Below are 114,751 nucleotides of genomic sequence, written 5' to 3'. Positions count from 1 at the left end.
ATTGGGGCAGGCCCTCCCCCTGCACACCTGGCCTCTGGTCCGGTCTGCTGGTCCCCCCAGGATGGCCCGGGGTCAGCTCTGGGGCTGCTAGTGGCAGGGGTTGGCTGGCTGTATCCCCCCCAGGTTTCTCTCTCGTCACCTTCACCCCAGAGGGGGCTGGTGGAGCACAGACCCCCTCCAGAACATGGTCCCACCACGTAGAAGCCCAGAAGTACTGGCCCAGGTAAACATCCACCCGTCCCCCCGCCCCATGGAGACCTGGGAGAGCAGGCAGGGCTGGCCAAGGTCATGGCCCAGAGGGAGGGGCAGGGAGGGTTGGAAGCCAGGCTGTCTACACTGTGAGGAGGCTCCAATGCCACCCTCACCTCTTCAGTTCTAGCTGCTAGAGAGTCAGGCAGAGAAGGCGCGGCTGGCTCCCTGTGAGGACACCCCCAGGCACCCAGAAGGGGATGGTGACGACATGGAGCCTGCACCTCCCAGGCTACTCGCTGCTGTTTTGTGTAGAGACTGGGAACACCTTGAGCCGAAGAGTGCAGAGTGCCATACAGGCTACAGGTGGGTTGCCGTGTGGCCCCCAGCCTCAGGCACACCGAGCCCTCCTGGCCTCCCGAGAGTGGCCTTTGTCACCCCCCTCCCCCACTGCAGGACACAGGTTTCCAGCCTCCATACAGTCCAGGAGGGCCCGGAAGTCAAGCCAGGTCCACTTCTGTGCAGAAGGCCTGGCAGGAGTACAAGATTGCCTTTACTTTTACCACGTTAGCGACACGGGGGACATTCTAAAGTTACAGTGACAAGTACATAACCCACAGTCCACCAGCAGCGTGTGCTGGAGAAAAGAAACCCAACCCTCACCTGGGATCGCTCCAGGTGTTCAAAACTATCGTGTAATTACCGAAAATGGGTGTTGTGGAACTGAGTAGTGCACCCTGGTTCTAGCTGGCCTTCTCGGCCTGCCTAGCCCTTCCTGCCCCAGCTGGGTGCTGGAGGGTCCCCTGTACCCCGCTACCTGGGTCTGCCTTCCTTCTGGGAAGCCCTCTTCCCCAGTATGCTCCCTGATCCCCTCCACTAGCCTGTGCTCCCTGAAATGGAAGGGCGTAGGGAGGGCGGGCCTCTGACCCGCGTCCAAGGGCCTGCTCAGAGCTCCCTGGTCAGAGGCTGGGTGGGTCCCTCTGACACCCCCACTGAGTCCCAAATTCCTCAGCCACAGTCCCCAGGGCTACAGAGAGTTGTAGGGATTTTGCTTCTATCCCAGACACTGGATCCCACCTGCCTCCGGGGCCCTGTGTGGGTGGGTGGGCTGTCTGAGGCGTTCAGCAGTCCCCTGGGTAGGGTAGATTGCCGGCCAGGGCTGGAGGTAGGTGGATGACATCCTTCCCCTTGATTCCAGGGGCTGCCTAGGACACGGCCCCCACCATGCTCCCTGCATTCCAGACCAGCCCCCACCTCAGCTCCTTCCTCAGGGGGTTTTCCTTGGCCTCACACCCTCAGAGGGTGGGCTGGGTGGTTCAAGTGAGGACAGGCAGGTGCCCAGCCCCAGCACCTGCGCCTGTCCTAGCCCAGCCTACTGGGCACACTTCTGTCCCTGGTTAACGTAGCCTCCGACCAGCTGACCAGCCTGGGACCGCCTGTGGTTAAGAAGCACTGCCTGTCTGAGGTTCCATTCTTCCTGGCCCGTAAAACCAGTGCCCAAAGGGCTGTTGAGAACCAAGCTCAACTTCTCCAAGTCCCCCAGCCTTGGCTGGCTGGAATCTAACACACAGAGGCCCACACACTGCCTATGGGGACATTTTTAGAAAATGCCATTTTATTTCCATTACAAAAAAAAAAAAAGTCTTTTTCTAAGTATGCAACTTTGTGTTGAATGAGTAAAAATCACGTTTCCTAAGCTGATTTAATTATTTGTTAAAATATAAATCACTCCAAATGTTTTCACTGAGCACCCAAAATAGCCAGGAAGTCATGTCTGTCGGATTTTGGGGGCCTTCATTTTAACACTGAAACGCCACCTGCACACGTTTCCAGCCCTTCTCCGTGTAGGGGTGTTAGCCCCAGAGACGTGTGTCATGCTGGGGCAGCAGCTGGTCCTGCAGGGCACCATAAGGATGTGTGGCTGTGGGAGCCTCGGAGGACATGCTGGGCTCCCATGGTGATGACCCCAGCTTCCCCCTGGCCCCATCCCTTGGCTCTCTGGTTCTTCTACTGGTAGGGGGAGCCTCCAGAGCAAACCACAGAGGGGAGGAGAGGAGGGGAGGGGGCACATCGGAGCACTTTCGAGTGCCTACTAAATGCCAGGCCCTGAGTGCCACGAGTTTTCTCTCAACAGCACTGCCCTGCCCCCTGTTGCAGAACGCTCTCCAACAGCGAAGGTGAGACTGCCTGCCGTCCTCCTCTGGCCTGCTGTCTGCCCTAACTGGCCACTGTCGGTGGGCAAGTATAGGGCCACATACACCGCCACTAACTCCTTGGCACAGAGCAGCCAGTGCCAATGGGTCACGGCCAGGACTGGACTGCAGAATCCTTCTCTACACAGCCACTAACAGCCAGGCAAAACTGGCAGGCACAACGACTGACTTGCCCATCTCTTTCTAGCTGCTGCTTCTGCAGCGTTTTACGACGCCTGGTAACTATTCCTGAGGCCTGACAGGTTGGCCTCTGGAAGTCCAGGAGCAATCTTGAAACAGGTGGATGTATGGCTGCTGCAGGTTTGGGCCCGGAATGTTGTTCAGACTCAGCTTACGGGGATGGTGATGGGGTAGGATCCATGAGCTCTCAGCCTCCCACCCCACCCCACCCCGGTACTGGAGGGTGTAGCGGGTCAGGTGCCGTGTGTGCTTCTGGGCCCTGGAGTGAGGACACAGCTTGAGGGGCAGCCAGGGCTGTGCATGCCCCAGAATTCACGGGGTGGCCAACGCCCCACAAATGTCCCAAACACACCACCTTCAAAACGGCAGCAGCCATTTGGAGAGAAAAACAACTCAGCGGCCCCTGTGAACGGGGGAGATGCCAAAGTGCTCACAGGCAAGGTGCGTGCAGGCAAGATGGCGCCTGGGTCACACAGCAGCAGGGCCTGAGGGAGGAATGTTCCCAGGGTCTGCGGGCTGGGAGGGCGGGGCGGGGCCTGCAGCAACCTCCCACTCCACAACCTCACACTCCATGCCTCCCGTGGCATGAGTCACTTCCAGCCACCTGCCAGCGTGACGGCCTCGGTTCCTGGAGCGGGTGGCAGGCCCTGCAGGACATTCTGTTTTTGGCTCCGGGTGGTGGAAATGTTTTCCACGTGTTTCCCCGTGTTTACAGAGCGAGGGCGTGGAATGCAGCCGGGGCCCAGGCAGCCGCCGGCTGGGCCTGGCCCGATCAGCACGTCCACGGCGGAAACTGAGCGCCAGGCCAGGCCCAGCGGGCGGAGGCACTGGAACCAGCGTGCTTGGTCCTGTGCCGGCCGGAAGCAAAGGTCCCGAGGGCCGGGCAGGGAGGGGGATTCCTCAAGACCAGGTCTACAGTCAGGCGTCACAAGGGACCCCTGCTGCTGCACCCCAGGAGTAGGTGCTGGGTGCTGGGGCTACCTCCGTCCCGGGTTCCCCACTGACAACGTGCCTCCCCTACTGGAGCAGGGCCGGCCCCTCCAACCAGGGTTCACCATGCCAGCTTTCCCAAGGGTGGTTCCCGGCTGGGTTTCCTCCTGGGGGGCTCAAGTCCCCAGCGGCTCTGGGCCCCTAGTTCCTCATCCAGAGCCTGCTGCCCACCCCCCCACCCCCATGCCTGTAGGGCTGCAGGTGGTCAGGTGCCCGGGATGGGAGCACGCTCACTTCCCGGCCTGGGGGGACTGTCGCCGCCGCTGCTCTTCCTGGTCTAGCTGCTCCCTCAGGCTGGCCACCTGCAGACAGGGTGGGCACTCAGATGGGTGGGGATGCCCTGGGGCCAGGACCCCCCCCCGGCACATGGAGTGCTCAATGACGGGACTCCAAGGAGAAAGAAACATCGGGCTGACAGATAGACTTACTACCAGCGGACGGGGCACGCAGGTCCCCCGGGCTCTATTCCACAAGGGGACTGCAGTACAGCCAGAGTCGCCCACTGAGGTGGTCTGGACCCCGCTGGGCAGGGTGATGAACTCCCCATTGCGGGATGAGTTCAAGTGGAGGCAGGGCAGTTAACCCCCGCAGGGCCCCTCCCTCCGCACCCATCCAGGCTTCCAGCCCTACCTGCTGCTCCAGCACCTTCACCCGCTGCTGGTGGGTCCGCTCTCGGAACTCCAGGGCCTGTGCTGCCTGCAGCTGGGCCCCATGAAGCTGCTCGGCCTCTGCGGCCAGGTCCTGCTGGTGCTGGGCTGCCAGCTCCTGGAGCCGCTGGGTGTGGGCCTGCTCCAGCTCTGCCATCTGGGCCTGGAAGAGAATCTAGTCACCTCATCGCCTCCACCCCCCAGTGGAGCACTGCACAGAACCCAGGGGGTGCCCACGGTGCCTGCCTTTTGGGGTTGGCCCGATGCCACTCTAGAGGGCAGGGCCATGGCGGGGGACATGCCCCAGCCCCAGAGCCAGCACTCAGACAAGGGCTGAACGTGTGCTCGGCACTCTGCCTTGGGCTCAAGCGTTGTGCTCTGGGTTTTGGCTGCCTGAAGCCCAGCCTCTGGGCTGGCTACCCCTGCCTTCACGGCCCTCATGTCCGGTTGGCGAGAGTGGGGACCTGAGGCTACCTTCTGCTGAATCTTGTCCACTCTCCCTTGCTGGCTTCTCAATTGGGGAAAGGGACAAAATCAGTGGCCAGAGTCTGACAACCATCAGAAAGCAGACTGGTGCCTCTAAGGACCCCCTGCTCCACACAGAGGGGAGTCCCCACCCTGGCTTCCAGTATTGCTCCCCTTGAGTGCCCCACCATTCCTCACGGGGATCCCAGAATCCTACTAACAAGTAGGCCCTGGAGAGAACCCCAGGGGGCCCCGGGGCACCGGGGTTCTGGTCCAATTCTGCCCAGGATGGAGACATGGCCTGGCAGAACCTGCCCAGGCCTGGGCCGTGTCTCTGCAAAAGCCAGGGTCCAGCCCACCCTCTCCGTGTGTGTGCACACGTGTGTGCATGCACACGACACAGATACTTGCACCACCTCGGGGACTCACACCCACCTGGAGCCCCTCCCTGCCCGCTGCCCCCAAGGCAGGGTGTGCAGAGCCCTGCTGCTGCTGACCTGCAGCTGCTGGTTCTGCCGCAGGGCCCCGTTCACCTCCTGGTGCAGGGCACTCAGCGACTGGTCCAGCTGCTCCTTCTTGGCCTCCAGCCTTGCTGTGGCCCCCTCCCTCCTCATCGTCTCACGCTCCGTCTGCAGAGAGTGGGGGTGGGCCTTGGGGTAGGATGTGCCGGCCTCCTGGCAGGGGTAGGGATCAGGCCGCCTTCCCTCCAGGAGCATGTGGGGTGCCAGGCCTTGGATGAAGCCATGGTACCTAGACAGGGCTCCAGATCCCCTGAGAGCTGGCAGCGCAAGGAGGCCATCACCTGCCTGTCGGGGCCTCACAGACAGTGTGTCTGATCTCCTCAGTGGCTGCAAGTCACCTGATCAGAGCTGCCTCTTTACCACCCCCTCACCAGGCCGGGCCCAGGGCAGGAGGGCAGGCTGGGCTCAAACATCAGGGAAGTGACCCAGGAGATGTGATGGCCGTGTTGTCCCCTTTTGGACAGTCCTTTTTCAGAGGGAGGAGTGGGACCAGAACCCAGTCCCTCTGAGAGCAGAGCCTTTCGGAGCCCAGATTTGGGGACAGGAGCGCCACCTGTTGGCCCAGAAGGCCCAGTTCCAGGGACCTGGATCCCAGGCCAGGCCTCTAGGGGTTCTTTGTAGTCTGGGGCCCCACGCCACCTGCTCCCCCATCTGCTTTGCACCCCCAGGTGGCTGGGGCAAGATCAGAACTCAGGCCCTGCTCTCCACACTGGTCTCCTCCATTACTCCGGGCCAGACTAGGTCTCGGGCAGCATGCTGGATACGGTGCAGCCTGGGGTGGGGCGTGGTGGCCTGGGTGGCTGAGCTGGAGTCCCAGGTCAGCCCCTCCATCTTTGCCTTCTGGGCCCAAGCTGTGGAGTGGGCCCGGCCTCACAGGTGCCCCTGAGACACATCGCTGTGGATCACATGGTGGGGTCAGGGCTGGGGTGTTACAAAAACCAGAATTCCTTCTTCTTCTTTAGGACGGAGAAACAAAGCACCCCCTGCCCTGGGAAAGGAAGTCCTGTTCCTTTAAAACTCCAGTTACCCGCCTGGACGTGCAGGCTAAAAAGCCGTGAAGAAAGCGGGATCCAAAATAAACACAGGCCACATGGGTCCCCTCCTGAGACACCAATAAAGGGTTTATGGGCTCTCGGGCCGTCACAGCTGACCTCCTGGAACTCATTAGCTGACCCTCCCCTCCCCCTCCAGGGACCCACAGCAGGCACTGTGCCCACAGCCACTCTGCTGTCGATGGCACTGCCGTCGCACCCCCAAAGGCACGCCCACGGGGAGGCCGCCGCCCCCAGCTCAGCCACTCAGTGCCGGGCCATGCTTCAGGGAAAAGCCTGGTCCCTGGGACTGCACCTCTGTGGGGAGGGCAGGTGGCCTGTTGTTGTTGCCACTGTTAGGTGCCCTGGGGTTGGTGCTGACTCACAGCGACCCGATGTAGAACAGGTCTCATTGGCCTTCCTCACAATCCTTGCTATGCCTCAGTCGGTTGTTGCAGCCGCTGTGTCAATCTCACAAGCTGGCTAGTGGTTTCCAGCTACTGCCCTGATCAGGGGGCCTCCCTGCCTCTACCCTGCCCCCAATCCTGTCCCCAGAGAGATGTGGCCCCACTGGCCGCTACTCCTCTCCTGAAAAGCCACTGGACAGTGAATGCCTGGTGGCCAGGGCCCTCCCTATGGCGGCGTTTGTGCTTGCCTGGCGACACACAGCCTGGGCAGATGCTTTCTAGAGGCTCCATTCCCTTCCCCTGGGCCTCAGTTTCCCTGCCAGTGAACCTGGGTTCCAGGAAGATGCTCTGGACGCCACACCCATTTCATCCCAGACAGTTCCCCTTTGGTCTGTTTCATACATGGGGGCGCAGGACATCGGTCTGCTGTAGTCATTGGCCCGGGGACCCGCCGGACAGCCTGGCCTCAGCCTCTTTGCCCATCTCTCGTTCTCTGCACTTTGGGCGTCAGCTGTATCCTGCCCCTGGCCCTGTGATGTGTTCTCAGCATCTGTTTGACCCCCTGGGGTGGTGACACTGCCTTGCACCCCAACCTGTGTTGGGAGGTCTGCTGGGGTGGCCCCTCCATGCCATGCGCTTTCCAGTCTCTGTGTTGTAGGGGGCTGGCCTTGTCCACCCAACCCACCCCAAGGTCTGGGTCACTTGTCCCTGCGAGCGTCCTAGGAGGAAGTCCAGGAAGGGCAAGTGGTTGAACATCTATCCTGGCTGGGACCCACACTACCTGTTGCCAGGTTCCGCTCTTGGAGGTAGGGGCCGTTTCAACCTGGGCATCTGGGCTCGGGAGGTGGGTGGTTCACAGGGCTGACTGGGGCTCTGAGCTGCTGGAGATGAGCCAGGGCCCTGCCTGCCTCCCACAATGGGGGGTCAGGTAACACTACCCAAAGGGCTCTGTGGTCTGTAGGGTCCTCTGCTCCCAGAGACCAAGAGCTTGGTGCTTGGAACAGGCCCTGCCCCCAATGGCAGATGTGGACACAGAGAAGCCTCCCCCCACCTCCAGGAACCGCCCCCCCCAGCCCCCAGCCCCGTCCTCTCGCCGGCGCCCACCCCTCCCTGGGACGCCCCTTCCCCCCACTGGGATCCTCTTCCAGGGCCCTCTTACCGGATCCCGCCCCCGCTGGGATCTCCTCTGGGACCTCTCCTCACCGGGACCCCCCTCCGCCTACCCTGGACTTTCCCACGCCCACCCTCGCTGGTATCCGCTCGAGTGGCCGCCCCCTTCGTTGACTCCCCCGTCCGGGATTCCTCGTTCGCCCCACCCCCGGGCCCGCGGACGGTACCTGTGCCAAGCGCGCGCGCAGCGCCGCCAGCTGTCCCTGTAGACGCGCCCGCTCGGTGCGCAGGGCGGCCGTCTGCTCCCGCAGGACGCGCTTCTCCGCAGCCGCCGCCGCCTGCTCGCCACGCTGACGCCGCCGCAGCACCTGGGCCGCGAGAGGCCGCGCGTGGGCAGGGGCACGGCGTGTGGGGGTGGGGAGGGGCGCCCCGGGCCTCTGGTGCGCACAGTTGACCGCTCTGTCGTGGGATGCATACTGGGGGGTGGGCGCGGAGGACAGGAAATCCTGGCGAGAGCCCTGGGGCCTCTGACTTCCTACCCTCTCCGCCCCACTCCTGCGAGCCTCAGTTTCCTGATCTGTCAACCTGGGGAACACCGGCATCTTTCTCCCAGGCCTTCCTTCCCGCTGAGGACCTGTTCCCACACTGTTCACCGCCCCCTGGTGACGGCACACCAGTCCTCTTGGGGCACCTCACCTGCCGCAGGGGCTCCAGGGTGCCCTCCGCCTCCTGGCACCTGCGCTCCAGGCCTGCCAGCTGCCCCTCCAGCAGCCTCCCGGTGGCGGCCAGGCCCTGGCTATGCCTCCTGCTCTCATCCAGCGCCTGGTGCAGTGCGTCCAGCTGCTCCTGGGGGAGAGAGACACGGGACACCTCCTGGAAACACGAGGGAAGGGGCGTACAGGGCATCTATCCGTCCTGCCCTGCCCTGCAGGTCTGTGTCACTGGGGTGGACACAGGCGAGAAGCAGGGTCAAGCGTGTGTGCTGATTAGGCCATTTGTAATGCAGCCACGGGCAGCTCCTGGTGCTGCAAACGGTTAAGTGCTGGGCAGCTAGCTAACCAAAAGGCTGGAAGTTCAACTCCGCCCAGAGGCACCTTGGAAGAAAGGCCTGGCAATCCACTTCCAGATCGACTTGAGGACAATGAGTGTTCGTGGGAGAAATGGCAGTTCCTTCTGGCTGCCTGCGGCCCGAAAAAATCACTGATCACACCCACTGGGGCTTCAAGTGGCTGGAGTGGAGGACTGGGAGGGGGGTGGGGGAGAGATGTCCACACAAGAGTGGATAGTGGTTTGGGCTCATCCGGGCAAGAAGAGGAGGATTTGGCATGAAAGTTGGAGGCAGACTGGAGGGCCAGGGTGTGGGGGAGGAGGGGCTGTCCTCAGGATCCCAGGGTACCTAGCCTGGACAGCTGGGTTCCTCCCAGGCCCCATTTCCTGTGGTGGGAAGACACTGGAGCACATGTGGGGTGGAGGCTCATAGTTCAGTCTTGAGGGGCCACCCATGAGTTGCTGCCACAGGGGCCTCAGCCACAGCTGTGCCAGGGCACCACCGGGCAGGGAGGGTGGGCTGCAGGAGAGGGGAGCAGAAGAGAAGGAACCCAGGGTCCAGCAGAGAGGTGGAAGAGGTGGAGAAGGGGGTTCTCAGGAGGGAGGGAGAGGTCTAGTGTGGGGCCAGGGGAGGTGCTTGTTGAGGGAGGGAGGGACCAGGGACAGAGCCACAGAGGAGCAAGGTTGCAGGTGTCCTAGTCTGGGGCCGAGGCATGCCAGGGGTCCTCCAACTCTCACTCCACTCCATCAGCAAACATGTGGTGCTAACAATGACTGGGGCCTTCCTGGGCACCGCTCGTACTCTGTTTTCACCAAGTGCTGGAACCCTTACTGCTGGGGCTTGGAGGCTGGGAGGGGAACCAGGCCTCATGTCTGTCCTCTGCTGTCAGGTGGGGGCAGGGTGGGGGGACCCTGCAAGCACTGCTTTTGTCTCCTGCTTTATTACTTTAAAAAAGGGCAATGCTGGTGCCGAAAATTGCTGTGTTTCACCCATCCTTGCAAATTTGAAAATGACCACTTTCCGCTTGTACACATTTTCTCATAAAAAAGGAGAGGTTTCCTTCAAACATGGCTTAAATATTTCATGGTATTTTTAAGAGGCCCCAAACCAATTATCTGAAGCATCCTGCTCCTCTTGTAATGACTCAGCTTTTATGGAATTCAAACGAACCGTGGTAATTGAATGGCGTGCCCCTTATTCACGCCCCACCCTGCCCCTTGGAGGTTCCCCTTTCTGGGGCAAGGCAGCTGTCCTTCCTGGTGCTGTGTGACGGGGCGGACAGAGACAGCCTCCCTGATGAGGATGAGTTGGAGAGCTGAAGCAGCTAAAGGAAAGCACAAACCCCGTCCTTCTCTCCTGGGGCTGCAGGGGCTCCAGTTGCTCTCCTCCTGGGAGAATCGGTGCAGGGAGGCGCCCCAGGCTCGGGACAAGATGTCAGGCTGCAGCCTGTGTCCCTGGACCAGGCCTGGGCTCAGTTTGCTCAACTGTGGCATGGGTATGATGCAACCTCATGGGCTCTCGTCAGGATCAAACCAAGGATGGGTGGGGCTATGGGAGTGCCATGGAGACCACGAGGTACCCCCAAATGTGGCTGTTAAGAACGGGGCTCTCACGTGGAGCTCCCCTTTGTGGAGGTGGGGAGATATCTCAGGCGCCCCCTAGGGTTGGGGGCAGTAGTAGTTCGTGGAAGAACCCTCTCCTTCCACGTGGGAGGCCAGGGCTGGTTCTCGGCCAACGCACCTCGCGTGCAGCACCATAGCGAGTTACTGTGAGGCTGAACAGGTCTCAGTGGAGCTTCCAGACTAAGACGGACTAGGAAGAAAGGCCTGGAGATCTACTTCTGAAAATCATCCAGTGAAAACCCTGTGGATCACAATGGTCTGACCTGCAACTGATGGCGGGGATGGCGCAAGACTGGACAGCGTCTCATTCCATTGTGCATGGGGTTGTCCTGAGTCAGAAGCCAACTCAACAGCAGCTACCAACAACCGTCTAGGGCACAGGGATCTCATTAAACAGTCCGCACTTTGTACTATGAAGAAAAGCGTGCCGGGCACGCACCTCAACCCCAGGCCCTTATGGCTCTGGCCTCACCCGCTCTCCTCTCATCCACAGCCCTCACCCGCTCTCCTCTCATCCACAGCTGACTGGCCTCACCCGCTCTCCTCTCATCCACAGCCCTCACCCGCTCTCCTCTCATCCACAGCCCTCACCCGCTCTCCTCTCATCCACGGCTGACTGGCCCTCACCCGCTCTCCTCTCATCCACGGCTGACTGGCCTCACCCGCTCTCCTCTCATCCACAGCCCTCACCCGCTCTCCTCTCATCCACGGCTGACTGGCCTCACCCGCTCTCCTCTCATCCACAGCTGACTGGCCCTCACCTGCTCTCCTCTCATCCACAGCTGACTGGCTGATAACGGACTAGCAAGAGCCTCCTGGGGTCCCAGCATAGCTGGCTGTGCCCACAGGTGCCTTCAGGCCAGGCACCAGAAGGGCCTCCGTATGAAGGGGGTCAAAACCCCTCACTTTACAGAGTGGGGGCCTCTGGCCCAGACAGGAGGAGTCTGGGCCACGTCTGGACCCTGGCTGTCCCTCTTGTCTCTTTGTCCACTCTTGTGCCAGCCCCTCCTGCTTGGGTTGAACTAGCTTTATAGTAAGTTTTACTGTCCTTTTCAAAATTTGGTTGGAAAATCACAAACATTTATTCTTCCTCATGAACTCTGCAACCGGTTTGTCCAGTTTCCTCCCCCCCACCCAAACACAGCACAAACAAACAGACAAACCCAAACCAAGAAAGCAAACAGCCAACAAACCGGGAACATAAAGATCCATCCAGAAGGCAACCAGAAGAGAATCATTCTAACTGCCCCACCTGCACCCTCTCTCCAGTAAGGCTAGGTGAGAGCAGCAAAGCAAGGTGCAAACACATGGTTGTTCTTTTTAATAACCTCTGGATTAAAAAAGAAATAGAAACTGAAGCTAGGACAAAATTACTAAAAAGAAAAAGAATTCCTATCAAAAGCCTATGAGACACGCACGCATCAAAGCGTAGTTGGGGAACTGTGATAACATTGAACACTTTACTGTTGCGTGACGATTCCCAGACCCAGTGAGCCAATGATTCCGTGTAAGAAATTAGAAAAACCACAGTAAGAAAAGAAGGCAGTAGTAGAGGTAAAAGCTAAAATGAATAAACCAGACAAAAATTAAAGAAAGGTTAAATGTTGATTCTTTGGAAAAATCAATAAAATAAATGGACCGTTGGCAAGTCAGGTTAAGAAAAATAAAACAAATATCTACAACATTAAAGACAGAGACCAGCCATAACTACACATACATAAGACGAAGGTGACGTTATGCAAATCCATGAACAAATCCTTGGCATACCTTTGAAAAACGTGAGATAGATGACTTACTACTCAAAGACAAAAACTGACTCCAGAAGAGATGGAAAGCTAAAACAGATCAGGGATATAAAAGTGCTTGGTGATGGAATTAAAATCTGTTACTTAACACAGAAAGGTCCTGGGTGGCGCAAACAGTTCGTGCTCAACTGCTAAGCTAAACACCTGTGTGAACCCACCCGCTGTCACCGCAGAAGAAAGGCCTGGCCGAATGCTTCCATAAAGATCACAATCAAGTAAACCTTACGGCCAAGTTTTACCTTGCCACAGGGGTCTCCGTGAGTCAGAACTGACTTGACAGTAATGCGTTTGGTTTCTGGTTTCTTTAACACATCAGGAGGAGGAGAGTGTTCAGACGAGTTCAAATTAACCTTGAGAGAAAATGTAATTCCCATGCTATTGCGACTGGCCGGCTTATTGGTGACGATGGGACGCTCACCCATTCATTTCTGAAAGTAAAGTAGTCTTAACACCAAAGCCCGATAAATACAAAGCCATAAAGTAATACAGCTGCAAAACTTTTTGACAAACCCTGGTAATTCAATTACAGCTGCGGTTGGGAGTCCTTGGCATGGGACTTTGTGGACCGCACACCCTGCCAGCCCCGAAGACCCGTGCCCAGGAGGGTGAGAGGTTCCCGGGACTTTGCTTCTAGAACTGGGTGTGGGGACTGACGCTCAGCGTGGGCCCTGGAGGAGAGTTCTCTGGCAGAGAAGAGGGAAAGTGTGTGAGAGGCTGGCACTGGGGGGCTGGACAGGGCATGTTTGGGGGTCGGGGAGGGAGGGGCCACTGGCAGAGTCTGAGGACACATCAGCCCCTCCCAGCCATCGAGGCTGTGAGCCTAGCTCCCATCCCAGGACAACAACCCGGTGGCCTCTCCACGTGAGCATGGGTAGGGTGGGGGTGAGGCTGGGTGGGAGCCAGGCCCCCTGCCCGAGTCACAGTGGCTCCGAGGCCGGCCAGCTGCGGGTGGGCCCCCCCGGGGGCTGGTTTGGTGTGTGTGCTGACGCCCAGGCAGGGTTCTGCATTGTTGTTCTACTGAGTCCCTGGGGTCGCCCTGGAAACCGAGGGATTTGCTTTCAAACAAGAATCTTACTGTTTGCATAGCACAGCCTACCATTTAATTAGAAAAATATGTTTTTAATTAACTTTCTCTTGACAAACACATTGGCTTATGTGAAAGAAGGAAAAAGCAGTTCATGGAAGTGAAAGAAGTCATGTAAAATCCGGATCTCGCTTTGGAACACGTTGGTGGATTGGCAGAGCTGGGAGAGGCACTGGGCCTGCCCTGCTGGGTACGGCAACCTGACCTGGGCATGCCGGGGTCATGGGCAGCAGGGAGCCGCAGGCCCAGAGGAAACACCCTGGCCCCCCATTTACCTGCTTGGTTTGTTCTTAGTCAAAGGTGCCTGGGACATCTGGTGAGATGGAGACTTCAATGTATGTGTGTCTAAACCCCCCTCCCGGACGCCCATCCAATGGCCGACAGCTTACAAAAGTTGAGAAAAACTTTCCTCAAAGTTGGAGACAATGTCAGTGAGGATTCCTGTGAGCCCGGGGGGAGAGGGCATGCAGACCTAGCTCCAAGGAGCCCATTACCACGGCTCCTTGTGGAGATACTGCCTCCCCAGACTGGAAGTGGGACCCCCCCCGGGACCCCAACGCAGAAGGGCAGGGGTGCAGAGGGGGAGGGCCAGCTATATCCCACAAGGGCCTCTGGGATGAGGGTCATAGCAGGTGAGGGACCAGTGGCCCCACTTGGAGAACAAGGCCCTGCCCTCTCTGTTCCTGGGACAGAAATGTGCTGGGAGGGGGCATGCTGCCCCCACTGCTGACCTCCCCACTCTCCCCCACGGCTTCAGGATCTTGGAGCCTGTCCGTCAGCCTCTCACTGGGGACTGACATCTGGACAGGAATACAGGAAGTCCCTGATGGGTCCTCTCCATGCCCACTTTCCAACAAGACCATACTCCCTTCTTTAAAGACATGCAAGGGAAAAACCACAGAATAAGCGGCCATCAGCTATGGCTCGAAAGAAGAAAGTGGCCCAGGAATTTGCTCTGAGGGCTCTCTGATTAAAGAAAGAGTTACTGCAATAGTAGTTCAGCTCAGAAGATGCTAATTGATGTTCTTAACGAGATTCAAAATGGCTTTGCGATTATGGAGTGGGAGCAGGGGTGTCCTCATGAGAGAAAACCACAAGTACCCAAGAGAGAGGGCCGTGGAGGCAGGGAAGCAGGTCAGATCCAGCAGGTAACCAAATTCATCAGATCGTGAGTCCTCCCAGAACTTGGGAGAGCAATGAAGGGAAGCGGATTGGGAGGCCAGGGCCAGGGGAGCCAGTGCTGGGACACGGGCAATCCCAGGAGAAAGGAAGGGAGGAGATGGAGGAGGAGAGAAGTGTTTCTAAAGCGGAAGACGCTCTGTGAACTGCAGATAGATTTGTTTCTGCGAATGGAGACGGTTCACCATGGACAGGCAAAAATAATGGAAGGAAATGTCACCAAATCAGTGCCTTGGAGACGTTTTTGAATTTCACAGGTAACGGAGCTCCTGGCTTCTGTCTAGGATGTAAAAAGCTGCCTAGGACTGTCTACAAGAAAAATCCAAATAATCCACAGAATCTTTATGTTTCTCAAACCTATCTGAGGCCATAGGACACCAGCAAGACTGAACTGGGGAGACACACGGGCTGCTCCCAGAAGAGGTGGGAGGCAGGCTCTACATCATCTGTGTCTGAGTGAAGGGGAGTGACGGGGCACCCAAGGGTGGGCATGAAGCATTCGGCCCAAATGTCTAACACGTTGCTAGAAACAAGGGTGGTGGGCTGAGTTCTAAGACTGCCCGTGAGCTTCGGCCCAAGAATCAGGTGAGGTTACACGGCAGAGGAATCTTGCAGATGTAGTTAAGACCCTCCATGAGAGGGACTGACTCGGTAGCCACAACGATGGACTCAGACACCAACGGCCATGAAGATGGCGGAGGACCAGGCAATGTGTCCTTCTGTTACACATGAGATCACCATGAGTCGGAGCCGACCAGACAGCAACAAGCAGCAAGGTGATGAAAGAGGACCCTAGTGAGGAAGCTTAAGAAGCAGGAGGCATCTCATCAGTGATCAAAGCAAAGGCAGAATATGTAAATTATCACAAAGCCTTTATTGTTGTCAGGCGCAGTTGAGTCAGTCCTGACTCACAGCAACCCTACGTAGAGCAGAGCGAAACCTTTAAAACCAAAACAAAACCTGTTGCCGTCCAGTCAATTCTGACTCATGGCGACCCTACAGGACAGAGTAGAGCTGCTCCATAGGGTTTCCGAGGAGCAGCTGGTGGATTCGAACTGCCAGTCTTTTGGTTGGCAGCCAAATGCTTAACCACTGTACCACCAGGGCCCTGAGCAAAACCTTTAAGTGGGATGATTTCCCCTAGAACAGGATTGAAATCAGGGACAGGCCAGTGAAATGATGGCTCAGTCCATAAAGAGGAAAAGTGCAGAGGCAAGGACAGGGAAGACAGCAGAGAAGACACTGACATACTGGACGAAGGCGGATTCCAGGCAGAAACAGTATTCAACAGCACCGCGGGGCTGTTCTACACCGCCGAGAAGTCAAGACGCCCTACATTCCGCAGAGCGAGTCAGAAGAATCTATACATCAAAGACCCTTAGAAATAAAGGAGATGTTGACAAAAGGAACTGAAGCGGGAAAACCCAACACACCACGCTCAGCTTTGATAAACTCAGAAGACAGATCAAACGTGGAGCATTCGAATAAGGGTTTTTTTTTTTTTTTTTTTTAAGGTTGATTTAATAGGTGTATTTCAAAATGTGTCACCTGCAAACAAAAATATTATTTTCAAATGTACATGAAAAGGTTTTCAAAAGAGATTCATGTATCGGACCTTGAGGAAAAGAACAGGTTCTGAAAGCAGCAAGTACATGGAGCACACACTCGTGGCAATGAGATAGAAAGCCTGACTTAAACAAGAGAGGCGTCTCTAGTGTTATCCTCTGTGCTCCAGCAAAGGCCACGTACTTGCTTTAAAGGCACACATTTATCACAGTGTTCTGGAGGGCAGACGTTGGAAATGGCCTCACAGGGCTCAAACCAAGGGGCTGCAGGGCTGGTTCCTTCTGGAGGCTATGGGGAAGAATCCATCTCCTTGCCTTCTTACCTTCTAGAGGCCACCCGCATGCCTTGCCTGGTGGCCCCTCCTCAGTCCTCCAAGCCAGCACTGGCCGTTGTGGCATCTTTGACTCTGCATCACTCTGACCCTGCCCTCCTGTGTCTCCCTAATAAAGACCACTTGATGATGCTGGGCCCACCCGTGTGCTCCAGGATGACGGCCTCATCTCCAGGTCAGCTGACCAGCAGCCCCAATTCCATCTGCAAACTTAATTCCCTAAAGAATTCACAGCTTCCGGGGACTAGAACACGGACATCCTGGGGGGCCATTATTCTGCCGACCACAATGACTTTTTAAAGTAACTCTTGGGTTAAAGTGTCAAATATAAACAATCTGTTGTTTTTGTGTGCCAACGAGTCGATTCGGACTCGTAGTGACCCTTTAGGACAGAGCAGGCTGCCCCATGGGGTTTCCAAGGCTGTACTCTTTATGGGAGCAGAGTACTGGGCCTCTCCTCCTGCAGAGCTGCTGGGTGGATTTCAACAACCGACTTTTCATCTAGCATCCCGGCGCTTAACCACTGCATCACCAGGGTGCCTTAAAACAATTTAGTGACTCGAAAACAGCAGTGACAGACTTTTCCTTCCCTCCTGTCCGCCCCCCCACCCCGCCCCTTTGCGAATGGGGACGGGGTAAACCTCCTTTCCTTCCCTTGTGGCAGGTAAGTAGGCAGCTATTGCTGCAGGCCTGAAGGGTAGGCAGTGGCCCTTTGTTTGAACTCCTCTTCCTCCACAGGGAGGGGGTGAGTCTACCCCCACCTGCGCTCCTCGGACCTCTACCCTCCATCCCTGGCCAGGCCTCTCAGACCTGCCTCCAGCATCATTGGCTCAGCTCCAGCCCCAAGATCCCTTGGCTCCTCAAACTTGCTGGTTCAAAATGGAACTCAGCTCAGGCCTCCCTTTTCTGACCTCCACATCTCCGCACATCTTCCAGGTCCTGCCGCCATCCCCAGCCAGCCACCTGACCCTTCGGCAAGTCTGCACAGACAGCGGCGGCACCAGGGACCTTCCCGAAGCAGAACTGCCCTTTCTCCCAGCAGGACTCCTTCCTCAGACTGGCCCTCACTGACCGGGGATGTACTTTCCCCAAAGCTGCCCCTCATCGCTCTGGTGGCTCAGCTCCTGGCCACCCCGCACCCCGCAGGCCCTTGCAGCCCACCGGAGCCCACAGGCCCCTGCGCTGACCGGGAGCATGAGTGTGAATCCTCTGAGGTTGGGGCTCTGCACGGTGCCTGGCCCCTCACTTCCGCAGACCTGAAGGCCATCTCCCCTCCTTAGCAGACCGGCCGCTCCGGCACCCCTGGAACTAGAGGCCGTGTCCCACCCTGCCCAGTGCCCTGATCTTATGCCGCCTTCTCCTCCTGTTCTCTGCTCGCTTCATCTTTGCGGGGGGTGGGGGGGAGGGTTGGGTGGCTCTGATGCCCTGATGCCTGGGGGTAGTTGCCTCGCAGGGCTTGCCATTCTCCACCCTCTGAGCTCTGTGGGGTGCTCCCTGGACATGGTACGGGCGGCTTCAGCTGCCTGAGGGCCCATCCCACTGAGGGGCTCAGCACATCCCAGGGGTCACTGAGACTTGTGCTGGGGCTGCAGCAAGAGCTGCCTTGTGAACAGTGCAGGGGGAGGCCTGGCTCTGAAGCCTGGACCGTACCCTCTCCACCCCACTGAAAGCCGCAGCCTCGCGGCTCCTCTGCAGCCCGGAGCCAGCTCCTAACACCATCTACCCCAGTTCTTCCTGTGCGTTGCCCTTCACAGAAGTGGCTCTAAGTTCAGCAGAGGTCCTAGGGCAGCAGAAACGAGACCTCAGACAGCTGTCAGGGAAGGGCCTGGAGGATGCTGGCCCAGGGTCTGGCCCCGGCACTGTCCCCTCCCCCTACTGTGCCACCAGGGATAAGTTGCTCCCCTGCCCAGGGCCTCGGCTTCCCTATCTGTAGAAGACAGCTCTGCCACAGGCAGCTCTAGGTACTGGCGCCGTGTTCCCGCAAGCTCTGAGGCCCACTCCAGCCGTGCCTCTACCCACAGGGACCCACCTGGAGGCGGCATCTCTCCTTGTCCGCTGCCTGGGTGCTTGCCAGGTGCTCCATCTCCAGTCTGCTGAGAGCTTCCTCCTGCAGAGCCCGAGCCGCCTGCACACTGCTCACCTCGGCCTCCGCCCGTCGCTGGCCTGCAGGGAACCGGGCAGCTCACGAGGCTGCCGAGGCCCTGGGGTCGGCAGGGCTTCCATGCAGAACCCTTCCTCCCATTTCACAGGTTAGCAAACTGAGGCTTGGTGAGCTTCAGTGACGGCACCTCAAAGCTCGAGGGTTCCTGGGGGCTGGCCTGGGGGTCCCAGCTCCCTCTGCCTGGACTCCAGGCCCTCCTCCTCGCTCCTGCTGCCTGTTGTCCCTCTGTCCTGCCTTCTTTCCTTCCACAACCATCCTTCATCACCAACCCATGCCAGATGTGGGCTGGGCCCTCCAGGCTGACCCTCTAATGGGAGGGGAGCGGTAAGCAGATAAAAACAGGTGTGTGATATGGTGGTAGAAGGGGGGTCCTTGAGGGCAGAGGCCTGGACAAGTGGAGGAGCAAGCCAAGGGGCCACCTGGGGAGGGAGAGGACTCCCAGAGCAGCCAGTGCAAAGGCCCTGCGGTGGGGGCTGCCTGGTCAGTGTGGCTGGAGGGGCAGGAAAGGCTGGTGGAGGGTCTGGGGCTGGACTGGGTAGGACCTTTGAAGTCTCTGGATTTAGCACCCCTTCCCCTGGTGTGATGGGGGCAGCAGCTTGTCTGGGTGGGGCCCTGTGGTCCACCCCAGCAGCTCCTGGGACCTCCCACTCTTGGGGCATGAATGCCCATTCCTGCCCTCGCCCTGGGGTGGAGACCCCCTCAGAGCCACTCCCTGGGGTGGGGTGGGGGGCAGGGAGGTCACCTTCCTCAGCCTCGGCCAGCGCTTCCTGCAGCTGCGCAGTGCGGCTCTGGGCTCGGGCCCGGGCGCTCTCTGCCTCACTTAGCTGGCTGCTCAGGCTTACTGCCTGGCAGCGTGCGTCGTCCTGGTGGAAAGAGAGGCCAAGGTCAGTGGGGCAGCCTGGAGGGTGGCCGAGGTGTCTGCCAGCAGGGGGACAGGGGCAGGTGTGGTGGAAGATCAGGTGGCTTTCGCCCCGGGCAGCTCAGTCTAGCTTGGGGAAGATGCGGGGAGGCAAGGTGGGCAGTGCCGTGGCTGCATGGAAGGCTGGGTGGTGGCAGGCGGCTGAGCTGACCCCCAGGCCTGGAGAGATGGGAAGTGCTGGGATGTGGAGGTGAGCCTGGAGTAGGGCGCATCCCGAGGAGGGGAGCTGGCTCAGGGGTTTTGGTGCCCCGTCTGAGCAGCATTTATCTCGTCTCACAAAGGGCAGCCTCCATACTGTGAACCGAGGGGCCTGCCAGGTCTCAGGTCTCAGCAGGCCCGGACTGACGGACAGATGGACAGCAATCTGAATGAGTCCGTGTGCCCACTCCTGTTTCCGATGTGCGTGGGGGGGCCAGCGGGGGGGGGCTCACGCGCTCTCTCTGGGCATCCCACAGCTTCTGCACGAAGTCCCTCAGCGCATTCCGAACACAGACCACATCCAGGACCTCCACGTCCCTGGGGCCAGGTGAGGGCCATCGTAACTGTGAACAGGATTCTGCAGGGGGGCTGGTGCTCTGCCGCCAGGTTTGAGCCTGGGAGCCATCGGAGCCTGCAGGAGTTGGTGACTGAAGGGAGGTGGATGGGGACGGGGACGCAGGCACCTCCTTCCCCCTCCCTCTGCTGTGCCCGCCACAGGGGGTTGGGGGCCCAGGCTCCTGAAACTGGCCCAAGGAGGTGTCAGGGTGCCCAGGTGGGTGGCAGAGCTGGGACAGAGGCACAGAGGCCACTGACCTTTGGTGGGGGAGCTAGACCGCTCAGGGGAGGCCACGGGGCTCTGCCCCTGGAGCCCCAGGCCACGGCGCAGGGTGGAACACAGACGGTCCAGCTGGGTCTCCACGTCCCGCCGGGCACCCTCTGCCTGGGCCAGTTCCTGCTCCAGGCCGCGGATCCGACTGCAGGCACTGTCTAGGCGTGCCCGGAGCCCTTCGGCCGTGCCGTCTGCCAGCCGCAGCTTCCGGGCCACACTGCGTACTTCGGCCTGCAGCGTCTGCTCAGCTGCCCGGCTGTCCCGGAGCTGTGCCGTGAGCTGCTTCTCCTGGGCCTCGCCACTGGCTTCCGCTGCCGCCAGCTTCCGCTGCAGCCCCAGGACCTGTGGAGGGACGCGGAGGTTCAAAGGGAGCTGGCACCTGGGTGAGGGGGGTCCAGCCAGACTGAGAGGAAACCCTGGGGTCACTGTCCCAACCTATCCACTTGCCCCGGGCCCTCGGCCTCACTCGCACTACCGCAGTCCTTGCGGGCCGTGCTTGCAGGCCACAGCCAGGGGCCCTGGACCTGTCCCCCCACCCACGATTGATGGGGGACACCCGAGCCCAGATGGGGAAAGGCACCTCTAGGGCCCCAAGCACCTGCCTGCACCACGGCCCTTCAGCAAACAGGACAGGAAGGCCCAGCTGGCACTGACCAGTGAGTCTCTGGAGCTGGTGGGGGGCTGTGAGTGCAGCTGTATGTGTGTAAGCAGGTGTGGGCACGGGGACACACATGTGCCTGTGGGAGTGTGTGGGCACAGAGGGGAGTCTGGGTGTGTGCAGGGGAGGGCGTAGGGCTCTGGATCCCCCTGCCTTCCACCGGGCTCAGAGCTCTGATCTTCACCTGGGCAAAGCCCTGCACCTCCTTTTCTAGCTCTGAGCGCTGGGGCCCAGGGGGAACGGGGCTGCAGCTTTACCTCAGGCTCTTCCATCAGAGTCCCTGATGCGTGTGGATCCCCCGGAGCAGCGGGGGTGTAGACAGGCCCATGGGGTGCTCATGAGACAGAGCGAGAGGACGGCTGACCTGGACCCAGGTGCCCCCACCCTCCCAAGGCCTCACCCTCAGGGCCCCTCTCTGGGGCAGGTCCGGCCTGGCTGCCCCTCTGAGGGGCCAGCAGTCTCACCCACCTCCTTCCTGGCCCCCTCGTAGGCCACCTCCAGTTCAGCCGCCCTCCTCTGCAGCTCCAGCGCCTCCTGCTGGCCCTGCTCCTGCAGCTGCGTGTCCCAGGCAGCTCTGGCCTGCAGCTCTCCCACCTCCTGGCCCTTCCTCTGGGACTCAGCCTCCAGCGCCTTCACCTGAGTGTGGGCCGTGTGGTGAGTGGACCCGCGCCCCTTGCAGGGACCCGGCAGCCTCCCTGAGCCCTGCCTCCCCTCACATGTCCTCTCTGCACCCGTGGGGTCTCATGCTGAGTCCCCTCCCTGTGACCAGTTCTGGGGTCCAGGGCTGCCACCTTTGGTCACCCCACAAACACGTGCCTGGCGCCCTCTCTCTGGGGCCAGGACACTGTGAGGAGCTGGGAGCCTCAGTGACATCAAGTGCTCCTGGGACAAAGAGGAGAGTTCAATGCCCTGCCTGGGCAGTGCCCGAAGCCGAGGGGGGTGCAGAGTGGGGACTGCCCAGGGAGTGTGGAGCAGTGCTCAGGAGTGCAGACTCTGAGTTCCCGCTCTCACTAGCGGTGTGACCCTGGCCCGACCATGTAACCTGTGCCGCAGATTCTTTTTCTGGAAAGTGGGGAGGGAACAGAACCTTCCTCACAGGATTGCTGGACAGATTAAATGCCATCTAGTCAATTCTGACTCACAGTGACCCTACAGGGCAGAGCAGATCTGCCCCACAGGGTTCCCAAGGCTGTAATCTTTACGGAAGCAGACTGCCACATCTTCCTCCCTTGGAGTGGCTGGTGGGTTTAAACCACCAACCTTTCAGCTAGCAGCTGAGCGCTTTAACCACTGTGCCACTTGGGCTCCTTTAATGAGAACGACAGATGTAAAAGGCCTGGTGCAGAGGGAGCTCTCGATCAATGGCACCTGTTCTTACAGTGGACATTTTCTTACGCACCTCATCGAAGAGTTTAAAAAACATGGCTGCAAATTCTTTTGACACACCTCCCATTGAGCAGAGGGGTCTATGTCCCTCCACTTGAATCGTGTGATCAGTTGAATGAGATGTAAAGTGACCTGTGACTTCTGAAGCAAACTCAGAAAAGATGAAACAGTGTCTGCCTTATTCAAAGGGACACTTGATTTGGGGGCCCGAGCCACCATACTGTGAGGAAGCCCAACGATCCTGAGGCTGCCATGCTGGGAGGAAGCCCACACCATTTAGAGAAACATGTAGATGCTCCAGTTGGCTCAGCCCCACTGAGCTTCCAGCCCATACCAGGCATCAACCACCAGAGAGACATGAGAGAAAAGATGCTTCCAGTCACCAATAATCTAAACATCCCTACTTGTCTTCTCAGCTGAGACCCCAGACATTGTGACGCAGAGTCAAGCCCCATCCCCTTATCTGGATTCCTGACACAGGCAATTCATGAGCATAACAAAATGGCTGCTTTTTATTAAGCTGCTAAGTTCTCGGGCTCATAACGACCCTATAGAACAGAGGAGAACTGCCCCACAGAGTTTCCAAGGAGCGCCTGGTGGATTCCAACTGCTGACCCTTTGGTTAGCAGCTGTAGCACTTAACCACTACGCCACCAGAGTTATGAGTTGGAATCGACTCGACAGCACTGGGTTTGGTTTGGTTTTGGAAGTTCTGAGATAATTTATTCCACAGCAGTAGTAACTGGAACAAAAATTTAGTACTGGGAGTGGGGTATTGCCATAACAAAAACCTAAAATGTCATAATAGCTTTGGCACTGGGCAAAACATGGAAACTGGAAGTAACCTAGGAGATTTTTAGTGAATGCTGGCAGCCCTCAAAGAAACTGTTGACAAAGGCTGGGAGGCAAGGAGGAAATTGAAAGCTGGAGGAAAGGAGACCCTTGTTACAGAGTGGTGGAAAGGTTAGCAAAACTGACATTTGTGATAATATGGAAAATGTGTGTATGATCTAGGCAAGGAGACTTTTGGGCAGCGTTTTGGAGATGCTTTCTGAATTATTCTAGCTGTCTGTAACAAAATGAGAGAGGTGAACTGAAAAATAAACTATTCAGTTTTTGAGTGGAATTTGGAGGAAATATAAAATACTTAAAATAGTCATTTTAGCCAGCAGAGTCTCCAGGTAGGATAAAAATCAGATCCAGGGTGACATTGTAAGTCCCTGTGTTAAAATCTCAGAAGGATTTAAGGTGGTGCCTCACAAACCTTTCACACAAACAAAAAGCTGTCTGAGAATCTTAAGGCCACACTTCGTAGACCCTCTCTGTTAAATGGTATGGCTGCTAAGAATATTAAGGATTTTGCTTTACAGCAGCCTCATGAGGAGCCCAAGGTAGAGAAAGGCTTATCTTGAAGAGATTTGTGAGCGTGGCTTTCATCTAATGAAATGGATTCTAAGTTGATATGCATGAAACTCACAGAGATTTTAACGGAGCTGTACGGGCTTGAACAGAAGGGAACAGAGACAGTACCAAATGAAGGGAATTCTTTGGATCTGTGAACTACCATAATCAGGAAGCAAGCTGAGAAGTTTACTCAGTTGCAATCACAGGCCACTTATGGAAAAAGAAGGCCTTAGAGGGTGCAATTGTCAAGGTTGTGTGTCAACTTGGCTGGGCCGTGATTCTCAGTGGTCTGGCAGTTACGATGTAGTTCGGCAGTCGTATAATGATGTAATCACTCCCATGATGAAGACCTGATACGATGTGACCACCTCCATGACAGGATCTGCTGTGAGTAGCCAATCTGTTGAAAGGACGTTTCCTTGGGGGTGTGGCCTGCATCCCATATAGGTGGACTTTCTGGCAAAGCTCTCCGGCTCCTGCTTGCTCTGGATCCTGCAGCTGGCACCTGTTCACCTGCCATCCAGTTCTTGAGACTTGAGCTAGCAGCTTACCTGCCAGTCTTGGGACCTGTCAGCCTCCACAGCCTGTGAGCCAGAGGTCTGCTGTCTGACCTGCTGATCTTGGATTCACCAGCTGTGCAGCTACGTGAGTCTGGCGAAGCCTCCGGCCCAACCCATGGACTTGGGACTTCTCAGCCTCTACAACCGAGTGAGTCACTTCCTTAACATAAATCTCTCTCTTTATACATATATATATATATATATATTTGTTGTTGTTGTTGTTAGGTGCCGTCGAGTCAGTTACAACTCATAACGATCCCATGTACAACAGAACAAAACCCTGCCTGGTCCTGGGCCATCCTCAAAATTATTGCTATGCTTGAGTCCGCTGTTGCAGCCGCTGTCTCCATCCATCTTGTTGAGGGTCTTCCTCTTTTCCGTTGACCCTCTACTCTCCCAAGCACTATGTCCTTCTTCAGGGACTGAACCCTCCTGACAACATGTCCAAAGTATGTGAGACATATGCTTCCAAGGAGAATTCTGGTTGTATTTCTAGATGCTTCTCTGGTTTTGATTCTCTAGAGAACCTAGCCTCAGACGGAGGGTGAAGCCCAAAGCCAGAGAATGACTCCTAGGGAGCAGGGCTGAGTCCTAACCAGGAAACCGGCAGCTGGTACCAGGCTGGGTTTCAGAACTGTTTGGGTCAGTGATCGCTGTATGCTCCCATTTCCACTCTGTGAACAGGAGCATCTCCTGTGCAGGTCCTCTGCTTGTCGCATTGTCATATGCTGGCTGTGTGAGGGGCAATACAGTGCTTCCTTAGTTCACAGGTCTTCAGATCGAGAGGACTGTGCATGAGGAGTCACGGCAAAGGACCAAACGCAGGACCCTTACCTGCACCTGGACCTGATTTAATAAAAAGGTCCTGGACATCTAGCTTGAGCTTGATGCCATTATGGGATGAGACTTCTGGAGGTTCATAATGGGATGAGATTTCAGGGGGTGAGAGAGAAGTAATGTATTTGCAAGTGGGATGAATATAAACAGCTTGTGGCTATAGGGTGGACTGTAGTGGTTTAAGGAAAATGGCCACCTTTTCTTTCACACTCCTCCCATCAAGAGGTGAGGGCTACATCCTGCCCCGTGAGTCTGGGTGGGCTTGAGGTTTGCTTCTAACACATAGAATGTGGTGGAAGTTACTCCACCTGACTTTTGGGGCTCAGTCAGGAAAGGCAATGCAGTGTTTGCCTTGACTGTGGGGACACTCCTTTGGGAGCTCTGAGCTGCCATACTGTGAGGAAGCCCAGAGCACAGAGAGGCCACACGGTGCTGTACCAGTGACAGGCCCTGCTGAGTTCCCGACTGACAGCCGGCATCAACCACCAGACATGTGAGAGTAGATGCCCCTGGACCATCCCAGCCCCCAGTCATCCAGTCACCTCAGCTGTCAGGTCTTTGTAGCTGAGGTCCCAATTGTGGAATACAGTCTAGTCGGTCCCACTGAGCCCTGTCTGAACTCCTGACCCCCATAACTCATGAGTGTAATAAAATGGTGGATATAAGCCATTGATTTTGGGGATAATTCATCAAGCAGCCCCATTAACCAGGTCGTCATGTATCTCTCCACTCAGTTCTGTAAAACATTCTTGTTGCTCTCCCTGGTCTTGTCACCTGTGCCCCCTGGGCAGGCCCAGCCAGGAGCCCCGTGGCTCTGAGCAGGGCCCTTCTGCTGCTGGCTCCGTCTGGGGAGAGAACGCTCCAAAGGGAGGGCTGCCTGGGGTCTCCTGTTCTGCAGCCCCCTGGCACCCATCGGAGGGCCTGGTGGTCTTTGGCCCAGAGAGAGACCGGCCTCTGTGGAGGCCCGGGGTTTCGGGCTTGGTGGGAAGGTGGCCCGCTCCCTCCTCCCAGACTGCTCCTACCTGTCTGCGGAGCCCCTGGAGCTCACGGCGGGCATCCGCCCGTGCCCTCTCCACCTCCCGCAGGCCGGCCCGCAGCTCGCCCGCCTCCTTCCGGGCCGCGGCGTGGGCCTCCTCCAGGATCAGCACCTTCTGCTCATGCTCCTCCTTGGACCGCTTAAAACTGTGGAGGTGCCAGGGCTGGGGCCAGGGAAACCCTCCAGGCCGGCACCTCCCTGGGGTGACCATCACACCTGCCCAGCAGGCCCCACCATCCCAGTGAGACACCTGGTCTTGGCTCTCCCCACGTCCACAACCCCAGCCGCTGTAGGGCCCCTCTCGCCTTCGGGGCACACCTCCACTCAGGGCCCAGGGCCCCACTGATCTGGTCCCCACCTCCTTTGGCTTCACTGTCCCTCCCACAGGGCAGCCTTCTTGGGCCCCAGCACACTGCTGGCCTCCTTCTGCTCCCCCAGCCTCTGTGGGGACAGGCCTGTCTGTGTCCCCAGCCAACCCCCGCATGGGCCAGCACCCTGGGGCCCTGTGGAGGTGTGGCTGGAGGGGAGCCTGGGTCTGTCTGCCTGCCCGTCTGTGTCCCTAGCCAACCCCTGCATGGGCCAGCACCCTGGGGCCCTGTGGAGGTGCAGCTGGAGGGGAGCCTGGGTCTGTCCGCCTGGTTGGTTCAACAGGACTGTCCTGCACCCATCTATTGTGCAGTCATCGCCAGATGCTCTGAGGGGCACCCCCTACCTGGCCTTCTCCTGTTCGGCTGTGCGGATGGAGGCCCGAAGCTCAGTGTTAGACAGCTGCAGCACGTCCTTCTCGCGGGCCTCGTCAGCCAGCGCCCGGCGAGCCTCCAGGGCCTCCCTGCGCAGCCCCTCACAGCTCTCCTCGACGCCCTGCAGCTCCCGGCGCAGTACAGCCAGCCCTTCCTGAGCCACGTCCAGCTGCGCCCGTAGCCGTTCAGCCTGGGGCGGGGAGCATGTGGCTCTGAGGTGCCAGCTGGGGGAGGCAGGAGCCAGGGACCGGGTACTAGGGCTTCTGCCCTAGGTACAGCCTCAGGTAGCCCAAAGCCTCTGGGCTCCGGTCCGGGAGATGCCTGGTGTTCGACAGCCCCCCAACCCAGGTGCTCAAAGGAGTAGGCAGGCTTCTTGCTTTGCTTGCCACCCGGCCAAAGCACCGTACCTCCCCAGCCCCGCTGAGGGCCCCAGACAGACTCCACACAGCCTATCCCGGCCTTGGTCCTGCCCTGGTCCCTCCCTGGACACTGGGACTGCTGGCCATCAGGGCCTGTTCCATAGCCCTGTCCACATGTCTGCACTGTCCCCACCCCTGCTCCAGCTGGCCACTGCCCAACGGCCCACCCCACCTGCTGGCTCCTGATGCCCACCTCTCTCTTCTAATAGTGGCGGGGCATCGTGGCTATAGCTCGTCCTAGTGTGTGGGCAGGCAGCAACTGCCTGGGGTCCTGGACTGGACGGCTCTGGCCCTGAGCCCCTAACAGCCCTCCCATCAGTGTCGGAGCTGGTGGCAGGCTGGTGTCGAGCAGCCAGGGCAGGGGGCTCTGGCTGTTACAGGAGCCGGCTGGAGTGCACGCTTCACAGAAGAGAGGCTACACAGCAGCGGGGGTCCCCAAAGCCACAAGGGGTGGGGAGCAGAGGCTAGGGGCCCAAGGTGGGACAGCTCAAGGCCCCTGCCCCGCCCCAGTCTCAGTGCCCCCAGATCATCTCCCAGCCCCAAGCTGACCCAAGGGGGCCTTTGTGAACGGACGTTGTCCCACCAAGCTTCCATGGGGCCTGAAGACAGTGACCTGCACTGTGCCCTCCCCATCCTGAGGGGCTTCTGGGTGGGGCCTGTTGACACAGACCACAAGAACTGAGCTTCCTGGGCTGAGAGTGGGGGTCTGGAGCCCTACCCACAGGTCTGTCAGGCACAGGAGCCTCCAGGCTCCACAAAGCCCACAGCCCCCTGATGGGAAAGTCTAGGGAAGAGTGGAGGCTGGCAGGCCTTACACAGGGGACTGGACAGCCGCTCCCCAGTACCGGGACCCCTGGTCTCTGGCTTCCCAGGCCTGAGCTCTGGCCTGAAGCAGAGCAGTCCGAGAAGGCTCCGCTCTGACTCTCGGGGTCCCTGTGGAGGAGGCAGAGGAGCCAGCAGAGTCCGCTGGTGTGAGGGAGCCCCAGGACCCCGCCGGGATGGCGAGTTGCAAGTTTGCCAAGAGCAGCCCTCTCTCCTGGCCGCTTGTACGGGCTGCTGTCCAGGCCCCCGGCTGGCTCCGGCCCCCCCACTGTTACTGTTGTTCTGTTTTGGGGCCGAGCCGGCCCCTCCACTGCCCCCTCCCCGCCCCATGTGGGAGCACAGCCGTGCAGAGCGTTTTCCGCGAGCTCAGCAGAAACGAGCCCAGAGGGTCAAGGACCAGAGAAAGGGCCGATCCATCATAAAGTAAACTGTTTTCATTTCCCAGGGCAGGGGAGATGAAAACAATCAAAACAAACTCGGGGGAAGCGCCCAGCCCGGCTCCCCCAGGCCCCACCGCCCCCTCCCTCGGCCTCTGAGAACAGCCGTTCCTTTGACAGGAATTTTACAGCCAAATCGCTTAATGTGATTATAAGAGTTACTTCTTCACTAGAAATCGTATAAACAGCCTCTTTTGAAATCTCCTGCAGGGGAGCAGCTCACGTGCTCTGTACTGAGGGCAGAGGGGAGAGCAGGGGGCCAGCGTGGGCACCCCGACTCGGGCATGTGTGTGCATGTGCACGCATGTACACAGTGTGTGTGTGCTTGGTGTGTACACATATGTAGCACGTGCATAGGTGTGGTGTGCATGTATCTGTGTGTCCATGTGTATGTGTGCACATGTATCTGTTGACATGCATGAAAAATGCACGAGAGTTGCATGTACTATGTGCTTCGTGTGCCTGCATACATATGCACGTAAGCACATGTGTGTGGTGCCCATATGTGTTTATGCATGTTGTGTGTGCTCATGAGTGCAGGGGTGTGTGCATACATTTGTGCGTTGTATATGTACACATGTGTCCGTGTGTCTGTTTACATGAATGCATGATTGTGTGCACAGTGCCCATGTGCTTAAACACGTGTTGTGTGTGTACACGAGTGCCTGGGGTATGGATGCATGTGTGGAGTAACGGATGCGTTTGGTGTAAGCGTGAATCTGTGTGCATGCAGATGTACTTACATGTGTCCGTGTGTCCCTTTACATGAATACATGATGTCTGTGCATGTGAGCGTGTGTGGGGTCGCATTGTGCATGTGTGTTTGGTATGCATATGTGCATGTGCATGTGTGTACTTGTGTGTGGTGCCCATGTGTTTACACATGTGCACACCCATGTACATGTCTGCAAGTGTGTCCCTGTGCATGTGGTGTGTGTATGTGAATGCGCAAGTGTGTGCATATGTGTGTGTGGTGTTCATGGGTGGATTTACATGTGTGTTCATGTGCATGTATGTGTGTGCACACACACGTGAACCTCTAGCAGGGCTGCAGGAGGTCTGAAGTTCCCCCAGTTTAAAGGCTTTGAAAATGTTATGGTTTCCATGGTGACCCTGGGCCAGCCTGGCGCCTGGAATGGCTCTTCTGAGCTGCCTCTCTGTGATGCACACACACACACACACACACACCCGCCTCCCCACACCCTTTCTGGGGGCTCCCCTCTCTTCTTTCGGGGGCTGCTTCTCCCAGAACCTGGAACTTCTCAGGAGGCCCCTGCTGCCTTCCTCACCCCCCGCCCCAGCTGCTCCCCACTCCCAGTTTTAAAATCTCCCCTTTGCTTCCCCGTGTGGTCGCTGACCGGCTGACTTTGAAATCTGTTGAAAGGGGACCTTTCTTTTTCGGGGCCAAAGTAAACAGCCTGTCATGTTAAATCACACTCTCTCCCTGCCGGTCCTGCTCTCCCGGCCTGCCCTCCAGAGGGTGCTTTGGAGGGGGCAAGCCCCTCTCCTCACCCGCTGCTGCCAGCGGAGCTGCTCCCCCCAGGCCTGGAGCCTGGCGGCCACTCGCTCTGGCGCCAGGTCAGGGCCCGCCTGCTAGCCTTGGCACGCAGCCCAGAGCCCAAGTGCTAGAGGCGGCCACGTCCCCCAGCCTCACCTGGCCTCTGGGCTGCCTCCTCCCCAAACCCTAGCCTCGAAGCCTCAGACTCTGGCCCAAACCCCCAGGCCCGCTGCCCCCCTAAGTCCTGTCAAACTGGCCTCAGAAACACTCCTCAGATCTGCCTGCCTGCTGAGTGCCCCGGCCCTGCATGGGCCTCTGCTGCTCCGCCCAAGGCTGCCCCCAGGACTTTGTCTTGTGGCTCCTGGGGACTCCCGTGTCATCCAAGCGCCTCTGAAAACCCCAGCAACACCCTCCACCTCCTCGCTGCCCCTCTACCCCAGGCATCCCGAAATCCAGGCTCACCCCACCCCAGTGTGGAATACCACGGAGTCCTGGACTTGTGCTGCCATGGGGCCAGAGTCTGGGGCACCAGCCTCATCCAAGCAGTTCTTGAGGCTTGGGGGATGGAGGACCAGGAAAAGGGGCTCCCCTTGGGCTGAGGGCTGGGTTCCCAGGGAGGCCTTGTTGAACTTGGATGCCCCCATGCCCTGAGGTGCTTCCCCTGCTGGAGGCCTCAGCCCTCCTGAGCCAGCCTCTCTGTCGACTTTCTCCCCTGGACTAGACGGCCCCAGTGCCTTCACTGTGTGGTCGAGGCTGGGCTACCACTTCCCTGACATCTGGCCACCCGGCCTCTCTCCAATTGGGGCCCTCAGAGAGAGCCTGCAACCCAAGAGTTGCTGGACAAGAACACATGCGCAGAACCAAGCAGGCGAGGAGCTGCATCCCAGGACCCAGGCCCCTGTCAAAGCCCCGCCATTGTCCACAGGCAACTTTCCTCTGGAATTCAGCCAGGTCCCTGACTCAAGTCGCGTTTCTCCCCTGAAGCCAAATCTATCACTTTAGAAGATTTGAGGAACGTACCAGTCTTTTCACTCAAAAATGAAAGCCTCTGTCTCCCCAGCTGACGGCGCGGGGGCGGGCAGCATTTTGTCAGCTGAGAGAGACCGCCACGGTCTGGGGTCGGGGCATCAGTGAGGGGCATGCAGGCCTGGACCCCACCTGGGGACCATGGACTCCGGGCCCCCTGGTCTGCCCCCCTGCCCCCCATCTACACTCACCTCTCTTCCCATGCTGCTCCGCTCTGCCGCCACCTCACGGAGGCTGGTGCTCAGGGCTGCAGACTCCTTCTGGTGGGTGGAGATGGCATCTGTAAACTGGGCCTGCAGAACCCTCAGCTCCTCGGTCACCGTGGATATGGTGGCCTGGGGAGAGACTGGGCGTCAGGGGCTGGCCCCTGAGACTCCCACTGGGTCTGCTGGGTCTTGCTGGCAGCCACATGCTGTCCTGGGATCAGGCAGGCAGCTTATTCAGGTGGCACCAAGTGGGGCAGTAGTCGAGCCTGGCCTGGTGGCTGGAGGTCAGGACTCTTGTGCCGACCACTGCCTATGATGCCACGCCAGTCCAGAGGAATCAAGGATATAGGATGAGGAGCACAGCCCCCTGAGGGGATGCACTGTGAGAGGAGGGTCAACTGGGTGGGGGGTGGGCCCGTGGCATCTCACACACCTGCACAACGGGGCCCAGGAGATCTGAAGTCCTTGATTGCTAACGCTTTGCCTGACTCTGCCTTCCTGCCGGCCAGCAGCCACGACACTCTCCAGAGTGACCCCCAGCCCTGGCGGTGCTCAAAGTCACCGGCCCAAAGAACAAAGACCTGACACCGTCTGGCTCACCCTGTGCCCTCCCAGGCATGGACTCTTCACTACTCCGGTGTCGGCCTCACTATCAGGGAGAGGACCCTCCCTCCCAGAGTGCCATGTGTGCCCTAGAGGCCAAGTAGTACAGGCCTTGCCTGGGGCGGAGGTGGAGGCGGGGCTCTGGAGCCGCCCTTGTGTGTCCAGAGATGCACAGCTCCCTGTGGGTGGCTGCCTCCAGCTTGGGGTCTGTGGAATGCCCCACATTGCACTCCTTGGATTCTGCAATCTGCTGCTCCAGGGCACCAGTGGGGTGGGGGTTCCCATCAGGCTGTACCCTCTGCTCTTGGCCTTCTCCGGCCCCTGGCCCCTGCTATCCCCTCAACTGAAAGGCCAGTTTGTGGACTCCACGCCCCCTCAGTGGGCACTCAGTGAGGTCTGGCCTCGAATGTCCTGAGGGGATCATGGGGCCAGGGTGTGAGGGTACCATGACTCAGGGCAGGCCCCCCTCCCGGGGTGCGCTTGCTTCAGGTCACCTCGATCAGCCACCCTGGCTGGCACTTCTGTCCTCCCCTCCAGGTGGGGTTAATTTCCATTTCCGAGCTGAGGTGGCAAAAGAGCCCTTGAGGAGCTCCCGAAGAGCCGGCTGGTGGGCAGGCGCGCTCCAGTCCAGGGGAGACTCAGACCTAGCTCAACGGAAGGCTCCGGAAGCCAGCACTGCCCCCAGGAGGCCTGTCCTGGTTCCACTGCCCACCGGGCGGGCGAAGGAGGGGGCGGGGTGGGAGGAGGGAAGAGACCCCTACAGCCCTGCACCAGCTCACCCTTCCGCCTTGCGCTCAGACCACCGGCTGGCCAGGCCGCGGGGGGCGGGGCCGGGGGGGCAAGTGGTGGGGGCGAGAGGGGGGAGCGGGGACAGCGCCGAGCGGCGGGGGGGGGGGTTGGTGTGGGCCAGGGCGGCGCCAAGCAGGGGCTCCAGGAAGCGGGAAGCTCTTGGGCAAGGCTTTCCTGGATCCTGGGGCGGCCCTGCTGGGGTGACCTGGGACCGGTCGTGGCGTCAGGCAGGGGAGGTGAGGACACACCCTGGCTGCGCAGATCATCCATTGCAACACCCTCTCCCGCCGCAGATGCCTTGGGGACTGGCAGTGAGCAAGGCCGCCTCCCTGGGGCTGCTGTCCTGCCGACATGCCCCTGGCCTGCTGGCCTGCGGTGCAAAGCTGTTCCCACTCACTGCCCAGTGCAGACATCCTCGTCCATTCACTCGCTCTGACTCACTCACACCACTGGGCCCTCCAGTCTGGGGCCTCCTGAAGCTGGGGCACCTGGGATCTCCTGGACTAAAAATGAGCACAAGACTTCCGGAATACGCCTCGGCATGGCTAACGGCCGTGGGGCTGGCAGGAAAACGCCAAGGCAGAGGAAGCAGAGCTGGCCCGGCTAGGTGAGGCGTGTTCCACCAAGACGTGGGGAGAGAGGCCGAGGCTGGAGTTGGGCGGCCAGGGCAGGGCCAGCGCCCTGGACCTCGGCTGCTCCCTGCGGGGGAGCCCCCTGGCCGCTGATCCTGCTCCCTACAACCAGGGGTTCACACCCACCTTCCTCTGTCCTCCCCGGCTCTGGCCCCCTCCTCTCCGATTCCTGCCACATCACTCTTGCCCCAGGCCGCCCCCACCCCATCTCTGTACCATCTGAAGAGGACTTGGAGGAGCCCTTGGGCCCCAGAGCATGGTGGCCACCTTGCCCTAGACAGCAGCAGTGCCCAGCCCACCCATGGGGTGGGGGCATGGGGCCCCAGAGTCGTCCTGACTCCTGCCTGCCTGGCCACCCCAGCACACGCTCCAGATGAGAGGCCCAGGAACACTAGCTAGCTGCCCACAACAGCCTTAGTTCACTGTTGGGGTGCGTGGTTGCTCCCTGGGGGCTTTCGTGGCCCCCTGGTGGCCCCCCAGGCTGAAGCCTCTCCTGGTCAGCTTGGGATCCCTGAAACAGTCCTTATGATTGAGGGCTGCCTGAGATATCTGCTGGCCTCTCCAGTTTAATTTCTCCTTCTGAAGGGCGCTCTCGGTGAGTTTGTCCCTAGCCTCCATGGCCTCATCCGTATCCTGTTCCCCCTGCCTCCCTCCCCATGCCTATGTTCTTTGCTAGGAGCAGCTCAAGTGTGCAGTGGGGAGGCCGTGTGTGCAGGGCCCGCTGCTCACCAGGTGGGGCCTAGGCAGGGCCCTGGCCTCTGGCCCTGCCAGTGCTAGACACGGTGTCTGGGGTGGTGGTCCTGGTTCTTGGTTCTTCCCGAGCAGAGCTGAGCTCCTGCAGACCCTTCCCGCCCGTTAAGACTGTCTCCTCCCAAGGGGCCCAGGAGACACTGGGGAAACTGAGGCTCAGGCGGGCAGGGAGGGGGCGGCCCAGACACACTGGTTGACATGAAGAGGGTGTGTCTGTGGGGTGCAGGTCCCTGGCTGTGCAGGGGCTCACCTTGGCTCGCTCCTGCTGGCCCTGGGCCTCCTGCCGTGCCCGCTCTAGTTCCTGTGTGGCCGTGGAGAGCTCCTCCCTCAGCAGGTTCCGCTCTGCTTCTTTCAGAGACAGGGCCTGGAGGTGACAGGATAGGGTGCAGGTGAAGGATACGGGGGCTCGGGATGAAGCAGCCCCTCTCTAAGCAGAACTGCCACAGAATGCTGGGCGCTAACACCCCTGCAAGTCACTTCATGTTCCCACTTGTACGTTGCTGCTGTGGGGAGGGGGCAGGAACCTACAGAGGCAGCCCTTGAGTTCCCTACCTAGGATCTAAGACCTGGGGGGAGATCTGGTGGGGTGAGTCCCTACCAGTCCCAGAGCCTCCTTCCTCTGCTGGGTACTTTCCTAACTTCACCCCTTTGTCCAGACTGCCCCCCACTGGGGATGCCCTGTACCTGTCCAGATCCTACTCTCTCCAAAGGCCCAGTGCAGACTGGGGGCTTCAAAACCACCCCTACCTGAAGCCCCCAACCCCTCCAGTGCACAGAGGAGGAGCCACTGATGGTCTGTCCATACCCCAAATGCTAAGTCTCACTAACAGTAGAGACATACTCTCAGTGACGCTGGAAGATCGAAAGGAACCTGGCAGCACTCAACACAATCACAGAGGTATATGTTTGTGTTGAGGTGGGGACACGTCAGCTGTGGAATGACCAGTGGCCAGGGCCATCGGCTGCAGTGTTGTAAAAGGGCAGGAAAACTGGGAACACCTGAATGTCCACTGAGGGGCCTCAAGACAAAGGATGACCCCTGCACCAATGGAACATTACTCATCCATGACGAAGAACAACAACACTCTGTGTGTGCATGTGTGGAGAAATAAGTAAGTGGCTGGCTCAGTGGCTGGGTGGATAAACGGTCAAGTGTGTTGATGGATGGTCGGGTGTGTGGATAGAAAGACGTTATTTTCAAGTGAATGGGTAGATGACGGACAGGTGAATGGAGATACAGTTGAGTGTGTGGTGGAATGAATGGGTGGAAGGATGGTTGGGCAGATAGATTGCTGGGCAGATAGATTGGGTGGATGGATGGACGGACAGATGGACGGATGGATGGGTAGATGGATAGATGAATGAGCAGATGGGTGGACATGTGGGTGGATGTATGGATGAATACATGGATAGATGGATGGGTGGATGGATGGGCAGATGGACAGATGCATGGATTGATGGGTAGGTGGTTGGATGTCTGTCTGTAGGACTGCTGTAGAAGAAAACAGCTGCAATAGCAGTGACTTGGAAAGGCTGCACCTGGCTGTGGGTTGCCTGCCACATAGCCCTTGTGCTGGGCCAGAGAAGGCATGGCGAGGTAGGGGTCAGGACCCTCCACTGTCTCACAATTCTCCGTCACCTGCTGCATTTCGTGCTCCATTTGGAGAAGGCTCTCATCGCGCTCCTGCTTCAGGTTCTGAATTTCCTCCTTCAAAGCCTCTCTCTCGGCTGCACCTTTTGCCACCAGCTCCTTCTCCTGTTGCAGCTGGCACACGGCCATGTCCTTTTCCTCTGACAGTGCCAGACACATGGTCTCCTGGGCCAAGGCAAGGCAACAGGCTGTGAGGACTGCACAGGTCAGGATGCGTGAGGCCAGCAGGCCCATGGTCCTGAGTGAGATGTGACTCATCAGGTGGATGGTTGGGCAGGTGGATGGATGGATGGATGAAATGATGAAAGAGTGAATGGGTGGATGTGCACATGGATGTATGTATGAGTGGGTGGATAGATGGATGGACGGACGGACGGACGGACGGGTGGGTGGGTGGGTGGGTGGGTGGATGGATGGATGGATGGGTGGGTGGAGGGATGGGTGGATGGGTGGGTGGGTGGGTAGGTGGATGGATGGATGGATGGATGGATGGATGGATGGATGGATGGATGGATGGATGGATGGATGGATGGATGGATGGATGGATGGATGGATGGATGGATGGATGGATGGATGGATGGTTGGATAGGTGGATGGATGGATGTTTGGATGGATAGGTGGATGGATAATAGCTGGGTGGGTGGGTGGGTGGGTGGGTGGGTGGATGGATAGGTGGATGGATGGATAGATGGATGGATGAGTCTCCAGGGCTGTCCAGCCCAGTCAGCTGCACTTCCCTTGTCTTACACAAGGAAAAACTGAGGCAAGAGCTGCAAAGAGCCTCTCTGGGCCTCAGTACCTGCCATCCTACATTTGCTTAACATTTTATAAACCTTTCCTGGCCTCTACAATGCCAAGCACCATGTCACATCAAACAGGGCCTCAGCTTCCCAGAAGCCTGTGACCAGTGGGCAGCTCAGGTGAGTGGTGTGGCCCCCTCCAGCTCTGGGGCCTCAGGCTGCACCCAGGTCTCCACAGTAGCCCTGCACACATTTTGGGGGTCCCAGGTGAGAGGGGCTTGCCCACTTGGACCCCAATTTGGACTATGGAGAGTGAGCAGGCATCTCTGTGGTCCCCTCTGGCCTGCCTGCCTGCACAGTTGCCTGGCACACACCTCCATGGCTGGTCTCCAGCCTCCCCCCGACCCTCAGGCCGGAGGTCTGTGACCCTGCAGAAGGTGGGAGAGCCCTGGGAAGTGGCCACAGCCTGGTGGGGCTTGGGAAGCAGACCTTCTCCCTTTGGAGCCGTGCCAGGTCCTCACGGTGGGCCACTGCCTGGCTCTCCAGGGCTAGCTGTGAGTCCCGCTCTTGCTGTGCCACCTGCCGCCGCAGCTGCTCCAAGTCCCACTGCAACTTTGTCTCCCGGACCTCCCCTGTACTCTTCAGCTGCTCCATGTCCACTGTGAGAGGACACGACGTCAGGTCGGCCAGTGGGGGCCACAGGCCGTGGAGCTGTCTTTCCAGCCAGGCCCTGGTGAGCTCCCATGGAGCATTCCACGCTCATGGCCAGAGTGAGTCCTGAGCCCTCACGCCATGATGGCTGCGACCAGGCTTGGGTACACGGCAGTGACAGCCTGCCGGGGTGGGGGCAGGGTAGTGGGGGAGCCCTTGAGTGGACCTCAAAGAGGGGGGCAGAGAGCCAGCTTGTTGACCCTGTGGCCATGGCCTAGTCCTGAGCCTCAGGCCAGTGCTGGAAGCAAGCCAGGCAGGGAGGAACCTGCCCACCCCCACAGACAACGGCTGGCACAGCTTGTCTAGTTGCACAGGTACCAGGCCCCATGTCCATGCCCCTTGGGGACCTTGATAGAGGCAGGACCTCGGGGACCTGGAGGAGCACCTTGCAGGGCCTGCCGCATGAGGCGTGCGCTCTGAGCCTCTCCTTCCAGCTGCTCCTGCTGTGTCTGCAACTTCGACACCAGCTGTCGGGCCTCAAAGAGGCTGCTCTCCAGGGAGTCCCTCTCCACCCTGCAGACAAGCATCAGACCACAGGGGGTCACCCTCACCCACCACCTACAAGGAGTGGCGTCCAGCTGGAGCCCAGTCTTTGGGTGACGCGGCTGTGCAGCAGGCTGGCATATCAGACAGCGCACAGGAGACACGGCATTTGTCTCAGGTCTCTGAAAGTGAACTTGGACCCTATGCAGAAATCCATGTCAGGTGAAATAAAAAGCTAAATGCAAAACCAGAACAAATCACACAGCAATGCTACACATGGAACTGTGTCCCCCAAATAGAGGTGCTGAGTCCTAACCACTGTACTTGGGAATGTGATCTTGTCTGGAAATAGGGCTTTTCTTCTATTATCAGTTAAGTTAATGAAGTCATACAGGAGTAAAAAAAAGAAAAAAAAAAAAAACCTGTTGCCATGGAGTTGACTCCAACTCATAGCGGCTCTACAGAACAGAGAAGAACTGCCCCATAGGGTTTCCAAGGAGCGGCTGCTGGATTCAAACCGCTGACCTTTTGGTTAGCAGCCAAGCTCTTAACCACTGCACCACCAGGGGTCCCATACAAGAGTATGAGGTCCTATTTCCTTTTGAGTGATGTCTCATAAAAGGGGAGATTAGGCATGGACCAGTGTCACACGGGGGAAGACAGACGCCACGTGGAGATGCACCTGCAAGCCAAGGAGGGCAGAGAGATGCCAGGGCTACAGAAGCTGAAAGAGACAAGGAAAGATTTCCCCAGGGCAGACAGAGGGAGTACGGCCTGGTCAACACCCTGAATTTGGGCTTCCAGCCTGCAGAACTGTGAGAAAATAAATTCCTGCTCTTTAAGGCCACCCACTTTGTGGTATCTCGTTATGGCAGCCCTGGGAAACCAAAACCAGAACTCGAGGAGCAACATGGAAGGGAATTTGGTAATCTTCTCAAGCAAGACACAGAACCCAGCAGACAACAACAAAAAGGCCAACAGACCTGAATACACTTAAAAAGGGAGGTGGGGGTGCATTTTGTACAGATCCCTGGTGGTGCAGTGGTTAAGAGTTTCAGCTGCTAACCAAAAGGTTGGCAGTTTGAATCTACCAGTCACTCCTTGGAAGCCTTCTGGGGCAGTCCTACTCTGTCCTATAAGATCACTATAGGCTCACCATGAATCAGTATCGACTCAACAGCAGTGGGAAATGGGGGTTTCGTGCAGAGAAGTTTCCATAAACCAACTTAAAAGACCAGGTGCGGACTTGGAGAAAAATCCACACTATATATAGCAGGAGCCCTGGTGGTGCAGTGGTTAAAGGGACGGACTGCTAACCGAAAGGTTGGCAGTTCGAAACCATCAGCAGCTCCTCGTGGGAGAAGGATATGGTAATCTGATTCTATAGAGATTTACAGCTTTAGAAACCCTATGGGGTTGTTATGAGTTGGGATTGGCTCAACAGCAGTGGATTCATATATATATACGTATATATATATATTTTTTTATATAGGGCTAAGATCCAACATATGCAAAGAGCTCCTACCAACCAATGACAGAAGGTCAGCTGACACTACAGAAGAATGTTCACAAAGGGAACACAAATGGCCAACGAACACTACATATGTGAAGTCTGCTCAGCCTCACTAGAACACAGCGAGATCAGGTCACGGTCCCACAGTGTTGTAGTGATCGTGTACCACATCAGCAAACACCTAAAATGGTGATAATATCCAGCGTTGGCAAGGATGTGGGGGCCGTTTTTTTGGGGGGGGGGAAATTTCAAAACTTAAAATATGCATTTCTTTGACCCAGCTTTTCCATCTCAAGGTGTCAGTTCTACAGAAATTCACACGCCCTGACAACGCATATACGAGAGTGGCCACTACAGCCGTCCGTAAGGCATTAGTTGGACTTACTGGCTGAAGTGTCAGTGAAAGGGAGCACGTTTTAAAAGTTATGGTGCCGCTGGTCTCTGGAGCACCATGCAGGTGTTGACAAGGAAGACATGTCCTTCGGGGGGCCAGGCCAGGGCTCCCACTGGATTTTACCTCTTCTAGGTGCCTCCCACCCCAAAGGCACAGCCTCTCTCCTGTGCACAGACACACTCGCTCAGCCCTCAGACACGGTGTAAGCGTCTACCCCCTGCCATGCTCTCCAAGGGTGAGGCCACGTGGGTTGTGCCCTGAGCATAGGCCCAGGGGTACCTGAGATCAGCTGTCTCCTTGGCCATAAGCCGGCTGTGCCTCTCCAGAGCCTCCTGCTTGGCCAGCAGCTGGGCCCGCTCCTCGGACAAAGCCTCCTTCTCCTGCATGGCTCGCTGCAGGGTGTCCATCTGGGCCTCCCGGTCCTGCAGGCTCTGTGCCAGCTGCTCCTCCAGGGCTTGCTTCCTGCATGTGACCTGTGGGAGGGGGAGGGGAGGGCCAGCAGAGACAATGAGAATGAGTGGGAGGCTGAGGAGGGGCCTATTGAGGGAAGGAGGGGCTTCTGAACAAGAATGGCAGAGAGGGAAAAGAGGGGAAGACACAAGAAACATATTGAACCTCAGAGCGCATCTGTCTGTTTTCACAGCGGATGGGACATCCACTCCCTGGTTCATGATGGAGAATTGATCAGACTAAGCGCTCCCAGCAGGAGCCAGCGGCCAATCTAAATGGTAACGTTTGTTGAGCCATATGTGTCCAGGGGGCAAGAAACATTGCATAGGAATGCCAGTGAAAGGTGGCAGAAAACTTAGATTGTTCCAGACAGAGAAGAATAAGTCAGTCCAGACAAAACATCATAAGAATTTGTCTGAGGCTTCAGAGAGCTACCAAGGTGCCAGGACTGGGGAAGCCAAGATCACGGAGGGAGGAGATGCAGAGGAATGAGCCCGCCATTCTGTATCTCTTCTCACCTCAAAGCAGTTGCTCGTTTAAAAGTTTTGTGACGAAGCTGAGAAGCCAAGGAGAACTTCTGGCAGTGTTACAGCCTTAAAAAAACCAGCTGTCATCCAGTTAAATCCGACTCATGGCACCCCACCTGTGTCAGAGCGGAACTGTGCTCCTCCACGGGGTTTTCAACGGCTGGAAGTAGATCACAGGGCTTTCTTCTGAGATGCCTCTGGGTGGACTTGAACTACCAACCTTTCAGTTAGCAGCCAAGCACTTAGCCTTTTATACCATCTAGAGACTCCGCTATGGCCTTTGGGGTACAAAACTTGGAGTTTAGAGCCACCAAAGCAGAGGGGCATTGATAAGCACCTCAAGTGTTCCGCTGGAGTCTCAAAAGGGTTTCACCCTCATAGTGGTGAACAGGCCATGGCTCACAAAAACTGAAGCTCAGGTTCCAATCAGCTTAAGCACTGGCCGGATTGTGGTAATCATCTCCTACTCTCATTGTCTGCCAGAATCAAAAGGTTCTCTCTGGATGGAGAGTAACATCATCAAGACTCTCAAATTATTTCTTAATTTTGTAATATATGATACTTGACGCTTAATCAACATTACCAGGCGTATCAGGAGACAAGATCATACAACAAAAAACACATGTAAAAACGGAAAATAGACTTGGACCTCCAGGCTATCCAGATATTAGAGCTATCAAACATGGACTTTAAAATATTTGTGATTATATGTTCAAGAAGATGGTTGGCAAGGTGTAGAATTCACAATAGAACTAAAATCTATAGGAAAGAAACCCATTATAAATTATATATTTAATAATGCAATAGCCAAAATTAATAGATGGGTTCAACAACAGATTTAATAGAATAGATGAGAAGACTAATGATCTAGAAGATAAATAAAAAGAATGTATTCAGCCTGGATCATGAAGAGAAAAACAGATGGAAAATTCAGAAAAGGGTGTAAGAGAAACAGAGGGCAAGGTAAAAAGGGCCGAAAGAAAAAAGGAGAGGAGAGAGAATATTTTAAAAAGATACTGGCTAATAATTGTCCAAATCTCACAAAATACATCAAGCCATAGATTTAGGGTGAGACATACATTCTCAAAAGAATCAATATAAAGAAAATATCACCTAGATACATCTCAGTAAATTTTTTGAATACCAAAGGTAAAGGAAAAAATCTTAAAAAAATCAGAGTGAAAAAGACAGCTCTGGTGGCATAGTAGGTAAGGAGCTATAGCTGCTAACCAAAAGGTTCGCAGTTTGAATCTACCGGGCACTCCTTGGAAACCCTATGGGGCAGTTCTACTCTGTCCTATAGGATCACTACAGGGTCACTACGAGTTGGAATCGACTCAACTGCAACAGGGTTTGGTTTTGAGTTTATCTTTAAATGAGCAACAGTAAGACTGACGGCTGTGTTCCACACAGCAACAATGGAAGCCAGAAGATGATGGAATGACTTTTCCCTAAAACACTGAAAGAAAATAATGGCTGTCCTAATATTCCATAAAAAAAAATACCCAGTGAAAATACTCTTAAAAAACGAAGACCAGAACCTTCTGCTTCTGGTAACGGTGGAGACTGCTGAAGACCAATGCTCCCATTTAGACCAACCAGAAAAGCTGTATGGCATTTATAAAATCTGTCTGAAGGCATTAGAGAGATTCCAAGCATGACAGGGGCTATGGGATCTGAGTGCCACCACGGGCTGAGATGCAGCAGGGACTCAGCTGGGACGGAGCTGTCATACAGTGCACCTGAGGCCTGGGTTGGAAAAAACAAAACAGCTTCAGTTTTATTACACAATGAGTCAAGGCTGCTCAAGAAAAGATTTATGTTGATAGTGGATTTTGGAATGAGTGCCTGAATGCACAAGCGACTAACAGCTCAGTGTTTTGGATGTGGATGAGGAAGGAGGGGAGCTCGGTATGCCAGGAAGCAGGTCAGGTATGTGGAGCTCGCTAGGCCCAAGGCCCAAGGTGCCCTGGTGAGGGCAGACCCCCGGCCCTGGGTACCAGGGAGAGGTCTGATGGAAAGGGTCTTCCTTCATGCTGCACCCCACCCTCACCACCAGCCAGATTCTGAGACTTGTGGGTCACTGCCACCGAGCTGAGGGAGTTGGCACTGCAATTTAGAAAACAGTACTGGGTCTAGGGATGCCATGGCGTGTCCACACCACAGAGGTGGCTCTGCCCCGGCTCTCTCATACAACCCAGCCCACGGATGCCTCACCTGGCCCACCTGCTCCTGCAGCTGGGCCCTCTCTCGCCGGAGCTGGGCCGCCTGCCCCTCCAGCTGCTCCTGCTGCTGCTCCAGGTGCCCAAAGGCCTGCAGCAGGCTCCTGCGCTCCGCCTGCTCCCGTGCCAGCTGCTGCTCTGCCCGTGCCAGCTGCTCCAGTGAGCGGGCCTGCTCCTGCTCCAGCACCCGTTGCTGCTCCCGAAGGCGGTCCCGCTCCTGCTCCAGCTGCCGCAGGAGAGGACAGTGTCAGGCGGGGTGGGGTCGTGCATCTAGCAAGCCCTCATCCCTCGGGAAGTGTGAGCCTCAGTCCAGGAATGAAAAGGCCATGGGGGACTGGGTAAGGAATGAAGGAGGGGGACTGGGGTCAAGAGTCTCGCAGCTACCCTAGGGGAAACCAAGGCTCAGGGCCAGGTCCCAGCACAGCCCTGTGGGGGTGGCCCTGCCCTGCCCACTGGCCTACCTGAGTCCTGGGCTCACCTGGAGGATCAGGTGGTTCAGGGTGCCCTTGTCCTGAGCCAGCCCCTCCATCAGGGTGGCCATCTTGGCCAGGGAGTCCCTTTGCTCCACCCCCTCAGACTTGAGCCGGGTCACCAGCAGTTCTCGGTCAGCGTTGCTGGACTCAGCCTGGGGCAGGGCAGAGGAGCAGAGGTCATCCCAGAGGGGCACGCCAGAGAGGGTGTTCCAGATTCACGGCCCCAAGAAGTTGTGCCCTACCCCGCCCCCCATCATGGAGGTGGGCAGGCCCTAGTGAGGACACAGAAGGAGGATTTTCACAGCAATCCCAGTGAAGGAGAGAGCCACCAGGGCACAAAGGCTACAGCCAGGAGGCATGGGAGGGTGGCCAGGGAAGACCAGCAGAGGTGGGGAGCAGCCATGGGGGTAAGAGCAGCGAGGGCCAGGGAGGATGAGGTGGGGCGCCCTGGGTGGGGACAGGAGGAGGCCTCCCGTGTTGCTCTGGGGGCTCTGGTGGTGGCTAAGGGAGCAGGCAGGGAGGGGAGGTGAGTGGGGGCGAGCCTGGGGGGCCTGGGCACTGTGGGTAATGGGCACACCCGGGCTAGGGCACTGCGCAGGCCCTCGTTCTCGCCCTCCAGCACATCCCGCTGCAGCTGTGTGGCATTCAACGCTTCCCGGGCCAACACCAGCTCCTTCTTGAGCCCCGACACCTTCTCCTCCAGCTGCTCCAGGTGCCCTTGGCTGAGGACCAAGAGGGGAGAGGCCATGAGGTCACCACAGTGTGGGCAGGGTGACCCCCAGGCCCCACCCCTGCTCCTTCCCCCAGCCCAGCAGGGACTCCCCAGAGGGCCAGGAAGTGGGTGAATCTGGAGGAGACAGCGGTCAAATGTGCCCCTGGTTCTGGGCTGGAGGGGGTTTTCAGCCGAGATCCTTCACCAGGGTGAGGTGTGGGTTTTCTGATCCACCCACAGAGGGTGAGTGTGTGAGTGTGTATTTATGAGTTTGTGAGTGTGCAAGTGTGTGTATACATGCAAGTGTACATCGACCCGAGTACGCAAATGTGTGTGACCAAGTGTGAGTGTGCCTGTGCACACCTGCTGGGAGTGGGGAGCACTGTGTGCCCTGAGCTGACTGCCCTGGCCCTCTGACCCCTCGCTGGGCCCTTGAGACAGTCGATTTGCAGGGGGCAAAGCAAGGGTCCAGATGTTGGGGGTGTGGACCCCTTGCCTCCCAGGTTCACCACGGTTAGCTGAGATGGGTGGGGAGCATGCGGCCCCTGCAGTGGGGGAGGACACTGAGGCCACACAGTCTGCAGGGGGCTGGGCCAGGCCCTCCCGCACTCGGAGCTCCCTAGGCTGAGCCCACCTGGTGTCCAGCTCCCGCCGGCTCCGTTGCTCCTGCTGGGCCAGCTCGTTCCCCTGCTCCGCACACAGCAGCAGGCTTCTCTGCAGCTCCACGTTCTCGGCCTCCAGCCTGCGCCTCTCCACAGCTGAGATGTCCACTTGCCCTCTCAGCTCCTCCACCACTGCCTCCAGGGCCGCCTTCTCTCTGGGGCAGGGGCAGCGTGGGGGAAATGAGGACCCTCCCTGGACAGATCCAAGCCTGGCGTGAGGTGGGGATGTGGGGTCCAGACTTTCTGAAGCCATGGGGCACGGAGCTCAGGGACTCAAGGGAAGAGTGAGGCAGACTGAGACCGTGGGCTCTGACTCCTGGGGCCTCTGGCCCTGTGGGAGGCCTAAGGTCACGTGAGGGTTCTCGCTCACTAGGACACCGCAGGCCCAGCTCTTCGCAGGCCCAGGGGAGCCCAGGGATGAGCTCAGCCTGGGTTCTGGGGCAGTGTGGACAGTGCATCAGGAAGTGTCAGGGGTAGCCCAGGTGGGCCAGGTGAGGGGAAACGAGGTGGCTTCAGGCATAGCCCCTCACCTGGTCCTGCCCTGCTCTGCCCCTGCCAGGCCCACACCCACCCCCTACCTCCATCACCTTCCCAGGCGCTCCTCGGATGCCCTGCAGCCCTGGGCCTCCCAGCGATGGGCCTCCAGCTCGCCCAGGAGGGCCTCATGTTCCCACGCCTGCTCCCACAGGGGTCCCTTCGAGGCCAGAAGCTCCTGCCTGCACTCGGATAGCTGTTCCCGGAGCCCGGCCGCCACTGCCTGGGAGGCCTCCAGCTTCCAGCGTAGCTCCTGATGCGGGGGTGGGTGTGAGGCTGGTTGGGCTCCCAGCTCCGCCAGGAAAGACACCCTTAAGCCTGCAGCTGCTCCTTGGGATACAGACTCAGGGCAGCCCCTCCACAGGATGTGGGCTCAGGGCAGCCCTTCACCAGGACGTGCCCTTGGGGCAGCCCAGGGGGCTGGGCACAGTTTGGCTCTGGGGCCCATGGGCTGTGGCACCCACCTGCTCCCTCTGCTGTCGCCTCTCAATGGCCACCTGCACGGCCCGCAGGGCAGGGTCTAGGGCAGCTGGGGATTGGGCCTGGGGCGGGGACAGCCCCCCAGGTCCGGGGTACGTGGTGTGGAGGGGCCTCTTTGGTTGGCCCAGCATCTCATAGCCTTCTGTGCTGCCGCTCTGCACCAGCTCTGTGCACCCCAAGTCTGCCTTGGCCACCTTTGGGGCGCAGAGAGGAAGGGACAGAGGGTGAGAGGGGACGGGGCCATGACTAAGTGGGACCTTCCAGCTGGACCCACAAATCCTCCAGACTTGCAGAGCATTTCTTTTACCAATGGTGGGGAAACTGAGGCAGCCCAGGGAGGCTGAGTGACGGGTGCCAGGCTACAAAGTTGGTGAGAGTGAGGCAACGTCTGGAATGCTCACAGGTGCCCAGTCCCAGCTCCACTCCCGAGCCCTGGGCCCACCTGCATCCTTCTTTCTGAACACCCTGAGTCCCTGGAGGGCTGGAGAGGGCAGGGGCACCTTGGTGATGCTGTTCAACACCTGTCGCAGAGCGTCCACTTGATCTCTCAGGTCGTCCACAGACGGCTGACCCCTGCCTCTCCGGGATTCCTGCAACTGCGGAGACTCCTCAGCGGGGCAGGCTGACATCCCCTCTGTGGGGCCATCCCGGTGGGCTGTGGGAGGCTGCCTGGCCCCACGTACCAGTCCTTGCACCTCCACTGTGAGGGCACGGATGGTGCCCTCCTTCTCGGCGTTCTCCTCTGTGAGCCGCTCCACCAGCTGCGTCTGCTCCGAGAGTCTGCAGAGGGGTGGGCATGGGGTGGGCAGGTGGTCAGTGCACAGCTCACGCGGCCCCAGGCCCTCCTGGACACACTTGGCCTGCCTGCCAGAGATTGGTGCCAGTGCCGACCAGTCAGCTGCTACAACCCTGCCCAAATGGGCCTCAGTCCCTGCTCCAGTCAGATACCTCTCCCCTGCTACGTAATCTTCAATGGCTCCCGCTGTCTCAGGAATAAAACATTGACCCTGAGTCCAACATTCAAGGCCCCCATACTGGCCCTGACTCAGCACTCCAGCCTCATGCCAGTGGCTGCCCAAGACCCTGGCCCCTGTCCCCCGGCACGGCAAACTCAACGCTCACCCCCTGACCTCTGACCTGGCTAGTCCCTCTGCCTGGAACACTGCCATCACCCTCAGTCTGACAGACTTGAATCCCCATTTCCTGGGGGCCCCTTTCTTCTTTAAGGCCCCTGGCTCACCCCATGGCACCGGGGCCACCTTCCCATGGCCCAGAGTCCTCGGTCAGGCCCAGGGATTGCCCTGCACAGGGTCTCCTGGCACATGCCTGGACCCCACTCAGGTGCTCCCTCCTTTTGGGCTGGGACTGGGGCACGATGGACTTGGTGGGCCACTCTGTAGGCAGGGAGGCTCAAGTTGGGTTAGCCAGGATACAGGGCCTTGTGGCTGAGAAAACACCAGAGGGGTAGGCTCTGTCACAGTGCTACCTCGGCCAGGGAGCCAAGCCCCAGAGGTAGGGCTGTGACACTCACAGGGCACACCCTACACTCGGGGCCTTGGGCTCCTCACAAGGCAGGATAACCCTCTGCCCTGGCCTCAGCTCCTTAACCAACTGGTCTCAAAACACAGGCGCCTGCTAAAAAGGTCCTGCTTTTAGACCTGGGAACCCTCTCCTGGGAACCACGCGTGTGTTCACTCCAGCATTCTTTGGAATCCTCAAATGTTAGGGACACCCTACACTTTTGCCCCTAGGGGACTGGCTAAAGAGGTTTGGGCCCATCTGCATTGGGGACGTGGAAACCCTGGTGGCATAGTGGTTAAGAGCTACGGCTGCTAACCAAAAGGTTGGCAGCTGGAATCCACCAGGTGCTCCTTGGAAACCCTATGGGGCAGTTCTACTCTGTCCCACAGACTCGCCATGAGTCAGAATTGACTAGATGGCAGCAGGGTTTGGTTTGGAGTTGGGAACTGTCACGTCCCCACTGGAAACAGTGACTGTGAGCCATTTGCTGCGTCACAGGAAGCATCCTGATGTTAGATTGCTGGGTGAAAATTGGACGCAGTGACGTGTCGCAGTCCCCAAGACCACGCAGCCCAACAGACAGGAAGGACGGTGCTGGGACATGGTGTCGTGCCCGCCCAGCCACACTCGGAGCCCACCTGGCCTGCAGTGCCACCTTCTCAGCGTCCCAGCAGCCCTGCAGTGCCAGCATCTCCTGAACCTTGTCACGCAGCTGCTGCTCCAGGGCACCGGCCGCACTGTGGGCTGACAGCTGCAGGTTGGGGTCCAGGTTCAGGCAAGCCGTGTGCAGGCGTCGCGCTGTCCTGGCCGCCTCTGCCCGCATGTCGGCAAGACCCCTGGAGAGGCGGGGTTCCAATCACAGCTGTGCCTCTGCAGCTGTCTGGGCGCGGGGCTGGAGGCTCTAAGCCAAGCGGGGAACACGATCTGACCCCATCAACCCTGCTCCCCATCCTCAAGAGAACACCCACATGGCATCGGGTGGCCTGTGTGAGTCTGGGGTACCTGACCCACCTCTCTGCTGTGGTCCCCCTCCTTACTCCCTGTGCCTGCCTGGGTCAGCCTGTTTACCCATTTCCCAGATGGTCACCCTCCTTTCCCTCTTCACCACGCCCACTGGGCACTGCACCATGGGAGGAGCCTTGCAGAGGGGCCGACACCCCTCCTCCTCCCCCACACAGGCCCTTGGTAGCCTGCAGTCTTGCAGCTGACACTCACCTCTCGGTGGCTGCTCGAAGTTCAGCCAGGTATGCCTGGAGTGCTGTGGCCTGTCTCCACAGAGGCAGGAGGTTCTGGGACTCCCCTGGGCGTGTCCGACAGGCCTGGATAGCAAGAGGTGTGTGTCTACTTCAGGAGAGAGGCCTAGGTGCTGCAGGGAATTGGAGCCCTGGGATACCATTCACCCCTCTCCCCGACTGTCTTCCAGGCTCCATGCCGGGCAAGCTCCCCAGGGTCCCGGTACCAAGACGCTGAACCACCCACCAACCTCCAGGTCCCGCTGGCTTGCCTGCCAGAACAGTGCATATGAACACTGGACTCCCCCATACCCCAACCTTGGCAAGCTGTGGCCCCCAGGAGAGCACCCTCAGCCCCCACATGAATGGCGGAGGGTTGCATGGCCCCCAGAGGCCCCGCAGAACCTGCTTACTGGTGGGGACCAAGTGGGGTGGGGTTTATGGTCCCACAAAGGGGCAGGGGTGCTGACTCAGCAGGTCTCACCAACTATCATCTGGAACTTCTCAACAATTAAAACCCCCAGAACCAAGACTTACTCAGCTATCTCCCCGCTGGGACATTAGACCCCTTGGGAAACTCAGCTCCTGTCCCCTGAGACAGGGTGGAGGACAGGGGTCCTTCTCTTTCTCCAGTCCCAGAAGATGCTGCTCTGACCTGAGGTGTGCTCGGTGAGTGGTCAGGTGTGGGGTCTGGCACCTTGGAGGTGCCACATCCCTACTGCCCCTCCCTGACTGTGACAACCCTGACCTCTTGATGAGCTCCTTCCCACGCTCTTCAGTGTTGCTTTCAGACCAAGTGTGTTTACATTCTGCCCATTCTTCAAGACCCATGCAAGCGCCTCTCTTTTTAAAGCCTCTCCTGATCCCCTCGTCCCAAATCTGAGGTCGCCCCCACCCCACGGAGCCAAGTAACGCTTTGCTAAGTATCTTCTGTAAGGTGTACACTTTCTGTCTGGTACCAAGCCTTCTGTATACTTGTTTTAGCTGTGCCTCTACCCTACCCTGATTGTGATCATCAAAAGAGCAACATGGAGAGTCAAATGCCTGGACTGACCTGTCCAATAAACACAATTAAATCCATTAGATTCCATACTTAACAACTTCTTAAATTCAAGGATAGGTGGACCAAAACAGTAAGGAACAGTCACGTCAGAACGGGTGAAGTCAGGGACCCAAGAGGAATGTAGGCAACTTCTTGACAAACTGGGCAATTGGAACATCAGTTTCCTTGCCACAAGGGGCTCAGGGGGCAGAGAGCAAATCCTAGGGGCCCCCCAAAGTGGGCAGGCTAATAGAGAACTCCTCACACATAAAGGTGATACCCCAAAATCTGCACTCTCAGAATAAGAGTTAATTAAAATACTCTTCTACACACACACACACACACACACATGCACGTGCACACACACACACACACACTTCTGCAGCAGACTGTAAGGAAGACTTCCTGTCTAGAACATTGGAGTTGAGCAAAAGGGAAAAAAAATTCCTGTGAGTTTGGAGCCACAAGTTATCCATCACACAGTTTGCAACTTGATTTCACACAATCTGGGTGGTCTCAAAAAGCTCAACCTGCAAATTTACTTCAAGTGACCCCAGGGACTGGCAGAGCACATGGGCATTGGTCAGAAGCAGATGCAAACCCTTTCTGGAAGATGCTACACTCATTCCAGCTTTCAAAAAATTCTCACAAAGTTCCAAGGAAAATAAGCAGCTCTTAGTTTTAAAAATCTCCAGAAATACAAGGAAACAAAGCACCATATCAACAGCCAGCAGAAACAATAGAATGAGACCCTGAAAAACTTCAGGTATTAGAAACTGCACAAAGAATACAAAATAAATGTTTTTTTTTTTTTTTTTAAATATGCTCCAGCAAACAAGTGGGAGGTTTGAAAGTATGAGTAAAGAGTGAAATATTTGGAAAAGAAACAAACAGAACTTTTAACAATGAAAAAATTTTATACAGTACAGTTCAGGGTGACAAAAAGGAACAAAATATGAGAGGTTAAGATGTACAGATGATGGCATAAGAATGGCCAACATACATCTAATTGGAGCCCAAAGGAGAGCAATAATGAGCACAGACAATATTTACAGAGATAATGGTGCCTCCCCAGAAATGATGAAAGACACAAGAAGCCCAATGAATCCTAAACAGAATAAACAAAATAAATCTACACATAGACACATCATAGAAAAATTGTAGAACACCAAAGTCAAAGCGAAGATCTTAAAAGCAGCCAGAACTGGACTACAGGACACAAAATGATACTGCTGAAGAGTGAGCTTCTTGGATCAAGCAGACACATGAGACTATGTGGGCACCTCCCATCTGGAGGGGAGATGAGAGGGCAGAGGGGGTCAGAGGCTTGCTGAATGGACACAAAAATAGAGTAGAGGGAAGGAGTGTGGTGTCTCATTAGGGGGAGAGCAACCAGGAGTATATAGCAAGATATATATAAATTTTTGTATGAGAGATTGACGTGATTTGTAAACTTTCACTTAAAGCACAATAAGAATTAAAAAAAAGGAAAAAAGCAGCTAGAGTGAAAAGACAAATTACCTTTACAAGGAGTCAGTCAGAATCAAAGGAGGCTGGAAAACTGACTTCTCAACAGCACCAATGGAAGCCAGATGACAGAGAAAGGATGTGTTTAAAGTGCTGAGAGGAAAACAACTGTCATCCAGGGAGAATATATTTCAAGGACAAGGGTGAAATGGATTCACGTTAACACCAGACTGAACTCTGGGGACTCCCTTCTCCCAGGACCCTTGCTGGCACACGTGCTGAGCGAGCCGTATGAGCTGTATAAAGTGTAGACCAGGCAATAGCCCGTGAGGAGTGATCTGCCTCGAGTGTCTCCCCTACCACACCAACGTTCCATCATTAGAGATTACCCCTTGATGACAAACACAGCTCTCTCAGTGGCCACGTCTTCTCTTATGTCTCAATTGGTTTATGATTCCTTCCTTTCCCAACTCGGCGGGGGCGGGGGGGTAAGGAGGAGGGGGGTGGGGGGATGGGGTTAGGGTGGCAGCAGCAAGAGGGTCCACAGCTGCTGCTCTAGGGGCAGGGGAGTTGAGCCCCTCCCATGTGATGGCTCTGCCTAAGGACACCTTGTGGGCCCACAGTAGCCCAAGTAGCTGCCCTTGCTGCCTGACCTACGGATCCTCTGAGGTGGGCTTGTTTGGGGGGATGTCTGTGTAGAGCCCAGCCCGAGGCACAGGCACTTGGGGACCACCTCAGGCTTCTTCTCCACCTGGAAGGAGCCCACTTTCAAAGCAGCTCCTGGGGGAGAGCCCTGCCCACAGCACATGTGGTGGACACTGGGTTGTGCTGTCCAGATGCCCTTTGGTGAAGGGCTGCTGCCCTCGCCTCTGCTGGGAGGGTGTTGGGGACACTTTCAGCTCCCAGCTTCTTTAGGGACTGCCTCAACTGAGAGAGCTGCCTCCCTCAACACCACACCCCTTCCAGAGGGACCCACCTCCAGTGACAGATGGGTTCAGGGCCATGAACACCTGGACACCGCTCTCCCACAGGTGCTGACCCCTGGAGCACTGTGCCTTTACCACCAATGGCTCAGGGTTTTAGAAACTGAGCAGGTGAGCTGTGGAGGCACTGTTGGTGCCCTGGCCAGGGTCGGTGGGTGACCGTGAGGCTCCAGGCTCCTCTGAGAGACCCCCTCCTGCAATCTGACCAGCACTGACCTACAGGGCCTCCTTCCCTCAGAGACGAAGGAGGTCCATGACAGGCAGGGCTGGGAGGGCCACCAGGGTGCAGACCCCCCAAGCCAGGACTCGGCCCCTCCATCACATTCTATTTTTCACGTCTGCCTCGGGGTCCTGTCTACCTCATCTCAAGGAGTTCTCCCCTCTAGGGGAACACCAGGCTTTCTCATTCCAGACTGCTGTGGCCAGGTGGGGGGTGGGGTTTCCAGAAGGCCAGTGGTCTTGCCTGCTGGAGCCAGCCCACCCTTCCCTGTTTTCTGCTGCCCCAAAGCAGAGTCCCCCAACAGATGGGGGACGGGGATGAGCACCTCTTTCTTGGGCTGGCGCCGCTCCTCCCGACGCCCCAGTTCACCCCTCAGACGCAGCACACCGCCTGCCGTCCTGGCCAGCTCCTCCGCCAGTGCGTCGTTGGCCTTCTTCATGTGCTCCAGCTGCTCCCGCAAAAGCGTGTTCACCTGTGCGAGGCCAGTGCTCCTGGACAGGACAGACCACAGCAGTGAGGTGGTGGGCAGGCAGGAACCTCAGGGCGGCCTCAGAGCCCCAGGCCCTCAATTAAGGGGCTCAAATGGCACCCCAGGCCTCCTGTACCAGCTGGCCCAGCTCAGGTGTACAGCCCTGCAGTGAGCCCAAGAAGCACTGACCACCTGCCATGGCCCCACATCAGCCCCCACTGAGGCCCAGGATGGGGCCATCCTCTGCACCCCTTCTCTCCTGAGACATGGCTCTTTGCCTTCACCGGCCTCTGATGTGAGCCCCTACTCTCACTCTGAACTCTCCTCTGGCCCCGCCCCACCTGCTGTGGCTAACAATCATGGTAGCTGGGAGGTGAAACTGGGGAGCTGGGGGCCCTGCTAGGTTGGTGGGGTCACTTCTGGGAATGGTGGTGTTACCACTGGGGCTCTGGGGCTATGTCACTGAAAGCCCCCTTGGGCAGAGGGCAGGGCACAGTGGAGTCTGCCCTCTACCTCCACCCACCTGCCTCACCTCTGCTCGGCGGCCTCCAGCCGACCCAGAGCCTCCTCCAGGTCCACGCTGTGCTCCAGCTCTGACCTCCGCAGCCGGGCCTCGGTCGTCTCCAGCCGGGCCTGCAGCTGGAAAGGTGCGTAAGCCACCAGGCCAGGTGTGGACAGTTTGGTAAAAGCAGAGGCTGGAGTGGGCCAGGCTCTGGCCCTCCACACATCCAGTCAGCACACGCTTGGGGGTGCCATCTGCATCAGGCCTGCCCCTATACCCGAGGGACAGCAGAGAGAGGGCAGGTGAGGGGCACTGGGCTGAGCTTGGAGGTGTGACTGATGGGCCCCTGCTTGGGCAGGGCATGGTGTGGGTGTGCAAGGTGGGTGGCCCACAGGTAGGGCTGCAGGGTGCTTGAGGTGGCTGGTGCAGCCTTACACCTGGCTCACAGGCGGGTAAACTGAGGGATGGGGAGGAGCCTCCAGGCCGCCCCAATGGCGGATTGGAAGTGAGGTCCCATGGACAACAGGGCTCCAGAAACCATGGGGAGCTTCCCTGCCAGGGGGTTTTGGGGAGCTGGCAGGAGGTACATGGCACTGAGCACAGCATTATGGCCACAGGGCCAGGGCAGAACCCACTCTCTGGGCCTCAGCTTCCTTGCTGCAGCCTCCTCACAGGTGGGCTTCTGACCCTGCACAGTGCCTGGGCAGTGGGCACCTGCCTTCTTTCTCCGGTAGCCTGGGGATATGAGCCCTCACCTTCACTGCACGCCCTCCCACCCCAGTCGACCCCCACAGAAGGCAGGGGTTTCTGTTTTGTGTTGTTACAGAGCTTTAGGCCTTACCAGGAGTTGGTTGCGTCAGCAAGGGCCAAGGCCTGGTGTGAACGACTAGGCCCCTACCCCGTCCTCTCCCAGCTCCTGCCTAGCTCCCCGCAGCCCTCCTGGGGTGCCCTGTCTCCTCCAAGAAGGGGGCTGGAGCTGAGGCTAAGGGGTGCAGGGCTGAAGGGTACCCACACCTCCTAGCCTGGTCCAGTCCCATGATCTGGCCCCCTCTGGCTGGGGTGCAAGTTGACCCCACCATCTCGGGAGTGGGGTTGAGGAAGGTGAGCATGGTGGAGGGCTGGGCGTGGTGGGTGGGCAGGTGGGGGTACATGGGCCCCACACAGCCCCCAGCAAGGTGAGAACAAGGGGCTGAGGGGCCCAGAGCAAGGCTGGTGGCCAGAAGGGCTGGGAGGGCCACTGGGGTGCAGACTCCCAAGAAGCAGGTGCAATTGCCACCCTGACCCCTCCACATCCCACCCCACTGACTTGGGGGCAACTTGAAGCCTATCCAGGGGCTCCTGTAGCGTCCAAGGGTGTCGAAATGTCCTGCTGGAGCCGAGCGTGGGGCGGCCACGTCTGGGAGCTGGGCGCTGACTCAGAGTTTACTAATTTGTCTACAGCGTTTCTGTGGCTTCTGTCCCCGCCACCCCAGGGCCGGTTCCCAACATCTCCCCACCCTGTGTGAGGAACAGCTTCCCCTTCCCACACGCCCAGCCTGGGACACACAGAGCCTGAAGGAGGGCCTGGGGCTGGGTCTCCCCAGATGTGAGAACGTTCTCATGGTTCCTGCCCCAGGAACTCCCTGGGAGGAGGGGCAGGTAAAGGGTGCACAGATGAGGGCTGGGTTTACAGAAGGGGAGGACCAGAGAATGGGGGAGGGGGAGAGACTTTGCGGGCCCATGACAGCAGAAGCCTCCCGGGGGCCCCACAGAAGGGAGGCTGCTTGGCCTGCGGGCATTAGCACTGGTCACTGGCCACAGGCCAGGGAAAGGGCTGGCCCCGGCTCAGGCCTGGCCCCAGCAGTGGTGGCCCAGCCCTGGGCAAGCACTGGCCCCTTCTGAGCCTCCGTTTCCTTATCTGGAAAGTGGGTCTTAGGTCCTGCCCCTCAAAGAACAGCTGGGGTTCTGAAAGAAGCCTGGTGGGGGCTGGGCCAAGCACAGTGGGGCTCTGAGCCCCCACCCTCTGAGCTGGGCCCCTTGCTCCACATTCACCTTGGCCTGGCCCTGCCTGTGGAGTGGCCAACACAGGAAAGAGGCTCTGGCCTAGCAAGTTTCTTCACTTTCCTGCCTCAGTTTCCCTGACCACACTTCAAGATCAAATAGGTTCCTGGATGCAGCTCTCTGGCACACTGGAAGGCACCTTGACCCCACTGCCCCATCTCCACCCTCAGAGGCCTGAAAAGAGGGCTGGGGGAGGGCCATTCCTCCCAGGGTGGGGCCAGATCCTTCCTGCTGGCCCTCCAGCTCCCTCCAGTGGGGCCAGCTTTGTGCTCAATCGAGCGGTCAGGCAGGCCAGGCCAGCCTACAGGACTCCCAGGCAGGTGGATGGGGACATGTTAATGCTGAGCTGGGTCTGGAGACCTCAGGGGGCTTTGGGGAAACCGCTTGCTCTGCCCTTCCCACCTTGGGCCTCAGTTTCTCCATCTGTAGCGCCAGGGTTTGGCTGTCTCGTGGCATGTTCTGAGACTCCTTGCACAATGCCCACCCCATGCAGGCGGCCCCAGCTCCCCCTCACACTCACCCGCTCACTGACTGCGTGGTATCTGCTGCTCAGCTCGTCCCGCTCGGCGCCCGCCTGGGCCAGCAGGTCCTCCAGCCGGGCCAGCTCTTTCTGCAGCAGCTCATTCTCCTCCCGCGTATGGGCCGCGGCAGCAGGGGGCTCCAGCACCCCTGTAGGTAGGGTACCCCAGTTCAGGTCCCTGTCCCCTCAGTCCCCTCAGCCATGGCACCTGGCCCCCAGGTGGGACGGTGGGCTGCCCGCCGGCTTCCCAAGTGGGGTCGGCCTCAGTCACTGGGCAGGGCCACAGCTCAGACCCCAGAGACCCCAGGAGCCAGGGTGGGGACACCTGGATGCTCTGGGCCTGGCTTCCCCACTTGCCGGTGGGCAGTCTACTGCTCCCTCTGCCTTTATCAACATTCTTAAACCTCAGAAAGAACAAATCTGTCTTGGAAGAAGTACAGCCAGAGTGCTCCTTAGAAGCAAGGATGGCGTGACTTCATCTCATGTACTTTGGACATGTTGTCAGGAGGGAGCAGTCCCTGCAGAAGCACATCATGCTTGGTAAAATAGGGGGTCAACGGAAAAGAGGAAGACCCTCAAAGAGATGGATTGACACAGTGGCTGTAACAACGGACTCAAGCATAGCAAGGATTGTGAGGATGGAGCAGGACCGGGCAGGGTTGTGCTCTGTTGTACACGGGGTCACTATGAGTGGAACTGACCCCACCGCATCTAACACGAACAGCAAATCCAAACAGATCCCTGTGCCCAGTCGCTGCCCCGAACCTGCCACAGCAGAGCCAGCGGGCCGGCCTGAACACGGGGGTTCCTGCCTGGTGAGGCAGCGAGGCCACGGTGTCAGGGCGGCCAGGCCCCACCCCTGTATCAATTGCTTTTCTAAATACCTAGTGGGGTTTCCTTTTCCTTCATGCACACGGCGAGTGTCCCAGGTCCTTCAGAAGCTGCGCAAACCCTTGCTATAGCAGACGGACCCCTGGGCCCCCCATGAGGGTGTGAGCCTGGCACAGGCTCCCAACATGGACCGCCTGGGAGCCCAGGTGCCCAGGTGTGAGGGGTAAGGATTAGGATGGTGCTGTGGTGGGGGGGGGGCCCCGCAGGGCTGGGTGGGAGGCAAGAGGAGCGTGGCACAGCACCGCCAAGCGTCTGTGCCCCCGGGGGCCAGGCTGATGAAACGTCAAGGAGGAAGGGGTACATTTAGACTGGCGGCCACCTAAAGCAGGTGCAGATGCAGCCTGGCTTGGGGACAGTTCCTGTGGTCTCAGGGGGACCCTGCGAGCGTGGACAGAACACCCCATGGGCAGCCCTGTGGCACCACGCCCCACCAGGCAGAGGCAGCCCCAATTACAGGCCACAGGGCAGTCCTGGCTGGGGGTGTGCTTTGGCCCCCAGAAGCTGGACCCTAGTCCGCTGTCCGAGGTTCCCTGGTGCCCTCGCACCCCCCTCACCTTTCGGCTGCTCCTCGCCCAGGCTGCCGGCCACGATCTCACGGATGCGGACAGGCACGGGGGTGGGCGACGCCTGCTGGCCTTCCCCCCGGACAGTCAGTGCCCGGTCCTCTCTGCTGGCCATGGGGCCCAGGATGGTATCCTCCAGTCTCTGAAAAAACACGGGCCCAGAGACCCTGGTGCTATTGTCCCTGGACAGCTGCCTGGCACCCCTCTCATAAGAACCCCACTGGAGTTTGTGAAGGCCAAGGGCCCGCAGAGGACTGTGCCAGGCTGGGCAGGTCACCCAGAGCACTGTGCCTCAATTTCTCCACCTGTCAAGTGGGACTGCTCTGAGGAGCGGCGAGTAAGGTACTCAGAGGATCAGATCTGAAGAACACCTGGCCAAGACCAGCCCTGCCCTGCCCCATCCATCCCCTGTGGGCCGGGCTGAGCGCCATGCCTGTCATCCAGAATCCTCCTCTCAGGGATGTTGGAGGCAGGCTTGGTGCCTTGTTCACAGGTGGGAAACTGGGGCTCAGGCTTGCAGATAACTGTCAGGTAGAGCTGTGATGTAAGCCTCCACATCCCCAGTGGCTGGTCCTTGGGGCTGCTGAGCAATGGAGCACAGGGTCCCCAACCCCCTCCCACCCATGGGAGCAGGCAAGGGCTCACAGCTTGTTTGCCCAGCTGGGTGGGATGGGGGGGCAGTGGCGAGGGTCACAGGGCAAGGAAAATGGCTGACAACAGGGAGGACAGAAGCTTAGCTGTCCTTCTCTTCATGAATAAGACCATCGTGTGGGCAGGGTCTGTCCACCTGCAGGAGTGATGTGTGGGCTCGGGAGAGGGGCACAGTTCCAGGGGGGGCAGGATAAGAAAAGTGGGTTCGGTGCCATTCTCCTTCCCCCATCGCTCTTGGGAGTAAGTGTGGGGTGTCTCTTCTTGACTCCCTGCAGACAGCTGCTGTGAGGGACAGCGAGGGGCAGTGAGGGACAGTGAAGTCACCCTCCCTCTTGAGTCTGGTTCCTGCCCCACCCCCTCAACCAGTTCTTGAGTGGCTGACCTACCAGGAAGAGGTCTGGATAGGCCTAGAAGTAGGTAGGAGGTTCCAGGGTTCTGGGTACCCCAGAATCCATCTAGAAAGGGAATCCTGGTCTCTGAGCAGGCACATTCTCTTGGCCTGGGGCCCCTTTGCTCCTTGGGGAGGAGCCCAGCTGCACAGGCCAGAGTGGACCTGGAAGTCAGCCTGGGCAGGGCGTCCCGTGGGTCTCAGCAGGGTGCTGATTGGAGAGGGTGTCATGAATTGAATTGTGTCCTCCGGAAGTGTGTGTCAAGTTGGCTAGGCCATCAGTTCCAGTATTGTGCAGCTGTCCATCATTTTGCGATCTGATGTGCTTGCCCTGTGTGTTGTAAATCCTAATCTCTGCCTGTGGTTAATGAGGCAAGATTTGGTTATGTGAAAGAGGATTAGGGTGCGACGCAACTTTCTTACTTAGGTCAGGGCCCTGATCTGATGTAGGGGGAGTTTCCCTGCGGTGTGGTCTGCATCACCTTTATCTTGCAAGAGATAAAACGGGAGAGAAGCGAGCAGAGAGAGAGGGACCTCCTACCACCAAGAGAGAAGAGCTGGGAGCAGTGTGTCCTTTGGACCTGGGGTCCCTGTGCTGAGTAAACTCCTAGACCAGGGGAAGATGGATGACAAGGACCTTCCCCCAGAGCTGACACAGAAAGCCTTCCCCTGGAGCTGGTGCCCTAAATTTGGACTTCTAGCCTCCTAAACTATGAGAGAATAAATTTGTTTGTTAAAGCCACCCACTTGTGGCATTTCTGTTACAGCAGCACTAGATGGCTAAAATGGGGGGAACTGGCAGGGCCCAGCAAAGCTGGAGCAGGAGAGTGGGTCAATACGGGCCCATTTCAAACCAGCATGAAACCTTGGGGAACAGAGGGCCCAGCAAAGTCACCCAGGGCTGAGGGCAGCCCCAGCCTCCCACCCTTCTACCTCACTAGGACGTCAGAGTTAAGGCACTGGCTCCAGTACTCAGGGCAGTGTGTGTGTGCTGGGGTGGGGGGGCGAGGGTTTTCCGGGCTGCAAAGCTGGAGTCCCCCTGCTTCCCTGCCCCCAGTTCCACAGCCTTCCCTCCCTGTCACCTGGGAGCCCTCTCCCCATGGCCAGCTCCCCCATGCAACCCCCCCTCCCATGACTGCCCAAAACGACCTCCTCCCAGCCCAGGGTCCTGGTGAGGGACCCCTCCCCACCAGTCTTGCCTTCCTGCCACCTCTCCCTTCTCTCCCTGAAGACCCTTTCCAGGCCCAGCCTCCTCCTGGCTCTAACCCTAGGCCCCCCAGCTGGGGCTGGAAGAGAGGGTTTAGAGGGCTTCCTGTCCTCTCCTCCCCCCTGCTGCTCCCCCCTCACACGGGTCTTGCAGGGCAGCTTCCCCATCTGCTCCCCACCAGGCCGGCCCCCTCCTGGGCAGATACAGCCTGCTGAGTCATCCCCAGACCTGGGTGCTGCCCAGAGAGGCGGGAGGGCACAGCCAGCAGCCCCCCGGGCAGGCCCTCATTGAGTGCCCCCTCCCCGCCCCCACCAGCCTGAGCCCATGGCCTGGGTCTGCCTGCCCTCATTTGGACTTGGGCCTTACTGTTCACTGGTGTGGGACTGGGGTCCCCTGGGTTCCCCAGACAAGCCCTCAGAGTCTTACTTTGGTGGGCAGTGAGGGATGCCCTTGCCCTGGGGGCGGGAGGGGGCCAAGGCAGAGCTGCCCCCCATCTGGAAGCAGCCGCCTCACAGGTCCTCTGACGAGGAAACAGCTGGAGGGCCCACAGCCATCACCTGCCCAGACCCCTCATTTTACACGCGGGGAAGCTGAGGCCTGGGGTGACGAGAACTCCCCAGAGCCCACCCTGCGAGGCCGGGAAGGACGCGCCCCTTGCCCGCCTCCTCCGCAGCGGCCCCCTCGCCTCTCCCCGGGGCATCCTTGGCGCCACCCGCTAACGGGAAAGCAGCGCCGCATGGACTTGACTCACTGCAAACGTTTACACAGGGTCACTATTAGCCCAGACGTCCCAGGAGGCGCTGGGGGCGTAATGGGTTCCAGCTGTGGCCGGGTGCCTGCGACGGGCCGGCCGAGCGTCGGCGGGGGGCTCGGTGGGGGGCCGCGCGGAGGGGTGCCGGGTCCCCTCCTCCCCCGCCCCTGCCGCCCGTAGGGGGGGCAAGAGGGAGGGGTCGGCTGGGAGTGAGGGCTGCCCGCCCCCACGGAAACAACAGAAGGGGGCGAGCCCTAGAAGTGAGACGGGAGGGGCGCGGGGGAGGGGCGCGGGGGAGGGGCGGGGGGGACGCGGGGGGAGGGGCGGGGGGCCCCATCTGGGGGATCCCAGGTCTGCGCGGACCCCCGTTCCGGCTGGGTCGGGTCCCTCCGGGCTCTGCCGCCCGCCTCGCGGCCCGAGTCACAAGGCCACGACCTTCCTGCCCCTCGTGGGGGTGCCGCCCAGCGTTCCCCCGTCCCCGGCGCCCCAGGCTCCTGTCGCGCTGCGACCTGCGGCACAGCAGATCCCGAGCAGGGCGCTTCCCCCAAAGCTGGTGGGTCCTTCCTGGTTGGGGCTGGGGGCTAGCGGGCACGGGCGCCCAGTTCTGACCCGGACAGTGCGCGAAGAACCTTCTAGAAGGCCCATTGGGAGCCTCAACCGAGGCACCGCCTTGGATTTAAGGACACCGGGGCTGGCCATCCGTTTTCCAGAAGACCCCAGACTCAGCTGAGTCCCGCCCACATGGTCGCGCTGCTGCCCCAGCCCCTCCTCCTGCGCTAAATGCCCCGTCTCACTAGCTCTTGGGTCCTCGCCTCTGGCTCTCAGTTCTGGGCCTGGGTCCCGCCCATGCACGACAAGGGGGTACCTATCCTCCTCCTCATGCCGGCCACCCCCACTCGGGCTCTCTGCCTGGGCGAAGGGTAGTCCCCACCCTCCTCGGGTATTCCCCCACCACCAGGATTAGAGAAGGACTCCCCGCTAAGAAATAACTGGGGTCCCAGCTCTGCCGTCAGCGTGCTGCAACCCTGGGCATGTCACCTGCCCTCCTGAACCTCAGCTATGCCATGGCCCTCAGTGTCCCTTTTGTGAAAAGGGGGAGGGTAGCCCCGGCTGCCTGGGCCCCAGAGACCCTGGGCATGGAATCTGCCAACGGTGGAGCGTGGCTGCTGGGAATGGAGCAAGGGGCAACCGGCTGCTAGAGGAACTGGCAGTTGGACCCGGTGCTAGGGTGACCTAGAACCCGCAGCCCCCACCACCATCGTCCATGCCAGGCCTCGGAACCGTCCCGGTTAGCGGCACCATCTGGGAAGGGCACGTGGAATGGAAGCTGCTAGCAACCCTGGCTCCCCCGTAAGTGTCCTGCTGTGGACCCTGTGGTTCTAGGCTTCTGGGGCTGCTGCTGGGTCCCCTCCTCCGCTTCCCCCTCAGATCCCGGCTGAGTACCGCCGATCACCGGACGGTGGGTCCGGAAGTCGCCTTATCCTATTGGGCCCTGCAGATAGGCCAGGGGCATGACCCACTATTCAGGGTAGTGGGTCGGAACCGGTGCCCACACCGCCCAGCCCAGCGCTCTGCACACAAGGACCCGACCTCTTGGACCAGCCTCTGCCCTGGGTCGCTGTGGGCCACCCCATGCCCCCCTTCCCCGCGCCTTGGGCGTTATCTTGGGGCGCTCCTACAAGGCAGTGGTCAGGGCCACCTTTTGAGAGGAGGTTGGGGTGCCACTGAGACCCCCGCGGGGCATAGGGCCTTCCTCGCCCTTGGCACCACACTGAAAGCAGAATGCTGTGGTTCTCGAGGTGTCAGGTTCCTGTAACGGGGCGGGGGGGCGGTAAGTCCAATGGGACCCCCTCCCCCCCAACCTGCAGGGTAGGGCGCTCAGGCAAGAGCAGGAGGGCAGGGACCCGGGCACGACCGGTCCCCCGCGTGGCGGTGTAGAGTCGGTGGCGGGGGGCTGTACAGATGTGCCCACGGCTTCTTTGAAGCCCCCACGGGGGCCGCGTGCGGGGGTGGGGAGACTGAGGCCACAAGCGCTTTGGAAATGTGACCTTAGAGCGATCTCCGCTCACGGCCAGGGTCAGACCACCGTCCCCAGAGACTCCTGGGGTATCTCTGATTGGTGTTATGTCCTGGTCCGCAGCGCAGGAGGATACATTTGCAAAAGGAGCCCAGGCACATCTGGGGGAGAAGAGGGTGAGGCCCCCCCCAACTCTGGGTTCCAAGTTAGGGGCACCTCCGGTGGACCAGCCTAGTGGCAGGTAGGAAAAGGCGCCAAAGCCCCTGTTTAAAATCACTTCAGGAGAGGAGATGCCCCGGGGTGACCCGACTCAACCAGGACGCAAACCCAGCCCCCGTACTCGGGTGGGAGCGGGGCTGAGAGCGCCGAACTCCAGAGGTGCCCTGGGACGGGGGTCTGCAGCGGCGGAGCTCACCAGTGCCACCGTGTGGTCGCGCGGGGCACTGCAGGAGGGGCTGCCCGGCCCCCGCCCTCGGCGCCCAGGATGGGGACTTTGATGGGCAACAGGGGCTGAGGAAAAGAAGACAGTGACCGCTTGGGCAAAGCCAGGGAGTCAGGAGGGATGCCCACGAACATCGAGTGCTCAAAGTTCCTTCGCACTTGGCCATTTAGCAAGCGTTTTCATATCCCTGAATCCTGCGACTTCTCACCTCCACTTCACTTGCGAGGAAGCGGAGGCCCAGGAAGCTGGGGACTTGCTCAGGGTCACAAGGGGCAGCGTGAGGACTGGGACCCCACCTTGAACCCCCAAACCAGTTTCGAGTGAACCAGCGTTGCTAATGCTCACAGCCTGGGCCCTCTGTGCAAGACCAGGATTCACGCAGAAACACGCATGGCCCCGGCAGGCACTGGCAGCCCCACTCCCACTCAGACCCCCAGCTTCCTGCTGTTTCTGCTGGTTTCCGCACCGGCGCTCCCATGCTCCTGCCTGCAGGCCCAGGTGGCCGTTTGGGCTCCTTCCAGGGGCAGGCTCAGCTGGAGGGCACATCTGAGGACAGGGCCTGCGGCCCGGCCTTCTTGGCCTTCTGCCCTTGGCCTGCGCAGAGAGGGCGCTGGCCAGAGCCTCCTGCCAGGTCCACTTCCTGAGGAGAATGAGTGGCTTTGTGTCCCTCGAGCACCTGGCTCTAACATGCTGCCTTTCAGCAGCTGCTCAATTCATGTCCCTGTGTGTTTCCAGCATTTGGCGGGGGGGGGGGGGGGGTCTGGGCATCACCCCAGGGACAGGAGCTTATGTCTCCAGGGAGGGGGTTTGGTCCTCAGCTGAGAGCTAATCCAGGGTGCTCCTGAAGGGAGGCACCAAAGCAGGGGTTCCTTCATCTCTGCACCCCCAGCCTCCAGCAAGGCCTCAGACACAGCCCAGGACACAAGTGACCAAAAACCCAGCAGCAACTGCCAAAGGTATGAATCACTAACTCCACGTTACTCAGAACAGGCCTCTTCAGAGGGCAAGGGCCCTGTCTGTCTTGTTTGTTTCATGTCTCAGTGCCTACATAGGCTTCCTGGAGGAGGTGGCCTGTGAGGTGGACCTTAGAGGATGTGTACGGGTCCAACAGTTAGGGAGCCCAGGTACAGGTGTCCAGGTAGAGGCAGCAGTGGAAGCAAAGGCACACAGACAGGCAGCTGGGCACTAGCAGGGTCCGGGGGTTATGGGGAACAAGGCAGGAGACCAGGTAGAGCCCGGTTGTGAGGGCCTCAGAGGTCCGGCCAAGGAATGTGGGGCTGATCCATGACAGCGGGGCTGGGGCGGGTTCCTGAGCGGGGGCTGTGGCCCGTCTGGCTGGCACAGCAGTGCTGGCTGCATGGACACCAAGTGAGGGCCTGGGAGACTGGGAGACCAGACTCTCCCTCCTCCCTCTCTGGCTTACCCCCACAGGGCTGGGCACTTCCCAGGGACTGGCAAGTACTTGCTACACCACAGCCCACTCTCAAAGCAGTCACAATTCCGGTTCCATGGGCGGGCCACGCAGAGACCACCTGCCTCACCCCACCGTACAGGTGGGGACATTGAGGCCGAGACAATCATCGGCAGATTTGGAACCAGAACGAGGACTCCACACAGCCTTCCCTTCTGACTCCCATCACCTCACTCACCTTTCTGCCTGTATCTCCTGACAGCACCTTCCCTCCCCTCCTTGGTACCTTCCCTTTTCCTCTTCCTCCCCTTCATGCCTCCCCACCTTGTGAACATGTGTGTAATCTCTCTGATCACAGAGCTTCCACCCACAAGACCTATCGTCCTTCTTGTGAGTGATTCCCAGGGCCCTGTAAAACCTGTGGGTGGAAGCTCTATCCTCAGAGTTAAAATCCAGGGACACAGGATTTGCCTTCCAGGAAAGATGAGAAGATGCAGGAGGACGCGGTGAGCTAACACTCCGTCTGCAGCGACTAGAACAGCCCGTTAAATCATTAAGCTCGTGTTTTAAAAGACAGCTAAGAGCTATGAAAGCACCGAGGAGATGGATTGGAATGAGAAATGGGATCCATTCAGAGAGGAGAGGTGGGTCGGCATACGCTGGAGGTCATGGTTTGAGCTCAGCCTAAACAGGGGGCACTGAGGAAGGAGACCAGCCAACAGAGCATCCAGGAGGTACATGGGGCCGGAGTGATGAAACTGCAGTGACAAAGCTGAGGAGCCTAGATCCAGATGTGGCTTCTCCTACAAAGCGTTTGCTAATTTTGGAGGTCATTGAGGAGGCTGAAGAGGGAGCCCAGCATCTCTGCCAGGCAGAGGAAGTGCCCTTCAGTCTCACAGTGCTTAAGAAGCAAAGGCCCTGACAACAAAAGGCCAGCTCAAAAGCCTCCAAGGGAGTGGTGACTTGACACTAAGCATCTTGAGTGTCTCTCCGCCTGTATCCTCACTGATTCTGGGGAGATGGTGGGAAGGTTGCTGTTGGGGAACAGAAAACCAGCCAGGATTTTGACATTCCCATGGTACTGGAGGGGCAACATATGAGACTTGAAGGGTTCAAACACACTGCTGGTTTGCCTCTCAAGATATGCACAACTTTTGAAGCATCATGGGGTGAACACACCTGAAGGCTAAGCTGAAAGCCTCTGAAGGGCTGAGAAGACAATGGCCCACTAGGCTGTTGTGTGTGCCTGAGGGACAGGGACAAGCCAGTAGCAGGCTGACTATTATCAGAACTGCAGTGAAACAGGCAAGCTCAAACCCAAAACAGCCCCCAACTCCATCTGCTTAACACTGGAAAGATTAAATCTCCCTGGTGAAATATGATATCCCCTGGAGCTGATAACATTCTTTTATACACAAAGTCTGGCATACAATAAAAAATCAGTAGATACTCAAAGAGGAGAGATAGAATGACTGATGATAGGGAAAATCAAACAAATCAAAGCAGATGGTCCAGATGTTGGACTTAGCTGTCGATGATTTCAAATTAACAAAGATTTACTATGCTCAGGAAAATATAGGCAAAATAGGTGAAAGGTTGAAGAATTTCACCAGAGAAACTTTGTGGGTACAGCAGAGTAGGCACAGCAAAAGACATGTTTAGTGAGCTGGCAATCAGGTTAATAGAAAATACCCAAACTAATCAACAGGTAAAAATGAATGCTAAAAACAGATAGGGGTGTGTGCAAAAAGTCTAACACACAAGTAATTGGAGTCCAACAGGGGAGGAGAGAGAGAATGTGACAGAAGAAATACTGAAAGATGTGATACCCAAGAATTTTCTAAAAACTGATAAAAGGCATTCAACTTATAGATTCAAGAAGTTTAGCAGACCCCTAGCTTCTTCAGTGTTCAAAAACCCAATGCACTCCATTGTACTGACAGTCTAAAAAAACCACATATCATGTCAACTGATGCAGAAAAAGTTTAACAAATTTCAACACTCATTCGAGATGAAAGCTCTAAGGAAATTAGGAAGATAAGGAATATCCTCAATCTGCTAAACTATAGCTACAAAATACATTGAAGCCTGTGAGAACTGGAACTCGACAGGGCTGTGTTGTTTTTCTGGGTCTCACAAGTTTTCCACCTGTGACAGGGTGCAGTCTTACCACTTTTCTATCAGCCATTTTAGTGGAAAACATTTGAGTTTTCCTTCTCTGACAAATTCTGGCTTTTGCAGGTTTTCTGTACCTATAGTTAAGATCATATTTAATGGAGACAGACTGAATAATTGCCCCCGTAAAACTGGGCATAAGACATGGGCGTCAACTCTTGCCATTTTTACTCCACATTGGACTACAGGTCCTTGCCAGTGCAATAAGGCATTAACAAGTAATAGAAGGCAGGAAAGACTGGAAGGGAAGAAGTAGCCCTTTCAGTACACAAAGACAACATGACAGTGCATGTAAATAACCCTAGAGAATTTATGAGACAGTTTCTAGAACTAATAATACACGCGTTTAGCCAACTCACAGGATTCAAGGCCAATATATCAAAAAATAAATACATGTAGTAGCAAGACACAACTGGAAATTGAAATAAAAAAATACCATTTATAGATTAAATGCAACCCTAAAATACTGACAGGTTGGTTCTAAAAAATACATGGAAATACAAAGGACCTAAAAAAAACCCAGTGCCGTCGAGTCGATTCCAACTCATAGCAACCGTATAGGACAGAGTAGAACTGCCCCATAGAGTTTCCAAAGGACCTAGCATTGTTTAAAAAAAAATCTGAAAAAGAAGGATAAAGTTGAAGGACACACGCTGCTTGATTTCAAGATTTCTGATAAAGCTGCAGTGACCCAGACAGTGTGGAACTGGCATAAAGAGAGACAAATGGATCAACAGAACAGAGGAGAGATCCCCCAAATAGACCTAGATCATTGCTGTGTTAATTTTCAACAAAGGCACCAAGATAATTAGGTGGGAGAGAGAAAGATCAACTTAATAAATGATGTTGGAACAGCTTGATATCCATACGGGAAAGAACGCCTCATACTATATATAAAATTAACTAGAAATGCACCATAGACTTAAACATAAAAGAAAAATCCGGAAAATTTCTACAAGTACACATAGGAGAAAATCTTCATAATTTGCGGTAAGCAAAGATTTCTTAGGACACAAAAGGCATGAACCCTAAAAGAAAAAAATTAGTAAACTGGACTTCATGTAAGTTAAAAATGTCTGCTCTCCAAAAGGCATCGTTAACAAAAATGAAATGGCAACTAGGATACACAGGGAATTCTTACAACTCGAGAATAAGAATATTAACAACCAACTTAATAAATAGGCAAAAGATCTGAACAGACACTTCACAAAAGAAGAGACAGGAATAGCCGATAAGCATGTGAAAAGCTGCTCAATGTTTTTAATCATTCGGAAATCAAATCCACAACAATTTGATGCTTGGTCCATGCGTGTAATTAAACTAGATGTAAAAAAATAAATTAAGAAAAAAGGTCATTCGAAAATCTCTAAAAAACCAACCCAAACCCATTACCATCGAGCTGATTCTGACTCATAACGACCCTATAAGTCAGGGTAGAATTGCCCTACAGGGTTTCCAAGGCTGTAAACCTCCTTGGAAGCAGACCACCAACCAGATCCTTCTTCCGTGGAGTGGCTGGTGGGTTCGAACCGCCAACCTTTTGGTCAGCAGCTGAGCTATTAACCACCGCACCACCAGGGCTCCTTGAAAATCTCTACGTGTTTGGAATATACCTCTAAGTAACCTTCGGGTAAAATAAGAAATCACAACGGAAGTTAGGAAATGGAAAATAGTTTGAACTGGATAATAATGAAAATTATTATATCAAAGTTCTGTTATCTGAAAACTTGTGGGATGCAGCTAAAACCTTGCTGAGAGGGAAATGCGTACATTAAAGAAGAAAGGCTGAAAATCAATGCGCCGGACACTCATCCCAAAAAATTAGATAAGCAAGAAACTTAAAAACCCCAAGAAATTAAAAGCAAGGAAAAGACATAAATTCATGAAATAGAAAAATAAATAAATACAGTACCAACAAATGACCAGTGCCAGAAATGAAAAAAGGGGTGTCAGTTCACATTAGGGTGACCAGCTTGTCCTGGCTTGTTGGGGACTTTCTAGTTTTAGCACTGAGGATCCCAAGTCCCAGAAACCTCTCAGTCTCGAGCAAACTGGGACAGTGAGTTGCCCCACCTCAACCCTGCAGACATTAAAAAGGCAGAAGATGAACGACTTTACGCCAACCCATTGAAAAATTTATATATAATGGACAAATTCCTATGAAAATACTATTAACTCAAAGTGAGCCGAGAAAAAGTATCATCTGAAAGGCCCTGCAGCTATTCCAGGAGCCAGCCACAGGATCAGAAGTCTTGCCTCATCTGTGTTCCTCCTCCGGGACTCTCCCTGCCCCCACCACTGTCTGTCTACTCTGGGACAGGACCTTCCAAAAATCCGGGAAAAGCCATGGGTCCCTCCAAACCATTCACATATGCCCCGGCCACCCCTCACTTCACAGAGAATTTCAGGGTCTGTGCGCTCTCCCAACCCAACTGTGTCCGCCCAGGGGCCTAAGGTAAGAATCTTTCCCACACCTGTCCCAGGGGAGCGCCAATGCGAACTCTGAGATGCAGAGTGGGATCTCAGGATGCTGTGCAGATGTTGCTGGGGGGGGGGCGCTGAGGGGGAGGGAAGTCAGGGACGGTTCTGGGGCGTGGGGGCACACTCAGTGCACGGAGACTCCACTCCTGGTCACCCTCCAGGCTCCCCATCCTCAGGCCACACCCTTCGCAGGCCCTCAGCTTCCCCCTCTGTCACTGGAGGGGCAGAGGACCCCTCAGCCCCCCGCGCAGTCTGGACAGGCCTATCTGGGCATCTGTGGTGCCTGCCTGCCTGCCTGCCTGCCGCTGGCCCCAGATGTAATTGCACCCAGATCTCAATCACCGCAGTGCAAATAACAGGTGTTGGTGGGCGGTCCAGCAGACCTGGTGGCATACTCTGCAAGGCTTCACCTGGCTTCCAGATGACAATCTCACACACGTGTCCCTCAGCCATGTTTACCCAGCTCCAATGCCCACCGCACGATATCGGCACCACCCTGGGTCCTGCCCAAACCAGCCTGTAACTGCAGCATCCATGAGGTGATGAAAACCCCAAAGGGCTGACATTTGGGTCATGGCTGAGTGTGTCTTGTAAACTGCACCCATCATTTGTTCATCCAGCCCTCAGGACTTCACAGGGCTGAGATCCCACGGGAGCCAGAGAGCCAGCCGAGCCCCAGGGGAAAGGCACCGACCAGCCTTCTCTTTTGTTGCATCACCTGCCCTTGTCCGTTCTGTCCTTGTGTGCATGTGTGTGTGAGTGTATGTGTGTGCCTGCAGATGTGTGTGTGTGCATGCGTGCCTATATGTGTGTGCACCTGTGGGTGAGTGTGCATGTGTGCCTACAGGTGTGTGCATGCATACCTATATGTGTGTATGTGACCTGCCCAAGTGCTCTGTGTGTGCATGCATATAGCTGCATATGTATGTATACGTGTGTGTGTGATGGCTGTTCCATGCTATCTATCACCCGCCACCAACCATGGGTAATTACTTTCCTCAGGTGACCTGTATTGTTTATGTAGGGCCAGGTCAACCCCTACAGCACAGCAGTTAATAAACAACTCGGAGTCAGCTGGTTCACTGAGGTTTCATGGGGCTCCCCAAGAGGTCAGTGGAGGTGGAGACTTCCTGGTCATGGTGACCGGGGCAGGGGTGGCAGCACAGATGGCCAGGCGTGCTGCGAGGCAGAGGGTGGTGTCGCAGGGCTGGGCATTGGGCTGGTGCTGGGACTAAGGGCAAGTGGAGAGTGTCAGGGCGACTCCCAGTCATTACTGTTACTGTGTGGTGGTTGTTGTCAGGGTGACTCCCAGTCCTTACTGTTACTGTTACTGTGTGGTGGTTGTCAGGGCGACTCCCAGTCCTTACTGTTACTGTTACTGCGTGGTTGTTGTTGTGCAGGTGAGTGGGCTGAGAGACAGCCACGACTTCTGGAGTCAGAGGGGCTATTGAGGACGGACCACACGGAGCTGATGGCAAGCACCTCTCCAGGGAGCAAACGCTGGCTCTGACTTTGTCACTGAACACCCGCCGGGAACTAGAGTCCAGGGCGGGCTGTGCTGGGGGAGTCTGCAGAGCTGTCTGCTCCCCGCGTGCAGCTGCAGCCTGAGTCTCGGAGGGACCTGATCCCCTGAGTTTCTGCAGCACGGAGGGAGGGCAGGCCTGGGTCGGGGACCCCCAGTCTGGGCTCTCCCAGGCTCCTCTCCCAAGGGACATCTACACTCATGTGTGTGCACATGTGTTGTGCACGCTCGTGCTGAACACGTGAGTGGGTGAAAAGTGGCCCTTGGAGCTAGGAAGTGCCCGGGCCCCCCCTGCAGCGCCCTGCCCCCCAGTGCCTGCAGCCCACTGACCTGGATCACGACGTCCAGCCCCAGCCGGGGCCGCTCAGCAGCAGCCCCATCGCCAGGCTCACTGGAGGCAGAACTCATCTCAGGAGAACCCGGCGGCTCCTGGGCGGCCCTCCCCTCAGGCTCCCTTTGGGACACCTGGCCCACACCTGCAAGGCCCCTGGCTGCTCTGCCTGGTCCTCCTGAGCTGGGCACTCGGCTGCTTTCACAGGAACACCAGCCAACGAACCCAGGGGCGTTGCTGTGGTAACCGCGACGCTAAAGCTGGTTGTCCTGGAAACAGGAGTGCAGGGCCCGTTGCCATGGGATCTAGAGAACACTGTTGGCAGGAAGCCGTTTCCCTGGAGACCTGGGGACGCCGTGGGGAACAGTCCACCTGAGTGATCACACACAGGGAGGGGCAGGGACGGTTAGACCCACCCTGACACTGGGCGGAGCAGTGCACAGACCACAGCTTCTGGGTCTAGAATCACAACTTCATTTAACTTTTGGGAGAGCATTAGAGAGTGCAATTGGGCATTACAGACGGTAGACTGAGGCCCGCTGCAGGGAGGCCACCTGCCCAGTGCTCAGTGTCCAGTAGGAGGAGCGCTCTGGCCCGATCCATCACGGTCCCTGTTGCTGTCTCATCAGGGACCCTCTGCTGGCATTGTATTGTGCTGCCCCCTCCCTTACAGAGGCCACCTTGGGCTTGGTCATTCTGTTCGTCCTTGAAGCAGGGCCCCTTAGCCAGGCTTGGCTTGGCCTCTACCCTGTGTACAACACCAGGAGTATCCTTCACAACACCTGGACTCCAGCTCCTGGTGGCCCCAGCCACGGTGGACATGGGCACCCTGGGGAGAGGGTGGAGGTGGGGGCTGGGCTGAGACAGAGCTGACCAGCCCCTGCCTGCCAACCTCACTTCTCAGGTCACCAGCTAGCCCTCATGGGTCCAGAACCTGCAGCTGACCCAGAGCCTCCCTGGAAGGGGAGGGACCCGAAACCCACATGAGATGCATCTTGCTTCCTACTGAGGGCCTGTGACTCAGGGCTGTCACCCAGCCTGGCTCCCTGAGCACGTGGTGTCTGGCTTAAAAGGCAGGGCAGTTCCTGGGAAGAGGGAGGGGTACAAAGGAATGTGGAGACTTCTGTCCCCACCCATCCCTGCCTCCAGGCTGCCCTTGCCCACACTATCTGCTCTGGGATCTGGACCTGGTTCACTGTCTCTGTCCCTGGGTGTCTCTGTCTCCCCAGGTCTCTGCCTGCCTTGGCTGCTGTGTCTCCCACAGACAGCAGTGACGGTATCTGCCCTTTCCTGAGGGTGGTGTGTCCAAGCCTCCTGCTATTATTGTGGAACTGTCAATTTCTGTTTTCAGTGTTGTTAGAGTTTGTTTTATGTATTTTGGAGCCCTGTCATTGGATGTGTAGATGTTTATTATGGTTAAGTCTTCGTGATGGATTGTTCCTTTGATCATTATATAGTGCCCTTCTTTGTCTTTTATGGTGGATTTTGTTTTAAAGCCTGTCTTACCTGAGATTAGTATTGCCACTCTTGCTCTTTTTTGGTAGGTATTTGCTTGATATATTTTTTTCCATCCTTTGATTTTTAATAAACTTACATCTTTGTTTCTAAGGTGTGTCTCTTGTAGACAGCATATTGATGGATCCCGTTTTTTAATCCATTCTGTCACTCTGTGTCTCTTTATGGGTGCATTTAGGCCATTTACATTCAGTGTAATTATTGACAGGTGTGAGTTTATTGTTGTCATTTTGTAGCGCTAAAATTTTCTTTGTTCCTCTTACTCTCCTGTGCTGAGTTCCTTTTGTTTGTGAATTTCTTTTGTTTTTGTAGGTTTTGTTTTTATTGAGACTTGTGTTTTCCTTCTTTATTTTGGTGAGTAGGTTTGTTAACTTTCTTGATGGTTACCTTGAAATTTACCCTTATCTTCCTAGGTAAGAGCAAGTCTGTAATTACTTGGTATCATCTTATCTTCCTCTCCATTAGAAAGTTCTATACCTATACATTTATTTCTTCTTTTAATTATTCTGACATTGTTGTCGTTTACAGATTAACCTCTCTGGTTCCCTGTTGCAATTCTTTTGGTTTTGGATAGTCCTTCAGAGTTCATTTCCTAGGTTGATATCTGGCTCGTACAATCTTGTATCCTAGATTCAGGCTGTGGTCTGATGTTGTTTGTTCTCAGACTGAAGGACTCCCTTTAATAATTCTTGTAAGTTTGGCTTGGTTTTTACATATTCCCTTAATTTCTGTTTATCTGGAAATGTCCTAATTTTACTATCATATTTGAACAAAAGTTTTGCAGGATATATTATTCTTGGCTGGCAATTTTTTTTTTTCAAGGTTTTATGTATGTCATCCTGTTGCCTTCTTGCCTGCATGGTTTCTACCAAATAATTAGAGCTTAGTCTTATTGTTTCTTCTCTGTGTGAGACTTCTTGTTTTTCTCAAGCCACTCGCAAGAATTTTTCTTTGTCTTTTGTTTTAGCGAGGGTGATTATGATATGCTTTGGTGTTTTTCTTTGGGGGAATATCCTATATGGAGTTCGTTGAGCTTCTTGGACGGTCAGCTTTTCATCATTCATGATATTAGGGAAGATTTCTGCCAGCAATTCTTCAATGATCCTCTCTGTGTTTTCCGTTTTCTCTTCCTGTTCTGGAACTCCAGTCACTTGCAAATTTTTGCTTTTGATTGTTTCCGACATAACTCTCAGGGTTTCCTCATCTTTCTTCATTCTTTTTTTCTGATTTTTCCTCAGACAGAGTTGTATCCAAGTGTTTGTCTTCAATGTCACTGATTCTGTCTTCCATCATTTCAAAACTGCTCCTCAGCCCTTCTATGACACTGTCCATTTCTGAAATCTTGTTATCTTTTGGATTTCTAATTATTGTTTTCAAATGATTTCTAGTTGTGAATTTATTTTGGCATTTTGTTCCTGTATTATTTTCCTGAATTCTTCCTTTTTTTTTTCTGTATTTTCCATGAGTTTGCCTATTTTTTCCTCATTTTTGTCTGCTTTTTGCTTCAACTCTTGGATTGCTCTGAATATTAGAGATCTGAATTCCCTATCAGGTAGCTCTAGTGCCTTTTCTTCTACTGGAAAGTCATCTGGTGTTTTATTTTGGATGCCTACTGGAATCATCCTGTCCTATTTTTATGTATGTTCTGGTATTGTCTGCTGCCTTTGGGACATTCAGTAGTTATTTTCTTCATTTCCTGATTGTAGATTTGTTTGTTTCATCCTGCTTTTTTGTTTTATTTGGTTACATCTGAGCAGCCAGGCTGTGCATTCTTTGTTGTTTGCTTGTCTGTAGTCACGGTACTTTTCACCTCCTTGTCTGATGGGCAGGGCCAGTCATTCAGTTGTGGTGCAGCAGGGCAGGTCCAGCTGAAGGGGAGGGTCTGGGGTGGGTTGTTTATGACACGTATTAGGGCCAACAGGGCAGGCCAGGAATCAGTGCTGGGCAGGTTCCAGTAGGCCGTGCCTGTGCTGCTCAGGGGTGTGACGCTCAGTGCACACTGCAGGTAGGCAGGAAAGAGGCGGGAGGTTGTGATGTGTGGAGCTAAGATTGCAATGGGAAAGAGGAAGTAAAGGAGGGAGAAACAGGAGCCAAAAACAAATAAATAAACAAAAAAGAGTGCTAAGGGAACTTCCCTTTGGAGTGGATAGATGAGAAACCGATAAATGGAGAAAAGCAGAAAGGAAATAAAAAAAAAGAAAGAAAAATAACTAGATAAAAATTTGGAAAAGAAAAGCCCCCAGGAGTCCCAGAGTTCTACCAGTGGGGCTGCTAGGACTGGGGAAGTGGCTCCCGGGCTGCACAGTATAGCTTGGCTAGAGGGTGTATAGATGTCACACAGTACCAGGTATTCAGGAGACAAGAAAAGAAGATAAGTGTAGAAAAATGAGAACTGAGAAATGGAGGACAGAAAGGGAAAAAGAGAGAGGAAAGAAAAAAAAAAAGAAATGCCCTCAAGAATCCCACCTACACGGCTGTGCAGATGGGGGGGGGTGGCTTCTAAGCGGTGCAGTGCAGCCTGGCTAGAAGGGGCTCCCAAGCTGCAAAAAGAAAAAGAAAAGAGAGGAGGAAAAAAAAAAGCTGCAGGGATCCCACCAGCCTGATGTTGCAGGCCGGGGGAGTGGTTCCCCAGTTGCGCATGGCTTCATAGCCTTACGAGAAGAAGCAAAGATGGCACACAGAGCCAGATGTTCCAGAGAAAGGAGGGGGAGGTGGTAGGGCACAGAAGAAACCAAAAGAGACGGAAAGAACCAACACCAGCTCAGGGCCTGGCCAGTGTGGGCAGGGAGAATCCAAGCTGCCTGAGGCCAAAGCAGTTGCCTCCTGGCCAAGAGACTGCGGCTGGTGGGAAGCAGAGGAGGCTGAAGCGGGGAGGAAGGAGGAGGGGCTCGGAAAGCTTGTATTGCTCATTACCGGGTGCTCTGTCTCCTGCTGGGAACTTTGTGACCTGCTTCTTGTACTCCCTGTCTGCTGATCTCGGACATGGGTGGGGCGGACGCTGCACTTCCCATCCGGCTGAGCCACCACAGCCAGCCGGCAAGCTCTGTCTCCTGCTGGGAGTTCTGCAAAGCTGCTTTGCCACGATCCCGGTCTGCCAATCCCCGGCTGGAGTCCAAGATAGTGGATCCATGCTGCGTTAGCTGATGGGGCCCTCCGCACATATCTCTCCTCACTCTCCATCCTCTGTCAGTTTCTTATTCCATTCAGTGCTTGGCTGAGTTCTTCATCTCTTCATCTGACACTTCAGGTTCCAGGAATGACATTTGTCTCTGTTTTACTTAGTTTTCGGGTCTTTGCTGTGGAGGGATGACGTGGTGCTTCTGTTTATGGCGCCATGTTGGCTGGAAGTCTCAGCGACTGGATCTGCTTGGCTGACCTGGGTTCATGGCCCCTGTGGGCTGTGCCTGAGGGCATGACCCCTGGCGGTGCTGGAACTGAAGTAGCCGCTGTCACTCTATGGTTGTACCAGATACAGCCCTGTTCTGGACATGGGCTTGGTGGGTGCTGGGCCCTGGGTGCAGCTGTTGTTTCTGTGCCCCTCTGGGGGGCCCAGCCACAGGACAGCAGTGGACACCTGTCATGGGGTGGCCAGATCAGATGGGCCTCTGGGAGGCTCATGTTTGGGGACACCACCAACCCAGCTTCTCTGGGACACCCCCCAGTGGGCCCTTGGCAGGACCACAAGGTGGCTGCCAGCCTTGGTGGGGGATCCAGAGCGTGGGTCAGCCTGAGAGGCTGGGGGAGAGGAATGCACCAAGACCCCACCCCATATTTATCCACTCAGTGGCTGCACGTGAGCCCAGCTTGGGGGGCCCTGGGGGAGGGGTGACTCATGAGGACCTGCCTCCCTATCTGCTCTTGTGGAGTGTTAGGGATAAAATCAGTTCCCCCACCACGCAGGCGACGCCGCACCCTCAGGAGTGACAGGAAGTTTATGTGGTCAACTCAGGTATCTACCTGTGACTAATATCTAAGGTCGGTTCACTTTAGGTAAAGCAGATAATCCTCTGTGGGTCAAAGAATCTAACTTCGCCCAGAGAATTTGGTCCTCGTCATTGGTTCCTGAGAGAGAACCTCTAAAACTGTGGAATCCCCAGTGGCTGAGATGTCTTTGAAACGGTCTCCAGACCATACCTGAGGGTTTAGGCCAATGAGGGGCCTCTTGGTAGAGGGCTGCCCAGGCCAGAAACACCCCCATGTGGCCTCAGCCAACCTCAGGGGAGGGAGCTGATTCAGTCAATTATGACTTATTTCGACCCCAGGTGTGCGGAGTGGAACTATGCTCCACAGGGTTTCCAATGGCTGATTTTTCAGTAGATTTCCAAGCCTTCCTTCCTAGGGGCCTCTGAGTGGACTCGAACCAGTCGAGCACATTCACAGTTGGTGCCACCCAGGCACTCTGCCTACAGAGGCCCCAGTAAAGGCTCTGGACTCAGACATTCCGTGAGCTTCCTGGTTGGTCCAAAGACATTGATGCTTGCAGGGTGACGCACCCTTTTTGGGACATGGAAGCTCCATGTTGGGGATGCTCCCAGACTTTGCCCTCTGTGTCTCTTCTTTTGTACCCTTTTTGCTATAATAAAGCTGCAATCGTTAAGTATAGTGTTTTCCTGAGTTCTGTGAGTTGTTTGACAAAATTGTCAAACCCGAGGCAGTAGTGGGAGCCAGCAGGGCAGAAGTGAGAGGGGCTGGGGACCTCTGAGCTTATGGCGGGCATCCTGAGGGGGTAGAGGGAATTCCCAAATTTTAGCTAGCAGGTTAGAAGTGAAAGTGTTGTGGGGACTTGAGCAGACTTGGCAGGTGGCAGCTGGAGGCCTGTGCCCTTCGATGTGTGATTAGGGGAGTGAAGGTGTGGAGCTGTGTGGGGTGCCTGGTTGGGCACACAGGGGAGGGTGTGTAGGGCAGAAGGAGGGGGTGTCAGCAAAGGGGGGGCCGTGTGCCCAGGTAGGTGACGTCAGTGGGAGGAGAGAGGAGGGCCAAGGCCTGGCCTGGGGAACTCCAGGGTCATAGGGTGGGCACAGGGCACAGGTGGGGCTGCTCCCAAGGACCACCTCAGATGGACTGGGGGCCACGGGGTCTCCTGGGTGATTCCTAGGAGAGTGGGGCCCAAGAAACCAGGTGTATCAAGTCTGCCTCCCCAGTCCTTACAGACCTAAAGCCCAGGCTCAGAGCCAGGAGTTGAGTTGCCCACCTCGAGCCCATGGCTGAGGGCTGAGACCCCGATGACCTGGGCTGCAGGATTTCTGGCTCCTGCCAAGAGGAGGACCCCAAGAGGAAGACCCCTGCATGTCAGAGCCGGTTGGAGACAGAGGGGCCACAGAGTGTGTGGGGAGGATGGGTCTGGGGACCAAATCTTCTGAGCCTGGGCTGCGGCCTGAGGACAGGAACTTCAGGTCCCAGGAAGGAAGCCAGTCTGGCTGGAGCTAGCATGGACTGCCCAGTGTGGGGTGAGCTCCTCTTCCTGGGAGACATGGGAGCGGAGACCCCACAGGGGGCTTCCAAGCATCATCCTTGTATCCAGTTGTGCACCCCGCAGCTCAGGTCCCACCACGAGTGAGGGCTGATAGGTCCCCTGGAGGGCTGTGGGGTGGGGTCCAGGGGCTGGCACCTGGCATCTTAGCAGCACCTGAGTGGGGGCCACCTGTTCTTTGTTTGCAGGGTCCAGTGGCTGAGAACTGGATGGCAGGATCAAGGGCCACAGGGGTGGCACCTGCCCCCTGCTTGTTGGGATTTGTGAAACCCTGAGCTGGTAGGCAGGAGGGTGGGCACAGTGCCCAGCACAGGTGCTGGGGGGAGGGGAGCTCTTCAGCTGGTGATGCAGCGCCACAGAGACCAGCTCCACCCGGGACAGAGGCCCAGCTCCAGGCCCAGGTGCGTGCCACGCCCAGAAGGCCCAAGGCTGGGGGGTGGCAACAATGAGGGCCCCAGCCAGGAGGGCTAGATGCCCGGAGGCCCTGCTCGCATGGTGGGGGGAGGCAGGGTCCACCCCTACCGCTTCTGCACCGAGAGTGGGGCTCCAGCATTTGCACCAGGCAGAAGCGATGGAGGCGGAAACTGTCTAGGTTGTTCAACTTTGTTCTGCCCATGCAGCCCCAGCCTGGCTCACTGCCTCTCAAACTGCTTGGAGAGTGGCCGCGGGAGGGAGAGGAGGCGGGGAAGGTGGCTCCTACACTGCAGACGCCGGGAAGCCGCAGGCCTCCCTCACCTTCCTCGTCTGAGAAACAGGCATGTACTGCGTGTCCCCTCCAACTTCGGCGGGGTGGCGAGGCCCTGGCTTCCGCAGAGACCTGCTCCTGGGGAAGGACGAGGAGGAACCCTCAGAAAACCGTCACCCGCTCCCAGAGGCAGCGGAGGAGGCCGGCCTGGGAGGGGGCGCCCTGAGCGGCTTTTGGGAAAGGGGACAGGAGGGTGGGGCGGTGCCTCGGCCCTGAGAGGAGGGTGGAGCCCGGCCGAGGCCCCAGTGACATTCCTGATTGCTGGTGACTGACTCACCCACTTGAAAGGCCTCTGCCGGGCTCAGCTATTTAGCCTGCCCGCCCGCTCCCAACACTGGGGATCGCCGCCCGCCTGCAGTCCCGCTCCCACGGCCGGGTGCTCCGCCGCCCGTCCGCACCAGCACCTGGGATCGCAGCCCACCTGCAGTCCTGCCCGCACTGGCTGGTGCTCCGCCGCCCGTCCGCACCAGCACCTGGGATCGCCGCCCGCCTGCAGTCCTGCTCCCACGGCCAGGTGCTCCGCCGCCCGTCCGCACCAGCACCTGGGATCGCCGCCCGCCTGCAGTCCTGCTCCCACGGCCGGGTGCTCCGCCGCCCGTCCGCACCAGCACCTGGGATCGCCGCCCGCCTGCAGTCCTGCTCCCACGGCCAGGTGCTCCGCCGCCCGTCCGCACCAGCACCTGGGATCGCAGCCCACCTGCAGTCCTGCCCGCACTGGCTGGTGCTCCGCCGCCCGCCGGCATGGCCGTGCAGGTGCCCCTGTGGCACCATTACCTGCAGGCGGTCCGGTCGCGCGCGGCGCCCCGGGCCCAGGACTTCCAGCGAGCGGAGGATGTGCTGCTCACCGTGCTGGAGCGCGTGCACGCCCTGGACCCCCGCTTCCTGGTCGACTACTCCCGCGACCTGGGGGCCTTCCAGTTCGCGCTGCGCTCCTCCGAAGAGCCCCTGGACCTGGAGGTGCCCCTGGGGCTGGATGCCGAGGACCTCCTGATCGAGGAGTCGGGCGCCGCCGAGCCTGCGGGCGGCCCTGCATGCTGCCGCCTGGGGGTCCCTACAGAAGGCGCGGGCTTGGAGCCCTGGACGGCAAACGATGTCTTCAGCGCCTCCTCGGAGAGCAGCGCCCAGTGCCGCGGCCACATCGTGCCGGGCAAGGTCCTGTGCGTCCTCAGGGACCTCCTGGTGGCTGCCATCGTGCACTGCAAACACCACAGTCTCATCGCTCCAGGTAGGGGGACTGGCCCTCTGCACGTGGTGTCTGCGTACATGCGTGAGAGCACCGGGCATGCATATGTCTGTGTACACATGTGTGTGATTGCTGTGTAGGTATGCCCATGTGTGACTGCTCAGGATGCGAGTCTGGGTGCAGGTGTGTGAGTACACACACGTGTGATCACTGTACATGTGTGTGCACGGTGGGGCTGCTCAGGGGTGTGTCTGGTGCACACGAGTGAGTACACACACATGTGATCACTGTGCATGTGTGTGCAAGGGTGGGGCTGCTCAGGGGGCATGGCTGGCGCACATGAGTACACACACGTGTGATCTCTGCATGTGTGCAGGGGTGGGGCTGCTCAGGGGTCATCTGGTGCACATGAGTGAGTACACACGTGTGATCTCTATGTGTGTGTGCAAGGGTGGGACTGCTCAGGGGGAGTGTCTGGTGCACATGAGTGAGTACACACACATGTGATCACTGTGCATGTGTGTACAGGAGTGGGACTGCTCAGGGGTGCTCATGAGCTGGAAGATGTCCTGAATCTTTCTAGCCTCATACGCTTCTAACACAGATTATGACTTTCGTGTTATCTCATTTTCACAAAGTGATTTTTATAACAAAAATCTAATGGATGCTACTTTTTAAATAGCAAGAAACTTCGTGACCAGGGTACTGATTTCCAATTGGCTTGTTTGATGGGGATCCCTGCTATGGCTCTGGGCAGGTGGGTGTGTAACCAGTCACAGCCCATTGGTACGGTCCTCGCAGCCGACCCCACTGTGATATCTGGTCACTTTGCAAAAGGTTGGGAGGAGCAGGTGTGTGCACGTGTGTGTGAGCATGTTCACGTGTGTGTAAGTGTGAGCCTGTGTGTATGTGCAAGAGTGTGTGTATGTGCAAGCGTGAGTGTGTGCATGCATGTAAGCATGTGTATGCATGTGTGTGCATATGTGTACATGTGTAGGACCATGTGTATGCATGTGTGTGTGAGCATGTCTGTTTCCGTTGATGGCCACATTGCTAATTTGTGTCTTGGGGCCCTGTGGGCCTGAGACTGCACGCTTTCAGCTGAGCTGAGGGGAGAGCTGGCCTTGACCCCTCCCACCATGCCATGCTGATGTGACTGAGGGGGTGGGGCGTATCCTGGGGTGGCAGGGCTCCAGCAGGGCAGGAGCAGGGGTCTCCCTTCCAGCAGAGGCTGCCTGTTCAGGGCCAGCACAGCAGTGACCCTGGGTGGTGAACGGGGCTAAGGTGGTGGGTTGTTCCGACAAGACCTGGGACCCATCCTGCTTCCCTGAGATGGGGACAGGCACTTACTCCCACGGGCTTGTTGCCTAGAGTCCCCAGGCATCTGCCCTGGTGTTGGCTCATATGAGGTGCCCAGTCTGTGAGGCTGGGGATGGAGACGCTAGGCACCCACCAGGGTGTGCCCTGTTCAGGGTTCCCAGCCTTGGTGCCTGGCCCACCAGGTGGAACACGGTTGGGGGCTCAGCCACCAAGGCCACAGGACCATTGTCTCCTCCTGGGCACTTCCTGGGGGTGTGTCAGGCACAGCACATGGAGGACATGGCTGGGATGCGGAGGGAGGTTGAGAAGACCCCCTGACTTCTGGACTGAGTTTCAGCACCAGGAAGTCCTGGGCCCAGGGTGCTACCCATGGCAGGGACACCTGCACGGCCATGGGAAAAGCCCCCCCCAAGACCAGCCCTGTGACCAGAGCAGGTGCCCACTTTTCTTGGAGGATGGTGAGCAGCCCCCAAGGGTGGCGAGGCCTGTCATTAGGTGTCTGGCACCCACTCCCCATCCTCCCCTCCTCAGCATCCCATCTGGTCATCCTCTGAGCATGTAATTACTGTGCACGAGTTGGCATGACCTTGTCTGTGGTCTGAACTACCGTGGCCCTTCCCACCTGGCCCTGTCCCCAGCGGGCCCACCACCCTAGCCACAGACAGGCCCACGGTTGGGGTGAGCATGGGGTACTGTTTGAACTGCCAGCTCCCCTCACCACCCCAGCTCTCTTCTGGGCTGAGAGATACACTCACCAGCCCGAAACCCTGCTGGGTATGTGGGAATTGCAGACATTGTTCTGGGATGCTCAGCTGAGAGGGAGACAGAAGCTAGGAGACCAGGGCACAGGCTGCCTCTGCCCAGGAGCTGTGAGGTGGGGGCTGTGAGGTTGGGGGCTGTGAGGTGGGGGCTGTGAGGTGAGGGGCTGTGTGATGGGAGGTTGCGGTGGGCATGGGCACCGTGGGCACAGCTGGCTGCTTCCCAAGCTGCCGCTCATAGATAGAACGCAACTAAAGGGCTGAGAGAGGAAATTGGCTTGGTGTGACAGGAGCCTCCAATGTCTGGAAGGAGGCCCCTCCTCTTCCACCAAGGGGAAGCTGAGGGGTTATTATACCCCCTCAGGCCTTCCTGGGCACAGGCTGCCCCTGGGAGGCCTGACCTCCGCCACCCTGGTCAGTGGCCAGCGGCCAGGGCAGTGCTCTGGGAGGGGCCGCAGGGCGCTGTCAGCGTCTGGGGGCACACGGGCCTTGTCCTTTAATGGGGGCTGCCATGACCTCATCTGTGGGAGGGGCAGAGTGCTCTGCCGCTGGGGGTCCTGCTTGGCCCGCCCTCCCCAGTGGCCCTTTCCTGGGTGGCCCTTCCTATGGCCACCACTGAGGTGGATCACGTCAGGAAAGAGGGGCTGGTTGTTCAGTGAGAGTGGCCAAGGCTGCTGGCAGCCCAGCAGCTCAGGGCCTTAAAGGCTACCTGTTCGCTAGGGCTTCAGTTGCTCCCAGCTCCTGGTTTGGGGGTAAGCAGGCTGGGCCGGGGGATGCTGGCTGTACCCCCAGACTGAGGGGCTCCCAGCCACTGTCTGGCACTGCATGGGGAAGTGGTGTCCCACCTCCAGGGGCCATAGGTCAGGACCTCTGGGGGAACCCTTGGGAAGTGTCCCATCCCTGGGGCAGGAGAGCTCCCCACACCTTGGGCTGCACAGGTTGAGAAGGGACATTCCTGATGAGGCAGCATAAGCTCAAATGTGAGCAAATTCAAGCTGGTCTCTGACCCTGAGGGGCCTGGGGGGCAAGAGTAATATGCAGGGGCTGCCGTGGAATCTCCACATGTGTGTGGAGGCCTGGATCGGGGGTCAGCCCTGCCTGCCCCCTGGGAGCCCACGTCCAGCCCATCTCAGGTGGAGAAGACAGGGCCACATTAGGTGAAGGGATGCCCGGAGGCCAAAGGGATGGGTCACAGGTGCCGATGTGGGGCCCCACAGGGTGAGCTCCGTCCACTTACTCCACCTCTACAAAGTCCCTCATCTGACCTCAGGGGCCACAGCTGCTGCCCTGAAGGGCCCACTCCTATTTTTTTGGGCTCCCTCCAAAGGAGAAAAATGTAACCAAACCAGAAGGGGTGTTCCCACTTGGTCTCCATCAGGAACCAAGGCACTTAATCGTAATTGCCTAAGTGCCTTTCAAAGCGTCCCTGGGAAGGCGGCTCAAGGGCCCCAGGGTGGCTCTGGGCCACCTTATCCAGTCAGAGGGCAGTGCTGGTGCCAGACGGGCTGAGGGAGCCCAGAAAGCAGCCACCTCCTCTCGGGGGGGCGGGGGAGTCGGGCAGCCTGAGAGGGGAGCCAGTGCTGACGGGAGAGGGCTGAAGTGCAGCCAGGCAGCGGGGTGGTACTGGCAGGGGTGGGAGGCATGTCTGGGGGTGGTGTCACTAGGTTCGGATGGAGTGGGCTTGGGCAGTGGGGGAAGAGGGGCAGAGGCCTGGGTGGGGGCTGCTGTGTGTTCTGCTGGGGAGGCCGAGCTTCCCCTTGAGCAGGGGAAGCCACAGAGTGTTGAGACAGGGAGTGAGTGACACCATCAGATTTCCCAGACTGCCACCTGAGGCGGGACCATCGGGGCGTGGGGCACCATGGCAGCTAGGGCACAAGTGGCCCTAAGAACCACCCCCACGCTTGAGGCAGGTGGGGGCCTTGCCAGCCTCCTGGCCCCAGCCAGGGATGGACGATGCAGGTTTCTAGGGCAGGAGGGTGCATGTGTCCAGGGTGGGAGGGTACAGATTTCCAGGGAGGGAGGGTGCAGGTGTCCAGGAATGGGGGGGCGCAGATCTCCAAGGAGAGAGGGTACAGGTGTCCAGGGATAGGGGTGCAGGTGTCCAGGGATGGGAGGGTACAGATGTCCAGGGTAGGAGGGTGCAGGTGTCTAGGGAGGGATGGAGGAGGTGAGAGGTGAGATGCAGCTGCCTGAAAAGGTAGGGGTCTAGGTGGCAGGGCAGAGAGGACTGCAGGTAAGTCATGTTGAGAGTGGGTGGCCCGGTGGGACAGGGTCAGGTGTGGGTTGCACAGAGGGCCAGTGGTCTGGCTCAGTGCTGGCCTCTATGCAGGCTCGCTGAATGCCTCCAGCCTTCAGGAGGAGGAGCTCCAGCTGTCCCTGCTGGTGTCCAGCGGCTGGAGGACCATCCGCTTCAACGTGGTGCCTGTGGTGAGAAGGAGGTGCAGGGTACCTGCCCCAGAGAGGACCCTACTGGTGACCCGCTTCCCCACAGGCAGCCTGGAGAGAATCCTGGACCAGGGGGTGGACCTCGTGCCAGCCAGCACCCAACACTGGAGGTAGGACAAACCTCCCCATCTGCAGGTCCTGTGGGTGGGCACCGCTGCTCCTGGGAATTCTCCAGCCTGCCTCTGCCCCCTGGGGCACCTGTATCACGCAAGAGGTTGTTGGAGTCTTGAGGAGACACCTCAAAACACCCGGCATCACCTCTCTCTGAGTACAGGGCACTGTCTCCGGGCCACAGGGAACCTGTGATGGGGGGTGTGTTAGGTCACAGCTCACAGAACTGGGAGGGCCTCCCCCAGCCCACTCCCTCCCTCTCAGGTGGAAAAGCAGCTGAGGAGGCAGGGGACAGTGGTCACAGATTCCATGTGGCAGAGGGGTCTCCACTGGGAGATGCATGAAGTCAAGGAGACTAAACAGCTCTGGGCTTTTTTGAAATCTTCCACCTGGGCCACGCTTTAGAGATCACAGTGTCTTCCTTCCCCACGAGGGTTCCTCCTCCTGAGGTGTCTAGGGAGGGAAGCCCCTTCATCTACCTGGCCCTGGGGTTCTGGCAGCCCCTCCTCCGTGCCCAGGAGGCCTGAGGGCTCTGTGAGGACCCCCATCTGCAGGGCAATGGGGGGAGGACCCCAAGTCAGAGTCTGTGAGAAAGGAAGGGGGAGAGAGGGAGGGAGGGCCGGAAAGGGAAGTGCCCACCTTCCTGTCTGCACCAACAGGGGCTGGGCTGGCCTGGGGCACCCTAAGTCCCTCATGTCTTGGGGCTGGCAGTCTATGTAACAGCTGAACTTTCACCCTTAAAAGTTCATGGAGGGCCATTTAGAAAACTGAGAGAGGACTGGGTTGGGTCAAACAGGGGAGGCCATGTCACTACAGGGGCCACCGTCGGACCTGGGCGGTCCCCACAGGGCTTGGGCCTTCCTGATGTTGGGGGCCAGCAAAGCCTGGGGGCTTCCCTCAAGTGGTGATCTGTGGGGCATGGGTGACTCCTGGTGCCAAGGGGTCTCCAGCACTTCTGGTTTCAGGGTCTCCACTGACTACCTGCTGACGAGGCTGCTGGGTGCACTAGGCTCCCTCCCCGGCCACCGCCTGGACAGCATCTCCATCCTGGATCGGGTCAACCACGAGAGCTGGCGGGACAATGGCCGGAGTGCTGGCCTGGCCTTCAGCCACATGAAGGTGAGTGTGCATGGGACTCGCCTGGCCCCTCTGTCCTGCTGGTGCTCCCTGTGAGCCAGGGGTCAGAGGCAGAGGCCTATCTGGGGGGCTGCCCTGGGAGTGCTTTAGGTGGGGCACCAAAGAGCAGTTTCTATTGGCCAGCACATTTTCCATCACAGCTGTGAGAGATCATTCAGCAATTTAACACTAGTTGCCTGAGGCACTGTTTTCTGTCATCACTAGGACCCTGATCAGAGCCAGGAGCCCACATTGTCCCTCCCCTTTAAGCTCTGGAGCCAGCTCCGTGTGGGGCCTGCCTGGGTGGGAGGAAAGGAGGCCACGGCCAGTGAGGGGCACTGGGCAAGGGTGTGGCCGCAGCGTGCCGGCAGCAAGGCCTGTAATTGCTGTCCCTCACCAGGACCACCGAGGGCTTCAGTTCTGAGTCCTCTTGTTCAGTTGGGCTGAGCCGGTGTCTGCCCAGCTCCTCAGCCCTGAGAAGGGTTCTTCTCTCAAGTGGAACCAGCCCCCGAGGATGTAGGGAGAGCCTTGTCACCTCTCAGGGACCCCCGTTGTCATGAGGGAAAACTTCCCCTTCTCCGTGGCTTACTGAGCTGCTGTGACCCGAGGGGAAGCCCGAGTCCTGGTAGGGTTCTGTGAATTGTCAAGTGCTGAGAGAAGCCAGGGAGGGGCCCCAGGCTGGGGGTTTTGACCCAGCCCTGGGCAGAGCCTAGGCCCAACTGCCCCTCTCCACCTACCCCTGTCCTGCAAGGAGGTGAAGGGAAGCAAGGGGGCTGTGGAGTCTCAGGGCTCTGTCAGTTCCTCCTCCCCAAGTGGGCACCATTGCAGAGCCCCATGGTAGGAGGAGAGGGACGGCCCCCCATCTGGCTCCAGGTGCAGGGAGAGGTGGCCAGACCTGGCCTCTGGAAACAGTGCTGCGTGCATCCCCGATATAGCCTGGGACTCCTCCATACCCTCTTGGGGTCTCTATTCCCATCCCTGAGGTAGGAGCTGGCTTCCAGCAGTCTATGGGTCTCCCCTACTGTGGCTCCGGAGCCCCAGACTGAGCTGAGGGGTGATGGGATCGGTAGAAGGAGAGGGTAAGGACACAGAAAGGTGCATCCTGTGACAGGAGGGGCTCCAGTTTGGGGCTTGGGGGACAGGAGAAGCCCCAGGTTGCAGGCTCTGGGGACAGGAGGGGCCCAGGCTGGGGGCTCAGGCAGGAGGGAGGAGGGTGTCTGGGGCAGCCAGGGAAGTCTGTTCTTGCTGCTCTCAGAGGTTTATCTGGGCTCAGGAGTCATAGGCACACTGACCGGGGCTGGGATGATGCCACCAGACGGGCCCTTTGGATGGGGGTGCGGGGGTGTGTAGGAGTTCACTGGGAGAGTGCAAGAGGGAAAGGCTCAGGAGCATGGGCAGGTGGGAGCATCAGAAGCTCCTGAGAGAGGTCCTGGGTGACTGGCACGGGATGTCTTGGAGCGTGAGGAGAGGAGGTTAGGCTGGGGGACTGCAGTCAGAGTGGGCTTAGACTCAGGCTGCAGTGCTCCAGGAGAGCTGGGGAGGCAGACAGGTGGATCAGTGCTGCAGGTGGGGGTGTCAGAGCCTCAGGGCCACCACCATGGCCAGGGCAGGGGACAGCAGGTGGGGAGGGGTCTGGACAAAGACCAAAGATGGGGGCAGAGGGAGGAGGGGAGGGACAGGGGAAGAGGTACTGACGGGGGTGTCCAAGGTGGGGTGCAGGCAGGTGGAAGCAGGTACAGGTAGGTGGGCTTGGCTGACTTGCCACCACCCCTGCATCCCCCTCCAGATGGTGCTGCTGTGGGCCTCAGTGCTCTTCCCAGCACCCGAGGATTGGGCTGACCTGGAGGGCGCCGTGTACCGCCTGCTGGTGGTGCTGCTCTGCTGCCTGGCCACCAGGAACCTGCCACACTTTCTGTGGCCGGGGCAGAACCTGCTGCTGGCCAGTGGCCTGGACCTCGGCACCCTGTACCAGCATGTGGAGCACTTCGCCAGCCAGCCCGAGGCATCCCTGCGCATCCATGTCACGCACCTGGGCTGCAGCCCACCGCCACGCATTGACAACAGCGTCAAGGCCCTGCTGCAGCTGCCCGCTAGTGACCCAGCCTACTGGACCACCGCCTACTTCGACATCCTGCTGGACAAGGTGGGTACAGCTGGCTGGAGGGGCCATGTGAGATCAGGACCACCCACAGTGGGCACAGAGCCCTGGTTCAGCACCCTGGCCACCCCTAGGTCAGGACCCTCCCAGGTCAGGAGCCAGGTCAGGAACCCTCAGGGCAGGAACCAGGTCAGGAGCCCCAAGGTCAGGATCCAAGTCAGGACTCCCCTGGTCAGGAGCTAGGGCAGGCCCTCCCAGGTCAGGAGTCAGGTCAGGCCCTCCCAGGTCAGGAACCAGGTCAGGACCCCCAGGTCAGGAGCCAGGCCAGGCCTCCTCCAGACAGCGAGAGTATCTACTGGGGGAGAGGGTGATGTCGGGGGTCAGATGGATCATGGGGTACCCCCTTACCAGTGACCTTGTGGCCCCATGGCCACTTTCTGGGAGCCAGGGTGGCATATCTGAGCTGGTCCCTGCTCCCCACCAGAATCACCACCAAACCCACACTCAGGGAAGGCTCAGAGACCCGCATGCTGACCCCAGGGACTCCACTCTGCGGGGAGGGATCAGCCTTCCCTGCCCCTCATGGGGACAGTTTCCCGCCCCTCCCTGTGACTCAGTTCCCTCCTTCCCCCGTGCCTCTTATGACCGGGCATTTAGGGGTGCCTGGCCTCTCTTGCTGCTCTGGCCGCTGTCCCTCCTGTCTCTATCCCCATGGTGTCCAGTCCCACTCTGTCTCCAAGGGTTAACCCCTCAAAGCAAATGCCTCTCTCTGGCTTTGTCCTATGTTTCCGGGTTAGCCTCCCTTGCTCTAGTGCAGCAGGGCCCCAGTGGTAACCCTGTCTTAGCCATACTTCCCACCTGATGGGTGCTTATAGCCTCCTGGGGTCACCCCAAAGTCTGCAGACCAGAGAAGGGAAGGACCGGCTCTGGGCTCTCAGCAGACCTCAGTATTTTTGGGGGGATGGCAGCAGGAAGGGTGAGGAAACAAAAAGGGTGAGGGGAGGCGGGAGGGGTGGGCTCTCAGCAGACCTGGGTGTGCATGGGGGGAGGGGTGGTACACAATCAGTCTTCAGCAAGCCCTAGTGAGGACTCCTCTGTGTCATACACACACAGGGACCCTGAGCACTAGGAGGGCTCCTGGAGGAGAGGATGCTGGGCCAGTTGGGGCCCACTTATGGCGAGAATGGTCCAGGCAGAGACCCAAAGGAGGAGGCCCAGTGGCCAGGTGTGGGCAAGTTGTCCTGCACTATGTAAGGGGTCACTGTGGCATCCAGGGCCTGTGATGAGTGATGGGCTCTCAGATGTCTCTGGTCCTTCTTCCCCACCCCGCCGCAGTTCCAGGTCTTCAACATCCAGGATAAGGACCGGATCGCAGCCATGCAGGGCATTTTCCGGAAGACCAAGACTCTGGGCAGCGAAGAGAGCTGAGCGGGACGCCCCATGCCTCCCTATACCGCCCACAGGAGGCTGCGGGATGTATGATGAAGGGCAGGTGGCTTCACCTCGAGACAAGTGGTAGGTGGTGGAGAGACTTGATCCCAGGGACCACCCTCAGACTGTCCAGGGTGTGGCCTCATGGCAACCTGAGGGTGCTGGGCAGGTGGGCTCTCCTGGAACTGCTGCCTTGTCCTCCGGGGTGAAGGTCTGGGATGACGGTGCTGTGGGGTTTGTGTGACACTGTGTTGATCCCAGTGGCGATGTCAAGACTCTGAAAACCAAGTATCTTCATGGACCTGGAGCTCAGGGGTTTGTCCCTGCCTATACCACATGGTTCCTTCTAGGGATGAAATAGTATATATATGCTAGAATAAACTAATGCACTGAATATATACAGCCGAGGTGGCACTCACTTTGTGTAAGTATTTTCCCCTAGAAAAAATAGAAGTAGAAAAGGCTGTGTGTAGACAATTTCAAATCTACCTTGTCCTCCTCAGGAGCCCGTGTGGCGCTGTGGTTAAGAGCTCAGCTGCTAACCAAAAGGACTGCAGTCTGAGTCTACCAGCCGCTCCTTGGGAACCCTATGGGGCAGTTCTACTCTGTCCTATAGGGCGGCTATGAGTCGGAATCGACTCAATGGCAATGAGCTTTGGTTTTCCTCCTCCTCTAGGTAATGAACCCCTCTTCAGCAGGTGTCTCCACTTCCCATTTCATAGAGGTGGGGCATCCATAGCTCCTGTTACTAGCCGCTCCCCCACCCCCACTGCACCCCATGCTGGTCCAGCTCACCTGCTCCAGCACTGGTCCAACCTGCCCACCCTGGTGCTGATCCAGCCTGCCCACCTGGCTCTGGTCCTGTCTGCTTCCTCTTGTCACAGTGGAGACACCCTCTTCCCTCCTGTGTAAGGCGACCTGTCCTCTAGCATCTGGGCATCACCCCATCCCAACCATTCTTGTTGCTTTATTTCCCAGCCCATATGCTCTTCACAGCCCACTGCCTCCAGGCTGCAGCCCCTCACTCTAGTGAACCACCTGCACAAAAGTTCTGGTGATCCTCCTGTGCCCCAACCCAGTAGACAGTTTCTGGTCTCCATTTGCTCTGGCCTCTTGGTGGTACTTGCTCCTTAGCTTCTGAGACACAACGAAACTCTGGGCTCCTGGGGGTAGGGCCTGCAATACCACAGCAAGTCCATGACAGGAACGCCCTTAAACCTCCTCCAAAGGGACCTGTGGCCACACACCATAGTAACTGCACATGGATGAAAGGAAATGCCCAGACCCTTTGCAGGATCTGAGACTCAGAGCCTGAGCTGACACTGACACAAGGGGACGCAAATGCCATCATGACCCCCCCACCCAATTAGAGTGGGGGCTTGTGGAAAATAGGATCTTGGTCAAAATCTGACTCATAAGCCCACCCTATGGTCATTTCACTGGTATTGAGTACATGTAGGTGACCATACTTAACAGGAGTAAAAGCCGTAATGTCAGGAAAGGCTAAAGGGAAGATGTTGAAACTATCCCTATTTCCATGGCCAGAACAGGCCATCAAAATGATGCTGTATCCCAGGTGTAATAGCAGAGCTAAGCACCACCCTCAGAAAATTTAATTAATCCATACGGCCCCAGCAAAAATCAGATGGATCATAGCGAATGGCAGTGAATTCATAAACTTAACCAAGTGGTAACCTGTACCCTAGGTGCTGTTCTGGGTGTGGTATTTTTGGTAGAACAGGTCAGCACAACCTCTGGAAGTGGCTAGTGGCCACCAATCTGGGGAATGCATCCATTTTAACTCCCAGCAGAAAGGAGGATCAGAAAGAGCTCTCATTCGCTCGAAACAGGTAACTAACAATGTCAGTTCACCATCTTGCCCCAGGTTGATGTTAACTCTGCTGCTCTCGGTCACAGTACAGACCTGGTGACCCTCATCACCTGGATCTTCTGTAGAATGAATTTCATGCTGGTTCACCATATCGAAGACATCATGTTTATCAGACCTGGGGAGTATTTACTGTAAAAAGTACTTTGGATGCCTTGTAAGAGACATTCATTCCAAAGGGTGGGAAATAAGCCTCGCAAAGTTTCAAGAGTGTGACACAGAATAAGGTGGTAGAGGTTCAGTGATCCTGGACTTGCTGAGACATTGCATCCAAGGTGTTACGGGCTGAATCGTGTCTCCTCAAAATATGTGTTGGAATCCTAACTCCTGTACCTGTGATCCTGTTTGCGAATACGGTTTTGTTATGTTAATGGGATCATATCAGTGTAGGGTGTATCCTAAATCAATCACTTCTAAGTTACAAGGAGACACAGAGACTAGCAAGTACAAACGGGAGGAAGACAGATGCCACATGAAGATTGTCAAGGGACTGAGGAACAACAGAAGCTGAGATAAGGACCTTCCCCTAGAGCTGACAGAAGGAATGCCTTCCCCTAGAGCCAGTGCCCTGAGTTCAGACTTCTGTAGGGCGATGTATTTTAAGTAAACGACCCGCATCTTCTACTTTTGTTTGCCAACTGCCCCTTCCCTGTGAAGTATTTTCGCAAGCTCCACTATCCCAATTTTTTTCACATGTGCATTATTTGCATAAAAATATGGTACCACCAAGAACAAGGACAGTGCTTGGCAGCCTCGTTGGATTTTGAAGGCTGCATACACATACCTCACTAAGGATTGTCCGTTTACTGGGTGACTCAAAAAGCTGTTAGTTCTGAGTGGAGCCAGCATATGGGTGCGCTATTTAGCAGGTGCTTGCTACCATACGCAATGACACTGGTGGTATCCATGGTAGTAAGGGGCAACCCAACAGGGGAGCCGATCACAGAGTTCTGGAGCAAGACCACATCATCTGCAGCAGAGAACTATTCACTGTTCAAAAGCAGCCTCTGACATGATATTGAGCCCCAGCAGAGGCTGAGCCCCTGGCCATGGGATACCAAATGACTATTTGACCTGAGCTGCCTATCATGAGCTGGGTGTTACAAGGCCATAAGTTTGGGGGAGTGAAGCAGTAACCTGTTGTACCATGGGCATGGTGCATTCCAGATCAGGTCAAGCAGGTTGGATGTAACAAGGCAGTAGTTACATGAACAGTAGCCTGGACTATCTTCTCACCACATCCGCCTCTTCCTCAGCTCACATGTCTAGCTCCCTTGGGTTAGACACACGCAAAACCAGAAAAATGTGACCTGTAATTAAGAGAGGAAACAGTCAAAAGAAGCAAAGCCAGAGATGGCCCAAATGATGGAATCATAAGATAGGAACTGGACCTCTGAAACAACTATGATGAAAATGCTAAAATGTCCATTCCAAAAGGTAGAAAATATGCAAGAAGAGATGAGGACGCCATACATTTCCTTAAACTGGAAATTCTTGAAATTAAAAAAAGTGATACTAGAAATGAAGAATTCACTAGATGAGCTTGACAGAAGACTGGAACAGTGGAGGAAAATTTCAGTGAACTAGAAGAGAGGTGAATAGAAAGGATACAAACTAAAACAAAGGGAAAGAGTGAAGAAAATAGAGAGACTATTTGAGGTAACTAGGATAATATAAGTACCCTTTTACTGGGTTTTTTTTAGGATAATATAAGTGTAGTTGGAGTACTGGAAGGAGAAAAGAGAGATAAAAGGGCAGAAGAAATATTTGAAGAGATAATTGCTAAGAACTTTCAAATACTGTTGAAAGGCATCCATTCACAGAGTAAAGAAGCCCAGTGAATCCCAAGTGTGATAAGTACCAAGAAAACCACACTCAGGTACATCACAGACAAACAGCTGAACACCAAAGAGAAGGAGCAGCCGTAAAAACAGCCAGAGGGAAAAAAACACATCATATATGAGATATGATGCCATGTAAGTAATGGCTTACTTTTCACCAGGAGCAATGCAAACCAGTTGGCAGTGGGAAGACATTTTTTAAGTACTGAAAGAAAAAAAATTATTGACTTAGAATTCTACATCCAGTGAAAATATCCTTAAAAAATAAATTCATTCTTATCCAGAGAAGAGCTGAGAATTTACCTTCACTAGAAAAAATGCTAAAGGAAGCTCCTTACGCTAAAGGGGATACTGCCAGATAGAAGAACCCTAGATATTCAGGAAAAATGAAAATTACCAGAAAGGAAAATATCTGGGTAAACATAAAAGGACTTTTTTTTTTTTTTCATTTTAAAAGATCTTTATTTTACATCTAAGGATCCTTGGTGGCACAATAATTAAAGCATTCAACTGCTAACTGAAAGGCTGGCAGTACGAATTCACCAGTCGCTCTGTGGGAGAAAGGTGTGGCAGTCTGCTTCCGTAACATTTACAGCCTTGGAACTCCTGTGGGGTGGTTCTATTCTGTCCTGTAGGGTCACTATGAGTCAGAATAGACTCAGCAGCAGTGGGTTTGGTTTATTTTATATCTACGAATGTGTATGTGGGTTTTTTTTCCTTAAATGTCATTAAAAGACTATTGATAGTTTGAAAGAAAAAAAATCTTTGAGAGTTTATATATATATAGTTTTATAAATGTATATATCCATATATATGTTATATATATATACACATTAAATATACAACCCTGACACACACCTTTCCTGACTTTAAACCAAACAGTATCCCCTTGTTCTGTCCGAAAAACTGCCTCTTGATCTATGTAAAGGTTCCTCGTGAGCACAATTAAGTGTTCCGGAATTCCCATTCTTCGCAGTGTTATCCATAGTTTGTTATGACCCACACAGTCGAATGCCTTTGCATAGTCAATAAAACACAGGTAAACATCCTTCTGGTATTCTCTGCTTTCAGCCAGGATCCATCTGACATCAGCAATGATATCCCTGGTTCCACATCCTCTTCTGAAACCAGACTGAATTTCTGGCAGTTCCCTGTCAATATACTACTGCAGCCATTTTTGAATGATCTTCAGCAAAATTTTGCTTGCATGTGATATTAATGATATTGTTCTATAATTTCCACATTCGGTTGGATCACCTTTCTTGGGATTAGGCATAAATATGGATCTCTTCCAATCAGTTGGCCAGGAAGCTGTCTTCCATATTTCTTGGCATAGACGAGTGAGCACCTCCAGTGCTGCATCTGTTTGTTGAAACATCTCAATTGATATTCCATCAATTCCTGGAGGCTTGTTTTTCACCAATGCCTTCAGAGCAGCTTGGACTTCTTCCTTCAGTACCATCGGATCCTGATCATATGCTACCTCTTGAAATGGTTGAATACTGACTAATTCTTTTTGGTATAATGGCTCTGTGTATTCCTTCCATCTTCTTTTGATGCTTCCTGTGTCGCTTAATATTTTCCCCATGGAATACTTCACTATTGCAACTTGAGGCTTGAATTTTTTCTTCAGTTCTTTCAGCTTGAGAAACGCCAAGCATGTTCTTCCCCTTTGGTTTTCCGTCTCCAGCTCTTTGCACGTGTCAATAAGAGAAGCTGAACTATATGAAGAAGAACGGGGCATCAGGATTGGAGGAAGACTCCTTAACAACCTGTGTTATGGAACCTTGCTTGCTGAAAGTGAAGAGGACTTGAAGCACTTACTAATGAAGATCAAAGACCACAGCCTTCAGTATGGATTACATCTCAACATAAAGAAAACAAAAATCCTCACAACTGGACCAATGAGCAACATCATGATAAACAGAAAAAAGATTGAAGTTGTCAAGGATTTCATTTTACTTGGATCCACAATCAACAGCCATGGAAGCAGCAGTCAAGAAATCAAAAGACGCATTGTATTGGGCAAATCTGCTGCAAAGGACCTCTTCGAAGTGTTGAAGAGCAAAGATGTCACCCTGAAGACTAAGGTATGCCTGACCCAAGCCATGGTATTTTCAATCAAATCATATGCATGTGAAAGCTGGACAATGAATAAGGACGACTGAAGAAGAGTTGACGCCTTTGAATTGTGGTGTTGGCAAAGAATATTGAATATAACATGGACTGCCAAAAGAACAAACAAATCTGTCTTGGAAGAAGTATAACCAGAATGCTCCTTAGAGGCAAGGATGGCGAGACTGCATCTTACATACTTTGGACATGTTGTCAGGAGGGATCAGTCCCTGGAGAAGGACATCATGTATGGCAGAGTACAGGGTCAGCGGAAAAGAAGAAGGCCCTCAGTGAGGTGGATTGACACAGTGGTGCAACAATGAGCTCAAGCATAACAACGATTTTAAGGATGGTGCAGGACCGGGAAGTGTTTCATTCTGTTGTGCGTAGGGTCGCTATGAGTCGGAACCAACTCAACAGCACCTAACTACATATATACACACATATGTGTTATGTAGTAATGATATATAAACCAACAATATCACAATATGCAAGAGGGTATTACACCATTTTAAAAGTCTCAAAATGTGTGTGAAGTAGTTTAATATTATTGGAAAGTAGAGAGTGATAAGTTAATATGGATACTATAATTTCTAGAACAACCACTAAAAATAATATAAAAAGGTATTGTTAACAAACCAATGCAAGTTATAAAATAGAATATGTAGTTCATCCAAAATAAGGCAAGAAAGAAAGAACAGAGGAACAGAGAACAAGTGGGATAAATAAAAATCTGTATCGGAATTGGAGACTCATGTAAATAGGTTAAGCACTCCAAGTAAAAGCTACAGTTTTTTAGAATAGATTTTTTAAAAAGCACCTATATGCTCTTCACAATAAATATGCTTTAAATTCAAAGTAAGTGGGGGGAGGGGGTATGTATAACATGCAAATGTTAAGCACAAGAAAACTGATGTGTGTATTTAATCTTAGACCAAATGCACTTTAAGACAAAGAGTATTACTAGAAATAAAGAGGAATATTTCATAATGATAACAAGATCAGTTCATCAAAAAGACATAACAATGCAAACAATAGAGCTTCAAGATTCATGAAGACAAACTGACAGAATTAAGGGGAGACACAGATAAATCCACATTGGCAGTTGGATATTTTAACATCCCACTCTCAGTGATTTCAAGAAAATAAGAGAACAATCAATGAAATAAAGCCCATTAGTAGAGTAAGGGAGAAAAATCCTATGATCATCTCTCTCTTACAGAAAAAGCACTGGACAAAATCCAACACCAGATAACGATAAATACTCTTAGCAAACCAAGATAGAAGAGAACTTCCTAAATCTGATAGAGGGCATCTACCGAAAAACTACATGACATCATATACAGTCAACACAGGTCTCCTCGGACTGGAAACAAAGCAAGAATGTCTGTCGTCACCATTTGATTCAGGATTGTATTCATGGTCCTCACCTATGTAATAAGGCAAGAAAAAAAGAAATACAAGGCATAAATATTGGAAATGAAGAAATAAAATTGTCATTATTCACAGTTATCTTGGTTATCTACATGCAAAATCCGAAGGGATCTACATAAAACCACTAGAATTTAGCAAAGCCACAAGACAAAAGCTTAATATATAAAAACTAATTGTACTTTTATATATTAGGAATAAAAAGTGGAAAATGAAATTTTAAAAATACCGTTTATAACAGCATGAAAAGTATCAAACACTTAGGAATAAAACTGACCAAAGATATGCAAGACCTCTTGTCTTAGTCATCTAGCTCTGCTATAACAGAACCACAGGTGGGTGGTTTTAACAGAGAGAAGTCTATTTTCTCACAGGAAAGTGGGCTAAAAGTCCAAATTCAGGGTGGCAGCTCCAGGGGAAGCCTTTCTCTCTCTGTTGGTTCTGGAGGAAGGTCTCTCTTGTCAATTTTCCCCTGGACTAGGAGCTCCTCTGTGTAGGAACCCCAGGTCTAAAAGACATGCTCTGCTCCCTGTGCTTTTTTCTTTCTTTCTTTTCTAATTTTTATTGTGATTTAAGTGAAAGTTTACAAACCAAGTCAGTCTCTCATACAAAAGCTTATATACACCTTGCTACATACTCCTAGTTGCTCTCCCTCTAATGAGACAGCACACTCCTTCCCTCCACCCTCTGTTTTCATGTCCATTCAGCCAGCTTCTGACCCCTTCTGCCCTCTCATCTCTTCTCCAGACAAGAGCTGCCCACACAGTCTCATGTGTCTACTTGATCCAAGAAGCTCACTCTTCACCAGTATCATTTTCTATCCCATAGTCCAGTCCAATCCCTGTCTGAAGAGTTGTCTTTGTAAATGGCTCCTATCTTGGGCTAACAGAAGGTCTGGGGACCATGATCTCTGGGGTCCTTCTAGTTTCAGTCAGACCATTAAGTCTGGTCTTTTTACAAGAATTTGGGGTCTGCATCCCACTGCTTTCCTGCTCCCTCAGGGGTTTGCTGTTGTGTTCCCTGTCAGGGCAGTCACTGGTTGTAGCCGAGCACCATCTAGTTCTTCTGGTCTCAGGCTGATGTAGTCTCTGGTTTATGTGGCCCTTTCTGTCTCTTGGGCTCATAATTACCTTGTATCTTTGGTGTTTTTCATTCTCCTTTGGTCCAGTTGGATTGAGGCCAATTGATGCATCTTAGGTGGCCGCTTGCCAGCTTTTAAGACCCCAGACACCACTCTCTGAAGTGGGATGCAAAATGTTGTCTCAAGAGATTTTGCTATGCCAATTGACTTAGATGTCCCCTGAAACCATGGTCCCCAAACCCCCACCCCTGCTACGCTGGCCTTCAAAGCATTCAGTTTATTCAGGAAACTTCTTTTGTTTTGGTTTAGACCAGTTGTGCTGACCTCTTCTGTATTTTGTGTTGTTTTTCCCTTCACCTAAAATAGTACTTATCTACTATCTAATTAGTGAAAACCCCTCTCTCTCCTTCCCTCCCTGCTCTCGTAACCAACAAAGAATATTTTCTTCTCTGTTTAAACTATTTTTTGAGTTCTTATAATAGTGGTCTCATACAATATTTGTCCTTTAGCAACTAGCTAATTTCACTCAGCATAATGCCTTCCAGATTCCTCATGTTATGAAATGTTTCACCGATTCACCATTGTTCTTTATCGATGAGTAGTATTCCATTGTGTGAATATTGTTGCTATTGTTGTTAGGTGCCGTCGAGTCAGTTCCGACTCGTAGCAACCCTATGCACAACAGAACAATACACTGCCCAGTCCTGAGCCATCCTCACAATCATTGTTATGCTTGAACTCATTGTTGCACCACCGTGTCAATCCACCTCGTTGAGGGTCTTCCTCTTTTCCGCTGACCCTGTACTCTGCCAAACATGATGTCCTTCTCCAGGGACTGATCCCACCTGACAACATGTCCAAAGTATGTAAGACACAGTCTCGCCATCCTTGCTTCTAAGGAGCATTCTGGTTTTACTTCTTCCAAGACAGATTTGTTTGTTCTTTTGGCAGTCCATGTTATATTCAATATTCTTTGCCAACGCCACAATTCAAAAGCGTCAATTCTTCTTCGGTCTTCCTTATTCATCGTCCAGCTTTCACATGCATATGGTGCAATTGAAAATACCATGGCTTGGGTCAGGCGCACCTTAGTCTTCAGGGTGACATCTTTGCTCTTCAGCACTTTAAAGAGGTCCTTTGCAGCAGATTTACCAAATGCAATGCGTCTTTTGATTTCTTGACTGCTGCTTCCATGGCTGTTGATTGTGGATCCAAGTAAAATGAAATCCTTGACAACTTCAATCTTTTCTGTTTGTCATGACGTTACTCATTGGTCCAGTTGTGAGGATTTTTGTTTTCTTTATGTTGAGATGCAATCCATACTGAAGGCTGTGGTCTTTGATTTTCATTAGTAAGTGCTTCAAGTCCTCTTCACTTTCAGCAAGCAAGGTTGTGTCATCTGCATAAATCAGGTTGTTAATGAGTCTTCCTCCAATCCATTCATCCATTGATGGCACCTTGCTTGCTTCCATCTTTTTATTATTGTAAACAGTGCTGCAATGAACATGGGTGTGCATATATCTGTTCATGTAAAGGCCCTTATTTCTCTAGGATGTATTCCAAGGAGTGGGATTGCTGGATCGTATGGTAGTTCTATTTCTAGCTTTTTAAGGAAGCACCAAATTGTTTTCCAAAGTGGTTGTACCATTTTACATTCCCACCAGCAGTGTATAACTGTTCCAGTCTCTTCACAACCTCTCCAACATTTATTATTTTGTGTTTTTTGGATTAATGCCAGCCTTGTTGGAGTGAGATGGAATCTCAATGTAGTTTTGATATGCATTTCTCTAATGGCTAAAGATCGTGAGCATTTCCTCATGATTCTGTTAGCTACCTGAATGTCTTTTTTAGTGAAGTGCCTGTTCATACCCTTTGCCCATTTTTCAATTGGGTTGTTTGTCTTTTTGTAATTTAGTTTTTGCAGTATCATGTAGATTTTACAGATCAGGCCCTGATCGGAAATATAATAGCTAAAAAGTTTTTCCCAGTCTGTAGGTAATCTTTTTACTGTTTTGGTGAAGTCTTTGGATGAGCATACCCGTTGCTGTCGAATAGATTCCAACTCGTAGCGACCTTATAGGACAGAGTAGAACTGCTCCATCGAGTTTCCAAGGAGTGCCTGGTGGATTTGAACTGCTGACCCTTTTGGTTAACAGCCATAGCACTTAACCACTATGCCACCAGGGTTTCCTGGATAAGCATAGGTATTTGATTTTTAGGAGCTCCCAGTTATCTGGTTTCTCTTCTGCATTGTTAGTAATGTCTTGTATACAGTTGATGCCATGTATTAGGCCTCCTAGCACTGCCCCTAGTTTTTTTTTTCCCATGATGTTTATCATTTTGGATTTTATATTTAGGTCTTTGATCCATTTTGAGTTGGTTTTTGTTCATGGTGTGAGGTATGGGCCTTGTTTCATTTTTTTGCAGATGGATATCCAGTTATGCCAGCACCATTTGTTAAAGAGACTGTCTTTGGGCCTTTATCAAATATCAGCTGCTCATATGTGGATGGATTTAAGTCTGGATTCTCAATTCTGTTCCATTGGTTTATGTATCTGTTATTGTAAATGTACCAGGCTGTTTTGACTATTGAGGCTGTATAAGAGGTTCTAAAATCAGGTAGAGTGAGGTCTTCCACTTTGTTCTTCTTTTTCAATAATGCTTTACTTATCTGGGGTCTCTTCCCCTTCCATAGGAAGTTGGTGATTTGTTTTTCCATCTCTTTAAAAAACGTCATTGGAATTTGGATCGGAATTGCGTTGTATCTATAGACGGCTTTTGGTGGAATAGACATTTTTACAATGTTAAGTCTTCCTATCCATGAGCAAGGTATGTTTTTCCACTTATTTAGGTCTCTTTTGATTTCTTGCAGTAGTGTCTTGTAGTTTTCTTTGTATAGGTCTTTTACATCTCTGGTAAGATTTATTCCTAACTATTTTATCTTCTTGGGGGCTACTGTAAATGGTATTGATTTGGTGATTTCCTCTTCAATGTTCTTTTTGTTGGCTTAGAGGAATCCAACTAATTTTTGTATGTTTATCTTGTATCCCAATACTCTGCTGAACTCTTCTATTAGTTTCAGTAGTTTTCTTGAGGATTCTTTAGGGTTTTCTGTGTATAAGATCATGTCATCTGCAAATAGAGATACTTTTACTTCTTTCTTAAGAATCCAGATGTCCTTGATTTCTTTATCTAGCATAATTTCTCCAGCTAGGACCTCCAGCACAATGTTGAATGAGAGTAGTGATAAAGGGCATCCTTGTCTAGTTCCTGATCTCAAAGGGAATGCTTTCGCACTCTCTCCATTTAGGATGATGTCGGCTGTTGGCTTTGTATAAATGCCCTTATTATGTTGAAGAATTTTCCTTCTATTCCTATTTTACTGAGAGTTTTTATCATGAATGGGTGTCGAACTTTGTCAAATGCCTTTTCTGCATCAATTGATAAGATCATGTGGTTCTTGTCTTTTGTTTTATTTATATGATGGATTACATTAATTGTTTTTCTAATGTTGAACCATCCCTGCATACCTGGTATGAATCCCACTTGGTCATGGTGAATTATTTTTTTTTTGATATGTTGTTGAGTTCTATTGGCTAGAATTTTGTTGAGGATTTTTGCATGTAAGTCTGTAATTTTTGCATCCCTCCTCCTCTGCCGTCGAGTCGATTCCAACTCATAGCGACCCTATAGGACAGAGTAGAACTGCCTCATAGATAGGTCTGTAATTTTCTTTTTTTGTAGTGTCTTTTTTTTTTACCTGATTGGAAACCCTGGTGGCGTAGTGGTTAAGTGCTACGGTTGCTAACCAAAGGGTCAGCAGTTCGAATCCGCCAGGCACTCCTTGGAAACTCTATGGGGCAATTCTACTCTGCCCTGTAGGGTCGCTATGAGTCAGAATCATCTTGACGGCACTGGGTTTTTTTGTGTTTTGTTTTTTACCTGATTTTGGTATCAGGGATATGCTGGCTTCCTACAATGAGTTTGGGAGTGTTCCGTCCTTTTCTATGCTCTGAAATACCTTTAGTAGTAGTGGTGTTAACTCTTCTCCGAAAGTTTGGTAGAACTCTGCTGTGAAGCCCTCCGGGCCAGGGCTTTTTTTATTGGGAGTTTTTTAATTACCTTTTAAATGTCTTCTTTTGTTACGGGTTTATTTAGTTGTTCCACCTCTGTTTTTGTTAGCTTAGGCAGGTAATGTGTTTCTAGAAATTCATCCATTTCTTTTCAAATTTGTTAGAGTACAATTTTTCATAGTAATCTGATATAATTCTTTTAATTTCAGTTGGGTCTGTTCTAATATCACCCATTTCATTTCTTATTCAGGTTATTTGCTTCCTCTCCTGTTTTTCTTTTGTCAGTTTTGCCAATGGTTTATCAATTTTGTTAATTTTTTCAAAGAACCAGCTTTTGGTCTTGTTAATTCTTTCAATTGTTTTTCTGTTTTCTGTTTCAGTTAATTCTGCTGTAATTTTTATTATTTGCTTTCTTCTGGTCTGCTGCTTCTTTCTGGTGATATGAGATCCCTGACTCTCTGCTTGCTTCCCTTTCCTTTAAAAGGTGGTGCAGTCCCCATCCCAGGGAAACTCCCTTTGCAATGGATCAGAGAGGTGACCTGAGTAAGGGTGATGTTACTATCTCACCCTAATCCTCTTTAGCATAAAATTACAATCACAAAATGGAGGATAACTACACAATACTGGGAATAATGGCCTAACAAAGTTGATACCACGCGTTTTTTGTGGGACATAATTCAATCCATGACACCTCTTCACTGAAAACTGCAAACATTGTTGAGAGTAAAGAAGACCTAAATTACTGTTACTATATTAGAATTCATATTATTTTGATGATTTTCATTCTCATTAACTTGATACACATTGTTGCTGTTGGTAGGTGCCCTCAAGTCGATTCAGACTCACAGCGACCCCACGTACAACAGAACAAAACACTGCCCAGTCCTCCGCCATCCTCACAATCATTGTTGTGCTTGAGCCCATTGTTGCAGCCGCTGTGTCAATTCATCTTGTTGAGGGTCTTCCTCTTTTTCGCTGACCCTCTACTTTACAAAGCATGATGTCCTTCTCCAGGGACTGATCCCTCCTGACAATGTGTCCAAAGTATGTGAGATGTAGTCTTCCTATCCTTGCTTCTAAAGAGCATTCTGATTGTATTTCTTCCAAGACAGATTTGTTTATTCTTTTGGCGGTGCATGGTATATTCAATATTCTTCGCTAACATCACAGTTCAAAGGCGTCAATCCTTCTTTGCTCTTCTTTATTCATCGTCCAGCTTTTGCATGCATATGAGGTGATTAAAAACACCATGGCTTGGGTCAGGCACACCTTAGTATTCAGGGTGACATCTTTGCTCTTCAACATTTTAAAGAGGTCTTCTGCAGTAGATTTGCCCAATGCAGTGCATCTTTTGATTTCTTGACTGCTGCTTCCATGGCTGTTGATTGTGGATCCAAGTAAAATGAAATCCTTGACAACTTCAATCTTTTCTCTGTTTAACACGATGTTACTCATTGGTCCAGTTGTGAGGATTTTTGTTTTCTTTATGTTGAGGTGCAGTCCATACTGTAGGCTGTGGTCTTTGATCTTCATTAGTAAGTGCTTCAAGTCTTCTTCACTTTCAGCAAGCAAGGCTGTGTCATCTGCATAAGGCTGGTTGTTAAGGAGTCGTCCTCCAATCCTGATGCCCTGTTCTTTTTCATACAGTCCAGAAATTTCTTGGGTTATTTGCTCAGCATACAGATGGAATAAGTATGGTGAAAGAATACAACCCTACGCACACCTTTCCTTACTTTTAACTACGCAATATTCCCTTGTTCTGTTCAAATGACTGCCTCTTGATCTGTGGACAGGTTCCTCATGAGCACAATTAAGTGTTCTGGAATTCCCCTTCTCTGCAATGTTACCTATAATTTATTATGATCCACACACTAAAATGCCTTTACATAGTCAATAAAACACAAGTCAACGTCTTTCTGGTATTCTCTGCTTTCAGCCAGGATCCACGTGACATCAGCAATGGTTTCCCTGGTTCCACGTCCTCTTCTGAATCCGGCCTGGATTTCTGGCAGTTCCCTGTTGATATGCTACTGCAGCTGCTTTTGAATGATCTTCAGGAAAATTTTACTTGCATGTGATATTAATGATATTGTTCAATAATTTTCACATTCGTTGGGATCACCTCTCTAGGAAATAGGCATAAATATGGATCTCTTCTAGTCGGTTGGTCAGGTATCTGTCTTCCAAATTTCTTGGCATAGATGAGTGAGCACTTCCAGTGCTGCCTCCCTTTGTGGAAACACCTCAATTGTATTCCGTCAATTCCTGGAGCCTTGTGTTTTGCCAGAAACCTTGGTGGCGTAGTGCTAAGAGCCACAGCTGCTAAGCAAAAGGTCAGCAGTTTGAATCTACTAGCCGCTCCTTGGAAACCCTATGGGGCAGTTCTACTCTGTCCTATTGGGTCACTATGGGTCGGAGTTGACTCGACAGCAATGGGTTTTGTTTTTTGCCAATGCCTTCCGTGCAGCTTGAACTTCTTCCTTCATTACCATTGGTTCCTGATCATATGCTGCCTCCTGAAATGGTTGAGTGTTGACCAATTCTTTTTGGTATAGTGACTCTGTATATTCCTCGAACTTGGTATATAGACTTTGTGTAATCTCTACTAAAATTCCAGCAAATGACTTTGAAGAAAATCAAGATGATTCTCAAATATATATGAAAATTCAAAGGCTGTATGATAGATAAAACAATCTTGAAAAGAAAGGACAAAATTGGAGGACTTCATCTGCTTGATTTCAAGATGTACTATAAAGCTACAGTATTAAACACAGTATGGTATCGACATGAAAACCAAAAACACCCATTGCCGTCAAGTCGACCCTAGTGACCCTAGAGAGTAGAACTGCCCCATAGAGTTTTCAAAGAGTGCCTGGTGGATTCGAACTGCTGACCTTTTGGTTAGCAGCCATAGCACTTAACCACTACACCACCAGAGTTTCCATATTGACATAAGGACAGATAAACACGAGAAAAAAACAGAACAGAGAGGCCAGAAATAAACTTATATATATTAATTTTTGACAAAGTTGCCAAGTCAACTCAACGGTAAAGTCTTTATAACAAATACTGTGGAAACAACTAGACATCAGTATGGATAAAAACTAAACTTCATTTTTCATTTCATAGAAACATAAAAAACTGATGCCATAAAACTTCTAGAAGAAAACAGAAGGATAACTTTACAACCTTGAGGTAGACAAGAAACAAATGGCACAGGACATAAAAGAAAAAAAAATTGATAAGTAGAACCCCAAATCAAAAAATATTACTCTTTCAGGATATCATTAAGAAAATGAATAGGAAAGCAATAGACCAGAAGAAAATATTCATTGCACACACATCTGACAGTATCCAGAATATATGAAAGAGCTACCCCAAATCAATAAAGACAAAAAATACAACTAAAATGGGCAAAATTGTTGAAATGACACTTCTCAATGAAGATATGCAAAAGGGTAATAAGCACAAGAAAAGGTCCACAAAATCATTAGTCATCAGGAAAATGCAAACTAAAACAAAGTTAGACACAACTTCCCACCCACTAGAAAGGCTAATATGAAAAAGACAACAAACACCAAATGTTGATGAGGACGCGGAGCAACTGGAATTCTCTTATACTACTGGTGGGGAGGTAAAATGTTATAACCACTTCGGAGAACTCTGTGGCAGTGTCTTTTAAAGTTAAATCTACACATGTCCTATGACTCCACAATTCCATTCCCAGGCATTTACCCAAAAGAAATTAAAACATATATCCACACAAAACCTTATAGGAGAATGTTCATCACAGCCTTACTCATGATAGCCCTGAATTGGAAACAACTCAGAATGAATAAACAAACTGCAATATATCCATACAATGGAATACCACTAAGCAATAAAAATGAGCAAACCATGATTTCCACAATAACATGTATGAATCTCAAAAACGTTCAGTGAGAGAAGCAGACACAATAGAGAATATACGTACGATTCCATCCATATGAAATCCAAATACCGGCAGAACTCATCTATGCTGACAGAAATCAGAAGATGGAGTGCAGAGGTACTAGCTGGTTGGGAGTCCAAGGGAACTTTCATATGGGTCATTCCTGGGATCTCCTCCCAAACAAGCATTGCACTTGAACCCTGCTCTCAGCACCCACTTCTGGGGAAACCCAAACCAAGACAGGACTGCTCTCTTATGACAAAGACCAAAGTCTCAAACATGGCCTACGTGGCCCTGCATGCTCTGGCCTCTCAAACTGTCACCTCCTCTTAGAGAGCTCCTCCTTTTGCCTTCTGTGCTCCACACCCACCGGCCCCTCACAGTTCCTGTGCTGACCACAGCTAAGATGTTACAGTGCCTGTGTCCATCCATTGTGCCCACATCTACCAGCAGCTGTGAAACCTGCCATGGGCCTGTTGGCCTATCATCTGCTCACGAACATAGTCCAATGACGCATGTGAGTAGACTGTGCTCATCCAGTGCCAGGTGAGTGACATAGGGAAGAAGCCAGGCCAACCCTTCGCTGCACAGGGGGTAGGGCTAGTGACTACACAAAGGCACATAGCAGCATTTGGACTATGAATACCCTCTCAACAAGGGGAGAGCCACCTGTTCAACCATCCTCCTGGGAAATGTGGACATGTGGGTGGCTGCCCAGCACATCTTGGTTCTGAGTAATCAGGGCCCCTCCTCCACATAGCCTGAGCCTTGCTAGGAAGGAGAGGCTGGAGGGACCCCCACCGCGCTATAGCAGAAAACCCAAGCATGGGACAGGGATCTGGGGCCAGAGGCAGAGGGATCTGAGCAGATGAGGGGCTGAGCCTGGGGGGGATACACTTGGCAGCATGTATGAGGGCAAGTAGCCCATTGTGGTATCCCTCCTAGGCCTTCGGCACCTGCACTGCCCCGTGTGTGCACGCAGGTATGCGGCCCCAGAAATGGGGGTGCCCTGGTCCATATGGATATCCTGGTCTGCGTGAGCAGGGTCGCGCATCTGCCCTGCGGCTGTAAGGGTCTGTCTGGTTTCGGTGTGTCTGTTGATACATTTTGCAGGTGCGACACCTAGGCCAGGCCGTAAGGAGACAATATCCCCAGCCATCTTGACTTACTTGCACATCCCTGTCCTCCAACCGCAGGGAGACCCCAGGAGAGGTCAGCCCCCTCGGCTCCAGGACAAGATGGCACCCCAAATGTCCATGCTACCAAGGTTCCAGGGTCTGCCCGGGGCAGTGCTGAGAACATAGTGGCAGCTCCCCTGAGGGCCTTCCGCGCAGCCCACCCTACAGGGAGGAGCGAAGACCCAGCCACAGGGTTCTTTATTGAATATTCCCAGGAAGGTCAGTGACTTTGGGGGCTTCAGGGCATTTAGAAGCTGCTGACACTGAGCCTGAAGGGTGTGATTTCGGGTTCCTACTCAGACAGGCTCAGGGAGGCTGCCTGGTCCTGCCCTTCGCTCTGCATTGCCCTGCTGGGTGAGTAGCTCTCTTGCCCGGCCCCTAGGTCTTACAGTCTGTTTGGTCCTGTCACTCCCTCAAGTCCCTCCTGGTAGGTGTGGGGCTGGGTGGGTGGTCACAGCTTGTTCCGGGGGCAGCGCTGCAGGGCCTCCTTCAGGGCCTCGATCACACGGTCCACATTCTCCCGGGTAGCGTTGCAGCCCAGCAGACCAATTCGTAGCACCTAGGGGGATGGTTTTTTTTTTTTTTTAGGGGGATGGGGCACAGGTGGGGTGCAGATGTCACTCTTCCTGTCCCCACTAGGGGGACCATGCAGACCCAGGCCAGAGGTAGGCTCTCAACCCTCCCCCTGTGCCCACAGAACAAGTGAAGGAAGTGGGGGGCCAGGATTGTCTAACAAGGGCTCCTTCTGAGCGTTGCCTCCCCAGCAGGCAGTAGACTCCGAGCATCAGTGCCGCTCAGTGGGAAGGGGCCTCTGTGTGGAACTACGGACGTCAGTTGGGCCAGGCTGATGTTACAGCAATCCCATGTGACCCCACCAAGTACGGGTGCTGGAGGCAGGAGAAAACGCTCGCCGGGGTCTCCCCTTGCAGGGGTCACAAGCGTTGGAACAGGGTCGCTCCTTCTCGCTGCCCCTGCAGTCCTGGGCCCTCCTGCTGTGTGTCTGCTGACCGGGCCAGTCGGCTGGACATGGGTGCGCCGATCGGAGCATCCCCTCTGTGTAGGTGGGACTGGCCCTGCCCCTCGCCCCCAGAGCGGTCCTGTGGCCAGAGCTGCTGCCCTCTTACCTTCCCCGCCGAGGGCCCAAGGCCACCCATGATCTCGATGTTGAAGTGGTCCATGACATAGCTGACGATGTCCCTCCAGTCGTAGCCAGCAGGCATGGCCACTGTGGTGATTGTGGGCAGCCGGAGTGCCTGCCAGACAGGGTGGCTCAGCCAAGAAGGTGGGCAGTGCTGCACCCACCCTCACTACCGCCCATGCCACCTGCCCAGCCTGCCCAGTCCTGGCCTCTGCCCAAGGCAGCAGCAGGGGAGAGGGCCCAAGGAAAGCAGGCCCCCCACCACCCCACTGCCTGCCCCTCATCCAAGGCTCTGAAGGACAGGGCAGCTGAGCCTGGGTGAGTCTCACCAGTCCTGGGAGGTGGCCAGAGGCTTCAGCTTTGCCTGAGCACCGCCTTTACCCCACAGCCAGGGTTGTTCATGTCCGCCCGCCTGGTGTGAGCCCTGGAGCCCCCACTCCTACCACGGGGCCCTGCCTGGGGGCTCAGGAGTGCCTTCCCATGGTCCTGTAACTACCCCCAGGCAGGGAGGCTTTGGGGGAGGATTGGGGGCTGCAGGCCAAGTGTCCAAGTGCCCTGAGCCCCAGCATCCAGAGGCCACTGGGCTGTGCCCTCCAGCTCCACTGGCTTGGCTCTGCCCTGAACTCCAGGCAGGTGTCAGGACCTCGGAGGGACCAGACCATTGCTCCTTGTCCCTGCCTCCAGGCCCCTTACTGGGTTCTTGACAAAGAGCTGCAGGCCCAGTGCCTGCAGGCGCCCATGCAGGTAGGCTGCGGCCTCCCGGTGCTGCCGCCAGCTGCTCTCCAGGCCCTGTGGGGAGAGGGCACCAAGGACATTGAGGAGGGTGGGGCAGGGGTCAGGCCCCACAGGTTCCAATGGGGAGCAGCCCCAGGCTTGGAGGGCTTCTCTCTGGGCCTGGATTCCTAGTCCCCTGGAGTCCCCGCTGCCTCCTAGAGCCCCCCAAGCCCCCAGTTGTGGCTCTGCCCAGGGTCCAACCTGCCCTTGGAGCTATGTGGCCCCTGGTGGTGGTTAGGTAGGGGCATTTGGGGAGGTGGGGGCAAGTCAAAGGGAGGGAAGGGGCTGCTGGCCACACAGGGCCCAGGCTGGGTCAGAACCAGAGGGGAGCCGGACTCTTTCCACTGTCTGTCACCTGGGGGAAGGGAAGTGGAGGGGGAGGGGCTGAGCTGTCAGAGGCGCAGAGACAAGAGGGTCCAGGGGAAAGGAACAGAGTGGGGTGGAGGTCCTAGCCCTGTGTTCTATAGCCCCCTTCTGCTTCGGGGCTTGGCCAGCTCTCACCCTAGGGAGGGAAGGAGGGGCCAGGCTTCCAAGCCTCCCACTCCTTAACCCCCAGGAGCCCTGCCCTCCACCCACTGCAGCCACTGGCTCCCATGTCTCTCAACCCTCTGGGCTCTGGGCCCCGGTTCCTGTCCCCAGTGCACTGACCTCACCAGGATCCCCACACACCATCCCTCCACCCCTTCCCCATCCTCCCCCTCTTGGCCTCCTCTATTCCTCCCCTGCTTCTTCCCCCTCTCCGTCTCAGGGCCCAGCTGTGGCTCACTTCCCGGGCCCAGGCCTCCTCACCTCCTCCATCTTGGCAATGAACCCCACCTATTTTAATTTGCAGTTGTCTCCATCCCCTACCCCATTCCTGGTCCTCCTTAACCAACCCAGCTGCCATGGAGTCAACGCCCAATCATGGTGACCCCACATGGGTCAGTGCAGAACTGTGTTCCACGGGGTTTTCAGTAGGTGATTTTTCAACAGTGGATCTCCAGACCTTTCTTCAGAGGAGCCTCTCTGTGAACTTGAACCTCCAAAGTTTCTGCTAGCAGCTGGGTGTGTTTGCACCATTCAGGTGCGCCTCTTCCTCCTCCCTCCATCTCACTACCGGCCTTTACCTACTTGCATCCGCGCTCACTGCTGGGGGCTCCACAGGGCAGGGGCTTTCCGGTCCTTTATCACGGACCGCTGGTGTTGTGGGGCACCCATAGACCTGGGCAGTGTGGTCCCCAAGTGGGGTGTCTAGGCTGGGGGGTCTGGCTCCCTCTGCCTCCCATTGGGAAGACGCGGAGCACTTAGAATACGTGGGATCTTCTGGGAAATGAGGGAATAGCAAGGGGCAGAGAGCACCTTAGCCCTGGGGGCCGAGTGCAAGTCAGCAGATAAAATGGCCACGGATGACACTTTCAGAACTAGTGTTCCAGGGGAGGCCAGTCATTGGACAGAACTCGGCTGTCAGGCCGTGCAGTTGCTCCAGGTGACCATCCTCCCAGGCCACCATCTGCATGCCACTCCCAGCAGCCTGTGACCCCAGAAGGGGCACAGAGGTCAAGCCTCCCCTCCGTCGGCCCTGACGTGAGGCGACCGTCCTCCCAGGCCACCATCTCCATGCCACTCCCAGCAGCCTGTGACCCCAGAAGGGGGCACAGAGGTCAAGCCTCCCCTCCGTCGGCCCTGACATGAGGCGACCGTCCTCCCAGGCCACCATCTCCATGCCACTCCCAGCAGCCTGTGACCCCAGAAGGGGGCACAGAGGTCAAGCCTCTCCTCCGTCGGCCCTGACGTGGGGCTAGCAAATGTCGGGGATTGAGCGTGAGCCAAGAATAGATAGGAGCTGTGTTCAGGTTGCTGCAGAGTTTTGCCGAGGGTGGTGGTTCAGGGCAGAAAGCCAATTCCTCTGGGGATTTCGGAGCCCTGGTGGTGCAGTGGTTATGTGTTCGGCTGCTAACCATAAAGGTTGGCAGTTCGAATCCACCAGCCAGTCTTTCGAAACCCTATGGGGCAGTTCTACTCTGTCCAATAGGGTCACTATGTGTCCGAATCGACTTGACAGCAGTGGGTTTTTTTCAGGGGCTTTCAGGAATGGTGCCAGGAAAGGCACATCGACCCAGCACAGGGCCCCTTCCCTCTGAGGGTGTCTCCTCCCGACCTCCACTGCCCGCAGTCTGATGGGAAGGGGACGGAGGCCGGGAGACCCCTGTGTCCTGCCCACACCTCCTGTTCCTGGTGCTCCTGGGGGGGGAGGGTGGGGAGGATGTGTCACCCCCATGGGTCAACTAGGCTCGTCAGGAGTGGCTGCTCCTGCCCAGCCTCAGCCCCCATGCTGGGCACGCAACCCCTCACCTGCTCCGCTATGGTGGCCAGGCTCTCCCGCAGGCTGTACAAGCTGACGATGGGGACAGTATGATGGTATCTGGAAGACAGGAGGGGCCAACCCAGCATCACGAGCTTTGTTTTGAATGGGTTTACTCTCTCCTCTGGGGTGGGTAAACAGGAGCCCAGGATGGGAGGTGTGGCAGGGCCCCTGATGAGGTGTGGGAGGGCGTACTGGGGTGTCTCTGGAGGTCAGATCTGTGGGAAGGTGGGAGCCACACTTTTTGCCCCGAGTCTGCAGACCAGGTGAGGGAAGGATGGACCCTGTGGGGCATTGGATGGCCTGACACAGGTGAGCCCTGACACAGGTGAGCGCCAGGACTCCAGGTGGCGTGTGGGGATGTGAATGTGGGGGCTCAGGGTCTCTCATAGAGGCTGGGGATCGTGAGAAGTCTCCCCCCGACCCCTGTATCCCCCAGTCACCATGACCAACCACCCCGACCCCAGCCCGGCCCTCACATCCTGGGCTTGTCTTCACAGCCCCAAAAGTTGGCCAGACCCTTCATGTCCAGGTAGAAGGAGCAGGGCTTTGTCTTCCGGGCATAGATCTTACTTCTGCAGAGAAGGGTCAGACTGAGCACTGCAGGGCAGGTGGAGGTCTTTGGGGCCATCTTGTCTACCCCTCCCCCTACACTTCACAGAAGGGAGCTCACAGTGTGGGGCCCCAAGGTCCTGGCTGTGCCTCTGACACTTGGTTTGGGGCACAAGTAGGCCTTCTAGGGACCCGGCCAGCCTGAACCCTCCCTGTGGGTCTCTGCCTGCCCCAGGCCCCTCTCACGGTGACTCTGCCTCATTGCCAGAAACAGGAAGATGCGGTGTGAGCCAGTCCAACCCGTCCATCATGACAGGAAAGCTGAGGCTCGGGGTGTGGGGCTGGAGTCTCTCCTCTCAGAAGGCAGCTGCACTCTTGAGGTGTGAGCTGCAAGGCTGAGGTGTAACTGGGAGGCCAACCACGGCGCCTCACACCGTGTCCGCACACTTGGCAACCGCACACAATCCAGGCTGTCTCTCTTCCTGTCTTTAGGAGCTGCACCCTGGGGGGCCTGGCCCAGCCTGGACCCCTGCTCTCTCTGCTCCTACGACAGGCAGTGCCAACTGGCTGTGGCTTTAAGTACATCCAGCTCTGATTCAGCCTAGTGACTCCTGATTCCCACGGTCCAGCGTCCAGCGCAGGTGCCGGATCCTCCCGGAACCCTGCCTGTCTGGTAAAGGCGCTACACTGGCCAGGCCACAGGTGGACAGCCAAGGAGCAAGGCTGCTGGGTGTTGACTGCCTGCTGAACCCCTCGACCGGGCCTTGCTCAGGGTCTGGACATGGGGATAGTGGATGACACTGTCTGGAGGGGGCAAAGGTGGCCCGTAGAGCTGAGCTGGAGGGTGGAGGCAGGAGGCCTGGGCTCGGCTCCCCCATCCTGATGGTCACCCCTTGACTTGGAGCTGGTAGCTTTGAAAACACCAGGCCTCTGCCCCTCACACACCAGGCCTCTGCCCCCCACATGCCAGGCCACTGCTCCCCACCCACCCAGGCCTCTGCCCCCGACACACCCAGGCCTCTGCCCCCCACATACCAGGCCTCTGCTCCCTCCCACACCAGTCCTCTGTCCCCACACACCAGGCCTCTGCCCCCCACACACCCAGCCCCCCTCTAGAACCTCCCCAGCCCCCTGTGGTCTCACTGTACCTAGACCACTGTCCCCTGTGAACTGGCCTCAGCACACTCTGCTCAGGATGAGGGTGAGGGCTCCCGGGGGACAGAAGGATGTGGCCATGGGAACACTGGCCCCAGGGTCCCTCTTCTCAGTGTCCACTAGGCTCCCCGACACCCATCTCTGGGTCTGTGGTCACTCACTGGGCCTTGTCACTGAAGGATATGATTGAGGTTCCTGGGGGGGAGTTCAGGACCTTCTGGGAGCCCGAGTACAGGATGTCGATCTCTGTGGAGAGGGGGTGCTGTGCTGGAGGACTGGTGGCTGGGGCCCAGGGGGTAAATGAGGCCGGGGAGTCGTCGTGCTGGGGTCACCTGAGCCCTAGCCTCCTGCTCAGCTTCTCCCTCCATCAGGAAGGTGTGGCCCACCCTGGGGGTGCAGTGTGGGCACCCCAGAGTAGCCCTGTGCCCCCAGCATCATGTCTGTCCTTTGGGAGCAGGAGTTTGAGGGTCAACCCAGGGAACCCTCACTGCCGAGGGACCCTCATCAGACAGGCCCTACAGGAAGGAGCAGTCAGCCCCGCCAAGCCAGGCGCTGCGCTGGCTGTTGGCTGGCACTGCCGAGGGTACACTGGGCTGGGAATGGAGGCTTCTCAGGCGGGGTGCAGCAAGAGGGCCCTGACAACCCCATGGTACTCAGTGCCACAGCTGGGGGGAAGCTGAGGCTGTGTGTGGTAGTGTTCCCGCTCCTGTCCCCGGTTAAAAGGGCCTGACATCCCTCCTCCCAGTCCTACAGGTGCTCTTAGTTGCTCTCCAGGGACTGCCCCACTGAGAGGTACCCCCTCCGCTTGCCCTGGGTGCCCGGTCAGACCCTGACCCTGGCCCGGCTCTGAACGCCAAGCAGAAATGTCCGGTACAGACTAGTTAAGGGAGCCTGCCAGCCCCCAAGGAGGAGTGGGCCCTTTCCCTGGGCCCTCGGACTGGTGACAGAGGGTGGACTCATGGTGGGCATCCAGGCACTTCACAGGAAGTGCTCCAGCCAGGGCCTGTCTGCCCTGAGATCCCGCCGGGTGAACGGCCATCAGAACACCCCTACCTTGCTGGTCCATGTAGATGGGGGCCCCACCCAGGGAGGCCACAGAGTCCACGAGGAGCAGGCACTTGTACCTGGGGAGGGGGGACCAGTGTGAAGCAGGACGAGGGGCCTCGGGGTCAGTCCTCCCCTGACTGTGTGTGGAGGGCCTCAATTGCCCTTAGAGGCCAGTAAGGAAGCAGGCGGAAGCTTCTACCTCCCACATGTGGCCCCTCTTCCCCAGGGCCTCCTGTTCCCAGCAGCTGTCTCTCCCTGAGGGACAGGGGCAGTGGTCTGGTTGGTGTCAAGGCCCCAGTGGCCCTTCCCACAGGGCCTGGCACACAGATGTGGGGAGGGTCACCCTGGGTGGCCTGGGCTGTGGTCCTCGGGCTTGCTCTGGGTGTTCAGGCCCACAGGCTGTGTGGGGGTGGGTTGGGGGAGGGATGAAGGCCTGCGTCTCCCTCTGCCGCATGGCTCAGCCTAGCCTCCTGGCCTGAAGTCCAGGGCCAGAGGGGGCAGAGTCCAGAGGCAGACGTGCTGAAGACCTCCTCCTCCTCCCCCTCCACATGCTTTTAGTAAAAAAAGGCATAAAAACTGTCCCATGACTAGGCGTGGAGTGCCTTTTGAGTCCCGTTGCCAGGAGGGCAGTGGGGCTGAGACCCCTTTGGGGGTCTTGGGGTGAGGAGGGGCAGAACCCACAGGCCCTGGTACCTGGCAGCAGTCAGCCGTGGGGACTAGAGGGCAGCGGGAACTCTGAGCACCTGAGCACCTGAGCACCTGAGCACCTGGCTCTGTCCCAAGCCCCACAGCTCTCCAGATGAGGAGCCACCCAGACTCGACCCAGAGCAGGAGGACCCCAGGGGTGCCTGCATGCCTGCTACTTGACACAGGCCTGGGCCCAGCTCTAGCCAGCATGCCCCCCACCCCCAAGGGCCCACAAGTGTCCCCATGGCCACTCACCGGTGGCAGAGCTCCCCATAGCCGTCAAGGGGCTGAAGCACACCACTGGATGACTCCCCATGGGTCAGGAACAGAAGTGCTGGCTTGTGCTGGGCCAGGCCCTGAGGGTCACGGGAGAGCTGGGGCAGAGCCTGTCGGGAGCCACCTGGGGCCAACTGACCACCCCCGCTCCAGGGCCGTTTCCACAGGAGGGCAGGGCTAGGACCACCCCACACCCTCCATGGACACCCAGGATCCAGGCCATAGGGCCCCACATGCCTCAAACCCCTCCCCTGTGTGTGCAGGGAGAGGCTTGTCAGCTTGGGAAGTGACTTTGCCCAAGAAAAGGACTTTTGTCCAGAGACCCAAGCCTCCTGTCATCCTGTGGGGATAATGGCCGTCATGAGGCCAGCACCGTCTGGACTGGTCGGGGCCTCCTCACCACTGGGGAGCCCCACTGCCCTGTCCCTCCCAGCCTCCTGCCTCCTGCCCCCGACCCTGGCCTCGGTTTCTGAATCAGTTTCCCTATCAGGCAGAGCCCACCCTACCTGGCGTCTCACCTGCTCCCAGACGTGGGGAGCCTTCCTGGGGCTCCAGCCAGATGATGGTGCAGGGTAGGCTTCCCAACCCCCTAGA

General features: G+C 55.5%; 3 protein-coding genes across 6 annotated transcripts in view; 1 reads left to right on the top strand and 2 right to left on the bottom strand.

Moving 5' to 3' along the window:
• Positions 1-3,119: 3,119 nt before the first annotated feature.
• CROCC2 (ciliary rootlet coiled-coil, rootletin family member 2) lies at positions 3,120-70,704 on the bottom strand. 4 transcript variants are annotated; one of them, XM_049888648.1, is made up of 34 exons: positions 70,457-70,704; positions 57,073-57,223; positions 55,628-55,776; positions 53,098-53,204; positions 52,422-52,587; positions 48,368-48,471; positions 47,791-47,988; positions 46,315-46,411; positions 46,132-46,227; positions 45,616-45,825; positions 45,205-45,404; positions 44,590-44,772; positions 43,821-43,965; positions 43,249-43,395; positions 42,766-42,996; positions 39,851-40,044; positions 37,567-37,694; positions 36,960-37,129; positions 35,719-35,895; positions 34,330-34,443; positions 31,291-31,434; positions 26,870-27,087; positions 26,144-26,303; positions 21,403-21,570; positions 20,261-20,618; positions 19,900-20,078; positions 19,292-19,412; positions 18,418-18,551; positions 8,450-8,599; positions 7,981-8,121; positions 5,182-5,313; positions 4,203-4,382; positions 3,807-3,874; positions 3,120-3,229 (listed from the first exon to the last, which is right to left on the bottom strand). In XM_049888648.1, the coding sequence occupies exons 1-34, from the start codon at positions 70,532-70,534 to the stop codon at positions 3,145-3,147; spliced, it is 5,283 nt and encodes a 1,760-aa protein (XP_049744605.1). In that variant the 5' UTR covers positions 70,535-70,704; the 3' UTR covers positions 3,120-3,144. The 4 variants fall into 4 exon arrangements, with proteins under 4 accessions (XP_049744605.1, XP_049744603.1, XP_049744604.1 ...); XM_049888646.1 differs by having other exon boundaries at positions 46,132-46,411; XM_049888647.1 differs by having other exon boundaries at positions 46,132-46,411; positions 53,098-53,198.
• A 7,495-nt stretch (positions 70,705-78,199) lies between these two features.
• Positions 78,200-93,080, top strand: MAB21L4 (mab-21 like 4). The gene is made up of 6 exons (XM_049888873.1): positions 78,200-78,388; positions 78,476-79,412; positions 83,778-84,003; positions 84,970-85,123; positions 86,907-87,263; positions 88,554-93,080. Exons 1-6 carry the CDS (start codon positions 78,200-78,202, stop codon positions 88,644-88,646), a joined length of 1,956 nt encoding a protein of 651 aa, XP_049744830.1. The 3' UTR covers positions 88,647-93,080.
• Positions 93,081-106,318: 13,238 nt separating this feature from the next.
• AGXT (alanine--glyoxylate aminotransferase) overlaps positions 106,319-114,751 on the bottom strand; it is a 9,357-nt gene continuing 924 nt past the window's right edge. Inside the window, exons 4-11 of the mRNA XM_049889044.1 lie at positions 114,137-114,237; positions 113,201-113,271; positions 112,309-112,393; positions 110,920-111,015; positions 110,431-110,500; positions 108,019-108,114; positions 107,312-107,440; positions 106,319-106,746 (exon numbers count right to left, since the gene is read on the bottom strand). Of these exons, the coding sequence (XP_049745001.1) occupies positions 106,639-106,746; positions 107,312-107,440; positions 108,019-108,114; positions 110,431-110,500; positions 110,920-111,015; positions 112,309-112,393; positions 113,201-113,271; positions 114,137-114,237 (756 nt within the window). The 3' untranslated portion in view covers positions 106,319-106,638. The remainder of the gene's footprint in view (positions 106,747-107,311; positions 107,441-108,018; positions 108,115-110,430; positions 110,501-110,919; positions 111,016-112,308; positions 112,394-113,200; positions 113,272-114,136; positions 114,238-114,751) is intronic.

Source organism: Elephas maximus, chromosome 6 (assembly GCF_024166365.1).
Source record: "Elephas maximus indicus isolate mEleMax1 chromosome 6, mEleMax1 primary haplotype, whole genome shotgun sequence".
In the NCBI taxonomy this organism is placed as follows: domain Eukaryota; kingdom Metazoa; phylum Chordata; class Mammalia; order Proboscidea; family Elephantidae; genus Elephas; species Elephas maximus.
The sequence above is the reverse complement of the archived record's forward strand: the minus strand, read 5'-3'. Positions and strand labels throughout refer to the sequence as shown.

Bases quoted from the DNA above. Each gene is read 5' to 3' on its own strand.
- CROCC2 (XM_049888646.1), bottom strand. From the start codon at position 70,534: ATGAGTTCTGCCTCCAGTGAGCCTGGCGATGGGGCTGCTGCTGAGCGG. The intron at 52,588-53,097 runs GTGAGGCAGGTG...TGTCCTGTCCAG, and splicing joins CTGGAGGCCGCCGAGCAGAG to GAGCACTGGCCTCGCACAGG. The intron at 46,412-47,790 runs GTGGGCTCCGAG...ACCCCTCTGCAG, and splicing joins AAGGTGGCACTGCAGGCCAG to ACTCTCGGAGCAGACGCAGC.
- MAB21L4 (XM_049888873.1), top strand. From the start codon at position 78,200: ATGTACTGCGTGTCCCCTCCAACTTCGGCGGGGTGGCGAGGCCCTGGC. The intron at 78,389-78,475 runs GTGCCTCGGCCC...CCCACTTGAAAG, and splicing joins GGGGACAGGAGGGTGGGGCG to GCCTCTGCCGGGCTCAGCTA. The intron at 87,264-88,553 runs GTGGGTACAGCT...ACCCCGCCGCAG, and splicing joins TCGACATCCTGCTGGACAAG to TTCCAGGTCTTCAACATCCA.